Consider the following 131,225-nt stretch of genomic DNA (forward strand, 5'->3'; position numbering starts at 1 on the left):
CCCCTCTGTTTCTCGCCCTCTGTTTCAGCCCCTCTGATTCAGCCCCTCTGTTTCAGCCCCTCTGTTTCTCCCCCTCTGTTCCAGCCCCTCTGTTTCTGCCCCTCTCTTTCAGCCACTCTGTTTCAGCCCCTCTGATTCAGCCCCTCTGATTCAGCCCCATTCATTCAGCCCCTCTGTTTCAGCCCCTCTGTTTCAGCCGCTCTGTTTCAGACACTCTGTTTCTCGCCCTCTGTTTCAGCCCCACTGTTTCTCGCCCACTGTTTCAGCCCCTCTGATTCAGCCCCTCTGTTTCAGCCCCTCTGAATCAGCCCCTCTGATTCAGCCCCTCTGTTTCAGCCCCTCTGTATCAGCCCCTCTGTTTCTCGCCCTCTTTTTCAGCGCCTCTGTTTCTCGCCCTCTGTTTAAGCCCCTCTGTTTCAGAAGCTCTGTTTCAGCCCCTCTGTTTCAGCCCCTCTGTTTCTCACCCTCTGTTTCAGCCCCTCTGTTTCTCGCCCTCTGTTTCAGCCCCTCTGATTCAGCCCCTCTCTTTCAGCCCCTCTGATTCAGCCCCTCTGTTTCAGCCCCTCTGTTTCAGCCCCTCTGTTTCAGCCCCGCTATTTCAACCCCTCTGTTTCTCGCCCTATGTTTCAGCCCCTCTGTTTCAGCCCCTCTGTTTCTCGCCCCCAGTTTCAGCCCCTCTGTATCTCGCCCCCTGTTTCAGCCTCTCTGTTTCTCGCTCTCTGTTTCTGCCCCTCTGTTTCATCCCCTCTGTTTCAGCCCCTCTATTTCAGCCCCTCTGTTTCAGCCCCTCTGTTTCAGCCCCTCTGATTCAGGCCCTCTGTTTCAGCCACCCTGAATCAGCCCCTCTGATTCAGCCCTTCTGTTTCAGCCGCTCTGTTTCAGCCCCTCTGTTTCTCGCCCTCTTTTTCAGCCCCTCTGTTTCTCGCCCTCTGTTTCAGCCCCTCTGTTTCTCGCCCTCTGTTTCAGCCCCTCTGATTCAGCCCCTCTGTTTCAGCCCCTCTGTTTCTCCCCCTCTGTTCCAGCCCCTCTGTTTCTGCCCCTCTCTTTCAGCCACTCTGTTTCAGCCCCTCTGATTCAGGCCCTCTGATTCAGCCACTCTGAATCAGCCCCTCTGATTCAGCAACTCTGAATCAGCCCCTCTGATTCAGCCCCTCTGTTTCAGCCCCTCTGTTTCAGCCTCTCTGTTTCTCGCCCTCTTTTTCAGCCCCTCTGTTTCTCACCCTCTGTTTCAGCCCCTCTGATTCAGCCCCTCTGTTTCAGCCCCTCTGTTTCTCCCCCTCTGTTCCAGCCCCTCTGTTTCTGCCCCTCTCTTTCAGCCACTCTGTTTCAGCCCCTCTGATTCAGCCCCTCTGATTCAGCCCCACTCATTCAGCCCCTCTGTTTCAGCCCCTCTGTTTCAGCCCCTCTGTTTCTCGCCCCCTGTTTCAGCCCCTCTGTATCTCGCCCCCTGTTTCAGCCTCTCTGTTTCTCGCTCTCTGTTTCTGCCCCTCTGTTTCATCCCCTCTGTTTCAGCCCCTCTATTTCAGCCCCTCTGTTTCAGCCCCTCTGTTTCAGCCCCTCTGATTCAGGCCCTCTGTTTCAGCCACCCTGAATCAGCCCCTCTGATTCAGCCCTTCTGTTTCAGCCGCTCTGTTTCAGCCCCTCTGTTTCTCGCCCTCTTTTTCAGCCCCTCTGTTTCTCGCCCTCTGTTTCAGCCCCTCTGTTTCTCGCCCTCTGTTTCAGCCCCTCTGATTCAGCCCCTCTGTTTCAGCCCCTCTGTTTCTCCCCCTCTGTTCCAGCCCCTCTGTTTCTGCCCCTCTCTTTCAGCCACTCTGTTTCAGCCCCTCTGATTCAGGCCCTCTGATTCAGCCACTCTGAATCAGCCCCTCTGATTCAGCAACTCTGAATCAGCCCCTCTGATTCAGCCCCTCTGTTTCAGCCCCTCTGTTTCAGCCTCTCTGTTTCTCGCCCTCTTTTTCAGCCCCTCTGTTTCTCACCCTCTGTTTCAGCCCCTCTGATTCAGCCCCTCTGTTTCAGCCCCTCTGTTTCTCCCCCTCTGTTCCAGCCCCTCTGTTTCTGCCCCTCTCTTTCAGCCACTCTGTTTCAGCCCCTCTGATTCAGCCCCTCTGATTCAGCCCCACTCATTCAGCCCCTCTGTTTCAGCCCCTCTGTTTCAGCCCCTCTGTTTCTCCCCCTCTGTTCCAGCCACTCTGTTTCAGCCCCTCTGATTCAGCCCCTCTGATTCAGCCCCACTCATTCAGCCCCTCTGTATCAGCCCCTCTGTTTCAGCCCCTCTGTTTCTCGGCCTCTGTTTCAGCCCCTCTGTTTTTCGCCCTCTTTTTCAGCCCCTCTGTTTCAGCCCGTCTGTTTCAGCCACTCTGTTTCTCGCACTCTGTTTCAGCCCCTCTATTTCTCACCCTCTGTTTCAGCCCCTCTGATTCAGCCCCTCTGTTTCAGCCCCTCTGAATCAGCCCCTCTGATTCAGCCCCTCTGTTTCAGCCCCTCTGTTTCAGCCCCTCTGTTTCTCGCCCTCTTTTTCAGCCCCTCTGTTTCTCGCCCTCTGTTTCAGCCCCTCTGTTTCAGCCGCTCTGTTTCAGCCCCTCTGTTTCTCGCCCTCTGTTTCAGCCCCTCTGTTTCTCGCCCCCTGTTTCAGCCTCTCTGTTTCTCGCCCCCTGTTTCAGCCTCTCTGTTTCTCGCTCTCTGTTTCTGCCCCTCTGTTTCATCCCCTCTGTTTCAGCCCCTCTATTTCAGCCCCTCTGTTTCAGCCCCTCTGTTTCAGCCCCTCTGATTCAGGCCCTCTGTTTCAGCCACCCTGAATCAGCCCCTCTGATTCAGCCCTTCTGTTTCAGCCGCTCTGTTTCAGCCCCTCTGTTTCTCGCCCTCTTTTTCAGCCCCTCTGTTTCTCGCCCTCTGTTTCAGCCCCTCTGTTTCTCGCCCTCTGTTTCAGCCCCTCTGATTCAGCCCCTCTGTTTCAGCCCCTCTGTTTCTCCCCCTCTGTTCCAGCCCCTCTGTTTCTGCCCCTCTCTTTCAGCCACTCTGTTTCAGCCCCTCTGATTCAGCCCCTCTGATTCAGCCCCATTCATTCAGCCCCTCTGTTTCAGCCCCTCTGTTTCAGCCGCTCTGTTTCAGACACTCTGTTTCTCGCCCTCTGTTTCAGCCCCACTGTTTCTCGCCCACTGTTTCAGCCCCTCTGATTCAGCCCCTCTGTTTCAGCCCCTCTGAATCAGCCCCTCTGATTCAGCCCCTCTGTTTCAGCCCCTCTGTATCAGCCCCTCTGTTTCTCGCCCTCTTTTTCAGCGCCTCTGTTTCTCGCCCTCTGTTTCAGCCCCTCTGTTTCAGAAGCTCTGTTTCAGCCCCTCTGTTTCTCGCCCTCTGTTTCAGCCCCTCTGTTTCTCGCCCTCTGTTTCAGCCTCTCTGTTTCTCGCCCTCTGTTTCAGCCCCTCTGTTTCATCCCCTCTGTTTCAGCCCCTCTGTTTCAGCCCCTCTGTTTCTCGCCCTCTGTTTCAGCCCCTCTGTTTCTCGCCGTCTGTTTCAGCCCCTCTGTTTCTCGCCCTCTGTTTCAGCCCCTCTGATTCAGCCCCTCTGTTTCAGCCCCTCTATTTCAGCCCGTTTGTTTCAGCCACTCTGTTTCTCGCACTCTGTTTCAGCCCCTCTGTTACTCACCCTCTGTTTCAGCCCCTCTGATTCAGCCCCTCTGTTTCAGCCCCTCTGAATCAGCCCCTCTGATTCAGCCCCTCTGTTTCAGCCCCTCTGTTTCAGCCCCTCTGTTTCTCGCCCTCTTTTTCAGCCCCTCTGTTTCTCGCCCTCTGTTTCAGCCCCTCTGTTTCAGCCGCTCTGTTTCAGCCCCTCTGTTTCTCGCCCTCTGTTTCAGCCCCTCTGTTTCTCGCCCCCTGTTTCAGCCCCTCTGTTTCTCGCCCTCTGTTTCAGCCTCTCTGTTTCTCGCTCTCTGTTTCAGCCCCTCTGTTTCATCCCCTCTGTTTCAGCCCCTCTATTTCAGCCCCTCTGTTTCAGCCCCTCTGTTTCAGCCCCTCTGATTCAGCCCCTCTGTTTCAGCCACTCTGAATCAGCCCCTCTGATTCAGCCCCTCTGTTTCAGCCCCTCTGTTTCAGCCCCTCTGTTTCTCGCCCTCTGTTTCAGCCCCTCTGTTTCTCGCCCCCTGTTTCAGCCCCTCTGTTTCTCGCCCCCTGTTTCAGCCTCTCTGTTTCTCGCTCTCTGTTTCTGCCCCTCTGTTTCATCCCCTCTGTTTCAGCCCCTCTATTTCAGCCCCTCTGTTTCAGCCCCTCTGTTTCAGCCCCTCTGATTCAGGCCCTCTGTTTCAGCCACCCTGAATCAGCCCCTCTGATTCAGCCCTTCTGTTTCAGCCGCTCTGTTTCAGCCCCTCTGTTTCTCGCCCTCTTTTTCAGCCCCTCTGTTTCTCGCCCTCTGTTTCAGCCCCTCTGTTTCTCGCCCTCTGTTTCAGCCCCTCTGATTCAGCCCCTCTGTTTCAGCCCCTCTGTTTCTCCCCCTCTGTTCCAGCCCCTCTGTTTCTGCCCCTCTCTTTCAGCCACTCTGTTTCAGCCCCTCTGATTCAGGCCCTCTGATTCAGCCACTCTGAATCAGCCCCTCTGATTCAGCCACTCTGAATCAGCCCCTCTGATTCAGCCCCTCTGTTTCAGCCCCTCTGTTTCAGCCTCTCTGTTTCTCGCCCTCTTTTTCAGCCCCTCTGTTTCTCGCCCTCTGTTTCAGCCCCTCTGATTCAGCCCCTCTGTTTCAGCCCCTCTGTTTCTCCCCCTCTGTTCCAGCCCCTCTGTTTCTGCCCCTCTCTTTCAGCCACTCTGTTTCAGTCCCTCTGATTCAGCCCCTCTGATTCAGCCCCACTCATTCAGCCCCTCTGTTTCAGCCCCTCTGTTTCAGCCCCTCTGTTTCTCGGCCTCTGTTTCAGCCCCTCTGTTTTTCGCCCACTGTTTCAGCCCCTCTGTTTCAGCCCGTCTGTTTCAGACACTCTGTTTCTCGCCCTCTGTTTCAGCCCCACTGTTTCTCGCCCACTGTTTCAGCCCCTCTGATTCAGCCCCTCTGTTTCAGCCCCTCTGAATCAGCCCCTCTGATTCAGCCCCTCTGTTTCAGCCCCTCTGTTTCAGCCCCTCTGTTTCTCGCCCTCTTTTTCAGCGCCTCTGTTTCTCGCCCTCTGTTTCAGCCCCTCTGTTTCATCAGCTCTGTTTCAGCCCCTCTGTTTCTCGCCCTCTGTTCCAGCCCCTCTGTTTCTCGCCCTCTGTTTCAGCCTCTCTGTTTCTCGCCCTCTGTTTCAGCCCCTCTGTTTCATCCCCTTTGTTTCAGCCACTCTGTTTCAGCCCCTCTGTTTCTCGCCCTCTGTTTCAGCCCCTCTGTTTCTCGCCGTCTGTTTCAGCCCCTCTGTTTCTCGCCCTCTGTTTCAGCTCCTCTGATTCAGCCCCACTGTTTCAGCCCCTCTGATTCAGCCCCTCTGTTTCAGCCCCTCTATTTCAGCCCCTCTGTTTCAGCCGCTCTGTTTCATCCCCTCTGTTTCTCGACCTCTGTTTCTCACCCTCTGATTCTCGCCCTCTGTTTCAGCCCCTATGTTTCTCGCCCTCTGTTTCAGCCCCACTGTTTCAGCCCCTCTCTTTCAGCCCCTCTGATTCAGCCCCTCTGTTTCAGCCCCTCTGTTTCAGCCTCTCTGTTTCTCGCCCTCTGTTTCAGCCCCTCTGTTTCTCGCCCTCTGTTTCAGTCTCTCTGTTTCAGCCCGTCTGTTTCAGCCCCTCTGTTTCAGCCCCTTTGTTTCTCGCCCTCTGTTTCATCCCCTCTGTTTCTCGCCCTCGGTTTCAGCCCCTCTGTTTCTCGCCCTCTGTTTCAGCCCCTCTGTTTCAGCCCATCTGTTTCAGCCCTTCTGTTTCAGCCCGTCTCTTTCTCGCCCTCTGTTTCAGCCCCTCTGTTTCTCGCCCTCTGTTTCAGCCCATCTGTTTCTCGCCCTCTGTTTCAGCCTCTCTGTTTCTCGCCCTCTGTTTCAGCCCCTCTGTTTCAGCCCCTCTGTTTCTCACCCTCTGTTTCAGCCCCTCTGTTTCTCGCCCTCTGTTTCAGCCCCTCTGATTCAGCCCCTCTCTTTCAGCCCCTCTGATTCAGCCCCTCTGTTTCAGCCCCTCTGTTTCAGCCCCTCTGTTTCAGCCCCGCTGATTCAACCCCACTGTTTCTCGCCCTATGTTTCAGCCCCTCTGTTTCAGCCCCTCTGTTTCAGCTCCTCTGTTTCTCGCCCTCTGTTACAGCCCCTCTGTTTCTCGCCCTCTGTTTCAGCCCCTTTGTTTCTCGCCCTCTGTTTCAGCCCCTCTGTTTCAGCCCCACTGTTTCTCGCCCTCTGTTTCAGCCCCTCTGTTTCTCGCCTTCTGTTTCAGCCCCGCTGATTCAGCCCCTCTGTTTCAGCCCCTCTGATTCAGCCCCTCTGTTTCAGCCCCTCTGTTTCAGCCCCTCTGTTTCAGCCCCTCTGTTTCATCCCCTCTGTTTCTCGCCCTCTGTTTCTCGCCCTCTGTTTCTCGCCCTCTGTTTCAGCCCCTCTGTTTTTCGCCCTCTGTTTCAGCCCCTCTGTTTCAGCCCCTCTGTTTCTCGCCCTCTGTTTCTGCCCCTCTGTTTCTCGACCTCTGTTTCCGCCCCTCTGTTTCTCGCACTCTGTTTCAGCCCCTCTGATTCAGCCCCTCTGTTTCAGCCCCTCTGTTTCTCCCCCTCTGTTCCAGCCACTCTGTTTCAGCCCCTCTGATTTAGCCCCTCAAATTCAGCCCCACTCATTCAGCCCCTCTGTATCAGTCCCTCTGTTTCAGCCCCTCTGTTTCTCGGCCTCTGTTTCAGCCCCTCTGTTTTTCGCCCTCTTTTTCAGCCCCTCTGTTTCAGCCCGTCTGTTTCAGCCACTCTGTTTCTCGCACTCTGTTTCAGCCCCTCTGTTTCTCACCCTCTGTTTCAGCCCCTCTGATTCAGCCCCTCTGTTTCAGCCCCTCTGAATCAGCCCCTCTGATTCAGCCCCTCTGTTTCAGGCCTCTGTTTCAGCCCCTCTGTTTCTCGCCCTCTTTTTCAGCCCCTCTGTTTCTCGCCCTCTGTTTCAGCCCCTCTGTTTCAGACGCTCTGTTTCAGCCCCTCTGTTTCTCGCCCTCTGTTTCAGCCCCTCTGTTTCTCGCCCCCTGTTTCAGCCCCTCTGTTTCTCGCCCTCTGTTTCAGCCTCTCTGTTTCTCGCTCTCTGTTTCTGCCCCTCTGTTTCATCCCCTCTGTTTCAGCCCCTCTATTTCAGCCCCTCTGTTTCAGCCCCTCTGTTTCAGCCCCTCTGATTCAGCCCCTCTGTTTCAGCCACTCTGAATCAGCCCATCTGATTCAGCCCTTCTGTTTCAGCCGCTCTGTTTCAGCCCCTCTGTTTCTCGCCCTCTTTTTCAGCCCCTCTGTTTCTCGCCCTCTGTTTCAGCCCCTCTGTTTCTCGCCCTCTGTTTCAGCCCCTCTGATTCAGCCCCTCTGTTTCAGCCCCTCTGTTTCTCCCCCTCTGTTCCAGCCCCTCTGTTTCTGCCCCTCTCTTTCAGCCACTCTGTTTCAGCCCCTCTGATTCAGCCCCTCTGTTTCAGCCCCACTCATTCAGCCCCTCTGTTTCTCACCCTCTGTTTCAGCCCCTCTGATTCAGCCCCTCTGTTTCAGCCCCTCTGAATCAGCCCCTCTGATTCAGCCCCTCTGTTTCAGGCCTCTGTTTCAGCCCCTCTGTTTCTCGCCCTCTTTTTCAGCCCCTCTGTTTCTCGCCCTCTGTTTCAGCCCCTCTGTTTCAGACGCTCTGTTTCAGCCCCTCTGTTTCTCGCCCTCTGTTTCAGCCCCTCTGTTTCTCGCCCTCTATTTCAGCCCCACTGTTTCTCGCCCACTGTTTCAGCCCCTCTGATTCAGCCCCTCTGTTTCAGCCCCTCTGAATCAGCCCCTCTGATTCAGCCCCTCTGTTTCAGCCCCTCTGTATCAGCCCCTCTGTTTCTCGCCCTCTTTTTCAGCGCCTCTGTTTCTCGCCCTCTGTTTCAGCCCCTCTGTTTCGGAAGCTCTGTTTCAGCCCCTCTGTTTCTCGCCCTCTGTTTCAGCCCCTCTGTTTCAGCCACTCTGAATCAGCCCCTCTGATTCAGCCCCTCTGTTTCAGCCCCTCTGTTTCAGCCTCTCTATTTCTCGCCCTCTTTTTCAGCCCCTCTGTTTCTCGCCCTCTGTTTCAGCCCCTCTGATTCAGCCCCTCTGTTTCAGCCCCTCTGTTTCTCCCCCTCTGTTCCAGCCCCTCTGTTTCTGCCCCTCTGTTTCAGCCACTCTGTTTCAGCCCCTCTGATTCAGCCCCTCTGATTCAGCCCCACTCATTCAGCCCCTCTGTTTCAGCCCCTCTGTTTCAGCCCCTCTGTTTCTCGGGCTCTGTTTCAGCCCCTCTGTTTTTCGCCCACTGTTTCAGCCCCTCTGTTTCAGCCCGTCTGTTTCAGACACTCTGTTTCTCGCCCTCTGTTTCAGCCCCACTGTTTCTCGCCCACTGTTTCAGCCCCTCTGATTCAGCCCCTCTGTTTCAGCCCCTCTGAATCAGCCCCTCTGATTCAGCCCCTCTGTTTCAGCCCCTCTGTTTCAGCCCATCTGTTTCTCGCCCTCTTTTTCAGCGCCTCTGTTTCTCGCCCTCTGTTTCAGCCCCTCTGTTTCATAAGCTCTGTTTCAGCCCCTCTGTTTCTCGCCCTCTGTTTCAGCCTCTCTGTTTCTCGCCCTCTGTTTCAGCCCCTCTGTTTCATCCCCTGTGTTTCAGCCCCTCTATTTCAGCCCCTCTGTTTCTCGCCCTCTGTTTCAGCCCCTCTGTTTCTCGCCGTCTGTTTCAGCCCCTCTGTTTCTCGCCCTCTGTTTCAGCTCCTCTGATTCAGCCCCACTGTTTCAGCCCCTCTGATTCAGTCCCTCTGTTACAGCCCCTCTATTTCAGCCCCTCTGTTTCAGCCGCTCTGTTTCATCCCCTCTGTTTCTCGCCCTCTGTTTCTCACCCTCTGATTCTCGCCCTCTGTTTCAGCCCCTATGTTTCTCGCCCTCTGTTTCAGCCCCACTGTTTCAGCCCCTCTCTTTCAGCCCCTCTGATTCAGCCCCTCTGTTTCAGCCCCTCTGTTTCAGCCTCTCTGTTTCAGCCCCTCTGTTTCTCGCCCACTGTTTCAGCTCCTCTGATTCAGCTCCTCTGTTTCAGCCCCTCTGATTCAGCCCCTCTGTTTCAGCCCCTCTATTTCAGCCCGTTTGTTTCAGCCACTCTGTTTCTCGCACCCTGTTTCAGCCCCTCTGTTACTCACCCTCTGTTTCAGCCCCTCTGATTCAGCCCCTCTGTTTCAGCCCCTCTGAATCAGCCCCTCTGATTCAGCCCCTCTGTTTCAGCCCCTCTGTTTCAGCCCCTCTGTTTCTCGCCCTCTTTTTCAGCCCCTCTGTTTCTCGCCCTCTGTTTCAGCCCCTCTGTTTCAGCCGCTCTGTTTCAGCCCCTCTGTTTCTCGCCCTCTGTTTCAGCCCCTCTGTTTCTCGCCCCCTGTTTCAGCCCCTCTGTTTCTCGCCCTCTGTTTCAGCCTCTCTGTTTCTCGCTCTCTGTTTCAGCCCCTCTGTTTCATCCCCTCTGTTTCAGCCCCTCTATTTCAGCCCCTCTGTTTCAGCCCCTCTGTTTCAGCCCCTCTGATTCAGCCCCTCTGTTTCAGCCACTCTGAATCAGCCCCTCTGATTCAGCCCCTCTGTTTCAGCCCCTCTGTTTCATCCTCTCTGTTTCTCGCCCTCTTTTTCAGCCCCTCTGTTTCTCGCCCTCTGTTTCAGCCCCTCTGATTCAGCCCCTCTGTTTCAGCCCCTCTGTTTCTCCCCCTCTGTTCAAGCCCCTCTGTTTCTGCCCCTCTCTTTCAGCCACTCTGTTTCAGCCCCTCTGACTCGGCCCCTCTGATTCAGCCCCACTCATTCAGCCCCTCTGTTTCAGCCCCTCTGTTTCAGCCCCTCTGTTTCTCGGCCTCTGTTTCAGCCCCTCTGTTTTTCGCCCTCTTTTTCAGCCCCTCTGTTTCAGCCCGTCTGTTTCAGACACTCTGTTTCAGACCCTCTGTTTCAGCCCCACTGTTTCTCGCCCACTGTTTCAGCCCCTCTGATTCAGCCCCTCTGTTTCAGCCCCTCTGAATCAGCCCCTCTGATTCAGCCCCTCTGTTTCAGCCCCTCTGTTTCAGCCCCTCTGTTTCTCGCCCTCTTTTTCAGCGCCTCTGTTTCTCGCCCTCTGTTTCAGCCCCTCTGTTTCAGAAGCTCTGTTTCAGCCCCTCTGTTTCTCGCCCTCTGTTTCAGCCCCTCTGTTTCTCGCCCTCTGTTTCAGCCTCTCTGTTTCTCGCCCTCTGTTTCAGCCCCTCTGTTTCATCCCCTTTGTTTCAGCCCCTCTGTTTCAGCCCCTCTGTTTCTCGCCCTCTGTTTCAGCCCCTCTGTTTCTCGCCGTCTGTTTCAGCCCCTCTGTTTCTCGCCCTCTGTTTCAGCTCCTCTGATTCAGCCCCACTGTTTCAGCCCCTCTGATTCAGCCCCTCTGTTTCAGCCCCTCTATTTCAGCCCCTCTGTTTCAGCCGCTCTGTTTTATCCCCTCTGTTTCTCGCCCTCTGTTTCTCACCCTCTGATTCTCGCCCTCTGTTTCAGCCCCTATGTTTCTCGCCCTCTGTTTCAGCCCCACTGTTTCAGCCCCTCTCTTTCAGCCCCTCTGATTCAGCCCCTCTGTTTCAGCCCCTCTGTTTCAGCCTCTCTGTTTCAGCCCCTCTGTTTCAGCCCGTCTGTTTCTCGCCCTCTGTTTCAGCCCCTCTGTTTCTCGCCCTCTGTTTCAGGCTCTCTGTTTCAGCCCGTCTGTTTCAGCCCCTCTGTTTCAGCCCCTTTGTTTCTCGCCCTCTGTTTCAGCCCCTCTGTTTCTCGCCCTCTGTTTCAGACCCTCTGTTTCAGCCCATCTGTTTCAGCCCTTCTGTTTCAGCCCGTCTCTTTCTCGCCCTCTGTTTCAGCCCCTCTGTTTCTCGCCCTCTGTTTCAGCCCATCTGTTTCTCGCCCTCTGTTTCAGCCTCTCTGTTTCTCGCCCTCTGTTTCAGCCCCTCTGTTTCAGCCCCTCTGTTTCTCACCCTCTGTTTCAGCCCCTCTGTTTCTCGACCTCTGTTTCAGCCCCTCTGATTCAGCCCCTCTCTTTCAGCCCCTCTGATTCAGCCCCTCTGTTTCAGCCCCTCTGTTTCAGCCCCTCTGTTTCAGCCCCGCTGATTCAACCCCTCTGTTTCTCGCCCTATGTTTCAGCCCCTCTGTTTCAGCCCCTCTGTTTCAGCTCCTCTGTTTCTCGCCCTCTGTTACAGCCCCTCTGTTTCTCGCCCTCTGTTTCAGCCCCTTTGTTTCTCGCCCTCTGTTTCAGCCCCTCTGTTTCAGCCCCACTGTTTCTCGCCCTCTGTTTCAGCCCCTCTGTTTCTCGCCTTCTGTTTCAGCCCCGCTGATTCAGCCCCTCTGTTTCAGCCCCTCTGATTCAGCCCATCTGTTTCAGCCCCTCTGTTTCAGCCCCTCTGTTTCAGCCCCTCTGTTTCATCCCCTCTGTTTCTCGCCCTCTGTTTCTCGCCCTCTGTTTCTCGCCCTCTGTTTCAGCCCCTCTGTTTTTCGCCCTCTGTTTCAGCCCCTCTGTTTCAGCCCCTCTGTTTCTCGCCCTCTGTTTCTGCCCCTCTGTTTCTCGCCCTCTGTTTCCGCCCCTCTGTTTCTCGCACTCTGTTTCAGCCCCTCTGATTCAGCCCCTCTGTTTCAGCCCCTCTGTTTCTCCCCCTCTGTTCCAGCCACTCTGTTTCAGCCCCTCTGATTTAGCCCCTCTGATTCAGCCCCACTCATTCAGCCCCTCTGTATCAGCCCCTCTGTTTCAGCCCCTCTGTTTCTCGGCCTCTGTTTCAGCCCCTCTGTTTTTCGCCCTCTTTTTCAGCCCCTCTGTTTCATCCCGTCTGTTTCAGCCACTCTGTTTCTCGCACTCTGTTTCAGCCCCTCTGTTTCTCACCCTCTGTTTCAGCCCCTCTGATTCAGCCCCTCTGTTTCAGCCCCTCTGAATCAGCCCCTCTGATTCAGCCCCTCTGTTTCAGGCCTCTGTTTCAGCCCCTCTGTTTCTCGCCCTCTTTTTCAGCCCCTCTGTTTCTCGCCCTCTGTTTCAGCCCCTCTGTTTCAGCCGCTCTGTTTCAGCCCCTCTGTTTCTCGCCCTCTGTTTCAGCCCCTCTGTTTCTCGCCCCCTGTTTCAGCCCCTCTGTTTCTCGCCCTCTGTTTCAGCCTCTCTGTTTCTCGCTCTCTGTTTCTGCCCCTCTGTTTCATCCCCTCTGTTTCAGCCCCTCTATTTCAGCCCCTCTGTTTCAGCCCCTCTGTTTCAGCCCCTCTGATTCAGCCCCTCTGTTTCAGCCACTCTCAATCAGCCCCTCTGATTCAGCCCTTCTGTTTCAGCCGCTCTGTTTCAGCCCCTCTGTTTCTCGCCCTCTTTTTCAGCCCCTCTGTTTCTCGCCCTCTGTTTCAGCCCCTCTGTTTCTCGCCCTCTGTTTCAGCCCCTCTGATTCAGCCCCTCTGTTTCAGCCCCTCTGTTTCTCCCCCTCTGTTCCAGCCCCTCTGTTTCTGCCCCTCTCTTTCAGCCACTCTGTTTCAGCCCCTCTGATTCAGCCCCTCTGATTCAGCCCCACACATTCAGCCCCTCTGTTTCAGCCCCTCTGTTTCAGCCGCTCTGTTTCAGACACTCTGTTTCTCGCCCTCTGTTTCAGCCCCACTGTTTCTCGCCCACTGTTTCAGCCCCTCTGATTCAGCCCCTCTGTTTCAGCCCCTCTGAATCAGCCCCTCTGATTCAGCCCCTCTGTTTCAGCCCCTCTGTATCAGCCCCTCTGTTTCTCGCCCTCTTTTTCAGCGCCTCTGTTTCTCGCCCTCTGTTTCAGCCCCTCTGTTTCGGAAGCTCTGTTTCAGCCCCTCTGTTTCTCGCCCTCTGTTTCAGCCCCTCTGTGTCAGCCACTCTGAATCAGCCCCTCTGATTCAGCCCCTCTGTTTCAGCCCCTCTGTTTCAGCCTCTCTGTTTCTCGCCCACTTTTTCAGCCCCTCTGTTTCTCGCCCTCTGTTTCAGCCCCTCTGATTCAGCCCCTCTGTTTCAGCCCCTCTGTTTCTCCCCCTCTGTTCCAGCCCCTCTGTTTCTGCCCCTCTCTTTCAGCCACTCTGTTTCAGCCCCTCTGATTCAGCCCCTCTGATTCAGCCCCACTCATTCAGCCCCTCTGTTTCAGCCCCTCTGTTTCAGCCCCTCTGTTTCTCGGCCTCTGTTTCAGCCCCTCTGTTTTTCGCCCACTGTTTCAGCCCCTCTGTTTCAGCCCGTCTGTTTCAGACACTCTGTTTCTCGCCCTCTGTTTCAGCCCCACTGTTTCTCGCCCACTGTTTCAGCCCCTCTGATTCAGCCCCTCTGTTTCAGCCCCTCTGAATCAGCCCCTCTGATTCAGCCCCTCTGTTTCAGCCCCTCTGTTTCAGCCCCTCTGTTTCTCGCCCTCTTTTTCAGCGCCTCTGTTTCTCGCCCTCTGTTTCAGCCCCTCTGTTTCATCAGCTCTGTTTCAGCCCCTCTGTTTCTCGCCCTCTGTTTCAGCCCCTCTGTTTCTCGCCCTCTGTTTCAGCCTCTCTGTTTCTTGCCCTCTGTTTCAGCCCCTCTGTTTCATCCCCTGTGTTTCAGCCCCTCTGTTTCTCCCCCTCTGTTCCAGCCACTCTGTTTCAGCCCCTCTGATTTAGCCCCTCTGATTCAGCCCCTCTGATTCAGCCCCTCTGTTTCAGCCCCTCTGTTTCTCCCCCTCTGTTCCAGCCACTCTGTTTCAGCCCCTCTGATTTAGCCCCTCTGATTCAGCCCCACTCATTCAGCCCCTCTGTATCAGCCCCTCTGTTTCAGCCCCTCTGTTTCTCGGCCTCTGTTTCAGCCCCTCTGTTTTTCGCCCTCTTTTTCAGCCCCTCTGTTTCATCCCGTCTGTTTCAGCCACTCTGTTTCTCGCACTCTGTTTCAGCCCCTCTGTTTCTCACCCTCTGTTTCAGCCTCTCTGATTCAGCCCCTCTGTTTCAGCCCCTCTGAATCAGCCCCTCTGATTCAGCCCCTCTGTTTCAGGCCTCTGTTTCAGCCCCTCTGTTTCTCGCCCTCTTTTTCAGCCCCTCTGTTTCTCGCCCTCTGTTTCAGCCCCTCTGTTTCAGCCGCTCTGTTTCAGCCCCTCTGTTTCTCGCCCTCTGTTTCAGCCCCTCTGTTTCTCGCCCCCTGTTTCAGCCCCTCTGTTTCTCGCCCTCTGTTTCAGCCTCTCTGTTTCTCGCTCTCTGTTTCTGCCCCTCTGTTTCATCCCCTCTGTTTCAGCCCCTCTATTTCAGCCCCTCTGTTTCAGCCCCTCTGTTTCAGCCCCTCTGATTCAGCCCCTCTGTTTCAGCCACTCTGAATCAGCCCCTCTGATTCAGCCCTTCTGTTTCAGCCGCTCTGTTTCAGCCCCTCTGTTTCTCGCCCTCTTTTTCAGCCCCTCTGTTTCTCGCCCTCTGTTTCAGCCCCTCTGTTTCTCGCCCTCTGTTTCAGCCCCTCTGATTCAGCCCCTCTGTTTCAGCCCCTCTGTTTCTCCCCCTCTGTTCCAGCCCCTCTGTTTCTGCCCCTCTCTTTCAGCCACTCTGTTTCAGCCCCTCTGATTCAGCCCCTCTGATTCAGCCCCACACATTCAGCCCCTCTGTTTCAGCCCCTCTGTTTCAGCCGCTCTGTTTCAGACACTCTGTTTCTCGCCCTCTGTTTCAGCCCCACTGTTTCTCGCCCACTGTTTCAGCCCCTCTGATTCAGCCCCTCTGTTTCAGCCCCTCTGAATCAGCCCCTCTGATTCAGCCCCTCTGTTTCAGCCCCTCTGTATCAGCCCCTCTGTTTCTCGCCCTCTTTTTCAGCGCCTCTGTTTCTCGCCCTCTGTTTCAGCCCCTCTGTTTCGGAAGCTCTGTTTCAGCCCCTCTGTTTCTCGCCCTCTGTTTCAGCCCCTCTGTGTCAGCCACTCTGAATCAGCCCCTCTGATTCAGCCCCTCTGTTTCAGCCCCTCTGTTTCAGCCTCTCTGTTTCTCGCCCACTTTTTCAGCCCCTCTGTTTCTCGCCCTCTGTTTCAGCCCCTCTGATTCAGCCCCTCTGTTTCAGCCCCTCTGTTTCTCCCCCTCTGTTCCAGCCCCTCTGTTTCTGCCCCTCTCTTTCAGCCACTCTGTTTCAGCCCCTCTGATTCAGCCCCTCTGATTCAGCCCCACTCATTCAGCCCCTCTGTTTCAGCCCCTCTGTTTCAGCCCCTCTGTTTCTCGGCCTCTGTTTCAGCCCCTCTGTTTTTCGCCCACTGTTTCAGCCCCTCTGTTTCAGCCCGTCTGTTTCAGACACTCTGTTTCTCGCCCTCTGTTTCAGCCCCACTGTTTCTCGCCCACTGTTTCAGCCCCTCTGATTCAGCCCCTCTGTTTCAGCCCCTCTGAATCAGCCCCTCTGATTCAGCCCCTCTGTTTCAGCCCCTCTGTTTCAGCCCCTCTGTTTCTCGCCCTCTTTTTCAGCGCCTCTGTTTCTCGCCCTCTGTTTCAGCCCCTCTGTTTCATCAGCTCTGTTTCAGCCCCTCTGTTTCTCGCCCTCTGTTTCAGCCCCTCTGTTTCTCGCCCTCTGTTTCAGCCTCTCTGTTTCTTGCCCTCTGTTTCAGCCCCTCTGTTTCATCCCCTGTGTTTCAGCCCCTCTATTTCAGCCCCTCTGTTTCTCGCCCTCTGTTTCAGCCCCTCTGTTTCTCGCCGTCTGTTTCAGCCCCTCTGTTTCTCGCCCTCTGTTTCAGCTCCTCTGATTCAGCCCCACTGTTTCAGCCCCTCTGATTCAGCCCCTCTGTTTCAGCCCCTCTATTTCAGCCCCTCTGTTTCAGCCGCTCTGTTTCATCCCCTCTGTTTCTCGCCCTCTGATTCTCGCCCTCTGTTTCAGCCCCTCTGTTTCTCGCCCTCTGTTTCAGCTCCTCTGATTCAGCCCCACTGTTTCAGCCCCTCTGATTCAGCCCCTCTGTTTCAGCCCCTCTATTTCAGCCCCTCTGTTTCAGCCGCTCTGTTTCATCCCCTCTGTTTCTCGCCCTCTGTTTCTCACCCTCTGTTTCTCGCCGTCTGTTTCAGCCCCTCTGTTTCTCGCCCTCTGTTTCAGCTCCTCTGATTCAGCCCCACTGTTTCAGCCCCTCTGATTCAGCCCCTCTGTTTCAGCCCCTCTATTTCAGCCCCTCTGTTTCAGCCGCTCTGTTTCATCCCCTCTGTTTCTCGCCCTCTGTTTCTCACCCTCTGATTCTCGCCCTCTGTTTCAGCCCCTATGTTTCTCGCCCTCTCTTTCAGCCCCACTGTTTCAGCCCCTCTCTTTCAGCCCCTCTGATTCAGCCCCTCTGTTTCAGCCCCTCTGTTTCAGCCTCTCTGTTTCAGCCCCTCTGTTTCAGCCCGTCTGTTTCTCGCCCTCTGTTTCAGCCCCTCTGTTTCTCGCCCTCTGTTTCAGGCTCTCTGTTTCAGCCCGTCTGTTTCAGCCCCTCTGTTTCAGTCCCTTTGTTTCTCGCCCTCTGTTTCAGCCCCTCTGTTTCTCGCCCTCGGTTTCAGACCCTCTGTTTCTCGCCATCTGTTTCAGCCCCTCTGTTTCAGCCCATCTGTTTCAGCCCTTCTGTTTCAGCCCGTCTCTTTCTCGCCCTCTGTTTCAGCCCCTCTGTTTCTCGCCCTCTGTTTCAGCCCATCTGTTTCTCGCCCTCTGTTTCAGCCTCTCTGTTTCTCGCCCTCTGTTTCAGCCCCTCTGTTTCAGCCCCTCTGTTTCTCACCCTCTGTTTCAGCCCCTCTGTTTCTCGCCCTCTGTTTCAGCCCCTCTGATTCAGCCCCTCTCTTTCAGCCCCTCTGATTCAGCCCCTCTGTTTCAGCCCCTCTGTTTCAGCCCCTCTGTTTCAGCCCCGCTGTTTCAACCCCTCTGTTTCTCGCCCTATGTTTCAGCCCCTCTGTTTCAGCCCCTCTGTTTCAGCTCCTCTGTTTCTCGCCCTCTGTTACAGCCCCTCTGTTTCTCGCGCTCTGTTTCAGCCCCTTTGTTTCTCGCCCTCTGTTTCAGCCCCTCTGTTTCAGCCCCACTGTTTCTCGCCCTCTGTTTCAGCCCCTCTGTTTCTCGCCTTCTGTTTCAGCCCCGCTGATTCAGCTCCTCTGTTTCAGCCCCTCTGATTCAGCCCCTCTGTTTCAGCCCCTCTGTTTCAGCCCCTCTGTTTCAGCCCCTCTGTTTCATCCCCTCTGTTTCTCGCCCTCTGTTTCTCGCCCTCTGTTTCTCGCCCTCTGTTTCAGCCCCTCTGTTTTTCGCCCTCTGTTTCAGCCCCTCTGTTTCAGCCCCTCTGTTTCTCGCCCTCTGTTTCTGCCCCTCTGTTTCTCGACCTCTGTTTCCGCCCCTCTGTTTCTCGCACTCTGTTTCACCCCCTCTGATTCAGCCCCTCTGTTTCAGCCCCTCTGTTTCTCCCCCTCTGTTCCAGCCACTCTGTTTCAGCCCCTCTGATTCAGCCCCTCTGATTCAGCCCCACTCATTCAGCCCCTCTGTATCAGCCCCTCTGTTTCTCGCCCTCGGTTTCAGCCCCTCTGTTTCTCGCCCTCTGTTTCAGCCCCTCTGTTTCAGCCCATCTGTTTCAGCCCTTCTGTTTCAGCCCGTCTCTTTCTCGCCCTCTGTTTCAGCCCCTCTGTTTCTCGCCCTCTGTTTCAGCCCATCTGTTTCTCGCCCTCTGTTTCAGCCTCTCTGTTTCTCGCCCTCTGTTTCAGCCCCTCTGTTTCAGCCCCTCTGTTTCTCACCCTCTGTTTCAGCCCCTCTGTTTCTCGCCCTCTGTTTCAGCCCCTCTGATTCAGCCCCTCTCTTTCAGCCCCTCTGATTCAGCCCCTCTGTTTCAGCCCCTCTGTTTCAGCCCCTCTGTTTCAGCCCCGCTGTTTCAACCCCTCTGTTTCTCGCCCTATGTTTCAGCCCCTCTGTTTCAGCCCCTCTGTTTCAGCTCCTCTGTTTCTCGCCCTCTGTTACAGCCCCTCTGTTTCTCGCCCTCTGTTTCAGCGCCTTTGTTTCTCGCCCTCTGTTTCAGCCCCTCTGTTTCAGCCCCACTGTTTCTCGCCCTCTGTTTCAGCCCCTCTGTTTCTCGCCTTCTGTTTCAGCCCCGCTGATTCAGCCCCTCTGTTTCAGCCCCTCTGATTCAGCCCCTCTGTTTCAGCCCCTCTGTTTCAGCCCCTCTGTTTCAGCCCCTCTGTTTCATCCCCTCTGTTTCTCGCCCTCTGTTTCTCGCCCTCTGTTTCTCGCCCTCTGTTTCAGCCCCTCTGTTTTTCGCCCTCTGTTTCAGCCCCTCTTTTTCAGCCCCTCTGTTTCTCGCCCTCGTTTTCTGCCACTCTGTTTCTCGACCTCTGTTTCCGCCCCTCTGTTTCTCGCACTCTGTTTCACCCCCTCTGATTCAGCCCCTCTGTATCAGCCCCTCTGTTTCTCCCCCTCTGTTCCAGCCACTCTGTTTCAGCCCCTCTGATTCAGCCCCTCTGATTCAGCCCCACTCATTCAGCCCCTCTGTATCAGCCCCTCTGTTTCAGCCACTCTGTTTCTCGCACTCTGTTTCAGCCCCTCTGTTTCTCACCCTCAGTTTCAGCCCCTCTGATTCAGCCCCTCTGCTTCAGCCCCTCTGAATCAGCCCCTCTGATTCAGCCCCTCTGTTTCAGGCCTCTGTTTCAGCCCCTCTGTTTCTCGCCCTCTTTTTCAGCCCCTCTCTTTCTCGCCCTCTGTTTCAGCCCCTCTGTTTCAGCCGCTCTATTTCAGCCCCTCTGTTTCTCGCCCTCTGTTTCAGCCCCTCTGTTTCTCGCCCCCTGTTTCAGCCCCTCTGTTTCTCGCCCTCTGTTTCAGCCTCTCTGTTTCTCGCTCTCTGTTTCTGCCCCTCTGTTTCTCGCCCTCTGTTTCAGCCCCTCTGTTTCTCGCCCTCTGTTTCAGCCCCTCTGATTCAGCCCCTCTGTTTCAGCCCCTCTGTTTCTCCCCCTCTGTTCCAGCCCCTCTGTTTCAGCCGCTCTGTTTCAGACACTCTGTTTCTCGCCCTCTATTTCAGCCCCACTGTTTCTGGCCCACTGTTTCAGCCCCTCTGATTCAGCCCCTCTGTTTCAGCCCCTCTGAATCAGCCCCTCTGATTCAGCCCCTCTGTTTCAGCCCCTCTGTATCAGCCCCTCTGTTTCTCGCCCTCTTTTTCAGCGCCTCTGTTTCTCGCCCTCTGTTTCAGCCCCTCTGTTTCAGAAGCTCTGTTTCAGCCCCTCTGTTTCTCGCCCTCTGTTTCAGCCCCTCTGTTTCTCGCCCTCTGTTTCAGCGTCTCTGTTTCTCGCCCTCTGTTTCAGCCCCTCTGTTTCATCCCCTCTGTTTCAGCCCCTCTGTTTCAGCCCCTCTGTTTCTCGCCCTCTGTTTCAGCCCCTCTGTTTCTCGCCGTCTGTTTCAGCCCCTCTGTTTCTCGCCCTCTGTTTCAGCTCCTCTGATTCAGCCCCTCTGTTTCAGCCCCTCTGATTCAGCCCCTCTGTTTCAGCCCCTCTATTTCAGCCCCTCTGTTTCAGCCGCTCTGTTTCATCCCCTCTGTTTCTCGCCCTCTGTTTCTCACCCTCTGATTCTCGCCCTCTGTTTCAGCCCCTATGTTTCTCGCCCTATGTTTCAGCCCCTCTGTTTCAGCCCCTCTGTTTCTCACCCTCTGTTTCAGCCCCTCTGATTCAGCCCCTCTGATTCAGCCCCACTCATTCAGCCCTTCTGTTTCAGCCCCTTTGTTTCTCGCCCTCTGTTTCAGCCCCTCTGTTTCTCGCCCTCTGTTTCAGCCCCTCTGTTTCAGCCCATCTGTTTCAGCCCGTTTGTTTCAGCCACTCGGTTTCTCACACTCTGTTTCAGCCCCTCTGTTACTCACCCTCTGTTTCAGCCCCTCTGATTCAGCCCCTCTGTTTCAGCCCCTCTGAATCAGCCCCTCTGATTCAGCCCCTCTGTTTCAGCCCCTCTGTTTCAGCCCCTCTGTTTCTCGCCCTCTTTTTCAGCCCCTCTGTTTCTCGACCTCTGTTTCAGCCCCTCTGTTTCAGCCGCTCTGTTTCAGCCCCTCTGTTTCTCGCCCTCTGTTTCAGCCCCTCTGTTTCTCGCCCCCTGTTTCAGCCCCTCTGTTTCTCGCCCTCTGTTTCAGCCTCTCTGTTTCTCGCTCTCTGTTTCAGCCCCTCTGTTTCATCCCCTCTGTTTCAGCCCCTCTATTTCAGCCCCTCTGTTTCAGCCCCTCTGTTTCAGCCCCTCTGATTCAGCCCCTCTGTTTCAGCCACTCTGAATCAGCCTCTCTGATTCAGCCCCTCTGTTTCAGCCCCTCTGTTTCAGCCCCTCTGTTACTCGCCCTCTTTTTCAGCCCCTCTGTTTCTCGCCCTCCGTTTCAGCCCCTCTGATTCAGCCCCTCTGTTTCAGCCCCTCTGTTTCTCGCCCTCTGTTTCAGCCCCTCTGATTCAGCCCCTCTCTTTCAGCCCCTCTGATTCAGCCCCTCTGTTTCAGCCCCTCTGTTTCAGCCCCTCTGTTTCAGCCCCGCTGATTCAACCCCTCTGTTTCTCGCCCTATGTTTCAGCCCCTCTGTTTCAGCCCCTCTGTTTCAGCTCCTCTGTTTCTCGCCCTCTGTTACAGCCCCTCTGTTTCTCGCCCTCTGTTTCAGCCCCTTTGTTTCTCGCCCTCTGTTTCAGCCCCTCTGTTTCAGCCCCACTGTTTCTCGCCCTCTGTTTCAGCCCCTCTGTTTCTCGCCTTCTGTTTCAGCCCCGCTGATTCAGCCCCTCTGTTTCAGCCCCTCTGATTCAGCCCCTCTGTTTCAGCCCCTCTGTTTCAGCCCCTCTGTTTCAGCCCCTCTGTTTCATCCCCTCTGTTTCTCGCCCTCTGTTTCTCGCCCTCTGTTTCTCGCCCTCTGTTTCAGCCCCTCTGTTTTTCGCCCTCTGTTTCAGCCCCTCTGTTTCAGCCCCTCTGTTTCTCGCCCTCTGTTTCTGCCCCTCTGTTTCTCGCCCTCTGTTTCCGCCCCTCTGTTTCTCGCACTCTGTTTCAGCCCCTCTGATTCAGCCCCTCTGTTTCAGCCCCTCTGTTTCTCCCCCTCTGTTCCAGCCACTCTGTTTCAGCCCCTCTGATTTAGCCCCTCTGATTCAGCCCCACTCATTCAGCCCCTCTGTATCAGCCCCTCTGTTTCAGCCCCTCTGTTTCTCGGCCTCTGTTTCAGCCCCTCTGTTTTTCGCCCTCTTTTTCAGCCCCTCTGTTTCAGCCCGTCTGTTTCAGCCACTCTGTTTCTCGCACTCTGTTTCAGCCCCTCTGTTTCTCACCCTCTGTTTCAGCCCCTCTGATTCAGCCCCTCTGTTTCAGCCCCTCTGAATCAGCCCCTCTGATTCAGCCCCTCTGTTTCAGGCCTCTGTTTCAGCCCCTCTGTTTCTCGCCCTCTTTTTCAGCCCCTCTGTTTCTCGCCCTCTGTTTCAGCCCCTCTGTTTCAGCCGCTCTGTTTCAGCCCCTCTGTTTCTCGCCCTCTGTTTCAGCCCCTCTGTTTCTCGCCCCCTGTTTCAGCCCCTCTGTTTCTCGCCCTCTGTTTCAGCCTCTCTGTTTCTCGCTCTCTGTTTCTGCCCCTCTGTTTCATCCCCTCTGTTTCAGCCCCTCTATTTCAGCCCCTCTGTTTCAGCCCCTCTGTTTCAGCCCCTCTGATTCAGCCCCTCTGTTTCAGCCACTCTGAATCAGCCCCTCTGATTCAGCCCTTCTGTTTCAGCCGCTCTGTTTCAGCCCCTCTGTTTCTCGCCCTCTTTTTCAGCCCCTCTGTTTCTCGCCCTCTGTTTCAGCCCCTCTGTTTCTCGCCCTCTGTTTCAGCCCCTCTGATTCAGCCCCTCTGTTTCAGCCCCTCTGTTTCTCCCCCTCTGTTCCAGCCCCTCTGTTTCTGCCCCTCTCTTTCAGCCACTCTGTTTCAGCCCCTCTGATTCAGCCCCTCTGATTCAGCCCCACACATTCAGCCCCTCTGTTTCAGCCCCTCTGTTTCAGCCGCTCTGTTTCAGACACTCTGTTTCTCGCCCTCTGTTTCAGCCCCACTGTTTCTCGCCCACTGTTTCAGCCCCTCTGATTCAGCCCCTCTGTTTCAGCCCCTCTGAATCAGCCCCTCTGATTCAGCCCCTCTGTTTCAGCCCCTCTGTATCAGCCCCTCTGTTTCTCGCCCTCTTTTTCAGCGCCTCTGTTTCTCGCCCTCTGTTTCAGCCCCTCTGTTTCGGAAGCTCTGTTTCAGCCCATCTGTTTCTCGCCCTCTGTTTCAGCCCCTCTGTTTCAGCCACTCTGAATCAGCCCCTCTGATTCAGCCCCTCTGTTTCAGCCCCTCTGTTTCAGCCTCTTTGTTTCTCGCCCTCTTTTTCAGCCCCTCTGTTTCTCGCCCTCTGTTTCAGCCCCTCTGATTCAGCCCCTCTGTTTCAGCCCCTCTGTTTCTCCCCCTCTGTTCCAGCCCCTCTGTTTCTGCCCCTCTCTTTCAGCCACTCTGTTTCAGCCCCTCTGATTCAGCCCCTCTGATTCAGCCCCACTCATTCAGCCCCTCTGTTTCAGCCCCTCTGTTTCAGCCCTCTGTTTCTCGGCCTCTGTTTCAGCCCCTCTGTTTTTCGCCCACTGTTTCAGCCCCTCTGTTTCAGCCCGTCTGTTTCAGACACTCTGTTTCTCGCCCTCTGTTTCAGCCCCACTGTTTCTCGCCCACTGTTTCAGCCCCTCTGATTCAGCCCCTCTGTTTCAGCCCCTCTGAATCAGCCCCTCTGATTCAGCCCCTCTGTTTCAGCCCCTCTGTTTCAGCCCCTCTGTTTCTCGCCCTCTTTTTCAGCGCCTCTGTTTCTCGCCCTCTGTTTCAGCCCCTCTGTTTCATAAGCTCTGTTTCAGCCCCTCTGTTTCTCGCCCTCTGTTTCAGCCCCTCTGTTTCTCGCCCTCTGTTTCAGCCTCTCTGTTTCTCGCCCTCTGTTTCAGCCCCTCTGTTTCATCCCCTGTGTTTCAGCCCCTCTATTTCAGCCCCTCTGTTTCTCGCCCTCTGTTTCAGCCCCTCTGTTTCTCGCCGTCTGTTTCAGCCCCTCTGTTTCTCGCCCACTGTTTCAGCTCCTCTGATTCAGCCCCACTGTTTCAGCCCCTCTGATTCAGCCCCTCTGTTTCAGCCCCTCTATTTCAGCCCCTCTGTTTCAGCCGCTCTGTTTCATCCCCTCTGTTTCTCGCCCTCTGTTTCTCACCCTCTGATTCTCGCCCTCTGTTTCAGCCCCTCTGTTTCTCGCCCTCTGTTTCAGCTCCTCTGATTCAGCCCCACTGTTTCAGCCCCTCTGATTCAGCCCCTCTGTTTCAGCCCCTCTATTTCAGCCCCTCTGTTTCAGCCGCTCTGTTTCATCCCCTCTGTTTCTCGCCCTCTGTTTCTCACCCTCTGTTTCTCGCCGTCTGTTTCAGCCCCTCTGTTTCTCGCCCTCTGTTTCAGCTCCTCTGATTCAGCCCCACTGTTTCAGCCCCTCTGATTCAGCCCCTCTGTTTCAGCCCCTCTATTTCAGCCCCTCTGTTTCAGCCGCTCTGTTTCATCCCCTCTGTTTCTCGCCCTCTGTTTCTCACCCTCTGATTCTCGCCCTCTGTTTCAGCCCCTATGTTTCTCGCCCTCTCTTTCAGCCCCACTGTTTCAGCCCCTCTCTTTCAGCCCCTCTGATTCAGCCCCTCTGTTTCAGCCCCTCTGTTTCAGCCCGTCTGTTTCTCGCCCTCTGTTTCAGGCTCTCTGTTTCAGCCCGTCTGTTTCAGCCCCTCTGTTTCAGTCCCTTTGTTTCTCGCCCTCTGTTTCAGCCCCTCTGTTTCTGGCCCTCGGTTTCAGCCCCTCTGTTTCTCGCCCTCTGTTTCAGCCCCTCTGTTTCAGCCCATCTGTTTCAGCCCTTCTGTTTCAGCCCGTCTCTTTCTCGCCCTCTGTTTCAGCCCCTCTGTTTCTCGCCCTCTGTTTCAGCCCATCTGTTTCTCGCCCTCTGTTTCAGCCCGTCTCTTTCTCGCCCTCTGTTTCAGCCCCTCTGTTTCTCGCCCTCTGTTTCAGCCCATCTGTTTCTCGCCCTCTGTTTCAGCCTCTCTGTTTCTCGCCCTCTGTTTCAGCCCCTCTGTTTCAGCCCCTCTGTTTCTCACCCTCTGTTTCAGCCCCTCTGTTTCTCGCCCTCTGTTTCAGCCCCTCTGATTCAGCCCCTCTCTTTCAGCCCCTCTGATTCAGCCCCTCTGTTTCAGCCCCTCTGTTTCAGCCCCTCTGTTTCAGCCCCGCTGTTTCAACCCCTCTGTTTCTCGCCCTATGTTTCAGCCCCTCTGTTTCAGCCCCTCTGTTTCAGCTCCTCTGTTTCTCGCCCTCTGTTACAGCCCCTCTGTTTCTCGCCCTCTGTTTCAGCGCCTTTGTTTCTCGCCCTCTGTTTCAGCCCCTCTGTTTCAGCCCCTCTGTTTCTCACCCTCTGTTTCAGCCCCTCTGTTTCTCGCCCTCTGTTTCAGCCCCTCTGATTCAGCCCCTCTCTTTCAGCCCCTCTGATTCAGCCCCTCTGTTTCAGCCCCTCTGTTTCAGCCCCTCTGTTTCAGCCCCGCTGATTCAACCCCTCTGTTTCTCGCCCTATGTTTCAGCCCCTCTGTTTCAGCCCCTCTGTTTCAGCTCCTCTGTTTCTCGCCCTCTGTTACAGCCCCTCTGTTTCTCGCCCTCTGTTTCAGCCCCTTTGTTTCTCGCCCTCTGTTTCAGCCCCTCTGTTTCAGCCCCACTGTTTCTCGCCCTCTGTTTCAGCCCCTCTGTTTCTCGCCTTCTGTTTCAGCCCCGCTGATTCAGCCCCTCTGTTTCAGCCCCTCTGATTCAGCCCCTCTGTTTCAGCCCCTCTGTTTCAGCCCCTCTGTTTCAGCCCCTCTGTTTCATCCCCTCTGTTTCTCGCCCTCTGTTTCTCGCCCTCTGTTTCTCGCCCTCTGTTTCAGCCCCTCTGTTTTTCGCCCTCTGTTTCAGCCCCTCTGTTTCAGCCCCTCTGTTTCTCGCCCTCTGTTTCTGCCCCTCTGTTTCTCGCCCTCTGTTTCCGCCCCTCTGTTTCTCGCACTCTGTTTCAGCCCCTCTGATTCAGCCCCTCTGTTTCAGCCCCTCTGTTTCTCCCCCTCTGTTCCAGCCACTCTGTTTCAGCCCCTCTGATTTAGCCCCTCTGATTCAGCCCCACTCATTCAGCCCCTCTGTATCAGCCCCTCTGTTTCAGCCCCTCTGTTTCTCGGCCTCTGTTTCAGCCCCTCTGTTTTTCGCCCTCTTTTTCAGCCCCTCTGTTTCAGCCCGTCTGTTTCAGCCACTCTGTTTCTCGCACTCTGTTTCAGCCCCTCTGTTTCTCACCCTCTGTTTCAGCCCCTCTGATTCAGCCCCTCTGTTTCAGCCCCTCTGAATCAGCCCCTCTGATTCAGCCCCTCTGTTTCAGGCCTCTGTTTCAGCCCCTCTGTTTCTCGCCCTCTTTTTCAGCCCCTCTGTTTCTCGCCCTCTGTTTCAGCCCCTCTGTTTCAGCCGCTCTGTTTCAGCCCCTCTGTTTCTCGCCCTCTGTTTCAGCCCCTCTGTTTCTCGCCCCCTGTTTCAGCCCCTCTGTTTCTCGCCCTCTGTTTCAGCCTCTCTGTTTCTCGCTCTCTGTTTCTGCCCCTCTGTTTCATCCCCTCTGTTTCAGCCCCTCTATTTCAGCCCCTCTGTTTCAGCCCCTCTGTTTCAGCCCCTCTGATTCAGCCCCTCTGTTTCAGCCACTCTGAATCAGCCCCTCTGATTCAGCCCTTCTGTTTCAGCCGCTCTGTTTCAGCCCCTCTGTTTCTCGCCCTCTTTTTCAGCCCCTCTGTTTCTCGCCCTCTGTTTCAGCCCCTCTGTTTCTCGCCCTCTGTTTCAGCCCCTCTGATTCAGCCCCTCTGTTTCAGCCCCTCTGTTTCTCCCCCTCTGTTCCAGCCCCTCTGTTTCTGCCCCTCTCTTTCAGCCACTCTGTTTCAGCCCCTCTGATTCAGCCCCTCTGATTCAGCCCCACACATTCAGCCCCTCTGTTTCAGCCCCTCTGTTTCAGCCGCTCTGTTTCAGACACTCTGTTTCTCGCCCTCTGTTTCAGCCCCACTGTTTCTCGCCCACTGTTTCAGCCCCTCTGATTCAGCCCCTCTGTTTCAGCCCCTCTGAATCAGCCCCTCTGATTCAGCCCCTCTGTTTCAGCCCCTCTGTATCAGCCCCTCTGTTTCTCGCCCTCTTTTTCAGCGCCTCTGTTTCTCGCCCTCTGTTTCAGCCCCTCTGTTTCGGAAGCTCTGTTTCAGCCCATCTGTTTCTCGCCCTCTGTTTCAGCCCCTCTGTTTCAGCCACTCTGAATCAGCCCCTCTGATTCAGCCCCTCTGTTTCAGCCCCTCTGTTTCAGCCTCTTTGTTTCTCGCCCTCTTTTTCAGCCCCTCTGTTTCTCGCCCTCTGTTTCAGCCCCTCTGATTCAGCCCCTCTGTTTCAGCCCCTCTGTTTCTCCCCCTCTGTTCCAGCCCCTCTGTTTCTGCCCCTCTCTTTCAGCCACTCTGTTTCAGCCCCTCTGATTCAGCCCCTCTGATTCAGCCCCACTCATTCAGCCCCTCTGTTTCAGCCCCTCTGTTTCAGCCCTCTGTTTCTCGGCCTCTGTTTCAGCCCCTCTGTTTTTCGCCCACTGTTTCAGCCCCTCTGTTTCAGCCCGTCTGTTTCAGACACTCTGTTTCTCGCCCTCTGTTTCAGCCCCACTGTTTCTCGCCCACTGTTTCAGCCCCTCTGATTCAGCCCCTCTGTTTCAGCCCCTCTGAATCAGCCCCTCTGATTCAGCCCCTCTGTTTCAGCCCCTCTGTTTCAGCCCCTCTGTTTCTCGCCCTCTTTTTCAGCGCCTCTGTTTCTCGCCCTCTGTTTCAGCCCCTCTGTTTCATAAGCTCTGTTTCAGCCCCTCTGTTTCTCGCCCTCTGTTTCAGCCCCTCTGTTTCTCGCCCTCTGTTTCAGCCTCTCTGTTTCTCGCCCTCTGTTTCAGCCCCTCTGTTTCATCCCCTGTGTTTCAGCCCCTCTATTTCAGCCCCTCTGTTTCTCGCCCTCTGTTTCAGCCCCTCTGTTTCTCGCCGTCTGTTTCAGCCCCTCTGTTTCTCGCCCACTGTTTCAGCTCCTCTGATTCAGCCCCACTGTTTCAGCCCCTCTGATTCAGCCCCTCTGTTTCAGCCCCTCTATTTCAGCCCCTCTGTTTCAGCCGCTCTGTTTCATCCCCTCTGTTTCTCGCCCTCTGTTTCTCACCCTCTGATTCTCGCCCTCTGTTTCAGCCCCTCTGTTTCTCGCCCTCTGTTTCAGCTCCTCTGATTCAGCCCCACTGTTTCAGCCCCTCTGATTCAGCCCCTCTGTTTCAGCCCCTCTATTTCAGCCCCTCTGTTTCAGCCGCTCTGTTTCATCCCCTCTGTTTCTCGCCCTCTGTTTCTCACCCTCTGTTTCTCGCCGTCTGTTTCAGCCCCTCTGTTTCTCGCCCTCTGTTTCAGCTCCTCTGATTCAGCCCCACTGTTTCAGCCCCTCTGATTCAGCCCCTCTGTTTCAGCCCCTCTATTTCAGCCCCTCTGTTTCAGCCGCTCTGTTTCATCCCCTCTGTTTCTCGCCCTCTGTTTCTCACCCTCTGATTCTCGCCCTCTGTTTCAGCCCCTATGTTTCTCGCCCTCTCTTTCAGCCCCACTGTTTCAGCCCCTCTCTTTCAGCCCCTCTGATTCAGCCCCTCTGTTTCAGCCCCTCTGTTTCAGCCCGTCTGTTTCTCGCCCTCTGTTTCAGGCTCTCTGTTTCAGCCCGTCTGTTTCAGCCCCTCTGTTTCAGTCCCTTTGTTTCTCGCCCTCTGTTTCAGCCCCTCTGTTTCTGGCCCTCGGTTTCAGCCCCTCTGTTTCTCGCCCTCTGTTTCAGCCCCTCTGTTTCAGCCCATCTGTTTCAGCCCTTCTGTTTCAGCCCGTCTCTTTCTCGCCCTCTGTTTCAGCCCCTCTGTTTCTCGCCCTCTGTTTCAGCCCATCTGTTTCTCGCCCTCTGTTTCAGCCCGTCTCTTTCTCGCCCTCTGTTTCAGCCCCTCTGTTTCTCGCCCTCTGTTTCAGCCCATCTGTTTCTCGCCCTCTGTTTCAGCCTCTCTGTTTCTCGCCCTCTGTTTCAGCCCCTCTGTTTCAGCCCCTCTGTTTCTCACCCTCTGTTTCAGCCCCTCTGTTTCTCGCCCTCTGTTTCAGCCCCTCTGATTCAGCCCCTCTCTTTCAGCCCCTCTGATTCAGCCCCTCTGTTTCAGCCCCTCTGTTTCAGCCCCTCTGTTTCAGCCCCGCTGTTTCAACCCCTCTGTTTCTCGCCCTATGTTTCAGCCCCTCTGTTTCAGCCCCTCTGTTTCAGCTCCTCTGTTTCTCGCCCTCTGTTACAGCCCCTCTGTTTCTCGCCCTCTGTTTCAGCGCCTTTGTTTCTCGCCCTCTGTTTCAGCCCCTCTGTTTCAGCCCCACTGTTTCTCGCCCTCTGTTTCAGCCCCTCTGTTTCTCGCCTTCTGTTTCAGCCCCGCTGATTCAGCCCCTCTGTTTCAGCCCCTCTGATTCAGCCCCTCTGTTTCAGCCCCTCTGTTTCAGCCCCTCTGTTTCAGCCCCTCTGTTTCATCCCCTCTGTTTCTCGCCCTCTGTTTCTCGCCCTCTGTTTCTCGCCCTCTGTTTCAGCCCCTCTGTTTTTCGCCCTCTGTTTCAGCCCCTCTGTTTCAGCCCCTCTGTTTCTCGCCCTCTGTTTCTGCCCCTCTGTTTCTCGACCTCTGTTTCCGCCCCTCTGTTTCTCGCACTCTGTTTCACCCCCTCTGATTCAGCCCCTCTGTTTCAGCCCCTCTGTTTCTCCCCCTATGTTGCAGCCACTCTGTTTCAGCACCTCTGATTCAGCCCCTCTGATTCAGCCCCACTCATTCAGCCCCTCTGTATCAGCCCCTCTGTTTCAGCCCCTCTGTTTCTCGGCCTTTGTTTCAGCCACTCTGTTTCTCGCACTCTGTTTCAGCCCCTCTGTTTCTCACCCTCAGTTTCAGCCCCTCTGATTCAGCCCCTCTGTTTCAGCCCCTCTGAATCAGCCCCTCTGATTCAGCCCCTCTGTTTCAGGCCTCTGTTTCAGCCCCTCTGTTTCTCGCCCTCTTTTTCAGCCCCTCTGTTTCTCGCCCTCTGTTTCAGCCCCTCTGTTTCAGCCGCTCTGTTTCAGCCCCTCTGTTTCTCGCCCTCTGTTTCAGCCCCTCTGTTTCTCGCCCCCTGTTTCAGCCCCTCTGTTTCTCGCCCTCTGTTTCAGCCTCTCTGTTTCTCGCTCTCTGTTTCTGCCCCTCTGTTTCTCGCCCTCTGTTTCAGCCCCTCTGTTTCTCGCCCTCTGTTTCAGCCCCTCTGATTCAGCCCCTCTGTTTCAGCCCCTCTGTTTCTCCCCCTCTGTTCCAGCCCCTCTGTTTCAGCCGCTCTGTTTCAGACACTCTGTTTCTCGCCCTCTATTTCAGCCCCACTGTTTCTCGCCCACTGTTTCAGCCCCTCTGATTCAGCCCCTCTGTTTCAGCCCCTCTGAATCAGCCCCTCTGATTCAGCCCCTCTGTTTCAGGCCCTCTGTATCAGCCCCTCTGTTTCTCGCCCTCTTTTTCAGCGCCTCTGTTTCTCGCCCTCTGTTTCAGCCCCTCTGTTTCAGAAGCTCTGTTTCAGCCCCTCTGTTTCTCGCCCTCTGTTTCAGCCCCTCTGTTTCTCGCCCTCTGTTTCAGCGTCTCTGTTTCTCGCCCTCTGTTTCAGCCCCTCTGTTTCATCCCCTCTGTTTCAGCCCCTCTGTTTCAGCCCCTCTGTTTCTCGCCCTCTGTTTCAGCCCCTCTGTTTCTCGCCGTCTGTTTCAGCCCCTCTGTTTCTCGCCCTCTGTTTCAGCTCCTCTGATTCAGCCCCTCTGTTTCAGCCCCTCTGATTCAGCCCCTCTGTTTCAGCCCCTCTATTTCAGCCCCTCTGTTTCAGCCGCTCTGTTTCATCCCCTCTGTTTCTCGCCCTCTGTTTCTCACCCTCTGATTCTCGCCCTCTTTTTCAGCCCCTATGTTTCTCGCCCTATGTTTCAGCCCCTCTGTTTCAGCCCCTCTGTTTCAGCCCCTCTGTTTCTCACCCTCTGTTTCAGCCCCTCTGATTCAGCCCCTCTGATTCAGCCCCACTCATTCAGCCCTTCTGTTTCAGCCCCTTTGTTTCTCGCCCTCTGTTTCAGCCCCTCTGTTTCTCGCCCTCTGTTTCAGCCCCTCTGTTTCAGCCCATCTGTTTCAGCCCGTTTGTTTCAGCCACTCGGTTTCTCACACTCTGTTTCAGCCCCTCTGTTACTCACCCTCTGTTTCAGCCCCTCTGATTCAGCCCCTCTGTTTCAGCCCCTCTGAATCAGCCCCTCTGATTCAGCCCCACTGTTTCAGCCCCTCTGTTTCAGCCCCTCTGTTTCTCGCCCTCTTTTTCAGCCCCTCTGTTTCTCGCCCTCTGTTTCAGCCCCTCTGTTTCAGCCGCTCTGTTTCAGCCCCTCTGTTTCTCGCCCTCTGTTTCAGCCCCTCTGTTTCTCGCCCCCTGTTTCAGCCCCTCTGTTTCTCGCCCTCTGTTTCAGCCTCTCTGTTTCTCGCTCTCTGTTTCAGCCCCTCTGTTTCATCCCCTCTGTTTCAGCCCCTCTATTTCAGCCCCTCTGTTTCAGCCCCTCTGTTTCAGCCCCTCTGATTCAGCCCCTCTGTTTCAGCCACTCTGAATCAGCCCCTCTGATTCAGCCCCTCTGTTTCAGCCCCTCTGTTTCAGCCCCTCTGTTTCTCGCCCTCTTTTTCAGCCCCTCTGTTTCTCGCCCTCCGTTTCAGCCCCTCTGATTCAGCCCCTCTGTTTCAGCCCCTCTGTTTCTCCCCCTCTGTTCCAGCCCCTCTGTTTCTGCCCCTCTCTTTCAGCCACTCTGTTTCAGCCCCTCTGATTCAGCCCCTCTGATTCAGCCCCACTCATTCAGCCCCTCTGTTTCAGCCCCTCTGTTTCAGCCCCTCTGTTTCTCGGCCTCTGTTTCAGCCCCTCTGTTTCTCGCCCTCTGTTTCAGCCCCTCTGTTTCTCGCCCTCTGTATCAGCCCCTCTGTTTCGGTCCTTCTGTTTCAGCCCCTCTGTTTCAGCCCCTCTGTTTCTCGCCCTCTGTTTCTCGCCCTCTGTTACTCCCCCTCTGTTTCAGCCCCTCTGTTTCAGCCCCTCTGATTCAGCCCCACTGATTCAACCCCTCTGTTTCTCGCCCTGTGTTTCAGCCCCTCTGTTTCAGCCCCTCTATTTCTCGCCCTCTGTTTCAGCCCCTCTGTTTCTCGCCCTCTGTTTCAGCCTCTCTGTTTCTCGCCCTCTGTTTCAGCCCCTCTGTTTCAGCCCCTCTGTTTCAGCCCCTCTGTTTCAGCCCCTCTGTTTCTCGCCCTCTGTTTCAGCCCCTCTGTTTCTCGCCCTCTTTATCAGCCCCTCTGTTTCAGCCCCTGTGTTTCAGCCCCACTGTTTCTCGCCCTCTATTTCTCTCCCTCTGTTTCAGCCCCTGTGATTCAGCCCCTCTGTTTCTCGCCATCTGTTTCAGCCCCTCTGTTTCAGCTCTTCTGTTTCAGCCCCTGTGTTTCAGCCCCTCTGTTTCTCGCCCTCTGTTTCAGCCCCTCTATTTCTCGCCCTCTGTTTCAGCCCCTCTGTTTCAGCCCCTCTGTTTCAGCCCCTCTGTTTCTCGCGCTCTGTTTAACCCCCTCTGTTTCTCGCCCTCTGTTTCAGCCCCTCTGTTTTTCGCCCTCTGTTTCAGCCCCTGTGTTTAAACCCCTCTGCTTCAGTCCCTCTTTTTCCCGCCCTCTGTTTCAGCCCCTCTGTTTCTCGCCCTCTGTTTCAGCCCCTCTGTTTCTCGCCCTCTGTTCCAGCCCCTCTGTTTCAGCCCCTCTGTTTCAGCCCCTCTCTTTCTCGCCCTCTGTTTCAGCCTCTCTGTTTCTCGCCATCTGTTTCAGCCCATCTGTTTCTCGCCCTCTGTTTCAGCCTCTCTGTTTCTCGCCCTCTGTTTCAGCCCCTCTGTTTCTCGCCCTCTGTTTCAGCCCCTCTGATTCAGCCCCTCTCTTTCAGCCCCTCTGATTCAGCCCCTCTGTTTCAGCCCCTCTGTTTCAGCCCCTCTGTTTCAGCCCCTCTGTTTCAGCCCGTCTGTTTCTCGCCCTCTGTTTCAGCTCCTCTCTTTCTCGCCCTCTGTTTCAGGCTCTCTGTTTCAGCCCGTCTGTTTCAGCCCCTCTGTTTCTCGCCCTCTGTTTCAGCCCCTCTGTTTCTCGCCCTCTGTTTCAGCCCCTCTGTTTCTCTCCCTCTGTTTCAGCCCCTGTGTTTAAACCCCTCTGTTTCAGTCCCTCTTTTTCTCGCCCTCTGTTTCTCGCACTCTGTTTCAGCCCCTCTGTTTCGCGCCCTCTGTTTCAGCCCCTCTGTTTCAGCCCCTCTGTTTCAGCCCCTCTGTTTCAGCCCCTCTCTTTCTCGCCCTCTGTTTCAGCCCCTCTGTTTCTCGCCCTCTGTTTCAGCCCATCTGTTTCTCGCCCTCTGTTTCAGCCTCTCTGTTTCTCGCCCTCGGTTTCAGCCCCTCTGTTTCAGCCCCTCTGTTTCTCGCCCTCTGTTTCAGCCCCTCTGTTTCTCGCCCTCTGTTTCAGCCCCTCTGATTCAGCCCCTCTCTTTCAGCCCCTCTAATTCAGCCCCTCTGTTTCAGCCCCTCTGTTTCAGCCCCTCTGTTTCAGCCCGTCTGTTTCTCGCCCTCTGTTTCAGCCCCTCTGTTTCTCGCCCTCTGTTTCAGGCTCTCTGTTTCAGCCCATCTGATTCAGCCCCTCTGTTTCAGCCACTCTGTTTCAGCCCCTCTGATTCAGTCCCTCTGATTCAGCCCCACTCATTCAGCCCCTCTGTTTCAGCCCCTCTGTTTCAGCCCCTCTGTTTCTCGGCCTCTGTTTCTGCCCCTCTGTTTCAGCCCCTCTGATTCAGCCCCTCTGATTCAGCCCCACTCATTCAGCCCCTCTGTTTCAGCCCCTCTGTTTCAGCCCCTCTGTTTCTCGGCCTCTGTTTCAGCCACTCTGTTTCTCGCCCTCTGTTTCAGCCCCTCTGTTTCTCACTCTCTGTTTCAGCCCCTCTGATTCAGCCCCTCTGTTTCAGCCCCTCTGTTTCAGCCCCTCTGTTTCTCGCCCTCTTTTTCAGCCCCTCTGTTTCTCGCCCTCTGTTTCAGCCCCTCTGTTTCAGCCGCTCTGTTTCAGCCCCTCTGTTTCTCGCCCTCTGTTTCAGCCTCTCTGTTTCTCGCCCTCTGTTTCAGCCCCTCTGTTTCTCGCCCTCTGTTTCAGCCTCTCTGTTTCTCGCTCTCTGTTTCAGCCCCTCTGTTTCTTCCCCTCTGTTTCAGCCCCTCTATTTCAGCCCCTCTGTTTCAGCCCCTCTGTTTCAGCCCCTCTGATTCAGCCCCTCTGTTTCAGCCACTCTGAATCAGCCTCTCTGATTCAGCCCCTCTGTTTCAGCCCCTCTGTTTCAGCCCCTCTGTTACTCGCCCTCTTTTTCAGCCCCTCTGTTTCTCGCCCTCCGTTTCAGCCCCTCTGATTCAGCCCCTCTGTTTCAGCCCCTCTGTTTCTCCCCCTCTGTTCCAGCCCCTCTGTTTCTGCCCCTCTCTTTCAGCCACTCTGTTTCAGCCCCTCTGATTCAGCCCCTCTGATTCAGCCCCACTCATTCAGCCCCTCTGTTTCAGCCCCTCTGTTTCAGCCCCTCTGTTTCTCGGCCTCTGTTTCAGCCCCTCTGTTTTTCGCCCTCTTTTTCAGCCCCTCTGTTTCAGCCCGTCTGTTTCAGACACTCTGTTTCTCGCCCTCTGTTTCAGCCCCACTGTTTCTCGCCCACTGTTTCAGCCCCTCTGATTCAGACCCTCTGTTTCAGCCCCTCTGAATCAGCCCCTCTGATTCAGCCCCTCTGTTTCAGCCCCTCTGTTTCAGCCCCTCTGTTTCTCGCCCTCTTTTTCAGCGCCTCTGTTTCTCGCCCTGTGTTTCAGCCCCTCTGTTTCAGCCGCGCTGTTTCAGCCCCTCTGTTTCTCGCCCTCTGTTTCAGCCCCTCTGTTTCATCCCCTCTGTTTCAGCCCCTCTGTTTCAGCCCCACTGTTTCTCGGCCTCTGTTTCAGCGCCTCTGTTTCTCGCCGTCTGTTTCAGCCCCTCTGTTTCTCGCCCTCTGTTTCAGCTCCTCTGATTCAGCCCCACTGTTTCAGCCCCTCTGATTCAGCCCCTCTGTTTCAGCGCCTCTGTTTCTCGCCGTCTGTTTCAGCCCCTCTGTTTCTCGCCCTCTGTTTCAGCTCCTCTGATTCAGCCCCACTGTTTCAGCCCCTCTGATTCAGCCCCTCTGTTTCAGCCCCTCTATTTCAGCTCCTCTGTTTCAGCCGCTCTGTTTCATCCCCTCTGTTTCTCGCCCTCTGTTTCTCACCCACTGATTCTCGCCCTCTGTTTCAGCCCCTATGTTTCTCGCCCTCTGTTTCAGCCCCACTGTTTCAGCCCCTCTGTTTCAGCCCCTCTGTTTCTCGCCGTCTGTTTCAGCCACTATGTTTCTCGCCCTCTGTTTCAGCCCCACTGTTTCAGCCCCTCTCTTTCAGCCCCTCTGATTCAGCCCCTCTGTTTCAGCCCCTCTGTTTCAGCCTCTCTGTTTCAGCCCCTCTGTTTCAGCCCGTCTGTTTCTCGCCCTCTGTTTCAGCCCCTCTGTTTCTCGCGCTCTGTTTCAGGCTCTCTGTTTCAGCCCCTCTGTTTCAGCCCCTCTGTTTCAGCCCCTCTGTTTCTCGCCCTCGGTTTCAGCCCCTCTGTTTCTCGCCCTCGGTTTCAGCCCCTCTGTTTCAGCCCATCTGTTTCAGCCATTCTGTTTCAGCCCGTCTCTTTCTCGCCCTCTGTTTCAGCCCCTCTGTTTCTCGCCCTCTGTTTCAGCCCATCTGTTTCTCGCCCTCTGTTTCAGCCTCTCTGTTTCTCGCCCTCTGTTTCAGCCCCTCTGTTTCAGCCCCTCTGTTTCTCACCCTCTGTTTCAGCCCCTCTGTTTCTCGCCCTCTGTTTCAGCCCCTCTGATTCAGCCCCTCTCTTTCAGCCCCTCTGATTCAGCCCCTCTGTTTCAGCCCCTCTGTTTCAGCCCCTCTGTTTCAGCCCCGCTGATTCAACCCCTCTGTTTCTCGCCCTATGTTTCAGCCCCTCTGTTTCAGCCCCTCTGTTTCAGCTCCTCTGTTTCTCGCCCTCTGTTACAGCCCCTCTGTTTCTCGCCCTCTGTTTCAGCCCCTTTGTTTCTCGCCCTCTGTTTCAGCCCCTCTGTTTCAGCCCCACTGTTTCTCGCCCTCTGTTTCAGCCCCTCTGTTTCTCGCCTTCTGTTTCAGCCCCGCTGATTCAGCCCCTCTGTTTCAGCCCCTCTGATTCAGCCCCTCTGTTTCAGCCCCTCTGTTTCAGCCCCTCTGTTTCAGCCCCTCTGTTTCATCCCCTCTGTTTCTCGCCCTCTGTTTCTCGCCCTCTGTTTCTCGCCCTCTGTTTCAGCCCCTCTGTTTTTCGCCCTCTGTTTCAGCCCCTCTGTTTCAGCCCCTCTGTTTCTCGCCCTCTGTTTCTGCCCCTCTGTTTCTCGCCCTCTGTTTCCGCCCCTCTGTTTCTCGCACTCTGTTTCAGCCCCTCTGATTCAGCCCCTCTGTTTCAGCCCCTCTGTTTCTCCCCCTCTGTTCCAGCCACTCTGTTTCAGCCCCTCTGATTTAGCCCCTCTGATTCAGCCCCACTCATTCAGCCCCTCTGTATCAGCCCCTCTGTTTCAGCCCCTCTGTTTCTCGGCCTCTGTTTCAGCCCCTCTGTTTTTCGCCCTCTTTTTCAGCCCCTCTGTTTCAGCCCGTCTGTTTCAGCCACTCTGTTTCTCGCACTCTGTTTCAGCCCCTCTGTTTCTCACCCTCTGTTTCAGCCCCTCTGATTCAGCCCCTCTGTTTCAGCCCCTCTGAATCAGCCCCTCTGATTCAGCCCCTCTGTTTCAGGCCTCTGTTTCAGCCCCTCTGTTTCTCGCCCTCTTTTTCAGCCCCTCTGTTTCTCGCCCTCTGTTTCAGCCCCTCTGTTTCAGCCGCTCTGTTTCAGCCCCTCTGTTTCTCGCCCTCTGTTTCAGCCCCTCTGTTTCTCGCCCCCTGTTTCAGCCCCTCTGTTTCTCGCCCTCTGTTTCAGCCTCTCTGTTTCTCGCTCTCTGTTTCTGCCCCTCTGTTTCATCCCCTCTGTTTCAGCCCCTCTATTTCAGCCCCTCTGTTTCAGCCCCTCTGTTTCAGCCCCTCTGATTCAGCCCCTCTGTTTCAGCCACTCTGAATCAGCCCCTCTGATTCAGCCCTTCTGTTTCAGCCGCTCTGTTTCAGCCCCTCTGTTTCTCGCCCTCTTTTTCAGCCCCTCTGTTTCTCGCCCTCTGTTTCAGCCCCTCTGTTTCTCGCCCTCTGTTTCAGCCCCTCTGATTCAGCCCCTCTGTTTCAGCCCCTCTGTTTCTCCCCCTCTGTTCCAGCCCCTCTGTTTCTGCCCCTCTCTTTCAGCCACTCTGTTTCAGCCCCTCTGATTCAGCCCCTCTGATTCAGCCCCACACATTCAGCCCCTCTGTTTCAGCCCCTCTGTTTCAGCCGCTCTGTTTCAGACACTCTGTTTCTCGCCCTCTGTTTCAGCCCCACTGTTTCTCGCCCACTGTTTCAGCCCCTCTGATTCAGCCCCTCTGTTTCAGCCCCTCTGAATCAGCCCCTCTGATTCAGCCCCTCTGTTTCAGCCCCTCTGTATCAGCCCCTCTGTTTCTCGCCCTCTTTTTCAGCGCCTCTGTTTCTCGCCCTCTGTTTCAGCCCCTCTGTTTCGGAAGCTCTGTTTCAGCCCATCTGTTTCTCGCCCTCTGTTTCAGCCCCTCTGTTTCAGCCACTCTGAATCAGCCCCTCTGATTCAGCCCCTCTGTTTCAGCCCCTCTGTTTCAGCCTCTCTGTTTCTCGCCCTCTTTTTCAGCCCCTCTGTTTCTCGCCCTCTGTTTCAGCCCCTCTGATTCAGCCCCTCTGTTTCAGCCCCTCTGTTTCTCCCCCTCTGTTCCAGCCCCTCTGTTTCTGCCCCTCTCTTTCAGCCACTCTGTTTCAGCCCCTCTGATTCAGCCCCTCTGATTCAGCCCCACTCATTCAGCCCCTCTGTTTCAGCCCCTCTGTTTCAGCCCTCTGTTTCTCGGCCTCTGTTTCAGCCCCTCTGTTTTTCGCCCACTGTTTCAGCCCCTCTGTTTCAGCCCGTCTGTTTCAGACACTCTGTTTCTCGCCCTCTGTTTCAGCCCCACTGTTTCTCGCCCACTGTTTCAGCCCCTCTGATTCAGCCCCTCTGTTTCAGCCCCTCTGAATCAGCCCATCTGATTCAGCCCCTCTGTTTCAGCCCCTCTGTTTCAGCCCCTCTGTTTCTCGCCCTCTTTTTCAGCGCCTCTGTTTCTCGCCCTCTGTTTCAGCCCCTCTGTTTCATAAGCTCTGTTTCAGCCCCTCTGTTTCTCGCCCTCTGTTTCAGCCCCTCTGTTTCTCGCCCTCTGTTTCAGCCTCTCTGTTTCTCGCCCTCTGTTTCAGCCCCTCTGTTTCATCCCCTGTGTTTCAGCCCCTCTATTTCAGCCCCTCTGTTTCTCGCCCTCTGTTTCAGCCCCTCTGTTTCTCGCCGTCTGTTTCAGCCCCTCTGTTTCTCGCCCTCTGTTTCAGCTCCTCTGATTCAGCCCCACTGTTTCAGCCCCTCTGATTCAGCCCCTCTGTTTCAGCCCCTCTATTTCAGCCCCTCTGTTTCAGCCGCTCTGTTTCATCCCCTCTGTTTCTCGCCCTCTGTTTCTCACCCTCTGATTCTCGCCCTCTGTTTCAGCCCCTCTGTTTCTCGCCCTCTGTTTCAGCTCCTCTGATTCAGCCCCACTGTTTCAGCCCCTCTGATTCAGCCCCTCTGTTTCAGCCCCTCTATTTCAGCCCCTCTGTTTCAGCCGCTCTGTTTCATCCCCTCTGTTTCTCGCCCTCTGTTTCTCACCCTCTGTTTCTCGCCGTCTGTTTCAGCCCCTCTGTTTCTCGCCCTCTGTTTCAGCTCCTCTGATTCAGCCCCACTGTTTCAGCCCCTCTGATTCAGCCCCTCTGTTTCAGCCCCTCTATTTCAGCCCCTCTGTTTCAGCCGCTCTGTTTCATCCCCTCTGTTTCTCGCCCTCTGTTTCTCACCCTCTGATTCTCGCCCTCTGTTTCAGCCCCTATGTTTCTCGCCCTCTCTTTCAGCCCCACTGTTTCAGCCCCTCTCTTTCAGCCCCTCTGATTCAGCCCCTCTGTTTCAGCCCCTCTGTTTCAGCCCGTCTGTTTCTCGCCCTCTGTTTCAGGCTCTCTGTTTCAGCCCGTCTGTTTCAGCCCCTCTGTTTCAGTCCCTTTGTTTCTCGCCCTCTGTTTCAGCCCCTCTGTTTCTGGCCCTCGGTTTCAGCCCCTCTGTTTCTCGCCCTCTGTTTCAGCCCCTCTGTTTCAGCCCATCTGTTTCAGCCCTTCTGTTTCAGCCCGTCTCTTTCTCGCCCTCTGTTTCAGCCCCTCTGTTTCTCGCCCTCTGTTTCAGCCCATCTGTTTCTCGCCCTCTGTTTCAGCCCGTCTCTTTCTCGCCCTCTGTTTCAGCCCCTCTGTTTCTCGCCCTCTGTTTCAGCCCATCTGTTTCTCGCCCTCTGTTTCAGCCTCTCTGTTTCTCGCCCTCTGTTTCAGCCCCTCTGTTTCAGCCCCTCTGTTTCTCACCCTCTGTTTCAGCCCCTCTGTTTCTCGCCCTCTGTTTCAGCCCCTCTGATTCAGCCCCTCTCTTTCAGCCCCTCTGATTCAGCCCCTCTGTTTCAGCCCCTCTGTTTCAGCCCCTCTGTTTCAGCCCCGCTGTTTCAACCCCTCTGTTTCTCGCCCTATGTTTCAGCCCCTCTGTTTCAGCCCCTCTGTTTCAGCTCCTCTGTTTCTCGCCCTCTGTTACAGCCCCTCTGTTTCTCGCCCTCTGTTTCAGCGCCTTTGTTTCTCGCCCTCTGTTTCAGCCCCTCTGTTTCAGCCCCACTGTTTCTCGCCCTCTGTTTCAGCCCCTCTGTTTCTCGCCTTCTGTTTCAGCCCCGCTGATTCAGCCCCTCTGTTTCAGCCCCTCTGATTCAGCCCCTCTGTTTCAGCCCCTCTGTTTCAGCCCCTCTGTTTCAGCCCCTCTGTTTCATCCCCTCTGTTTCTCGCCCTCTGTTTCTCGCCCTCTGTTTCAGCCCCTCTGTTTTTCGCCCTCTGTTTCAGCCCCTCTGTTTCAGCCCCTCTGTTTCTCGCCCTCTGTTTCTGCCCCTCTGTTTCTCGACCTCTGTTTCCGCCCCTCTGTTTCTCGCACTCTGTTTCACCCCCTCTGATTCAGCCCCTCTGTTTCAGCCCCTCTGTTTCTCCCCCTCTGTTGCAGCCACTCTGTTTCAGCACCTCTGATTCAGCCCCTCTGATTCAGCCCCACTCATTCAGCCCCTCTGTATCAGCCCCTCTGTTTCAGCCCCTCTGTTTCTCGGCCTTTGTTTCAGCCACTCTGTTTCTCGCACTCTGTTTCAGCCCCTCTGTTTCTCACCCTCAGTTTCAGCCCCTCTGATTCAGCCCCTCTGTTTCAGCCCCTCTGAATCAGCCCCTCTGATTCAGCCCCTCTGTTTCAGGCCTCTGTTTCAGCCCCTCTGTTTCTCGCCCTCTTTTTCAGCCCCTCTCTTTCTCGCCCTCTGTTTCAGCCCCTCTGTTTCAGCCGCTCTGTTTCAGCCCCTCTGTTTCTCGCCCTCTGTTTCAGCCCCTCTGTTTCTCGCCCCCTGTTTCAGCCCCTCTGTTTCTCGCCCTCTGTTTCAGCCTCTCTGTTTCTCGCTCTCTGTTTCTGCCCCTCTGTTTCTCGCCCTCTGTTTCAGCCCCTCTGTTTCTCGCCCTCTGTTTCAGCCCCTCTGATTCAGCCCCTCTGTTTCAGCCCCTCTGTTTCTCCCCCTCTGTTCCAGCCCCTCTGTTTCAGCCGCTCTGTTTCAGACACTCTGTTTCTCGCCCTCTATTTCAGCCCCACTGTTTCTCGCCCACTGTTTCAGCCCCTCTGATTCAGCCCCTCTGTTTCAGCCCCTCTGAATCAGCCCCTCTGATTCAGCCCCTCTGTTTCAGGCCCTCTGTATCAGCCCCTCTGTTTCTCGCCCTCTTTTTCAGCGCCTCTGTTTCTCGCCCTCTGTTTCAGCCCCTCTGTTTCAGAAGCTCTGTTTCAGCCCCTCTGTTTCTCGCCCTCTGTTTCAGCCCCTCTGTTTCTCGCCCTCTGTTTCAGCGTCTCTGTTTCTCGCCCTCTGTTTCAGCCCCTCTGTTTCATCCCCTCTGTTTCAGCCCCTCTGTTTCAGCCCCTCTGTTTCTCGCCCTCTGTTTCAGCCCCTCTGTTTCTCGCCGTCTGTTTCAGCCCCTCTGTTTCTCGCCCTCTGTTTCAGCTCCTCTGATTCAGCCCCTCTGTTTCAGCCCCTCTGATTCAGCCCCTCTGTTTCAGCCCCTCTATTTCAGCCCCTCTGTTTCAGCCGCTCTGTTTCATCCCCTCTGTTTCTCGCCCTCTGTTTCTCACCCTCTGATTCTCGCCCTCTTTTTCAGCCCCTATGTTTCTCGCCCTATGTTTCAGCCCCTCTGTTTCAGCCCCTCTGTTTCAGCCCCTCTGTTTCTCACCCTCTGTTTCAGCCCCTCTGATTCAGCCCCTCTGATTCAGCCCCACTCATTCAGCCCTTCTGTTTCAGCCCCTTTGTTTCTCGCCCTCTGTTTCAGCCCCTCTGTTTCTCGCCCTCTGTTTCAGCCCCTCTGTTTCAGCCCATCTGTTTCAGCCCGTTTGTTTCAGCCACTCGGTTTCTCACACTCTGTTTCAGCCCCTCTGTTACTCACCCTCTGTTTCAGCCCCTCTGATTCAGCCCCTCTGTTTCAGCCCCTCTGAATCAGCCCCTCTGATTCAGCCCCACTGTTTCAGCCCCTCTGTTTCAGCCCCTCTGTTTCTCGCCCTCTTTTTCAGCCCCTCTGTTTCTCGCCCTCTGTTTCAGCCCCTCTGTTTCAGCCGCTCTGTTTCAGCCCCTCTGTTTCTCGCCCTCTGTTTCAGCCCCTCTGTTTCTCGCCCCCTGTTTCAGCCCCTCTGTTTCTCGCCCTCTGTTTCAGCCTCTCTGTTTCTCGCTCTCTGTTTCAGCCCCTCTGTTTCATCCCCTCTGTTTCAGCCCCTCTATTTCAGCCCCTCTGTTTCAGCCCCTCTGTTTCAGCCCCTCTGATTCAGCCCCTCTGTTTCAGCCACTCTGAATCAGCCCCTCTGATTCAGCCCCTCTGTTTCAGCCCCTCTGTTTCAGCCCCTCTGTTTCTCGCCCTCTTTTTCAGCCCCTCTGTTTCTCGCCCTCCGTTTCAGCCCCTCTGATTCAGCCCCTCTGTTTCAGCCCCTCTGTTTCTCCCCCTCTGTTCCAGCCCCTCTGTTTCTGCCCCTCTCTTTCAGCCACTCTGTTTCAGCCCCTCTGATTCAGCCCCTCTGATTCAGCCCCACTCATTCAGCCCCTCTGTTTCAGCCCCTCTGTTTCAGCCCCTCTGTTTCTCGGCCTCTGTTTCAGCCCCTCTGTTTCTCGCCCTCTGTTTCAGCCCCTCTGTTTCTCGCCCTCTGTATCAGCCCCTCTGTTTCGGTCCTTCTGTTTCAGCCCCTCTGTTTCAGCCCCTCTGTTTCTCGCCCTCTGTTTCTCGCCCTCTGTTACTCCCCCTCTGTTTCAGCCCCTCTGTTTCAGCCCCTCTGATTCAGCCCCACTGAGTCAACCACTCTGTTTCTCGCCCTGTGTTTCAGCCCCTCTGTTTCAGCCCCTCTATTTCTCGCCCTCTGTTTCAGCCCCTCTGTTTCTCGCCCTCTGTTTCAGCCTCTCTGTTTCTCGCCCTCTGTTTCAGCCCCTCTGTTTCAGCCCCTCTGTTTCAGCCCCTCTGTTTCAGCCCCTCTGTTTCTCGCCCTCTGTTTCAGCCCCTCTGTTTCTCGCCCTCTTTATCAGCCCCTCTGTTTCAGCCCCTGTGTTTCAGCCCCACTGTTTCTCGCCCTCTATTTCTCTCCCTCTGTTTCAGCCCCTGTGATTCAGCCCCTCTGTTTCTCGCCATCTGTTTCAGCCCCTCTGTTTCAGCTCTTCTGTTTCAGCCCCTGTGTTTCAGCCCCTCTGTTTCTCGCCCTCTGTTTCAGCCCCTCTATTTCTCGCCCTCTGTTTCAGCCCCTCTGTTTCAGCCCCTCTGTTTCAGCCCCTCTGTTTCTCGCGCTCTGTTTAACCCCCTCTGTTTCTCGCCCTCTGTTTCAGCCCCTCTGTTTTTCGCCCTCTGTTTCAGCCCCTGTGTTTAAACCCCTCTGCTTCAGTCCCTCTTTTTCCCGCCCTCTGTTTCAGCCCCTCTGTTTCTCGCCCTCTGTTTCAGCCCCTCTGTTTCTCGCCCTCTGTTCCAGCCCCTCTGTTTCAGCCCCTCTGTTTCAGCCCCTCTCTTTCTCGCCCTCTGTTTCAGCCTCTCTGTTTCTCGCCATCTGTTTCAGCCCATCTGTTTCTCGCCCTCTGTTTCAGCCTCTCTGTTTCTCGCCCTCTGTTTCAGCCCCTCTGTTTCTCGCCCTCTGTTTCAGCCCCTCTGATTCAGCCCCTCTCTTTCAGCCCCTCTGATTCAGCCCCTCTGTTTCAGCCCCTCTGTTTCAGCCCCTCTGTTTCAGCCCCTCTGTTTCAGCCCGTCTGTTTCTCGCCCTCTGTTTCAGCTCCTCTCTTTCTCGCCCTCTGTTTCAGGCTCTCTGTTTCAGCCCGTCTGTTTCAGCCCCTCTGTTTCTCGCCCTCTGTTTCAGCCCCTCTGTTTCTCGCCCTCTGTTTCAGCCCCTCTGTTTCTCTCCCTCTGTTTCAGCCCCTGTGTTTAAACCCCTCTGTTTCAGTCCCTCTTTTTCTCGCCCTCTGTTTCTCGCACTCTGTTTCAGCCCCTCTGTTTCGCGCCCTCTGTTTCAGCCCCTCTGATTCAGCCCCTCTCTTTCAGCCCCTCTAATTCAGCCCCTCTGTTTCAGCCCCTCTGTTTCAGCCCCTCTGTTTCAGCCCGTCTGTTTCTCGCCCTCTGTTTCAGCCCCTCTGTTTCTCGCCCTCTGTTTCAGGCTCTCTGTTTCAGCCCATCTGATTCAGCCCCTCTGTTTCAGCCACTCTGTTTCAGCCCCTCTGATTCAGTCCCTCTGATTCAGCCCCACTCATTCAGCCCCTCTGTTTCAGCCCCTCTGTTTCAGCCCCTCTGTTTCTCGGCCTCTGTTTCTGCCCCTCTGTTTCAGCCCCTCTGATTCAGCCCCTCTGATTCAGCCCCACTCATTCAGCCCCTCTGTTTCAGCCCCTCTGTTTCAGCCCCTCTGTTTCTCGGCCTCTGTTTCAGCCACTCTGTTTCTCGCCCTCTGTTTCAGCCCCTCTGTTTCTCACTCTCTGTTTCAGCCCCTCTGATTCAGCCCCTCTGTTTCAGCCCCTCTGTTTCAGCCCCTCTGTTTCTCGCCCTCTTTTTCAGCCCCTCTGTTTCTCGCCCTCTGTTTCAGCCCCTCTGTTTCAGCCGCTCTGTTTCAGCCCCTCTGTTTCTCGCCCTCTGTTTCAGCCTCTCTGTTTCTCGCCCTCTGTTTCAGCCCCTCTGTTTCTCGCCCTCTGTTTCAGCCTCTCTGTTTCTCGCTCTCTGTTTCAGCCCCTCTGTTTCTTCCCCTCTGTTTCAGCCCCTCTATTTCAGCCCCTCTGTTTCAGCCCCTCTGTTTCAGCCCCTCTGATTCAGCCCCTCTGTTTCAGCCCCTCTGAATCAGCCCCTCTGATTCAGCCCCTCTGTTTCAGCCCCTCTGTGTCAGCCCCCCTGTTTCTCGCCCTCTTTTTCAGCCCCTCTGTTTCTCGCCCTCTGTTTCAGCCCCTCTGTTTCTCGCCCTCTGTTTCAGCCCCTCTGATTCAGCCCGTCTGTTTCAGCCACTCTGTTTCTCGCCCTCTGTTTCAGCCCCTCTGTTTCTCGCTCTCTGTTTCAGCCCCTCTGATTCAGCCCCTCTGTTTCAGCCCCGCTGAATCAGCCCCTCTGATTCAGCCCCTCTGTTTCCGCCCCTCTGTTTCAGCCCCTCTGTTTCTCGCCCTCTGTGTCAGCCCCCCTGTTTCTCGCCCTCTTTTTCAGCCCCTCTGTTTCTCGACCTCTGTTTCAGCCCCTCTGATTCAGCCCCTGTGTTTCAGCCCCTCTGTTTCTCCCCCTCTGTTCCAGCCCCTCTGTTTCTGCCCCTCTCTTTCAGCCACTCTGTTTCAGCCCCTCTGATTCAGCCCCTCTGATTCAGCCCCACTCATTCAGCCCCTCTGTTTCAGCCCCTCTGTTCCTCGGCCTCTGTTTCAGCCCCTCTGTTTCTCGCCTTCTGTTTCAGCCCCTCTGATTCAGCCCCTCTGTTTCAGCCCCTCTGATTCAGCCCCTCTGTTTCAGCCCCTCTGTTTCAGACCCTCTGTTTCAGCCCCTCTGTTTCATCCCCTCTGTTTCTCGCCCTCTGTTTCTCACCCTCTGTTTCTCGCCCTCAGTTTCAGCCCCTCTGTTTTTCGCCCTCTGTTTCAGCCCCTCTGTTTCAGCCCCTCTGTTTCTCGCCCTCTGTTTCTGCCCCTCTGTTTCTCGCCCTCTGTTTCAGCCCCTTTGTTTCTCGCTCTCTGTTTCAGCCCCTCTGATTCAGCCCCTCTGTTTCAGCCCCTCTGTTTCTCCCCCTCTGTTCCAGCCCCTCTGTTTCTGCCCCTCTGTTTCAGCCACTCTGTTTCAGCCCCTCTGATTCAGCCCCTCTGATTCAGCCCCACTCATTCAGCCCCTCTGTTTCAGCCCCTCTGTTTCAGCCCCTCTGTTTCTCGGCCTCTGTTTCTGCCCCTCTGTTTCAGCCACTCTGTTTCAGCCCCTCTGATTCAGCCCCACTCATTCAGCCCCTCTGTTTCAGCCCCTCTCTTTCAGCCCCTGTGTTTCTCGGCCTCTGTTTCAGCCACTCTGTTTCTCGCCCTCTGTTTCAGCCCCTCTGTTTCTCACTCTCTGTTTCAGCCCCTCTGATTCAGCCCCTCTGTTTCAGCCCATCTGTTTCAGCCCCTCTGTTTCTCGCCCTCTTTTTCAGCCTCTCTGTTTCTAGCCCTCTGTTTCAGCCCCTCTGTTTCAGCAGCTCTGTTTCAGCCCCTCTGTTTCTCGCCCTCTGTTTCAGCCCCTCTGTTTCTCGCCCTCTGTTTCAGCCCCTCTGTTTCTCGCCCTCTGTTTCAGCCTCTCTGTTTCTCGCTCTCTGTTTCAGCCCCTCTGTTTCTTCCCCTCTGTTTCAGCCCCTCTATTTCAGCCCCTCTGTTTCAGCCCCTCTGTTTCAGCCCCTCTGATTCAGCCCCTCTGTTTCAGCCCCTCTGAATCAGCCCCTCTGATTCAGCCCCTCTGTTTCAGCCCCTCTGTGTCAGCCCCCCTGTTTCTCGCCCTCTTTTTCAGCCCCTCTGTTTCTCGCCCTCTGTTTCAGCCCCTCTGTTTCTCGCCCTCTGTTTCAGCCCCTCTGATTCAGCCCCTGTGTTTCAGCCCCTCTGTTTCTCCCCCTCTGTTCCAGCCCCTCTGTTTCTGACCCTGTCTTTCAGCCACTCTGTTTCAGCCCCTCTGATTCAGCCCCTCTGATTCAGCCCCACTCATTCAGCCCCTCTGTTTCAGCCCCTCTGTTTCAGCCGCTCTGTTCCTCGGCCTCTGTCTCAGCCCCTCTGTTTTTCGCCCTCTTTTTCAGCCCCTCTGTTTCAGCCCATCTGTTTCAGCCACTCTGTTTCTCGCCCTCTGTTTCAGCCCCTCTGTTTCTCGCTCTCTGTTTCAGCCCCTCTGATTCAGCCCCTCTGTTTCAGCCCCTCTGAATCAGCCCCTCTGATTCAGCCCCTCTGTTTCAGCCCCTCTGTTTCAGCCCTTCTGTTTCTCGCCCTCTTTATCAGCGCCTCTGTTTCTCGCCCTCTGTTTCAGCCCCTCTGTTTCAGCCGCTCTGTTTCAGCCCCTCTGTTTCTCGCCATCTGTTTCAGCCCATCTGTTTCTCGCCCTCTGTTTCAGCCCCTCTGATTCAGCCCCTCTCTTTCAGCCCCTCTGATTCAGCCCCTCTGCTTCAGCCCCTCTGTTTCAGCCTCTCTGTTTCAGCCCCTCTGTTTCAGCCCGTCTGTTTCCCGCCCTCTGTTTCAGCCCCTCTGTTTCTCGCCCTCTGTTTCAGGCTCTCTGTTTCAGCCCGTCTGTTTCAGCCCCTCTGTTTCAGCCCCTCTGTTTCTCGCCCTCTGTTTCAGCCCCTCTGTTTCTCGCCCTCGGTTTCAGCCCCTCTGTTTCTCGCCGTCTGTTTCAGCCCCTCTGTTTCAGCCCCTCTGTTTCAGCCCGTCTCTTTCTCGCCCTCTGTTTCAGCCCCTCTGTTTCTCGCCCTCTGTTTCAGCCCATCTGTTTCTCGACTCTGTTTCAGCCTCTCTGTTTCTCGCCCTCTGTTTCAGCCCCTCTGTTTCAGCCCCTCTGTTTCTCACCCTCTGTTTCTGCCCCTCTGTTTCTCGCCCTCTGTTTCAGCCCCTCTCTTTCAGCCCCTCTGATTCAGCCCCTCTGTTTAAGCCCCTCTGTTTCAGCCCCTCTGTTTCAGCCCCTCTGTTTCAGCCCCTCTGTTTCAGCCCCTCTGGTTCAGCCCCTCTGTTTCTCGCCCTCTGTTTCAGGCTCTCTGTTTCAGCCCGTCTGTTTCAGCCCCTCTGTTTCAGCCCCTCTGTTTCAGCCCCTCTGTTTCTGCCCCTCTCTTTCAGCCCCTCTGTTTCAGCCCCTCTGTTTCAGCCTCTCTGTTCCTCGGCCTCTGTTTCAGCCCCTCTGTTTCTCGCCTTCTGTTTCAGCCCCTCTGATTCAGCCCCTCTGTTTCAGCCCCTCTGATTCAGCCCCTCTGTTTCAGCCCCTCTGTTTCAGACCCTCTGTTTCAGCCCCTCTGTTTCATCCCCTCTGTTTCTCGCCCTCTGTTTCTCACCCTCTGTTTCTCGCCCTCTGTTTCAGCCCCTCTGTTTTTCGCCCTCTGTTTCAGCCCCTCTGTTTCAGCCCCTCTGTTTCTCGCCCTCTGTTTCTGCCCCTCTGTTTCTCGCCCTCTGTTTCAGCCCCTTTGTTTCTCGCTCTCTGTTTCAGCCCCTCTGATTCAGCCCCTCTGTTTCAGCCCCTCTGTTTCTCCCCCTCTGTTCCAGCCCCTCTGTTTCTGCCCCTCTGTTTCAGCCACTCACTTTCAGCCCCACTGATTCAGCCCCTCTGATTCAGCCCCACTCATTCAGCCCCTCTGTTTCAGCCCCTCTGTTTCAGCCCCTCTGTTTCTCGGCCTCTGTTTCTGCCCCTCTGTTTCAGCCACTCTGTTTCAGCCCCTCTGATTCAGCCCCTCTGATTCAGCCCCACTCATTCAGCCCCTCTGTTTCAGCCCCTCTCTTTCCGCCCCTCTGTTTCTCGGCCTCTGTTTCAGCCACTCTGTTTCTCGCCCTCTGTTTCAGCCCCTCTGTTTCTCACTCTCTGTTTCAGCCCCTCTGATTCAGCCCCTCTGTTTCAGCCCCTCTGTTTCAGCCCCTCTGTTTCTCGCCCTCTTTTTCAGCCCCTCTGTTTCCAGCCCTCTGTTTCAGCCCCTCTGTTTCAGCCGCTCTGTTTCAGCCCCTCTGTTTCTCGCCCTCTGTTTCAGCCCCTCTGTTTCTCGCCCTCTGTTTCAGCCCCTCTGTTTCTCGCCCTCTGTTTCAGCCTCTCTGTTTCTCGCTCTCTGTTTCAGCCCCTCTGTTTCTTCCCCTCTGTTTCAGCCCCTCTATTTCAGCCCCTCATTTTCAGCCCCTCTGTTTCAGCCCCTCTGATTCAGCCCCTCTGTTTCAGCCCCTCTGAATCAGCCCCTCTGATTCAGCCCCTCTGTTTCAGCCCCTCTGTGTCAGCCCCCCTGTTTCTCGCCCTCTTTTTCAGCCCCTCTGTTTCTCGCCCTCTGTTTCAGCCCCTCTGTTTCTCGCCCTCTGTTTCAGCCCCTCTGATTCAGCCCCTGTGTTTCAGCCCCTCTGTTTCTCCCCCTCTGTTCCAGCCCCTCTGTTTCTTCCCCTCTCTTTCAGCCACTCTGTTTCAGCCCCTCTGATTCAGCCCCTCTGATTCAGCCCCACTCATTCAGCCCCTCTGTTTCAGCCCCTCTGTTTCAGCCCCTCTGTTCCTCGGCCTCTGTCTCAGCCCCTCTGTTTTTCGCCCCCTTTTTCAGCCCCTCTGTTTCAGCCCATCTGTTTCAGCCACTCTGTTTCTCGCCCTCTGTTTCAGCCCCTCTGTTTCTCGCTCTCTGTTTCAGCCCCTCTAATTCAGCCCCTCTGTTTCAGCCCCTCTGAATCAGCCCCTCTGATTCAGCCCCTCTGTTTCAGCCCCTCTGTTTCAGCCCCTCTGATTCTCGCCCTCTTTATCAGCGCCTCTGTTTCTCGCCCTCTGTTTCAGCCGCTCTGTTTCAGCCCCTCTGTTTCTCGCCATCTGTTTCAGCCCATCTGTTTCTCGCCCTCTGTTTCAGCCCCTCTGATTCAGCCCCTCTCTTTCAGCCCCTCTGATTCAGCCCCTCTGCTTCAGCCCCTCTGTTTCAGCCTCTCTGTTTCAGCCCCTCTGTTTCAGCCCGTCTGTTTCCCGCCCTCTGTTTCAGCCCCTCTGTTTCTCGCCCTCTGTTTCAGGCTCTCTGTTTCAGCCCGTCTGTTTCAGCCCCTCTGTTTCAGCCCCTCTGTTTCTCGCCCTCTGTTTCAGCCCCTCTGTTTCTCGCCCTCTGTTTCAGCCCCTCTGTTTCTCGCCGTCTGTTTCAGCCCCGCTGTTTCAGCCCCTCTGTTTCAGCCCCTCTGTTTCAGCCCATCTCTTTCTCGCCCTCTGTTTCAGCCCCTCTGTTTCTCGCCCTCTGTTTCAGCCCATCTGTTTCTCGACTCTGTTTCAGCCTCTCTGTTTCTCGCCCTCTGTTTCAGCCCCTCTGTTTCAGCCCCTCTGTTTCTCACCCTCTGTTTCAGCCCCTCTGTTTCTCGCCCTCTGTTTCAGCCCCTCTGATTCAGCCCCTCTCTTTCAGCCCCTCTGATTCAGCCCCTCTGTTTCAGCCCCTCTGTTTCAGCCCCTCTGTTTCAGCCCCTCTGTTTCAGCCCCTCTGGTTCAGCCCCTCTGTTTCTCGCCCGCTGTTTCAGGCTCTCTGTTTCAGCCCGTCTGTTTCAGCCCCTCTGTTTCAGCCCCTCTGTTTCTCGGCCTCTGTTTCTCGCCCGCTGTTTCAGCCCGTTTGTTTCTCGCTCTCTGTTTCAGCCCCTCTGTTTCAGCCCCTCTGATTCAGCCCCTCTGATTCAGCCCCTCTGTTTCAGCCCCTCTGTTTCAGCCTCTCTGTTTCTCGCCCTCTTTTTCACCCCCTCTGTTTCAGCCCGTCTGTTTCAGCCACTCTGTTTCTCGCACTCTGTTTCAGCCCCTCTGTTTCTCACCCTCTGTTTCAGCCCCTCTGTTTCTTCCCCTCTGTTTCAGCCTCTCTGTTTCAGCCCCTCTGTTTCAGCCCCTCTGTTTCTCGCCCTCTTTTTCAGCCCCTCTGTTTCTCGCCCTCTGTTTCAGCCCCTCTGTTTCAGCCGCTCTGTTTCAGCCCCTCTGTTTCTCGCCCTCTGTTTCAGCCCCTCTGTTTCTCGCCCCCTGTTTCAGCCCCTCTGTTTCTCGCCCTCTGTTTCAGCCTCTCTGTTTCTCGCTCTCTGTTTCTGCCCCTCTGTTTCATCCCCTCTGTTTCAGCCCCTCTATTTCAGCCCCTCTGTTTCAGCCCCTCTGTTTCAGCCCCTCTGATTCAGCCCCTCTGTTTCAGCCACTCTGAATCAGCCCCTCTGATTCAGCCCTTCTGTTTCAGCCGCTCTGTTTCAGCCCCTCTGTTTCTCGCCCTCTTTTTCAGCCCCTCTGTTTCTCGCCCTCTGTTTCAGCCCCTCTGTTTCTCGCCCTCTGTTTCAGCCCCTCTGATTCAGCCCCTCTGTTTCAGCCCCTCTGTTTCTCCCCCTCTGTTCCAGCCCCTCTGTTTCTGCCCCTCTCTTTCAGCCACTCTGTTTCAGCCCCTCTGATTCAGCCCCTCTGATTCAGCCCCACTCATTCAGCCCCTCTGTTTCAGCCCCTCTGTTTCAGCCGCTCTGTTTCAGACACTCTGTTTCTCGCCCTCTGTTTCAGCCCCACTGTTTCTCGCCCACTGTTTCAGCCCCTCTGATTCAGCCACTCTGTTTCAGCCCCTCTGATTCAGCCCCTCTGATTCAGCCCCACTCATTCAGCCCCTCTGTTTCAGCCCCTCTGTTTCAGCCCCTCTGTTCCTCGGCCTCTGTCTCAGCCCCTCTGTTTTTCGCCCTCTTTTTCAGCCCCTCTGTTTCAGCCCATCTGTTTCAGCCACTCTGTTTCTCGCCCTCTGTTTCAGCCCCTCTGTTTCTCGCTCTCTGTTTCAGCCCCTCTGATTCAGCCCCTCTGTTTCAGCCCCTCTGAATCAGCCCCTCTGATTCAGCCCCTCTGTTTCAGCCCCTCTGTTTCAGCCCCTCTGATTCTCGCCCTCTTTATCAGCGCCTCTGTTTCTCGCCCTCTGTTTCAGCCGCTCTGTTTCAGCCCCTCTGTTTCTCGCCATCTGTTTCAGCCCATCTGTTTCTCGCCCTCTGTTTCAGCCCCTCTGATTCAGCCCCTCTCTTTCAGCCCCTCTGATTCAGCCCCTCTGCTTCAGCCCCTCTGTTTCAGCCTCTCTGTTTCAGCCCCTCTGTTTCAGCCCGTCTGTTTCCCGCCCTCTGTTTCAGCCCCTCTGTTTCTCGCCCTCTGTTTCAGGCTCTCTGTTTCAGCCCGTCTGTTTCAGCCCCTCTGTTTCAGCCCCTCTGTTTCTCGCCCTCTGTTTCAGCCCCTCTGTTTCTCGCCCTCGGTTTCAGCCCCTCTGTTTCTCGCCGTCTGTTTCAGCCCCGCTGTTTCAGCCCCTCTGTTTCAGCCCCTCTGTTTCAGCCCATCTCTTTCTCGCCCTCTGTTTCAGCCCCTCTGTTTCTCGCCCTCTGTTTCAGCCCATCTGTTTCTCGACTCTGTTTCAGCCTCTCTGTTTCTCGCCCTCTGTTTCAGCCCCTCTGTTTCAGCCCCTCTGTTTCTCACCCTCTGTTTCAGCCCCTCTGTTTCTCGCCCTCTGTTTCAGCCCCTCTGATTCAGCCCCTCTCTTTCAGCCCCTCTGATTCAGCCCCTCTGTTTCAGCCCCTCTGTTTCAGCCCCTCTGTTTCAGCCCCTCTGTTTCAGCCCCTCTGGTTCAGCCCCTCTGTTTCTCGCCCGCTGTTTCAGGCTCTCTGTTTCAGCCCGTCTGTTTCAGCCCCTCTGTTTCAGCCCCTCTGTTTCTCGCCCTCTGTTTCTCGCCCGCTGTTTCAGCCCGTTTGTTTCTCGCTCTCTGTTTCAGCCCCTCTGTTTCAGCCCCTCTGATTCAGCCCCTCTGATTCAGCCCCTCTGTTTCAGCCCCTCTGTTTCAGCCTCTCTGTTTCTCGCCCTCTTTTTCACCCCCTCTGTTTCAGCCCGTCTGTTTCAGCCACTCTGTTTCTCGCACTCTGTTTCAGCCCCTCTGTTTCTCACCCTCTGTTTCAGCCCCTCTGTTTCTTCCCCTCTGTTTCAGCCTCTCTGTTTCAGCCCCTCTGTTTCAGCCCCTCTGTTTCTCGCCCTCTTTTTCAGCCCCTCTGTTTCTCGCCCTCTGTTTCAGCCCCTCTGTTTCAGCCGCTCTGTTTCAGCCCCTCTGTTTCTCGCCCTCTGTTTCAGCCCCTCTGTTTCTCGCCCCCTGTTTCAGCCCCTCTGTTTCTCGCCCTCTGTTTCAGCCTCTCTGTTTCTCGCTCTCTGTTTCTGCCCCTCTGTTTCATCCCCTCTGTTTCAGCCCCTCTATTTCAGCCCCTCTGTTTCAGCCCCTCTGTTTCAGCCCCTCTGATTCAGCCCCTCTGTTTCAGCCACTCTGAATCAGCCCCTCTGATTCAGCCCTTCTGTTTCAGCCGCTCTGTTTCAGCCCCTCTGTTTCTCGCCCTCTTTTTCAGCCCCTCTGTTTCTCGCCCTCTGTTTCAGCCCCTCTGTTTCTCGCCCTCTGTTTCAGCCCCTCTGATTCAGCCCCTCTGTTTCAGCCCCTCTGTTTCTCCCCCTCTGTTCCAGCCCCTCTGTTTCTGCCCCTCTCTTTCAGCCACTCTGTTTCAGCCCCTCTGATTCAGCCCCTCTGATTCAGCCCCACTCATTCAGCCCCTCTGTTTCAGCCCCTCTGTTTCAGCCGCTCTGTTTCAGACACTCTGTTTCTCGCCCTCTGTTTCAGCCCCACTGTTTCTCGCCCACTGTTTCAGCCCCTCTGATTCAGCCACTCTGTTTCAGCCCCTCTGATTCAGCCCCTCTGATTCAGCCCCACTCATTCAGCCCCTCTGTTTCAGCCCCTCTGTTTCAGCCCCTCTGTTCCTCGGCCTCTGTCTCAGCCCCTCTGTTTTTCGCCCTCTTTTTCAGCCCCTCTGTTTCAGCCCATCTGTTTCAGCCACTCTGTTTCTCGCCCTCTGTTTCAGCCCCTCTGTTTCTCGCTCTCTGTTTCAGCCCCTCTGATTCAGCCCCTCTGTTTCAGCCCCTCTGAATCAGCCCCTCTGATTCAGCCCCTCTGTTTCAGCCCCTCTGTTTCAGCCCCTCTGTTTCTCGCCCTCTTTATCAGCGCCTCTGTTTCTCGCCCTCTGTTTCAGCCGCTCTGTTTCAGCCCCTCTGTTTCTCGCCATCTGTTTCAGCCCATCTGTTTCTCGCCCTCTGTTTCAGCCCCTCTGATTCAGCCCCTCTCTTTCAGCCCCTCTGATTCAGCCCCTCTGCTTCAGCCCCTCTGTTTCAGCCTCTCTGTTTCAGCCCCTCTGTTTCAGCCCGTCTGTTTCCCGCCCTCTGTTTCAGCCCCTCTGTTTCTCGCCCTCTGTTTCAGGCTCTCTGTTTCAGCCCGTCTGTTTCAGCCCCTCTGTTTCAGCCCCTCTGTTTCTCGCCCTCTGTTTCAGCCCCTCTGTTTCTCGCCCTCGGTTTCAGCCCCTCTGTTTCTCGCCGTCTGTTTCAGCCCCGCTGTTTCAGCCCCTCTGTTTCAGCCCCTCTGTTTCAGCCCATCTCTTTCTCGCCCTCTGTTTCAGCCCCTCTGTTTCTCGCCCTCTGTTTCAGCCCATCTGTTTCTCGACTCTGTTTCAGCCTCTCTGTTTCTCGCCCTCTGTTTCAGCCCCTCTGTTTCAGCCCCTCTGTTTCTCACCCTCTGTTTCAGCCCCTCTGTTTCTCGCCCTCTGTTTCAGCCCCTCTGATTCAGCCCCTCTCTTTCAGCCCCTCTGATTCAGCCCCTCTGTTTCAGCCCCTCTGTTTCAGCCCCTCTGTTTCAGCCCCTCTGTTTCAGCCCCTCTGGTTCAGCCCCTCTGTTTCTCGCCCGCTGTTTCAGGCTCTCTGTTTCAGCCCGTCTGTTTCAGCCCCTCTGTTTCAGCCCCTCTGTTTCTCGCCCTCTGTTTCTCGCCCGCTGTTTCAGCCCGTTTGTTTCTCGCTCTCTGTTTCAGCCCCTCTGTTTCAGCCCCTCTGATTCAGCCCCTCTGATTCAGCCCCTCTGTTTCAGCCCCTCTGTTTCAGCCTCTCTGTTTCTCGCCCTCTTTTTCAGCCCCTCTGTTTCAGCCCCTCTGTTTCAGCCACTCTGTTTCTCGCACTCTGTTTCAGCCCCTCTGTTTCTCACCCTCTGTTTCAGCCCCTCTGTTTCTTCCCCTCTGTTTCAGCCCCTCTGTTTCAGCCCCTCTGTTTCAGCCCCTCTGTTTCTCGCCCTCTTTTTCAGCCCCTCTGTTTCTCGCCCTCTGTTTCAGCCCCTCTGTTTCAGCCGCTCTGTTTCAGCCCCTCTGTTTCTCGCCCTCTGTTTCAGCCCCTCTGTTTCTCGCCCCCTGTTTCAGCCCCTCTGTTTCTCGCCCTCTGTTTCAGCCTCTCTGTTTCTCGCTCTCTGTTTCTGCCCCTCTGTTTCATCCCCTCTGTTTCAGCCCCTCTATTTCAGCCCCTCTGTTTCAGCCCCTCTGTTTCAGCCCCTCTGATTCAGCCCCTCTGTTTCAGCCACTCTGAATCAGCCCCTCTGATTCAGCCCTTCTGTTTCAGCCGCTCTGTTTCAGCCCCTCTGTTTCTCGCCCTCTTTTTCAGCCCCTCTGTTTCTCGCCCTCTGTTTCAGCCCCTCTGTTTCTCGCCCTCTGTTTCAGCCCCTCTGATTCAGCCCCTCTGTTTCAGCCCCTCTGTTTCTCCCCCTCTGTTCCAGCCCCTCTGTTTCTGCCCCTCTCTTTCAGCCACTCTGTTTCAGCCCCTCTGATTCAGCCCCTCTGATTCAGCCCCACTCATTCAGCCCCTCTGTTTCAGCCCCTCTGTTTCAGCCGCTCTGTTTCAGACACTCTTTTCTCGCCCTCTGTTTCAGCCCCACTGTTTCTCGCCCACTGTTTCAGCCCCTCTGATTCAGCCCCTCTGTTTCAGCCCCTCTGAATCAGCCCCTCTGATTCAGCCCCTCTGTTTCAGCCCCTCTGTTTCAGCCCCTCTGTTTCTCGCCCTCTATTTCAGCGCCTCTGTTTCTCGCCCTCTGTTTCAGCCCCTCTGTTTCAGAAGCTCTGTTTCAGCCCCTCTGTTTCTCGCCCTCTGTTTCAGCCCCTCTGTTTCTCGCCCTCTGTTTCAGCCCCTCTGTTTCAGAAGCTCTGTTTCAGCCCCTCTGTTTCTCGCCCTCTGTTTCAGCCCCTCTGTTTCAGCCCCTCTGTTTCAGCCCCTCTGTTTCTCGCCCTCTGTTTCAGCCCCTCTGTTTCTCGCCGTCTGTTTCAGCCCCTCTGTTTCTCGCCCTCTGTTTCAGCTCCTCTGATTCAGCCCCTCTGTTTCAGCCCCACTGATTCAGCCCCTCTGTTTCAACCCCACTATTTCAGCCCCTCTGTTTCAGCTGCTCTGTTTCATCCCCTCTGTTTCTCGCCCTCTGTTTCTCACCCTCTGATTCTCGCCCTCTGTTTCAGCCCCTATGTTTCTCGCCCTATGTTTCAGCCCCTCTGTTTCAGCCCCTCTGTTTCAGCCCCTTTGTTTCTCGCCCTCTGTTTCAGCCCCTCTGTTTCTCGCCCTCTGTTTCAGCCCCTCTGTTTCAGCCCCTCTGTTTCAGCCCGTTTGTTTCAGCCACTCTGTTTCTCGCACTCTGTTTCAGCCCCTCTGTTACTCACCCTCTGTTTCAGCCCCTCTGATTCAGCCCCTGTGTTTCAGCCCCTCTGAATCAGCCCCTCTGATTCAGCCCCTCTGTTTCAGCCCCTCTGTTTCAGCCCCTCTGTTTCTCGCCCTCTTTTTCAGCCCCTCTGTTTCTCGCCCTCTGTTTCAGCCCCTCTGTTTCAGCCGCTCTGTTTCAGCCCCTCTGTTTCTCGCCCTCTGTTTCAGCCCCTCTGTTTCTCGCCCCTTGTTTCAGCCCCTCTGTTTCTCGCCCTCTGTTTCAGCCTCTCTGTTTCTCGCTCTCTGTTTCAGCCCCTCTGTTTCATCCCCTCTGTTTCAGCCCCTCTATTTCAGCCCCTCTGTTTCAGCCCCTCTGTTTCAGCCCCTCTGATTCAGCCCCTCTGTTTCAGCCACTCTGAATCAGCCCCTCTGATTCAGCCCCTCTGTTTCAGCCCCTCTGTTTCAGCCCCTCTGTTTCTCGCCCTCTTTTTCAGCCCCACTGTTTCTCGCCCTCTGTTTCAGCCCCTCTGATTCAGCCCCTCTGTTTCAGCCCCTCTGTTTCTCCCCCTCTGTTCCAGCCCCTCTGTTTCTGCCCCTCTCTTTCAGCCACTCTGTTTCAGCCCTACTCATTCAGCCTCTCTGTTTCAGCCCCTCTGTTTCAGCCCCTCTGTTTCTCGGCCTCTGTTTCAGCCCCTCTGTTTGTCGCCCTCTTTTTCAACCCCTCTGTTTCAGCCCGTCTGTTTCAGACACTCTGTTTCTCGCCCTCTGTTTCAGCCCCACTGTTTCTCGCCCACTGTTTCAGCCCCTCTGATTCAGCCCCTCTGTTTCAGCCACTCTGAATCAGCCCCTCTGATTCAGCCCCTCTGTTTCAGCCCCTCTGTTTCAGCCCCTCTGTTTCTCGCCCTCTTTTTCAGCGCCTCTGTTTCTCGCCCTCTGTTTCAGCCCCTCTGTTTCAGCCGCTCTGTTTCAGCCCCTCTGTTTCTCGCCCTCTGTTTCAGCCCCTCTGTTTCTCGCCCTCTGTTTCAGCCTCTCTGTTTCTCGCCCTCTGTTTCAGCCCCTCTGTTTCATCCCCTCTGTTTCAGCCCCTCTGTTTCAGCCCCTCTGTTTCTCACCCTCTGTTTCTCGCCCTCTGTTTCTCGCCGTCTGTTTCAGCCCCTCTGTTTCTCGCCCTCTGTTTCAGCTCCTCTGATTCAGCCCCACTGTTTCGGCCCCTCTGATTCAGCTCCTCTGTTTCAGCCCCTCTATTTCAGCCCCTCTGTTTCAGCCGCTCTGTTTCATCCCCTCTGTTTCTCGCCCTCTGTTTCTCACCCTCTGATTCTCGCCCTCTGTTTCAGCCCCTATGTTTCTCGCCCTCTGTTTCAGCCCCACTGTTTCAGCCCCTCTGTTTCAGGCCCTCTGTTTCTCACCCTCTGTTTCAGCCCCTCTGATTCAGCCCCTCTGATTCAGCCCCACTCATTCAGCCCTTCTGTTTCAGCCCCTTTGTTTCTCGCCCTCTGTTTCAGCCCCTCTGTTTCTCGCCCTCGGTTTCAGCCCCTCTGTTTCTCGCCCTCTGTTTCAGCCCCACTGTTTCTCGCCCTCTGTTTCAGCCCCTCTGTTTCAGCCCCTCTGTTTCAGCCCCTCTGTTTCAGCCCCTCTGTTTCTCGCCCTCTGTTTCATCCCCTCTGTTTCTCGCCCTCTGATTCAGCCTCTCTGTTTCTCACACTCTCTTTCAGCCCCTCTGTTTCGCCCCTCTGTTTCAGCCCCTCTGTTTCAGCCCCTCTGTTTCTCGCCCTCTGTTTCAGCCCCTCTGTTTCTCGCCCTCTGTTTCAGCCCCTCTGTTTCTCGCCCTCTGTATCAGCCCCTCTGTTTCGGTCCTTCTGTTTCAGCCCCTCTGTTTCAGCCCCTCTGTTTCTCGCCCTCTGTTTCTCGCCTTCTGTTATTCCCCCTCTGTTTCAGCCCCTCTGTTTCAGCCCCTCTGTTTCAGCCCCTCTGTTTCTCACCCTCTGTTTCAGCCCCTCTGTTTCTCGCCCTCTGTTTCAGCCCCTCTGATTCAGCCCCTCTCTTTCAGCCCCTCTGATTCAGCCCCTCTGTTTCAGCCCCTCTGTTTCAGCCCCTCTGTTTCAGCCCCTCTGTTTCAGCCCCTCTGGTTCAGCCCCTCTGTTTCTCGCCCGCTGTTTCAGGCTCTCTGTTTCAGCCCGTCTGTTTCAGCCCCTCTGTTTCAGCCCCTCTGTTTCTCGCCCTCTGTTTCTCGCCCGCTGTTTCAGCCCGTTTGTTTCTCGCTCTCTGTTTCAGCCCCTCTGTTTCAGCCCCTCTGATTCAGCCCCTCTGATTCAGCCCCTCTGTTTCAGCCCCTCTGTTTCAGCCTCTCTGTTTCTCGCCCTCTTTTTCACCCCCTCTGTTTCAGCCCGTCTGTTTCAGCCACTCTGTTTCTCGCACTCTGTTTCAGCCCCTCTGTTTCTCACCCTCTGTTTCAGCCCCTCTGTTTCTTCCCCTCTGTTTCAGCCTCTCTGTTTCAGCCCCTCTGTTTCAGCCCCTCTGTTTCTCGCCCTCTTTTTCAGCCCCTCTGTTTCTCGCCCTCTGTTTCAGCCCCTCTGTTTCAGCCGCTCTGTTTCAGCCCCTCTGTTTCTCGCCCTCTGTTTCAGCCCCTCTGTTTCTCGCCCCCTGTTTCAGCCCCTCTGTTTCTCGCCCTCTGTTTCAGCCTCTCTGTTTCTCGCTCTCTGTTTCTGCCCCTCTGTTTCATCCCCTCTGTTTCAGCCCCTCTATTTCAGCCCCTCTGTTTCAGCCCCTCTGTTTCAGCCCCTCTGATTCAGCCCCTCTGTTTCAGCCACTCTGAATCAGCCCCTCTGATTCAGCCCTTCTGTTTCAGCCGCTCTGTTTCAGCCCCTCTGTTTCTCGCCCTCTTTTTCAGCCCCTCTGTTTCTCGCCCTCTGTTTCAGCCCCTCTGTTTCTCGCCCTCTGTTTCAGCCCCTCTGATTCAGCCCCTCTGTTTCAGCCCCTCTGTTTCTCCCCCTCTGTTCCAGCCCCTCTGTTTCTGCCCCTCTCTTTCAGCCACTCTGTTTCAGCCCCTCTGATTCAGCCCCTCTGATTCAGCCCCACTCATTCAGCCCCTCTGTTTCAGCCCCTCTGTTTCAGCCGCTCTGTTTCAGACACTCTGTTTCTCGCCCTCTGTTTCAGCCCCACTGTTTCTCGCCCACTGTTTCAGCCCCTCTGATTCAGCCACTCTGTTTCAGCCCCTCTGATTCAGCCCCTCTGATTCAGCCCCACTCATTCAGCCCCTCTGTTTCAGCCCCTCTGTTTCAGCCCCTCTGTTCCTCGGCCTCTGTCTCAGCCCCTCTGTTTTTCGCCCTCTTTTTCAGCCCCTCTGTTTCAGCCCATCTGTTTCAGCCACTCTGTTTCTCGCCCTCTGTTTCAGCCCCTCTGTTTCTCGCTCTCTGTTTCAGCCCCTCTGATTCAGCCCCTCTGTTTCAGCCCCTCTGAATCAGCCCCTCTGATTCAGCCCCTCTGTTTCAGCCCCTCTGTTTCAGCCCCTCTGTTTCTCGCCCTCTTTATCAGCGCCTCTGTTTCTCGCCCTCTGTTTCAGCCGCTCTGTTTCAGCCCCTCTGTTTCTCGCCATCTGTTTCAGCCCATCTGTTTCTCGCCCTCTGTTTCAGCCCCTCTGATTCAGCCCCTCTCTTTCAGCCCCTCTGATTCAGCCCCTCTGCTTCAGCCCCTCTGTTTCAGCCTCTCTGTTTCAGCCCCTCTGTTTCAGCCCGTCTGTTTCCCGCCCTCTGTTTCAGCCCCTCTGTTTCTCGCCCTCTGTTTCAGGCTCTCTGTTTCAGCCCGTCTGTTTCAGCCCCTCTGTTTCAGCCCCTCTGTTTCTCGCCCTCTGTTTCAGCCCCTCTGTTTCTCGCCCTCGGTTTCAGCCCCTCTGTTTCTCGCCGTCTGTTTCAGCCCCGCTGTTTCAGCCCCTCTGTTTCAGCCCCTCTGTTTCAGCCCATCTCTTTCTCGCCCTCTGTTTCAGCCCCTCTGTTTCTCGCCCTCTGTTTCAGCCCATCTGTTTCTCGACTCTGTTTCAGCCTCTCTGTTTCTCGCCCTCTGTTTCAGCCCCTCTGTTTCAGCCCCTCTGTTTCTCACCCTCTGTTTCAGCCCCTCTGTTTCTCGCCCTCTGTTTCAGCCCCTCTGATTCAGCCCCTCTCTTTCAGCCCCTCTGATTCAGCCCCTCTGTTTCAGCCCCTCTGTTTCAGCCCCTCTGTTTCAGCCCCTCTGTTTCAGCCCCTCTGGTTCAGCCCCTCTGTTTCTCGCCCGCTGTTTCAGGCTCTCTGTTTCAGCCCGTCTGTTTCAGCCCCTCTGTTTCAGCCCCTCTGTTTCTCGCCCTCTGTTTCTCGCCCGCTGTTTCAGCCCGTTTGTTTCTCGCTCTCTGTTTCAGCCCCTCTGTTTCAGCCCCTCTGATTCAGCCCCTCTGATTCAGCCCCTCTGTTTCAGCCCCTCTGTTTCAGCCTCTCTGTTTCTCGCCCTCTTTTTCAGCCCCTCTGTTTCAGCCCCTCTGTTTCAGCCACTCTGTTTCTCGCACTCTGTTTCAGCCCCTCTGTTTCTCACCCTCTGTTTCAGCCCCTCTGTTTCTTCCCCTCTGTTTCAGCCCCTCTGTTTCAGCCCCTCTGTTTCAGCCCCTCTGTTTCTCGCCCTCTTTTTCAGCCCCTCTGTTTCTCGCCCTCTGTTTCAGCCCCTCTGTTTCAGCCGCTCTGTTTCAGCCCCTCTGTTTCTCGCCCTCTGTTTCAGCCCCTCTGTTTCTCGCCCCCTGTTTCAGCCCCTCTGTTTCTCGCCCTCTGTTTCAGCCTCTCTGTTTCTCGCTCTCTGTTTCTGCCCCTCTGTTTCATCCCCTCTGTTTCAGCCCCTCTATTTCAGCCCCTCTGTTTCAGCCCCTCTGTTTCAGCCCCTCTGATTCAGCCCCTCTGTTTCAGCCACTCTGAATCAGCCCCTCTGATTCAGCCCTTCTGTTTCAGCCGCTCTGTTTCAGCCCCTCTGTTTCTCGCCCTCTTTTTCAGCCCCTCTGTTTCTCGCCCTCTGTTTCAGCCCCTCTGTTTCTCGCCCTCTGTTTCAGCCCCTCTGATTCAGCCCCTCTGTTTCAGCCCCTCTGTTTCTCCCCCTCTGTTCCAGCCCCTCTGTTTCTGCCCCTCTCTTTCAGCCACTCTGTTTCAGCCCCTCTGATTCAGCCCCTCTGATTCAGCCCCACTCATTCAGCCCCTCTGTTTCAGCCCCTCTGTTTCAGCCGCTCTGTTTCAGACACTCTTTTCTCGCCCTCTGTTTCAGCCCCACTGTTTCTCGCCCACTGTTTCAGCCCCTCTGATTCAGCCCCTCTGTTTCAGCCCCTCTGAATCAGCCCCTCTGATTCAGCCCCTCTGTTTCAGCCCCTCTGTTTCAGCCCCTCTGTTTCTCGCCCTCTATTTCAGCGCCTCTGTTTCTCGCCCTCTGTTTCAGCCCCTCTGTTTCAGAAGCTCTGTTTCAGCCCCTCTGTTTCTCGCCCTCTGTTTCAGCCCCTCTGTTTCTCGCCCTCTGTTTCAGCCCCTCTGTTTCAGAAGCTCTGTTTCAGCCCCTCTGTTTCTCGCCCTCTGTTTCAGCCCCTCTGTTTCAGCCCCTCTGTTTCAGCCCCTCTGTTTCTCGCCCTCTGTTTCAGCCCCTCTGTTTCTCGCCGTCTGTTTCAGCCCCTCTGTTTCTCGCCCTCTGTTTCAGCTCCTCTGATTCAGCCCCTCTGTTTCAGCCCCACTGATTCAGCCCCTCTGTTTCAACCCCACTATTTCAGCCCCTCTGTTTCAGCTGCTCTGTTTCATCCCCTCTGTTTCTCGCCCTCTGTTTCTCACCCTCTGATTCTCGCCCTCTGTTTCAGCCCCTATGTTTCTCGCCCTATGTTTCAGCCCCTCTGTTTCAGCCCCTCTGTTTCAGCCCCTTTGTTTCTCGCCCTCTGTTTCAGCCCCTCTGTTTCTCGCCCTCTGTTTCAGCCCCTCTGTTTCAGCCCCTCTGTTTCAGCCCGTTTGTTTCAGCCACTCTGTTTCTCGCACTCTGTTTCAGCCCCTCTGTTACTCACCCTCTGTTTCAGCCCCTCTGATTCAGCCCCTGTGTTTCAGCCCCTCTGAATCAGCCCCTCTGATTCAGCCCCTCTGTTTCAGCCCCTCTGTTTCAGCCCCTCTGTTTCTCGCCCTCTTTTTCAGCCCCTCTGTTTCTCGCCCTCTGTTTCAGCCCCTCTGTTTCAGCCGCTCTGTTTCAGCCCCTCTGTTTCTCGCCCTCTGTTTCAGCCCCTCTGTTTCTCGCCCCTTGTTTCAGCCCCTCTGTTTCTCGCCCTCTGTTTCAGCCTCTCTGTTTCTCGCTCTCTGTTTCAGCCCCTCTGTTTCATCCCCTCTGTTTCAGCCCCTCTATTTCAGCCCCTCTGTTTCAGCCCCTCTGTTTCAGCCCCTCTGATTCAGCCCCTCTGTTTCAGCCACTCTGAATCAGCCCCTCTGATTCAGCCCCTCTGTTTCAGCCCCTCTGTTTCAGCCCCTCTGTTTCTCGCCCTCTTTTTCAGCCCCACTGTTTCTCGCCCTCTGTTTCAGCCCCTCTGATTCAGCCCCTCTGTTTCAGCCCCTCTGTTTCTCCCCCTCTGTTCCAGCCCCTCTGTTTCTGCCCCTCTCTTTCAGCCACTCTGTTTCAGCCCTACTCATTCAGCCTCTCTGTTTCAGCCCCTCTGTTTCAGCCCCTCTGTTTCTCGGCCTCTGTTTCAGCCCCTCTGTTTGTCGCCCTCTTTTTCAACCCCTCTGTTTCAGCCCGTCTGTTTCAGACACTCTGTTTCTCGCCCTCTGTTTCAGCCCCACTGTTTCTCGCCCACTGTTTCAGCCCCTCTGATTCAGCCCCTCTGTTTCAGCCACTCTGAATCAGCCCCTCTGATTCAGCCCCTCTGTTTCAGCCCCTCTGTTTCAGCCCCTCTGTTTCTCGCCCTCTTTTTCAGCGCCTCTGTTTCTCGCCCTCTGTTTCAGCCCCTCTGTTTCAGCCGCTCTGTTTCAGCCCCTCTGTTTCTCGCCCTCTGTTTCAGCCCCTCTGTTTCTCGCCCTCTGTTTCAGCCTCTCTGTTTCTCGCCCTCTGTTTCAGCCCCTCTGTTTCATCCCCTCTGTTTCAGCCCCTCTGTTTCAGCCCCTCTGTTTCTCACCCTCTGTTTCTCGCCCTCTGTTTCTCGCCGTCTGTTTCAGCCCCTCTGTTTCTCGCCCTCTGTTTCAGCTCCTCTGATTCAGCCCCACTGTTTCGGCCCCTCTGATTCAGCTCCTCTGTTTCAGCCCCTCTATTTCAGCCCCTCTGTTTCAGCCGCTCTGTTTCATCCCCTCTGTTTCTCGCCCTCTGTTTCTCACCCTCTGATTCTCGCCCTCTGTTTCAGCCCCTATGTTTCTCGCCCTCTGTTTCAGCCCCACTGTTTCAGCCCCTCTGTTTCAGGCCCTCTGTTTCTCACCCTCTGTTTCAGCCCCTCTGATTCAGCCCCTCTGATTCAGCCCCACTCATTCAGCCCTTCTGTTTCAGCCCCTTTGTTTCTCGCCCTCTGTTTCAGCCCCTCTGTTTCTCGCCCTCGGTTTCAGCCCCTCTGTTTCTCGCCCTCTGTTTCAGCCCCACTGTTTCTCGCCCTCTGTTTCAGCCCCTCTGTTTCAGCCCCTCTGTTTCAGCCCCTCTGTTTCAGCCCCTCTGTTTCTCGCCCTCTGTTTCATCCCCTCTGTTTCTCGCCCTCTGATTCAGCCTCTCTGTTTCTCACACTCTCTTTCAGCCCCTCTGTTTCGCCCCTCTGTTTCAGCCCCTCTGTTTCAGCCCCTCTGTTTCTCGCCCTCTGTTTCAGCCCCTCTGTTTCTCGCCCTCTGTTTCAGCCCCTCTGTTTCTCGCCCTCTGTATCAGCCCCTCTGTTTCGGTCCTTCTGTTTCAGCCCCTCTGTTTCAGCCCCTCTGTTTCTCGCCCTCTGTTTCTCGCCTTCTGTTATTCCCCCTCTGTTTCAGCCCCTCTGTTTCAGCCCCTCTGATTCAGCCCCACTGATTCAACCCCTCTGTTTCTCGCCCTGTGTTTCAGCCCCTCTGTTTCAGCCCCTCTGTTTCAGCCCCTCTGTTTCAGCCCCTCTGTTTCTCGCCCTCTGTTTCAGCCCCTCTGTTTCTCGCCCTCTGTTTCAGCCTCTCTGTTTCTCGCCCTCTGTTTCAGCCCCTCTGTTTCAGCCCCTCTGTTTCAGCCCCTCTGTTTCAGCCCCTCTGTTTCTCGCCCTCTGTTTCAGCCCCTCTGTTTCTCGCCCTCTGTATCAGCCCCTCTGTTTCAGCCCCTGTGTTTCAGCCCCACTGTTTCTCGCCCTCTATTTCTCTCCCTCTGTTTCAGCCCCTGTGATTCAGCCCCTCTGATTCAGCCCCTCTGATTCAGCCCCTCTGTTTCTCGCCATCTGTTTCAGCCCCTCTGTTTCAGCTCTTCTGTTTCAGCCCCTGTGTTTCAGCCCCTCTGTTTCTCGCCCTCTGTTTCAGCCCCTCTATTTCTCGCCCTCTGTTTCAGCCCCTCTGTTTCAGCCCCTCTGTTTCAGCCCCTCTGTTTCAGCCCCTCTGTTTCTCGCGCTCTGTTTCACCCCCTCTGTTTCTCGCCCTCTGTTTCAGCCCCTCTGTTTTTCGCCCTCTGTTTCAGCCCCTGTGTTTAAACCCCTCTGTTTCAGTCCCTCTTTTTCTCGCCCTCTGTTTCAGCCCTTCTGTTTCTCGCCCTCTGTTTCAGCCCCTCTGTTTCTCGCCCTCTGTTCCAGCCCCTCTGTTTCAGCCCCTCTGTTTCAGCCCCTCTCTTTCTCGCCCTCTGTTTCAGCCTCTCTGTTTCTCGCCATCTGTTTCAGCCCATCTGTTTCTCGCCCTCTGTTTCAGCCTCTCTGTTTCTCGCCCTCTGTTTCAGCCCCTCTGTTTCAGCCCCTCTGTTTCTCGCCCTCTGATTCAGCCCGTCTGTTTCTCGCCCTCTGTTTCAGCCCCTCTGATTCAGCCCCTCTCTTTCAGCCCCTCTGATTCAGCCCCTCTGTTTCAGCCCCTCTGTTTCAGCCCCTCTGTTTCAGCCCGTCTGTTTCTCGCCCTCTGTTTCAGCCCCTCTTTTTCACGCCCTCTGTTTCTCGCACTCTGTTTCAGCCCCTGTGTTTCGCGCCCTCTGTTTCAGCCCCTCTGTTTCAGCCCCTCTCTTTCTCGCCCTCTGTTTCAGCCCCTCTGTTTCTCGCCCTCTGTTTCAGCCCATCTGTTTCTCGCCCTCTGTTTCAGCCTCTCTGTTTCTCGCCCTCGGTTTCAGCCCCTCTGTTTCAGCCCCTCTGTTTCTCGCCCTCTGTTTCAGCCCCTCTCTTTCTCGCCCTCCGTTTCAGCCCCTCTGATTCAGCCCCTCTCTTTCAGCCCCTCTAATTCAGCCCCTCTGTTTCAGCCCCTCTGTTTCAGCCCCTCTGTTTCAGCCCGTCTGTTTCTCGCCCTCTGTTTCAGCCCCTCTGTTTCTCGCCCTCTGTTTCAGGCTCTCTGTTTCAGCCCGTCTGTTTCAGCCCCTCTGTTTCAGCCCCTCTGTTTCTCGCCCTCTTTTTCTCGCCCACTGTTTCTGCCCGTTTGTTTCTCGCCCTCTGTTTCAGCCCCTCTGTTTCAGCCCATCTGATTCAGCCCCTCTGATTCAGCCCCTCTGTTTCTCGTCCTCTGTTTCAGCCCCTCTGTTTCAGCCCCTCTGTTTCAGCCCCTCTGTTTCTCGCCCTCTGTTTCAGCCTCTCTGTTTCTCGCCCTCTGTTTCAGCCCCTCTGTTTCAGCCCCTCTGTTTCAGCCCCTCTGTTTCAGCCCCTCTGTTTCTCGCCCTCTGTTTCAGCCCCTCTGTTTCTCGCCCTCTGTATCAGCCCCTCTGTTTCAGCCCCTGTGTTTCAGCCCCACTGTTTCTCGCCCTCTATTTCTCTCCCTCTGATTCAGCCCCTCTGATTCAGCCCCTCTGTTTCTCGCCATCTGTTTCAGCCCCTCTGTTTCAGCTCTTCTGTTTCAGCCCCTGTGTTTCAGCCCCTCTGTTTCTCGCCCTCTGATTCAGCCCCTCTGTTTCTCGCCCTCTGTTTCAGCCCCTCTGATTCAGCCCCTCTCTTTCAGCCCCTCTGATTCAGCCCCTCTGTTTCAGCCCGTCTGTTTCTCCCCCTCTGTTTCAGCCCCTCTGTTTCACGCCCTCTGTTTCAGCCCCTCTGTTTCAGCCCCTCTGTTTCAGCCCCTCTGTTTCTCGCCCTCTGTTTCAGCCCCTCTGTTTCTCGCCCTCTGTTTCAGCCCCTCTGTTTCTCGCCCTCTGTTTCAGCCCCTCTATTTCTCGCTCTCTGTTTCAGCCCCTCTGTTTCAGCCCCTCTGTTTCAGCCCCTCTGTTTCTCGCACTCTGTTTCAGCCCCTCTGTTTCTCGCCCTCTGTTTCAGCCCCTCTGTTTCTCTCCCTCTGTTTCAGACCCTGTGTTTAAACCCCTCTGTTTCAGTCCCTCTTTTTCACGCCCTCTGTTTCTCGCACTCTGTTTCAGCCCCTGTGTTTCGCGCCCTCTGTTTCAGCCCCTCTGTTTCAGCCCCTCTGTTTCAGCCCCTCTCTTTCTCGCCCTCTGTTTCAGCCCCTCTGTTTCTCGCCCTCTGTTTCAGCCCATCTGTTTCTCGCCCTCTGTTTCAGCCTCTCTGTTTCTCGCCCTCGGTTTCAGCCCCTCTGTTTCAGCCCCTCTGTTTCTCGCCCTCTGTTTCAGCCCCTCTCTTTCTCGCCCTCCGTTTCAGCCCCTCTGATTCAGCCCCTCTCTTTCAGCCCCTCTAATTCAGCCCCTCTGTTTCAGCCCCTCTGTTTCAGCCCCTCTGTTTCAGCCCGTCTGTTTCTCGCCCTCTGTTTCAGCCCCTCTGTTTCTCGCCCTCTGTTTCAGGCTCTCTGTTTCAGCCCGTCTGTTTCAGCCCCTCTGTTTCAGCCCCTCTGTTTCTCGCCCTCTTTTTCTCGCCCACTGTTTCTGCCCGTTTGTTTCTCGCCCTCTGTTTCAGCCCCTCTGTTTCAGCCCATCTGATTCAGCCCCTCTGATTCAGCCCCTCTGTTTCTCGTCCTCTGTTTCAGCCCCTCTGTTTCAGCCCCTCTGTTTCAGCCCCTCTGTTTCTCGCCCTCTGTTTCAGCCTCTCTGTTTCTCGCCCTCTGTTTCAGCCCCTCTGTTTCAGCCCCTCTGTTTCAGCCCCTCTGTTTCAGCCCCTCTGTTTCTCGCCCTCTGTTTCAGCCCCTCTGTTTCTCGCCCTCTGTATCAGCCCCTCTGTTTCAGCCCCTGTGTTTCAGCCCCACTGTTTCTCGCCCTCTATTTCTCTCCCTCTGTTTCAGCCCCTGTGATTCAGCCCCTCTGATTCAGCCCCTCTGATTCAGCCCCTCTGTTTCTCGCCATCTGTTTCAGCCCCTCTGTTTCAGCTCTTCTGTTTCAGCCCCTGTGTTTCAGCCCCTCTGTTTCTCGCCCTCTGATTCAGCCCCTCTGTTTCTCGCCCTCTGTTTCAGCCCCTCTGATTCAGCCCCTCTCTTTCAGCCCCTCTGATTCAGCCCCTCTGTTTCAGCCCGTCTGTTTCTCGCCCTCTGTTTCAGCCCCTCTCTTTCTCGCCCTCTGTTTCAGGCTCTCTGTTTCAGCCCGTCTGTTTCAGCCCCTCTGTTTCTCGCCCTCTGTTTCAGCCCCTCAGTTTCTCTCCCTCTGTTTCAGCCCCTGTGTTTAAACCCCTCTGTTTCAGTCCCTCTTTTTCTCGCCCTCTGTTTCTCGCACTCTGTTTCAGCCCCTCTGTTTCGCGCCCTCTATTTCAGCCCCTCTGTTTCAGGCCCTCTGTTTCAGCCCCTCTGTTTCAGCCCCTCTCTTTCTCGCCCTCTGTTTCAGCCCGTCTGTTTCTCGCCCTCTGTTTCAGCCCATCTGTTTCTCGCCCTCTGTTTCAGCCTCTCTGTTTCTCGCCCTCGGTTTCAGCCCCTCTGTTTCTCGCCCTCTGTTTCAGCCCTTCTGTTTCTCGCCCTCTGTTTCAGCCTCTCTGTTTCTCGCCCTCTGTTACTCCCCCTCTGTTTCAGCCCCTCTGTTTCAGCCCCTCTGATTCAGCCCCACTGATTCAACCCCTCTGTTTCTCGCCCTCTGTTTCAGCCCCTCTGTTTCAGCCCCTCTGTTTCAGCCCCTCTGTTTCAGCCCCGCTGTTTCTCGCCCTCTGTTTCAGCCCCTCTGTTTCTCGCCCTCTGTTTCAGCCTCTCTGTTTCTCGCCCTCTGTTTCAGCCCCTCTGTTTCAGCCCCTCTGTTTCAGCCCCTCTGTTTCTCGCCCTCTGTTTCAGCCCCTCTGTTTCTCGCCCTCTGTATCAGCCCCTCTGTTTCAGCCCCTGTGTTTCAGCCCCACTGTTTCTCGCCCTCTATTTCTCTCCCTCTGTTTCAGCCCCTGTGATTCAGCCCCTCTGATTCAGCCCCTCTGATTCAGCCCCTCTGTTTCTCGCCATCTGTTTCAGCCCATCTGTTTCAGCTCTTCTGTTTCAGCCCCTGTGTTTCAGCCCCTCTGTTTCTCGCCCTCTGTTTCAGCCCCTCTATTTCTCGCCCTCTGTTTCAGCCCCTCTGTTTCAGCCCCTCTGTTTCAGCCCCTCTGTTTCAGCCCCTCTGTTTCTCGCGCTCTGTTTCACCCCCTCTGTTTCTCGCCCTCTGTTTCAGCCCCTCTGTTTTTCGCCCTCTGTTTCAACCCCTGTGTTTAAACCCCTCTGTTTCAGTCCCTCTTTTTGTCGCCCTCTGTTTCAGCCCTTCTGTTTCTCGCCCTCTGTTTCAGCCCCTCTGTTTCTCGCCCTCTGTTCCAGCCCCTCTGTTTCAGCCCCTCTGTTTCAGCCCCTCTCTTTCTCGCCCTCTGTTTCAGCCTCTCTGTTTCTCGCCATCTGTTTCAGCCCATCTGTTTCTCGCCCTCTGTTTCAGCCTCTCTGTTTCTCGCCCTCTGTTTCAGCCCCTCTGTTTCAGCCCCTCTGTTTCTCGCCCTCTGATTCAGCCCCTCTGTTTCTCGCCCTCTGTTTCAGCCCCTCTGATTCAGCCCCTCTCTTTCAGCCCCTCTGATTCAGCCCCTCTGTTTCAGCCCCTCTGTTTCAGCCCCTCTGTTTCAGCCCCTCTGTTTCAGCCCGTCTGTTTCTCGCCCTCTGTTTCAGCCCCTCTCTTTCTCGCCCTCTGTTTCAGGCTCTCTGTTTCAGCCCGTCTGTTTCAGCCCCTCTGTTTCTCGCCCTCTGTTTCAGCCCCTCTGTTTCTCGCCCTCTGTTTCAGCCCCTCTGTTTCTCTCCCTCTGTTTCAGCCCCTGTGTTTAAACCCCTCTGTTTCAGTCCCTCTTTTTCACGCCCTCTGTTTCTCGCACTCTGTTTCAGCCCCTCTGTTTCAGCCCCTCTGTTTCAGCCCCTCTGTTTCAGCCCCTCTCTTTCTCGCCCTCTGTTTCAGCCCCTCTGTTTCTCGCCCTCTGTTTCAGCCCATCTGTTTCTCGCCCTCTGTTTCAGCCTCTCTGTTTCTCGCCCTCGGTTTCAGCCCCTCTGTTTCAGCCCCTCTGTTTCTCGCCCTCTGTTTCAGCCCCTCTGTTTCTCGCCCTCTGTTTCAGCCCCACTGATTCAGCCCCTCTCTTTCAGCCCCTCTAATTCAGCCCCTCTGTTTCAGCCCCTCTGCTTCAGCCCCTCTGTTTCAGACCGTCTGTTTCTCGTCCTCTGTTTCAGCCCCTCTGTTTCTCGCCCTCTGTTTCAGGCTCTCTGTTTCAGCCCGTCTGTTTCAGCCCCTCTGTTTCAGCCCCTCTGTTTCTCGCCCTCTTTTTCTCGCCCACTGTTTCTGCCCGTTTGTTTCTCGCCCTCTGTTTCAGCCCCTCTGTTTCGGCCCATCTGATTCAGCCCCTCTGATTCAGCCCCTCTGTTTCTCGTCCTCTGTTTCAGCCCCTCTGTTTCAGCCCCTCTGTTTCAGCCCCTCTGTTTCTCGCCCTCTGTTTCAGCCCCACTGTTTCTCGGCCTCTGTTTCAGCCCCTCTGTTTCTCGCCCTCTGTTTCAGCCTCTCTGTTTCTCGCCCTCTGTTTCAGCCCCTCTGTTTCAGCCCCTCTGTTTCAGCCCCTCTGTTTCAGCCCCTCTGTTTCACGCCCTCTGTTTCAGCCCCTCTGTTTCAGCCCCTGTGTTTCAGCCCCACTGTTTCTCGCCCTCTATTTCTCTCCCTCTGTTTCAGCCCCTGTGATTCAGCCCCTCTGATTCAGCCCCTCTGATTCAGCCCCTCTGTTTCTCGCCATCTGTTTCAGCCCCTCTGTTTCAGCTCTTCTGTTTCAGCCCCTGTGTTTCAGCCCCTCTGTTTCTCGCCCTCTGTTTCAGCCCCTCTGTTTCAGCCCCTCTGTTTCTCGCGCTCTGTTTCACCCCCTCTGTTTCTCGCCCTCTGTTTCAGCCCTTCTGTTTTTCGCCCTTGGTTTCAGCCCCTGTGTTTAAACCCCTCTGTTTCAGTCCCTCTTTTTCTCGCCCTCTGTTTCAGCCCTTCTGTTTCTCGCCCTCTGTTTCAGCCCCTCTGTTTCTCGCCCTCTGTTCCAGCCCCTCTGTTTCAGCCCCTCTGTTTCAGCCCCTCTCTTTCTCGCCCTCTGTTTCAGCCTCTCTGTTTCTCGCCATCTGTTTCAGCCCATCTGTTTCTCGCCCTCTGTTTCAGCCTCTCTGTTTCTCGCCCTCTGTTTCAGCCCCTCTGTTTCAGCCCCTCTGTTTCTCGCCCTCTGATTCAGCCCCTCTGTTTCTCGCCCTCTGTTTCAGCCCCTCTGATTCAGCCCCTCTCTTTCAGCCCCTCTGATTCAGCCCCTCTGTTTCAGCCCCTCTGTTTCAGCCCCTCTGTTTCAGCCCCTCTGATTCAGCCCCTCTGTTTCTCGCCATCTGTTTCAGCCCCTCTGTTTCAGCTCTTCTGTTTCAGCCCCTGTGTTTCAGCCCCTCTGTTTCTCGCCCTCTGTTTCAGCCCCTCTATTTCTCGCCCTCTGTTTCTGCCCCTCTGTTTCAGCCACTCTGTTTCAGCCCCTCTGATTAAGCCCCACTGATTCAGCCCCACTCATTCAGCCCCTCTGTTTCAGCCCCTCTGTTTCAGCCCCTCTGTTTCTCGCCCTCTGTTTCAGTCCCTCTGTTTCTCGCCCTCTGTTTCAGCCTCTCTGTTTCTCGCCCTCTGTTTCAGCCCCTCTGTTTCAGCCCCTCTGTTTCAGCCCCTGTGTTTCAGCCCCACTGTTTCTCGCCCTCTATTTCTCTCCCTCTGTTTCAGCCCCTGTGATTCAGCCCCTCTGATTCAGCCCCTCTGATTCAGCCCCTCTGTTTCTCGCCATCTGTTTCAGCCCCTCTGTTTCAGCTCTTCTGTTTCAGCCCCTGTGTTTCAGCCCCTCTGTTTCTCGCCCTCTGTTTCAGCCCCTCTATTTCTCGCCCTCTGTTTCAGCCCCTCTGTTTCAGCCCCTCTGTTTCAGCCCCTCTGTTTCTCGCGCTCTGTTTCACCCCCTCTGTTTCTCGCCCTCTGTTTCAGCCCCTCTGTTTTTCGCCCTCTGTTTCAGCCCCTGTGTTTAAACCCCTCTGTTTCAGTCCCTCTTTTTGTCGCCCTCTGTTTCAGCCCTTCTGTTTCTCGCCCTCTGTTTCAGCCCCTCTGTTTCTCGCCCTCTGTTCCAGCCCCTCTGTTTCAGCCCCTCTGTTTCAGCCCCTCTCTTTCTCGCCCTCTGTTTCAGCCTCTCTGTTTCTCGCCATCTGTTTCAGCCCATCTGTTTCTCGCCCTCTGTTTCAGCCTCTCTATTTCTCGCCCTCTGTTTCAGCCCCTCTGTTTCAGCCCCTCTGTTTCTCGCCCTCTGATTCAGCCCCTCTGTTTCTCGCCCTCTGTTTCAGCCCCTCTGATTCAGCCCCTCTCTTTCAGCCCCTCTGATTCAGCCCCTCTGTTTCAGCCCCTCTGTTTCAGCCCCTCTGTTTCAGCCCCTCTGTTTCAGTCCGTCTGTTTCTCGCCCTCTGTTTCAGCCCCTCTCTTTCTCGCCCTCTGTTTCAGGCTCTCTGTTTCAGCCCGTCTGTTTCAGTCCCTCTGTTTCTCGCCCTCTGTTTCAGCCCCTCTGTTTCTCGCCCTCTGTTTCAGCCCCTCTGTTTCTCTCCCTCTGTTTCAGCCCCTGTGTTTAAACCCCTCTGATTCAGTCCCTCTTTTTCACGCCCTCTGTTTCTCGCACTCTGTTTCAGCCCCTCTGTTTCGCGCCCTCTGTTTCAGCCCCTCTGTTTCAGCCCCTCTGTTTCAGCCCCTCTGTTTCAGCCCCTCTCTTTCTCGCCCTCTGTTTCAGCCCCTCTGTTTCTCGCCCTCTGTTTCAGCCCATCTGTTTCTCGCCCTCTGTTTCAGCCTCTCTGTTTCTCGCCCTCGGTTTCAGCCCCTCTGTTTCAGCCCCTCTGTTTCTCGCCCTCTGTTTCAGCCCCTCTGTTTCTCGCCCTCTGTTTCAGCCCCTCTGATTCAGCCACTCTCTTTCAGCCCCTCTAATTCAGCCCCTCTGTTTCAGCCCCTCTGTTTCAGCCCGTCTGTTTCTCGTCCTCTGTTTCAGCCCCTCTGTTTCTCGCCCTCTGTTTCAGGCTCTCTGTTTCAGCCCGTCTGTTTCAGCCCCTCTGTTTCAGCCCCTCTGTTTCTCGCCCTCTTTTTCTCGCCCACTGTTTCTGCCCGTTTGTTTCTCGCCCTCTGTTTCAGCCCCTCTGTTTCAGCCCATCTGATTCAGCCCCTCTGATTCAGCCCCTCTGTTTCTCGTCCTCTGTTTCAGCCCCTCTGTTTCAGCCCCTCTGTTTCAGCCCCTCTGTTTCTCGCCCTCTGTTTCAGCCCCACTGTTTCTCGGCCTCTGTTTCAGCCCCTCTGTTTCTCGCCCTCTGTTTCAGCCTCTCTGTTTCTCGCCCTCTGTTTCAGCCCCTCTGTTTCAGCCCCTCTGTTTCAGCCCCTCTGTTTCTCGCCCTCTGTTTCAGCCCCTCTGTTTCTCGCCCTCTGTATCAGCCCCTCTGTTTCAGCCCCTGTGTTTCAGCCCCACTGTTTCTCGCCCTCTATTTCTCTCCCTCTGTTTCAGCCCCTGTGATTCAGCCCCTCTGATTCAGCCCCTCTGATTCAGCCCCTCTGTTTCTCGCCATCTGTTTCAGCCCCTCTGTTTCAGCTCTTCTGTTTCAGCCCCTGTGTTTCAGCCCCTCTGTTTCTCGCCCCCTGTTTCAGCCCCTCTGTTTCAGCCCCTCTGTTTCAGCCCCTCTGTTTCAGCCCCTCTGTTTCTCGCGCTCTGTTTCACCCCCTCTGTTTCTCGCCCTCTGTTTCAGCCCCTCTGTTTTTCGCCCTCTGTTTCAGCCCCTGTGTTTAAACCCCTCTGTTTCAGTCCCTCTTTTTCTCGCCCTCTGTTTCAGCCCTTCTGTTTCTCGCCCTCTGTTTCAGCCCCTCTGTTTCTCGCCCTCTGTTCCAGCCCCTCTGTTTCAGCCCCTCTGTTTCAGCCCCTCTCTTTCTCGCCCTCTGTTTCAGCCTCTCTGTTTCTCGCCATCTGTTTCAGCCCATCTGTTTCTCGCCCTCTGTTTCAGCCTCTCTGTTTCTCGCCCTCTGTTTCAGCCCCTCTGTTTCAGCCCCTCTGTTTCTCGCCCTCTGATTCAGCCCCTCTGTTTCACGCCCTCTGTTTCAGCCCCTCTGATTCAGCCTCTCTCTTTCAGCCCCTCAGATTCAGCCCCTCTGTTTCAGCCCCTCTGTTTCAGCCCCTCTGTTTCAGCCTCTCTGTTTCAGCCCGTCTGTTTCTCGCCCTCTGTTTCAGCCCCTCTCTTTCTCGCCCTCTGTTTCAGGCTCTCTGTTTCAGCCCGTCTGTTTCAGCCCCTCTGTTTCTCGCCCTCTGTTTCAGCCCCTCTGTTTCTCTCCCTCTGTTTCAGCCCCTGTGTTTAAACCCCTCTGTTTCAGTCCCTCTTTTTCTCACCCTCTGTTTCTCGCACTCTGTTTCAGCCCCTCTGTTTCGCGCCCTCTGTTTCAGCCCCTCTGTTTCAGCCCCTCTGTTTCAGCCCCTCTGTTTCAGCCCCTCTCTTTCTCGCCCTCTGTTTCAGCCCCTCTGTTTCTCGCCCTCTGTTTCAGCCCATCTGTTTCTCGCCCTCTGTTTCAGCCTCTCTGTTTCTCGCCCTCGGTTTCAGCCCCTCTGTTTCTCGCCCTCTGTTTCAGCCCTTCTGTTTCTCGCCCTCTGTTTCAGCCCCTCTGTTTCTCGCCCTCTGTTCCAGCCCCTCTGTTTCAGCCCCTCTGTTTCAGCCCCTCTCTTTCTCGCCCTCTGTTTCAGCCTCTCTGTTTCTCGCCATCTGTTTCAGCCCATCTGTTTCTCGCCCTCTGTTTCAGCCTCTCTGTTTCTCGCCCTCTGTTTCAGGCTCTCTGTTTCAGCCCGTCTGTTTCAGCCCCTCTGTTTCAGCCCCTCTGTTTCAGCCCCTCTGTTTCAGCCCGTCTGTTTCTCGCCCTCTGTTTCAGCCCCTCTGTTTCTCGCCCTCTGTTTCAGGCTCTCTGTTTCAGCCCGTCTGTTTCAGCCCCTCTGTTTCAGCCACTCTGTTTCTCGCCCTCTTTTTCTCGCCCACTGTTTCTGCCCGTTTGTTTCTCGCCCTCTGTTTCAGCCCCTCTGTTTCAGCCCATTTGATTCAGCCCCTCTGATTCAGCCCCTCTGTTTCTCGTCCTCTGTTTCAGCCCCTCTGTTTCAGCCCCTCTGTTTCTCGCCCTCTGTTTCAGACCCACTGTTTCTCGGCCTCTGTTTCAGCCCCTCTGTTTCTCGCCCTATGTTTCAGCCCCTCTGTTTCAGCCCCTCTGTTTCAGCTACTCTGTGTCTCGCCCTCTGTTTCAGCCCCTCTGTTTCTCGCCCTCTGAATCAGCCCCTCTGTTTCAGCCCCTCTGTTTCAGCCCCACTGTTTCTCGCCCTCTGTTTCAGCCCCTTTGTTTCTCGCCCTCTGTTTCAGCCCCTCTGGTTCATCCCCTCTATTTCTCGCCCTCTGTTTCAGCCCCTCTGTTTCTCGCCTTCTGTTTCAGCCCCTCTGATTCAGCCCCTCTGTTTCAGCCCCTCTGATTCAGCCCCTCTGTTTCAGCCCCTCTGTTTCAGCCCCTCTGTTTCAGCCCCTCTGTTTCATCCCCTCTGTTTCTCGCCCTCTGTTTCTCACCCTCTGTTTCTCGCCCTCTGTTTCAGCCCCTCTGTTTTTCGCCCTCTGTTTCAGCCCCTCTGTTTCAGCCCCTCTGTTTCTCGCCCTCTGTTTCTGCCCCTCTGTTTCTCGCCCTCTGTTTCAGCCCCTTTGTTTCTCGCCCTCTGTTTCAGCCCCTCTGATTCAGCCCCTCTGTTTCAGCCCCTCTGTTTCTCCCCCTCTGTTCCAGCCCCTCTGTTTCTGCCCCTCTGTTTCTGCCACTCTGTTTCAGCCCCTCTGATTCAGCCCCTCTGATTCAGCCCCACTCATTCAGCCCCTCTGTTTCAGCCCCCCTGTTTCAGCCCCTCTGTTTCTCGGCCTCTGTTTCTGCCCCTCTGTTTCAGCCACTCTGTTTCAGCCCCTCTGATTCAGCCCCTCTGATTCAGCCCCACTCATTCAGCCCCTCTGTTTCAGCCCCTCTGTTTCTCGGCCTCTGTTTCAGCCACTCTGTTTCTCGCCCTCTGTTTCAGCCCCTCTGTTTCTCACTCTCTGTTTCAGCCCCTCTGATTCAGCCCCTCTGTTTCAGCCCCTCTGTTTCAGCCCCTGTGTTTCTCGCCCTCTTTTTCAGCCCCTCTGTTTCTCGCCCTCTGTTTCAGCCCCTCTGTTTCAGCCGCTCTGTTTCAGCCCCTCTGTTTCTCGCCCTCTGTTTCAGCCTCTCTGTTTCTCGCCCTCTGTTTCAGCCCCTCTGTTTCTCACTCTCTGTTTCAGCCTCTCTGTTTCTCGCCCTCTGTTTCAGCCCCTTTGTTTCTCGCCCTCTGTTTCAGCCCCTCTGTTTCATCCCCTCTATTTCTCGCCCTCTGTTTCAGCCCCTCTGTTTCTCGCCTTCTGTTTCAGCCCCTCTGATTCAGCCCCTCTGTTTCAGCCCCTCTGATTCAGCCCCTCTGATTCAGCCCCTCTGTTTCAGCCCCTCTGAATCAGCCCCTCTGATTCAGCCCCTCTGTTTCAGCCCCTCTGTGTCAGCCCCCCTGTTTCTCGCCCTCTTTTTCAGCCCCTCTGTTTCTCGCCCTCTGTTTCAGCCCCTCTGTTTCTCGCCCTCTGTTTCAGCCCCTCTGATTCAGCCCCTGTGTTTCAGCACCTCTGTCTCTCCCCCTCTGTTCCAGCCCCTCTGTTTCTGCCCCTCTCTTTCAGCCACTCTGTTTCAGCCCCTCTGATTCAGCCCCTCTGATTCAGCCCCTCTGTTTCAGCCCCTGTGTTTAAACCCCTCTGTTTCAGTCCCTCTTTTTCTCACCCTCTGTTTCTCGCACTCTGTTTCAGCCCCTCTGTTTCGCGCCCTCTGTTTCAGCCCCTCTGTTTCAGCCCCTCTGTTTCAGCCCCTCTGTTTCAGCCCCTCTCTTTCTCGCCCTCTGTTTCAGCCCCTCTGTTTCTCGCCCTCTGTTTCAGCCCATCTGTTTCTCGCCCTCTGTTTCAGCCTCTCTGTTTCTCGCCCTCGGTTTCAGCCCCTCTGTTTCTCGCCCTCTGTTTCAGCCCTTCTGTTTCTCGCCCTCTGTTTCAGCCCCTCTGTTTCTCGCCCTCTGTTCCAGCCCCTCTGTTTCAGCCCCTCTGTTTCAGCCCCTCTCTTTCTCGCCCTCTGTTTCAGCCTCTCTGTTTCTCGCCATCTGTTTCAGCCCATCTGTTTCTCGCCCTCTGTTTCAGCCTCTCTGTTTCTCGCCCTCTGTTACTCCCCCTCTGTTTCAGCCCCTCTGTTTCAGCCCCTCTGATTCAGCCCCACTGATTCAACCCCTCTGTTTCTCGCCCTGGTTTTCAGCCACTCTGTTTCAGCCCCTTTGTTTCAGCCCCTCTGTTTCAGCCCCTCTGTTTCTCGCCCTCTGTTTCAGCCCCTCTGTTTCTCGCCCTCTGTTTCAGCCTCTCTGTTTCTCGCCCTCTGTTTCAGCCCCTCTGTTTCAGCCCCTCTGTTTCAGCCCCTCTGTTTCAGCCCCTCTGTTTCTCGCCCTCTGTTTCAGCCCCTCTGTTTCTCGCCCTCTGTATCAGCCCCTCTGTTTCAGCCCCTGTGTTTCAGCCCCACTGTTTCTCGCCCTCTATTTCTCTCCCTCTGTTTCAGCCCCTGTGATTCAGCCCCTCTGATTCAGCCCCTCTGATTCAGCCCCTCTGTTTCTCGCCATCTGTTTCAGCCCCTCTGTTTCAGCTCTCCTGTTTCAGCCCCTGTGTTTCAGCCCCTCTGTTTCTCGCCCTCTGTTTCAGCCCCTCTATTTCTCGCCCTCTGTTTCAGCCCCTCTGTTTCAGCCCCTCTGTTTCAGCCCCTCTGTTTCAGCCCCTCTGTTTCTCGCGCTCTGTTTCACCCCCTCTGTTTCTCGCCCTCTGTTTCAGCCCCTCTGTTTTTCGCCCTCTGTTTCAGCCCCTGTGTTTAAACCCCTCTGTTTCAGTCCCTCTTTTTGTCGCCCTCTGTTTCAGCCCTTCTGTTTCTCGCCCTCTGTTTCAGCCCCTCTGTTTCTCGCCCTCTGTTCCAGCCCCTCTGTTTCAGCCCCTCTGTTTCAGCCCCTCTCTTTCTCGCCCTCTGTTTCAGCCTCCCTGTTTCTCGCCATCTGTTTCAGCCCATCTGTTTCTCGCCCTCTGTTTCAGCCTCTCTGTTTCTCGCCCTCTGTTTCAGCCCCTCTGTTTCTCGCCCTCTGATTCAGCCCCTCTGTTTCTCGCCCTCTGTTTCAGCCCCTCTGATTCAGCCCCTCTCTTTCAGCCCCTCTGATTCAGCCCCTCTGTTTCAGCCCCTCTGTTTCAGCCCCTCTGTTTCAGCCCCTCTGTTTCAGCCCGTCTGTTTCTCGCCCTCTGTTTCAGCCCCTCTCTTTCTCGCCCTCTGTTTCAGCCCCTCTGTTTCTCTCCCTCTGTTTCAGCCCCTGTGTTTAAACCCCTCTGTTTCAGTCCCTCTTTTTCTCGCCCTCTGTTTCTCGCACTCTGTTTCAGCCCCTCTGTTTCGCGCCCTCTGTTTCAGCCCCTCTGTTTCAGCCCCTCTGTTTCAGCCCCTCTGTTTCAGCCCCTCTCTTTCTCGCCCTCTGTTTCAGCCCCTCTGTTTCTCGCCCTCTGTTTCAGCCCATCTGTTTCTCGCCCTCTGTTTCAGCCTCTCTGTTTCTCGCCCTCGGTTTCAGCCCCTCTGTTTCAGCCCCTCTGTTTCTCGCCCTCTGTTTCAGCCCCTCTGTTTCTCGCCCTCTGTTTCAGCCCCTCTGATTCAGCCCCTCTCTTTCAGCCCCTCTAATTCAGCCCCTCTGTTTCAGCCCCTCTGTTTCAGCCCCTCTGTTTCAGCCCGTCTGTTTCTCGCCCTCTGTTTCAGCCCCTCTGTTTCTCGCCCTCTGTTTCAGGCTCTCTGTTTCAGCCCGTCTGTTTCAGCCCCTCTGTTTCAGCCACTCTGTTTCTCGCCCTCTTTTTCTCGCCCACTGTTTCTGCCCGTTTGTTTCTCGCCCTCTGTTTCAGCCCCTCTGTTTCAGCCCATTTGATTCAGCCCCTCTGATTCAGCCCCTCTGTTTCTCGTCCTCTGTTTCAGCCCCTCTGTTTCAGCCCCTCTGTTTCTCGCCCTCTGTTTCAGACCCACTGTTTCTCGGCCTCTGTTTCAGCCCCTCTGTTTCTCGCCCTATGTTTCAGCCCCTCTGTTTCAGCCCCTCTGTTTCAGCTACTCTGTGTCTCGCCCTCTGTTTCAGCCCCTCTGTTTCTCGCCCTCTGAATCAGCCCCTCTGTTTCAGCCCCTCTGTTTCAGCCCCACTGTTTCTCGCCCTCTGTTTCAGCCCCTTTGTTTCTCGCCCTCTGTTTCAGCCCCTCTGGTTCATCCCCTCTATTTCTCGCCCTCTGTTTCAGCCCCTCTGTTTCTCGCCTTCTGTTTCAGCCCCTCTGATTCAGCCCCTCTGTTTCAGCCCCTCTGATTCAGCCCCTCTGTTTCAGCCCCTCTGTTTCAGCCCCTCTGTTTCAGCCCCTCTGTTTCATCCCCTCTGTTTCTCGCCCTCTGTTTCTCACCCTCTGTTTCTCGCCCTCTGTTTCAGCCCCTCTGTTTTTCGCCCTCTGTTTCAGCCCCTCTGTTTCAGCCCCTCTGTTTCTCGCCCTCTGTTTCTGCCCCTCTGTTTCTCGCCCTCTGTTTCAGCCCCTTTGTTTCTCGCCCTCTGTTTCAGCCCCTCTGATTCAGCCCCTCTGTTTCAGCCCCTCTGTTTCTCCCCCTCTGTTCCAGCCCCTCTGTTTCTGCCCCTCTGTTTCTGCCACTCTGTTTCAGCCCCTCTGATTCAGCCCCTCTGATTCAGCCCCACTCATTCAGCCCCTCTGTTTCAGCCCCCCTGTTTCAGCCCCTCTGTTTCTCGGCCTCTGTTTCTGCCCCTCTGTTTCAGCCACTCTGTTTCAGCCCCTCTGATTCAGCCCCTCTGATTCAGCCCCACTCATTCAGCCCCTCTGTTTCAGCCCCTCTGTTTCTCGGCCTCTGTTTCAGCCACTCTGTTTCTCGCCCTCTGTTTCAGCCCCTCTGTTTCTCACTCTCTGTTTCAGCCCCTCTGATTCAGCCCCTCTGTTTCAGCCCCTCTGTTTCAGCCCCTGTGTTTCTCGCCCTCTTTTTCAGCCCCTCTGTTTCTCGCCCTCTGTTTCAGCCCCTCTGTTTCAGCCGCTCTGTTTCAGCCCCTCTGTTTCTCGCCCTCTGTTTCAGCCTCTCTGTTTCTCGCCCTCTGTTTCAGCCCCTCTGTTTCTCACTCTCTGTTTCAGCCTCTCTGTTTCTCGCCCTCTGTTTCAGCCCCTTTGTTTCTCGCCCTCTGTTTCAGCCCCTCTGTTTCATCCCCTCTATTTCTCGCCCTCTGTTTCAGCCCCTCTGTTTCTCGCCTTCTGTTTCAGCCCCTCTGATTCAGCCCCTCTGTTTCAGCCCCTCTGATTCAGCCCCTCTGATTCAGCCCCTCTGTTTCAGCCCCTCTGAATCAGCCCCTCTGATTCAGCCCCTCTGTTTCAGCCCCTCTGTGTCAGCCCCCCTGTTTCTCGCCCTCTTTTTCAGCCCCTCTGTTTCTCGCCCTCTGTTTCAGCCCCTCTGTTTCTCGCCCTCTGTTTCAGCCCCTCTGATTCAGCCCCTGTGTTTCAGCACCTCTGTCTCTCCCCCTCTGTTCCAGCCCCTCTGTTTCTGCCCCTCTCTTTCAGCCACTCTGTTTCAGCCCCTCTGATTCAGCCCCTCTGATTCAGCCCCACTCATTCAGCCCCTCTGTTTCAGCCCCTCTGTTTCAGCCCCTCTGTTCCTCGGCCTCTGTTTCAGCCCCTCTGTTTTTCGCCCTCTTTTTCAGCCCCTCTGTTTCAGCCCGTCTGTTTCAGCCACTCTGTTTCTCGCCCTCTGTTTCAGCCCCTCTGTTTCTCGCTCTCTGTTTCAGCCCCTCTGATTCAGCCCCTCTGTTTCAGCCCCTCTGAATCAGCCCCTCTGATTCAGCCCCTCTGTTTCAGCCCCTCTGTTTCAGCCCCTCTGTTTCTCGCCCTCTGTGTCAGCCCCCCTGTTTCTCGCCCTCTTTTTCAGCCCCTCTGTTTCTCGCCCTCTGTTTCAGCCCCTCTGTTTCTCGCCCTCTGTTTCAGCCCCTCTGATTCAGCCCCTGTGTTTCAGCCCCTCTGTTTCTCCCCCTCTGTTCCAGCCCCTCTGTTTCTGCTCCTCTCTTTCAGCCACTCTGTTTCAGCCCCTCTGATTCAGCCCCTCTGATTCAGCCCCACTCATTCAGCCCCTCTGTTTCAGCCCCTCTGTTTCAGCCCCTCTGTTCCTCGGCCTCTGTTTCAGCCCCTCTGTTTCTCGCCTTCTGTTTCAGCCCCTCTGATTCAGCCCCTCTGTTTCAGCCCCTCTGATTCAGCCCCTCTGTTTCAGCCCCTCTGTTTCAGCCCCTCTGTTTCATCCCCTCTGTTTCTCGCCCTCTGTTTCTCACCCTCTGTTTCTCGCCCTCTGTTTCAGGCCCTCTGTTTCAGCCCCTCTGATTCAGCCCCTCTGTTTCAGCCCCTCTGATTCAGCCCCTCTGTTTCAGCCCCTCTGTTTCAGCCCCTCTGTTTCATCCCCTCTGTTTCTCACCCTCTGTATCTCGCCCTCTGTTTCTCGCCCTCTGTTACTCCCCCTCTGTTTCAGCCCCTCTGTTTCAGCCCCTCTGATTCAGCCCCACTGATTCAACCCCTCTGTTTCTCGCCCTGTGTTTCAGCCCCTCTGTTTCAGCCCCTCTGTTTCATCCCCTCTGTTTCAGCCCCTCTGTTTCTCGCCCTCTGTTTCAGCCCCTCTGTTTCTCGCCCTCTGTTTCAGCCTCTCTGTTTCTCGCCCTCTGTTTCAGCCCCTCTGTTTCAGCCCCTCTGTTTCAGCCCCTCTGTTTCAGCCCCTCTGTTTCTCGCCCTCTGTTTCAGCCCCTCTGTTTCTCGCCCTCTGTATCAGCCCCTCTGTTTCAGCCCCTGTGATTCAGCCCCTCTGATTCAGCCCCTCTGATTCAGCCCCTCTGTTTCTCGCCATCTGTTTCAGCCCCTCAGTTTCAGCTCTTCTGTTTCAGCCCCTGTGTTTCAGCCCCTCTGTTTCTCGCCCTCTGTTTCAGCCCCTCTGTTTCAGCCCCTCTGTTTCAGCCCCTCTGTTTCAGCCCCTCTGTTTCTCGCGCTCTGTTTCACCCCCTCTGTTTCTCGCCCTCTGTTTCAGCCCCTCTGTTTTTCGCCCTCTGTTTCAGCCCCTGTGTTTAAACCCCTCTGTTTCAGTCCCTCTTTTTGTCGCCCTCTGTTTCAGCCCTTCTGTTTCTCGCCCTCTGTTTCAGCCCCTCTGTTTCTCGCCCTCTGTTCCAGCCCCTCTGTTTCAGCCCCTCTGTTTCAGCCCCTCTCTTTCTCGCCCTCTGTTTCAGCCTCTCTGTTTCTCGCCATCTGTTTCAGCCCATCTGTTTCTCGCCCTCTGTTTCAGCCTCTCTGTTTCTCGCCCTCTGTTTCAGCCCCTCTGTTTCAGCCCCTCTGTTTCTTGCCCTCTGATTCAGCCCCTCTGTTTCTCGCCCTCTGTTTCAGCCCCTCTGATTCAGCCCCTCTCTTTCAGCCCCTCTGATTCAGCCCCTCTGTTTCAGCCCCTCTGTTTCAGCCCCTCTGTTTCAGCCCCTCTGTTTCAGCCCGTCTGTTTCTCGCCCTCTGTTTCAGCCCCTCTCTTTCTCGCCCTCTGTTTCAGGCTCTCTGTTTCAGCCCGTCTGTTTCAGCCCCTCTGTTTCTCGCCCTCTGTTTCAGCCCCACTGTTTCTCGCCCTCTGTTTCAGCTCCTCTGTTTCTCTCCCTCTGTTTCAGCCCCTGTGTTTAAACCCCTCTGTTTCAGTCCCTCTTTTTCTCGCCCTCTGTTTCTCGCACTCTGTTTCAGCCCCTCTGTTTCGCCCCCTCTGTTTCAGCCCCTCTGTTTCAGCCCCTCTGTTTCAGCCCCTCTGTTTCAGCCCCTCTCTTTCTCGCCCTCTGTTTTAGCCCCTCTGTTTCAGCCCATCTGTTTCTCGCCCTCTGTTTCAGCCTCTCTGTTTCTCGCCCTCGGTTTCAGCCCCTCTGTTTCAGCCCCTCTGTTTCTCGCACTCTGTTTCAGCCCCTCTGTTTCTCGCGCTCTGTTTCAGCCCCTCTGATTCAGCCCCTCTCTTTCAGCCCCTCTAATTCAGCCCCTCTGTTTCAGTCCCTCTGTTTCAGCCCCTCTGTTTCAGCCCCTCTGTTTCAGCCCGTCTGTTTCTCGCCCTCTGTTTCAGCCCCTCTGATTCTCGCCCTCTGTTTCAGGTTCTCTGTTTCAGCCCGTCTGTTTCAGCCCCTCTGTTTCAGCCCCTCTGTTTCTCGCCCTCTTTTTCTCGCCCACTGTTTCTTCCCGTTTGTTTCTCGCCCTCTGTTTCAGCCCCTCTGTTTCAGCCCATCTGATTCAGCCCCTCTGATTCAGCCCCTCTGTTTCTCGTCCTCTGTTTCAGCCCCTCTGTTTCAGCCCCTCTGTTTCAGCCCCTCTGTTTCTCGCCCTCTGTTTCAGCCCCACTGTTTCTCGGCCTCTGTTTCAGCCCCTCTGTTTCTCGCCCTATGTTTCAGCCCCTCTGTTTCAGCCCCTCTGTTTCAGCTCCTCTGTGTCTCGCCCTCTGTTTCAGCCCCTCTCTTTCTCGCCCTCTGTTTCAGCCCCTCTGTTTCAGCCCCTCTGTTTCAGCCCCACTGTTTCTCGCCCTCTGTTTCAGCCCCTCTGTTTCAGCCCCACTGTTTCTCGCCCTCTGTTTCAGCCCCTCTGTTTCATCCCCTCTATTTCTCGCCCTCTGTTTCAGCCCCTCTGTTTCTCGCCTTCTGTTTCAGCCCCTCTGATTCAGCCCCTCTGTTTCAGCCCCTCTGATTCAGCCCCTCTGTTTCAGCCCCTCTGTTTCAGCCCCTCTGTTTCAGCCCCTCTGTTTCATCCCCTCTGTTTCTCGCCCTCTGTTTCTCACCCTCTGTTTCTCGCCCTCTGTTTCAGCCCCTCTGTTTTTCGCCCTCTGTTTCAGCCCCTCTGTTTCAGCCCCTCTGTTTCTCGCCCTCTGTTTCTGCCCCTCTGTTTCTCGCCCTCTGTTTCAGCCCCTTTGTTTCTCGCCCTCTGTTTCAGCCCCTCTGATTCAGACCCTCTGTTTCAGCCCCTCTGTTTCTCCCCCTCTGTTCCAGCCCCTCTGTTTCTGCCCCTCTGTTTCAGCCCCTCTGTTTCAGCCCCTCTGATTCAGCCCCTCTGATTCAGCCCCACTCATTCAGCCCCTCTGTTTCAGCCCCTCTGTTTCAGCCCCTCTGTTTCTCGGCCTCTGTTTCTGCCCCTCTGTTTCAGCCCCTCTGATTCAGCCCCTCTGATTCAGCCCCTCTGATTCAGCCCCACTCATTCAGCCCCTCTGTTTCAGCCCCTCTGTTTCAGCCCCTCTGTTTCTCGGCCTCTGTTTCAGCCACTCTGTTTCTCGCCCTCTGTTTCAGCCCCTCTGTTTCTCACTCTCTGTTTCAGCCCCTCTGATTCAGCCCCTCTGTTTCAGCCCCTCTGTTTCTCGCCCTCTTTTTCAGCCCCTCTGTTTCAGCCGCTCTGTTTCAGCCCCTCTGTTTCTCGCCCTCTTTTTCAGCCCCTCTGTTTCAGCCGCTCTGTTTCAGCCCCTCTGTTTCTCGCCCTCTGTTTCAGCCTCTGTGTTTCTCGCCCTCTGTTTCAGCCCCTCTGTTTCTCGCCCTCTGTTTCAGCCTCTCTGTTTCTCGCCCTCTGTTTCAGCCCCTTTGTTTCTCGCCCTCTGTTTCAGCCCCTCTGTTTCATCCCCTCTATTTCTCGCCCTCTGTTTCAGCCCCTCTGTTTCTCGCCTTCTGTTTCAGCCCCTCTGATTCAGCCCCTCTGTTTCAGCCCCTCTGATTCAGCCCCTCTGATTCAGCCCCTCTGTTTCAGCCCCTCTGAATCAGCCCCTTTGATTCAGCCCCTCTGTTTCAGCCCCTCTGTGTCAGCCCCCCTGTTTCTCGCCCTCTGTTTCAGCCCCTCTGTTTCTCGCCCTCTGTTTCAGCCCCTCTGATTCAGCCCCTGTGTTTCAGCCCCTCTGTTTCTCCCCCTCTGTTCCAGCCCCTCTGTTTCTGCCCCTCTCTTTCAGCCACTCTGTTTCAGCCCCTCTGATTCAGCCCCTCTGATTCAGCCCCACTCATTCAGCCCCTCTGTTTCAGCCCCTTTGAAGCTCGCTCTCTGTTTCAGCCCCTCTGTTTCTCCCCCTCTGTTCCAGCCCCTCTGTTTCTGCCCCTCTGTTTCAGCCACTCTGTTTCAGCCCCTCTGATTCAGCCCCTCTGATTCAGCCCCACTCATTCAGCCCCTCTGTTTCAGCCCCTCTGTTTCAGCCCCTCTGTTTCTCGGTCTCTGTTTCTGCCCCTCTGTTTCAGCCACTCTGTTTCAGCCCCTCTGATTCAGCCCCTCTGATTCAGCCCCACTCATTCAGCCCCTCTGTTTCAGCCCCTCTGTTTCTCGGCCTCTGTTTCAGCCCCTCTGATTCAGCCCCTCTGTTTCAGCCCCTCTGTTTCTCGCCCTCTGTTTCAGCCCCTCTGTTTCTCACTCTCTGTTTCAGCCCCTCTGATTCAGCCCCTCTGTTTCAGCCCCTTTGTTTCAGCCCCTCTGTTTCTCGCCCTCTGTTTCAGCCCCTCTGTTTCTCGCCCTCTGTTTCAGCCCCTCTGTTTCTCGCCCTCTGTTTCAGCCTCTCTGTTTCTCGCTCTCTGTTTCAGCCCCTCTGTTTCTTCCCCTCTGTTTCAGCCCCTCTGATTCAGCCCCTCTGTTTCAGCCCCTCTGTTTCAGCCCCTGTGTTTCTCGCCCTCTTTTTCAGCCCCTCTGTTTCTCGCCCTCTGTTTCAGCCCCTCTGTTTCTCCCCCTCTGTTCCAGCCCCTCTGTTTCTGCTCCTCTCTTTCATCCACTCTGTTTCAGCCCCTCTGATTCAGCCCCTCTGATTCAGCCCCACTCATTCAGCCCCTCTGTTTCAGCCCCTCTGTTTCAGCCCCTCTGTTCCTCGGCCTCTGTTTCAGCCCCTCTGTTTCTCGCCTTCTGTTTCAGCCCCTCTGATTCAGCCCCTCTGTTTCAGCCCCTCTGATTCAGCCCCTCTGTTTCAGCCCCTCTGTTTCAGCCCCTCTGTTTCAGCCCCTCTGTTTCATCCCCTCTGTTTCTCGCCCTCTGTTTCTCACCCTCTGTTTCTCGCCCTCTGTTTCAGCCCATCTGTTTTTCGCCCTCTGTTTCAGCCCCTCTGTTTCAGCCCCTCTGTTTCTCGCCCTCTGTTTCTGCCCCTCTGTTTCTCGCCCTCTGTTTCAGCCCCTTTGTTTCTCGCTCTCTGTTTCAGCCCCTCTGATTCAGCCCCTCTGTTTCAGCCCCTCTGTTTCTCCCCCTCTGTTCCAGCCCCTCTGTTTCTGCCCGTCTGTTTCAGCCACTCTGTTTCAGCCCCTCTGATTCAGCCCCTCTGATTCAGCCCCACTCATTCAGCCCCTCTGTTTCAGCCCCTCTGTTTCAGCCCCTCTGTTTCTCGGACTCTGTTTCTGCCCCTCTGTGACAGCCACTCTGTTTCAGCCCCTCTGATTCAGCCCCTCTGATTCAGCCCCACTCATTCAGCCCCTCTGTTTCAGCCCCTCTGTTTCTCGGCCTCTGTTTCAGCCCCTCTGATTCAGCCCCTCTGTTTCAGCCCCTCTGTTTCTCGCCCTCTGTTTCAGCCCCTCTGTTTCTCACTCTCTGTTTCAGCCCCTCTGATTCAGCCCCTCTGTTTCAGCCCCTTTGTTTCAGCCCCTCTGTTTCTCGCCCTCTGTTTCAACCCCTCTGTTTCTCGCCCTCTGTTTCAGCCCCTCTGTTTCTCGCCCTCTGTTTCAGCCTCTCTGTTTCTCGCCCTCTGTTTCAGCCCCTCTGTTTCTCACTCTCTGTTTCAGCCCCTCTGATTCAGCCCCTCTGTTTCAGCCCCTCTGTTTCAGCCCCTGTGTTTCTCGCCCTCTTTTTCAGCCCCTCTGTTTCTCGCCCTCTGTTTCAGCCCCTCTGTTTCAGCCGCTCTGTTTCAGCCCCTCTGTTTCTCGCCCTCTGTTTCAGCCTCTCTGTTTCTCGCCCTCTGTTTCAGCCCCTCTGTTTCTCGCCCTCTGTTTCAGCCTCTCTGTTTCTCGCCCTCTGTTTCAGCCCCTTTGTTTCTCGCCCTCTGTTTCAGCCCCTCTGTTTCATCCCCTCTATTTCTCGCCCTCTGTTTCAGCCCCTCTGTTTCTCGCCTTCTGTTTCAGCCCCTCTGATTCAGCCCCTCTGTTTCAGCCCCTCTGATTCAGCCCCTCTGATTCAGCCCCTCTGTTTCAGCCCCTCTGAATCAGCCCCTCTGATTCAGCCCCTCTGTTTCAGCCCCTCTGTGTCAGCCCCCCTGTTTCTCGCCCTCTTTTTCAGCCCCTCTGTTTCTCGCCCTCTGTTTCAGCCCCTCTGTTTCTCGCCCTCTGTTTCAGCCCCTCTGATTCAGCCCCTGTGTTTCAGCACCTCTGTCTCTCCCCCTCTGTTCCAGCCCCTCTGTTTCTGCCCCTCTCTTTCAGCCACTCTGTTTCAGCCCCTCTGATTCAGCCCCTCTGATTCAGCCCCACTCATTCAGCCCCTCTGTTTCAGCCCCTCTGTTTCAGCCCCTCTGTTCCTCGGCCTCTGTTTCAGCCCCTCTATTTTTCGCCCTCTTTTTCAGCCCCTCTGTTTCAGCCCGTCTGTTTCAGCCACTCTGTTTCTCGCCCTCTGTTTCAGCCCCTCTGCTTCTCGCTCTCTGTTTCAGCCCCTCTGATTCAGCCCCTCTGTTTCAGCCCCTCTGAATCAGCCCCTCTGATTCAGCCCCTCTGTTTCAGCCCCTCTGTTTCAGCCCCTCTGTTTCTCGCCCTCTGTGTCAGCCCCCCTGTTTCTCGCCCTCTTTTTCAGCCCCTCTGTTTCTCGCCCTCTGTTTCAGCCCCTCTGTTTCTCGCCCTCTGTTTCAGCCCCTCTGATTCAGCCCCTGTGTTTCAGCCCCTCTGTTTCTGCTCCTCTCTTTCAGCCACTCTGTTTCAGCCCCTCTGATTCAGCCCCTCTGATTCAGCCCCACTCATTCAGCCCCTCTGTTTCAGCCCCTCTGTTTCAGCCCCTCTGTTCCTCGGCCTCTGTTTCAGCCCCTCTGTTTCTCGCCTTCTGTTTCAGCCCCTCTGATTCAGCCCCTCTGTTTCAGCCCCTCTGATTCAGCCCCTCTGTTTCAGCCCCTCTGTTTCAGCCCCTCTGTTTCATCCCCTCTGTTTCTCGCCCTTTGTTTCTCACCCTCTGTTTCTCGCCCTCTGTTTCAGCCCCTCTGTTTCAGCCCCTCTGATTCAGCCCCTCTGTTTCAGCCCCTCTGATTCAGCCCCTCTGTTTCAGCCCCTCTGTTTCAGCCCCTCTGTTTCATCCCCTCTGTTTCTCACCCTCTGTATCTCGCCCTCTGTTTCTCGCCCTCTGTTACTCCCCCTCTGTTTCAGCCCCTCTGTTTCAGCCCCTCTGATTCAGCCCCACTGATTCAACCCCTCTGTTTCTCGCCCTGTGTTTCAGCCCCTCTGTTTCAGCCCCTCTGTTTCATCCCCTCTGTTTCAGCCCCTCTGTTTCTCGCCCTCTGTTTCAGCCCCTCTGTTTCTCGCCCTCTGTTTCAGCCTCTCTGTTTCTCGCCCTCTGTTTCAGCCCCTCTGTTTCAGCCCCTCTGTTTCAGCCCCTCTGTTTCAGCCCCTCTGTTTCTCGCCCTCTGTTTCAGCCCCTCTGTTTCTCGCCCTCTGTATCAGCCCCTCTGTTTCAGCCCCTGTGTTTCAGCCCCACTGTTTCTCGCCCTCTATTTCTCTCCCTCTGTTTCAGCCCCTGTGATTCAGCCCCTCTGATTCAGCCCCTCTGATTCAGCCCCTCTGTTTCTCGCCATCTGTTTCAGCCCCTCAGTTTCAGCTCTTCTGTTTCAGCCCCTGTGTTTCAGCCCCTCTGTTTCTCGCCCTCTGTTTCAGCCCCTCTGTTTCAGCCCCTCTGTTTCAGCCCCTCTGTTTCAGCCCCTCTGTTTCTCGCGCTCTGTTTCACCCCCTCTGTTTCTCGCCCTCTGTTTCAGCCCCTCTGTTTTTCGCCCTCTGTTTCAGCCCCTGTGTTTAAACCCCTGTGTTTCAGTCCCTCTTTTTGTCGCCCTCTGTTTCAGCCCTTCTGTTTCGCGCCCTCTGTTTCAGCCCCTCTGTTTCTCGCCCTCTGTTCCAGCCCCTCTGTTTCAGCCCCTCTGTTTCAGCCCATCTCTTTCTCGCCCTCTGTTTCAGCCTCTCTGTTTCTCGCCATCTGTTTCAGCCCATCTGTTTCTCGCCCTCTGTTTCAGCCTCTCTGTTTCTCGCCCTCTGTTTCAGCCCCTCTGTTTCAGCCCCTCTGTTTCTTGCCCTCTGATTCAGCCCCTCTGTTTCTCGCCCTCTGTTTCAGCCCCTCTGATTCAGCCCCTCTCTTTCAGCCCCTCTGATTCAGCCCCTCTGTTTCAGCCCCTCTGTTTCAGCCCCTCTGTTTCAGCCACTCTGTTTCAGCCCGTCTGTTTCTCGCCCTCTGTTTCAGCCCCTCTCTTTCTCGCCCTCTGTTTCAGGCTCTCTGTTTCAGCCCGTCTGTTTCAGCCCCTCTGTTTCTCGCCCTCTGTTTCAGCCCCACTGTTTCTCGCCCTCTGTTTCAGCTCCTCTGTTTCTCTCCCTCTGTTTCAGCCCCTGTGTTTAAACCCCTCTGTTTCAGTCCCTCTTTTTCTCGCCCTCTGTTTCTCGCACTCTGTTTCAGCCCCTCTGTTTCGCGCCCTCTGTTTCAGCCCCTCTGTTTCAGCCCCTCTGTTTCAGCCCCTCTCTTTCTCGCCCTCTGTTTCAGCCCCTCTGTTTCTCGCCCTCTGTTTCAGCCCATCTGTTTCTCGCCCTCTGTTTCAGCCTCTCTGTTTCTCGCCCTCGGTTTCAGCCCCTCTGTTTCAGCCCCTCTGTTTCTCGCACTCTGTTTCAGCCCCTCTGTTTCTCGCGCTCTGTTTCAGCCCCTCTGATTCAGCCCCTCTCTTTCAGCCCCTCTAATTCAGCCCCTCTGTTTCAGTCCCTCTGTTTCAGCCCCTCTGTTTCAGCCCCTCTGTTTCAGCCCGTCTGTTTCTCGCCCTCTGTTTCAGCCCCTCTGTTTCTCGCCCTCTGTTTCAGGCTCTCTGTTTCAGCCCGTCTGTTTCAGCCCCTCTGTTTCAGACCCTCTGTTTCTCGCCCTCTTTTTCTCGCTCACTGTTTCTGCCCGTTTGTTTCTCGCCCTCTGTTTCAGCCCCTCTGTTTCAGCCCATCTGATTCAGCCCCTCTGATTCAGCCCCTCTGTTTCTCGTCCTCTGTTTCAGCCCCTCTGTTTCAGCCCCTCTGTTTCAGCCCCTCTGTTTCTCGCCCTCTGTTTCAGCCCCACTGTTTCTCGGCCTCTGTTTCAGCCCCTCTGTTTCTCGCCCTATGTTTCAGCCCCTCTGTTTCAGAACCCTCTGTTTCTGCTCCTCTGTGTCTCGCCCTCTGTTTCAGCCCCTCTCTTTCTCGCCCTCTGTTTCAGCCCCTCTGTTTCAGCCCCTCTGTTTCAGCCCCACTGTTTCTCGCCCTCTGTTTCAGCCCCTCTGTTTCAGCCCCACTGTTTCTCGCCCTCTGTTTCAGCCCCTCTGTTTCATCCCCTCTATTTCTCGCCCTCTGTTTCAGCCCCTCTGTTTCTCGCCTTCTGTTTCAGCCCCTCTGATTCAGCCCCTCTGTTTCAGCCCCTCTGATTCAGCCCCTCTGTTTCAGCCCCTCTGTTTCAGCCCCTCTGTTTCAGCCCCTCTGTTTCATCCCCTCTGTTTCTCGCCCTCTGTTTCTCACCCTCTGTTTCTCGCCCTCTGTTTCAGCCCCTCTGTTTTTCGCCCTCTGTTTCAGCCCCTCTGTTTCAGCCCCTCTGTTTCTCGCCCTCTGTTTCTGCCCCTCTGTTTCTCGCCCTCTGTTTCAGCCCCTTTGTTTCTCGCCCTCTGTTTCAGCCCCTCTGATTCAGACCCTCTGTTTCAGCCCCTCTGTTTCTCCCCCTCTGTTTCAGCCCCTCTGTTTCAGCCCCTCTGATTCAGCCCCTCTGATTCAGCCCCACTCATTCAGCCCCTCTGTTTCAGCCCCTCTGTTTCAGCCCCTCTGTTTCTCGGCCTCTGTTTCTGCCCCTCTGATTCAGCCCCTCTGATTCAGCCCCACTCATTCAGCCCCTCTGTTTCAGCCCCTCTGTTTCAGCCCCTCTGTTTCTCGGCCTCTGTTTCAGCCACTCTGTTTCTCGCCCTCTGTTTCAGCCCCTCTGTTTCTCACTCTCTGTTTCAGCCCCTCTGATTCAGCCCCTCTGTTTCAGCCCCTCTGTTTCTCGCCCTCTTTTTCAGCCCCTCTGTTTCTCGCCCTCTTTTTCAGCCCCTCTGTTTCAGCCGCTCTGTTTCAGCCCCTCTGTTTCTCGCCCTCTGTTTCAGCCTCTGTGTTTCTCGCCCTCTGTTTCAGCCCCTCTGTTTCTCGCCCTCTGTTTCAGCCTCTCTGTTTCTCGCCCTCTGTTTCAGCCCCTTTGTTTCTCGCCCTCTGTTTCAGCCCCTCTGTTTCATCCCCTCTATTTCTCGCCCTCTGTTTCAGCCCCTCTGTTTCTCGCCTTCTGTTTCAGCCCCTCTGATTCAGCCCCTCTGTTTCAGCCCCTCTGATTCAGCCCCTCTGATTCAGCCCCTCTGTTTCAGCCCCTCTGAATCAGCCCCTCTGATTCAGCCCCTCTGTTTCAGCCCCTCTGTGTCAGCCCCCCTGTTTCTCGCCCTCTTTTTCAGCCCCTCTGTTTCTCGCCCTCTGTTTCAGCCCCTCTGTTTCTCGCCCTCTGTTTCAGCCCCTCTGATTCAGCCCCTGTGTTTCAGCCCCTCTGTTTCTCCCCCTCTGTTCCAGCCCCTCTGTTTCTGCCCCTCTGATTCAGCCACTCTGTTTCAGCCCCTCTGATTCAGCCCCTCTGATTCAGCCCCACTCATTCAGCCCCTCTGTTTCAGCCCCTCTGTTTCAGCCCCTATGTTCCTCGGCCTCTGTTTCAGCCCCTCTGTTTTTCGCCCTCTTTTTCAGCCCCTCTGTTTCAGCCCGTCTGTTTCAGCCACTCTGTTTCTCGCCCTCTGTTTCAGCCCCTCTGTTTCTCGCTCTCTGTTTCAGCCCCTCTGATTCAGCCCCTCCGTTTCAGCCCCTCTGAATCAGCCCCTCTGATTCAGCCCCTCTGTTTCTCGCCCTCTTTTTCAGCCCCTCTGTTTCTCGCCCTCTCTTTCAGCCCCTCTGTTTCTCGCCCTCTGTTTCAGCCCCTCTGATTCAGCCCCTGTGTTTCAGCCCCTCTGTTTCTCCGCCTCTGTTCCAGCCCCTCTGTTTCTGCTCCTCTCTTTCAGCCACTCTGTTTCAGCCCCTCTGATTCAGCCCCTCTGATTCAGCCCCACTCATTCAGCCCCTCTGTTTCAGCCCCTCTGTTTCAGCCCCTCTGTTCCTCGGCCTCTGTTTCAGCCCCTCTGTTTCTCGCCTTCTGTTTCAGCCCCTCTGATTCAGCCCCTCTGTTTCAGCCCCTCTGATTCAGCCCCTCTGTTTCAGCCCCTCTGTTTCAGCCCCTCTGTTTCAGCCCCTCTGTTTCATCCCCTCTGTTTCTCGCCCTCTGTTTCTCACCCTCTGTTTCTCGCCCTCTGTTTCAGCCCATCTGTTTTTCGCCCTCTGTTTCAGCCCCTCTGTTTCAGCCCCTCTGTTTCTCGCCCTCTGTTTCTGCCCCTCTGTTTCTCGCCCTCTGTTTCAGCCCTTTTGTTTCTCGCTCTCTGTTTCAGCCCCTCTGATTCAGCCCCTCTGTTTCAGCCCCTCTGTTTCTCCCCCTCTGTTCCAGCCCCTCTGTTTCTGCCCCTCTGTTTCAGCCACTCTGTTTCAGCCCCTCTGATTCAGCCCCTCTGATTCAGCCCCACTCATTCAGCCCCTCTGTTTCAGCCCCTCTGTTTCAGCCCCTCTGTTTCTCGGTCTCTGTTTCTGCCCCTCTGTTTCAGCCACTCTGTTTCAGCCCCTCTGATTCAGCCCCTCTGATTCAGCCCCACTCATTCAGCCCCTCTGTTTCAGCCCCTCTGTTTCTCGCCCTCTGTTTCAGCCCCTCTGATTCAGCCCCTCTGTTTCAGCCCCTCTGTTTCTCGCCCTCTGTTTCAGCCCCTCTGTTTCTCACTCTCTGTTTCAGCCCCTCTGATTCAGCCCCTCTGTTTCAGCCCCTTTGTTTCAGCCCCTCTGTTTCTCGCCCTCTGTTTCAGCCCCTCTGATTCTCGCCCTCTGTTTCAGCCCCTCTGTTTCTCGCCCTCTGTTTCAGCCTCTCTGTTTCTCGCTCTCTGTTTCAGCCCCTCTGTTTCTTCCCCTCTGTTTCAGCCCCTCTATTTCAGCCCCTCTGATTCAGCCCCTCTGTTTCAGCCCCTCTGAATCAGCCCCTCTGATTCAGCCCCTCTGTTTCAGCCCCTCTGTGTCAGCCCCCTGTTTCTCGCCCTCTTTTTCAGCCCCTCTGTTTCTCGCCCTCTGTTTCAGCCCCTCTGTTTCTCGACCTCTGTTTCAGCACCTCTGATTCAGCCCCTGTGTTTCAGCCCCTCTGTTTCTCCCCCTCTGTTCCAGCCCCTCTGTTTCTGCCCCTCTCTTTCAGCCACTCTGATTCAGCCCGTCTGATTCAGCCCCACTCATTCAGCCCCTCTGTTTCAGCCCCTCTGTTTCAGCCCCTCTGTTCCTCGGCCTCTGTCTCAGCCCCTCTGTTTTTCGCCCTCTTTTTCAGCCCCTCTGTTTCAGCCCATCTGTTTCAGCCACTCTGTTTCTCGCCCTCTGTTTCAGCCCCTCTGTTTCTCGCTCTCTGTTTCAGCCCCTCTGATTCAGCCCCTCTGTTTCAGCCCCTCTGAATCAGCCCCTCTGATTCAGCCCCTCTGTTTCTCGGTCTCTGTTTCTGCCCCTCTGTTTCAGCCACTCTGTTTCAGCCCCTCTGATTCAGCCCCTCTGATTCAGCCCCACTCATTCAGCCCCTCTGTTTCAGCCCCTCTGTTTCTCGCCCTCTGATTCAGCCCCTCTGTTTCAGCCCCTCTGTTTCTCGCCCTCTGTTTCAGCCCCTCTGTTTCTCACTCTCTGTTTCAGCCCCTCTGATTCAGCCCCTCTGTTTCAGCCCCTTTGTTTCAGCCCCTCTGTTTCTCGCCCTCTGTTTCAGCCCCTCTGTTTCTCGCCCTCTGTTTCAGCCCCTCTGTTTCTCGCCCTCTGTTTCAGCCTCTCTGTTTCTCGCTCTCTGTTTCAGCCCCTCTGTTTCTTCCCCTCTGTTTCAGCCCCTCTATTTCAGCCCCTCTGATTCAGCCCCTCTGTTTCAGCCCCTCTGAATCAGCCCCTCTGATTCAGCCCCTCTGTTTCAGCCCCTCTGTGTCAGCCCCCTGTTTCTCGCCCTCTTTTTCAGCCCCTCTGTTTCTCGCCCTCTGTTTCAGCCCCTCTGTTTCTCGACCTCTGTTTCAGCACCTCTGATTCAGCCCCTGTGTTTCAGCCCCTCTGTTTCTCCCCCTCTGTTCCAGCCCCTCTGTTTCTGCCCCTCTCTTTCAGCCACTCTGATTCAGCCCGTCTGATTCAGCCCCACTCATTCAGCCCCTCTGTTTCAGCCCCTCTGTTTCAGCCCCTCTGTTCCTCGGCCTCTGTCTCAGCCCCTCTGTTTTTCGCCCTCTTTTTCAGCCCCTCTGTTTCAGCCCATCTGTTTCAGCCACTCTGTTTCTCGCCCTCTGTTTCAGCCCCTCTGTTTCTCGCTCTCTGTTTCAGCCCCTCTGATTCAGCCCCTCTGTTTCAGCCCCTCTGAATCAGCCCCTCTGATTCAGCCCCTCTGTTTCAGCCCCTCTGTTTCAGCCCCTCTGTTTCTCGCCCTCTTTTTCAGCGCCTCTGTTTCTCGCCCTCTGTTTCAGCCCCTCTGTTTCAGCCGCTCGGTTTCAGCCCCTCTGTTTCTCGCCATCTGTTTCAGCCCATCTGTTTCTCGCCCTCTGTTTCAGCCTCTCTGTTTCTCGCCCTCTGTTTCAGCCCCTCTGTTTCAGCCCCCCTGTTTCTCGCCCTCTGTTTCAGCACCTCTGTTTCTCGCCCTCTGTTTCAGCCCCTCTGATTCAGCCCCTCTCTTTCAGCCCCTCTGATTCAGCCCCTCTGCTACAGCCCCTCTGTTTCAGCCTCTCTGTTTCAGCCCCTCTGTTTAGCCCGTCTGTTTCCCGCCCTCTGTTTCAGCCCCTCTGTTTCTCGCCCTCTGTTTCAGGCTCTCTGTTTCAGCCCGTCTGTTTCAGCCCCAATGTTTCCGCCCCTCTGTTTCTCGCCCTCTGTTTCAGCCCCTCTGTTTCTCGCCCTCGGTTTCAGCCCCTCTGTTTCTCGCCGTCTATTTCAGCCCCTCTGTTTCAGCCCCTCTGTTTCAGCCCCTCTGTTTCAGCCCGTCTCTTTCTCGCCCTCTGTTTCAGCCCCATCTGTTTCTCGCCCTCTGTTTCAGCCCATCTGTTTCTCGACTCTGTTTCAGCCTCTCTGTTTCTCGCCCTCTGTTTCAGCCCCTCTGTTTCAGCCCCTCTGTTTCTCACCCTCTGTTTCAGCCCCTCTGTTTCTCGCCCTCTGTTTCAGCCCCTCTGATTCAGCCCCTCTCTTTCAGCCCCTCTGATTCAGCCCCTCTGTTTCAGCCCCTCTGTTTCAGCCCCTCTGTTTCAGCCCATCTGTTTCTCGCCCTCTGGTTCAGCCCCTCTGTTTCTCGCCCTCTGTTTCAGGCTCTCTGTTTCAGCCCGTCTGTTTCAGCCCCTCTGTTTCAGCCCCTCTGTTTCTCGCCCTCTGTTTCTCGCCCGCTGTTTCAGCCCGTTTGTTTCTCGCTCTCTGTTTCAGCCCCTCTGTTTCAGCCCCTCTGATTCAGCCCCTCTGATTCAGCCCCTCTGTTTCAGCCCCTCTGTTTCAGCCCCTCTGTTTCTCGCCCTCTTTTTCAGCCCCTCTGTTTCAGCCCGTCTGTTTCAGCCACTCTGTTTCTCGCACTCTGTTTCAGCCCCTCTGTTTCATCCCCTCTGAATCAGCCCCTCTGATTCAGCCCCTCTGTTTCAGCCCCTCTGTTTCAGCCCCTCTGTTTCTCGCCCTCTTTTTCAGCCCCTCTGTTTCTCGCCCTCTGTTTCAGCCCCTCTGTTTCAGCCGCTCTGTTTCAGCCCCTCTGTTTCTCGCCCTCTGTTTCAGCCCCTCTGTTTCTCGCCCCCTGTTTCAGCCCCTCTGTTTCTCGCCCTCTGTTTCAGCATCTCTGTTTCTCGCTCTCTGTTTCTGCCCCTCTGTTTCATCCCCTCTGTTTCAGCCCCTCTATTTCAGCCCCTCTGTTTCAGCCCCTCTGTTTCAGCCCCTCTGATTCAGCCCCTCTGTTTCAGCCACTCTGAATCAGCCCCTCTGATTCAGCCCTTCTGTTTCAGCCGCTCTGTTTCAGCCCCTCTGTTTCTCGCCCTCTTTTTCAGCCCCTCTGTTTCTCGCCCTCTGTTTCAGCCCCTCTGTTTCTCGACCTCTGTTTCAGCCTCTCTGATTCAGCCCCTCTGTTTCAGCCCCTCTGTTTCTCCCCCTCTGTTCCAGCCCCTCTGTTTCTGCCCCTCTCTTTCAGCCACTCTGTTTCAGCCCCTCTGATTCAGCCCCTCTGATTCAGCCCCACTCATTCAGCCCCTCTGTTTCAGCCCCTCTGTTTCAGCCGCTCTGTTTCAGACACTCTGTTTCTCGCCCTCTGTTTCAGCCCCACTGTTTCTCGCCCACTGTTTCAGCCCCTCTGATTCAGCCCCTCTGTTTCAGCCCCTCTGAATCAGCCCCTCTGATTCAGCCCCTCTGTTTCAGCCCCTCTGTTTCAGCCCCTCTGTTTCTCGCCCTCTTTTTCAGCGCCTCTGTTTCTCGCCCTCTGTTTCAGCCCCTCTGTTTCAGAAGCTCTGTTTCAGCCCCTCTGTTTCTCGCCCTCTGTTTCAGCCTCTCTGTTTCTCGCCCTCTGTTTCAGCCCCTCTGTTTCATCCCCTCTGTTTCAGCCCCTCTGTTTCAGCCCCTCTGTTTCTCGCCCTCTGTTTCAGCCCCTCTGTTTCTCGCCGTCTGTTTCAGCCCCTCTGTTTCTCGCCCTCTGTTTCAGCTCCTCTGATTCAGCCCCTTTGTTTCAGCCCCTCTGATTCAGCCCCTCTGTTTCAACCCCTCTATTTCAGCCCCTCTGTTTCAGCCGCTCTGTTTCATCCCCTCTGTTTCTCGCCCTCTGTTTCTCACCCTCTGATTCTCGCCCTCTGTTTCAGCCCCTATGTTTCTCGCCCTATGTTTCAGCCCCTCTGTTTCAGGCCCTCTATTTCAGCCCCTCTGTTTCAGCCCCTCTGTTTCTCACCCTCTGTTTCAGCCCCTCTGATTCAGCCCCTCTGATTCAGCCCCACTCATTCAGCCCTTCTGTTTCAGCCCCTTTGTTTCTCGCCCTCTGTTTCAGCCCCTCTGTTTCTCGCCCTCTGTTTCAGCCCCTCTGTTTCAGCCCCTCTGTTTCAGCCCGTTTGTTTCAGCCACTCTGTTTCTCGCACTCTGTTTCAGCCCCTCTGTTACTCACCCTCTGTTTCAGCCCCTCTGATTCAGCCCCTGTGTTTCAGCCCCTCTGAATCAGCCCCTCTGATTCAGCCCCTCTGTTTCAGCCCCTCTGTTTCAGCCCCTCTGTTTCTCGCCCTCTTTTTCAGCCCCTCTGTTTCTCGCCCTCTGTTTCAGCCCCTCTGTTTCAGCCGCACTGTTTCAGCCCCTCTGTTTCTCGCCCTCTGTTTCCGCCCCTCTGTTTCTCGCCCCCTGTTTCAGCCCCTCTGTTTCTCGCCCTCTGTTTCAGCCTCTCTGTTTCTCGCTCTCTGTTTCAGCCCCTCTGTTTCATCCCCTCTGTTTCAGCCCCTCTATTTCAGCCCCTCTGTTTCAGCCCCTCTGTTTCAGCCCCTCTGATTCAGCCCCTCTGTTTCAGCCACTCTGAATCAGCCCCTCTGATTCAGCCCCTCTGTTTCAGCACCTCTGTTTCAGCCCCTCTGTTTCTCGCCCTCTTTTTCAGCCCCTCTGTTTCTCGCCCTCTGTTTCAGCCCCTCTGATTCAGCCCCTCTGTTTCAGCCCCTCTGTTTCTCCCCCTCTGTTCCAGCCCCTCTGTTTCTGCCCCTCTCTTTCAGCCACTCTGTTTCAGCCCCTCTGAATCAGCCCCTCTGATTCAGCCCCTCTGTTTCAGCCCCTCTGTTTCAGCCCCTCTGTTTCAGCCCCTCTGTTTCTCGGCCTCTGTTTCAGCCCCTCTGTTTTTCGCCCTCTTTTTCAGCCCGTCTGTTTCAGACACTCTGTTTCTCGCCCTCTGTTTCAGCCCCACTGTTTCTAGCCCACTGTTTCAGCCCCTCTGATTCAGCCCCTCTGTTTCAGCCCCTCTGAATCAGCCCCTCTGATTCAGCCCCTCTGTTTCAGCCCCTCTGTTTCAGCCCCTCTGTTTCTCGCCATCTTTTTCAGCGCCTCTCTTTCTCGCCCTCTGTTTCAGCCCCTCTGTTTCAGCCGCTCTGTTTCAGCCCCTCTGTTTCTCGCCCTCTGTTTCAGCCCCTCTGTTTCTCGCCCTCTGTTTCAGCCTCTCTGTTTCTCGCCCTCTGTTTCAGCCCCTCTGTTTCATCCCCTCTGTTTCAGCCCCTCTGTTTCAGCCCCTCTGTTTCTCACCCTCTGTTTCAGCCCCTCTGTTTCTCGCCCTCTGTTTCAGCCCCTCTGTTTCAGCCCATCTGATTCAGCCCCTCTGATTCAGCCCCTCTGTTTCTCGTCCTCTGTTTCAGCCCCTCTGTTTCAGCCCCTCTGTTTCAGCCCCTCTGTTTCTCGCCCTCTGTTTCAGCCCCACTGTTTCTCGGCCTCTGTTTCAGCCCCTCTGTTTCTCGCCCTATGTTTCAGCCCCTCTGTTTCAGCCCCTCTGTTTCAGCTCCTCTGTGTCTCGCCCTCTGTTTCAGCCCCTCTCTTTCTCGCCCTCTGTTTCAGCCCCTCTGTTTCAGCCCCTCTGTTTCAGCCCCACTGTTTCTCGCCCTCTGTTTCAGCCCCGCTGTTTCAGCCCCACTGTTTCTCGCCCTCTGTTTCAGCCCCTCTGTTTCATCCCCTCTATTTCTCGCCCTCTGTTTCAGCCCCTCTGTTTCTCGCCTTCTGTTTCAGCCCCTCTGATTCAGCCCCTCTGTTTCAGCCCCTCTGATTCAGCCCCTCTGTTTCAGCCCCTCTGTTTCTGCCCCTCTGTTTCAGCCCCTCTGTTTCATCCCCACTGTTTCTCGCCCTCTGTTTCTCACCCTCTGTTTCTCGCCCTCTGTTTCAGCCCCTCTGTTTTTCGCCCTCTGTTTCAGCCCCTCTGTTTCAGCCCCTCTGTTTCTCGCCCTCTGTTTCTGCCCCTCTGTTTCTCGCCCTCTGTTTCAGCCCCTTTGTTTCTCGCCCTCTGTTTCAGCCCCTCTGATTCAGACCCTCTGTTTCAGCCCCTCTGTTTCTCCCCCTCTGTTCCAGCCCCTCTGTTTCTGCCCCTCTGTTTCAGCCCCTCTGTTTCAGCCCCTCTGATTCAGCCCCTCTGATTCAGCCCCACTCATTCAGCCCCTCTGTTTCAGCCCCTCTGTTTCAGCCCCTCTGTTTCTCGGCCTCTGTTCCTGCCCGTCTGTTTCAGCCCCTCTGATTCAGCCCCTCTGATTCAGCCCCTCTGATTCAGCCCCACTCATTCAGCCCCTCTGTTTCAGCCCCTCTGTTTCAGCCCCTCTGTTTCTCGGCCTCTGTTTCAGCCACTCTGTTTCTCGCCCTCTGTTTCAGCCCCTCTGTTTCTCACTCTCTGTTTCAGCCCCTCTGATTCAGCCCCTCTGTTTCAGCCCCTCTGTTTCTCGCCCTCTTTTTCAGCCCCTCTGTTTCTCGCCCGCTTTTTCAGCCCCTCTGTTTCAGCCGCTCTGTTTCAGCCCCTCTGTTTCTCGCCCTCTGTTTCAGCCTCTGTGTTTCTCGCCCTCTGTTTCAGCCCCTCTGTTTCTCGCCCTCTGTTTCAGCCTCTCTGTTTCTCGCCCTCTGTTTCAGCCCCTTTGTTTCTCGCCCTCTGTTTCAGCCCCTCTGTTTCATCCCCTCTATTTCTCGCCCTCTGTTTCAGCCCCTCTGTTTCTCGCCTTCTGTTTCAGCCCCTCTGATTCAGCCCCTCTGTTTCAGCCCCTCTGATTCAGCCCCTCTGATTAAGCCCCTCTGTTTCAGCCCCTCTGAATCAGCCCCTCTGATTCAGCCCCTCTGTTTCAGCCCCTCTGTGTCAGCCCCCCTGTTTCTCGCCCTCTTTTTCAGCCCCTCTGTTTCTCGCCCTCTGTTTCAGCCCCTCTGTTTCTCGCCCTCTGTTTCAGCCCCTCTGATTCAGCCCCTGTGTTTCAGCCCCTCTGTTTCTCCCCCTCTGTTCCAGCCCCTCTGTTTCTGCCCCTCTCTTTCAGCCACTCTGTTTCAGCCCCTCTGATTCAGCCCCTCTGATTCAGCCCCACTCATTCAGCCCCTCTGTTTCAGCCCCTCTGTTTCAGCCCCTCTGTTCCTCGGCCTCTGTTTCAGCCCCTCTGTTTTTCGCCCTCTTTTTCAGCCCCTCTGTTTCAGCCCGTCTGTTTCAGCCACTCTGTTTCTCGCCCTCTGTTTCAGCCCCTCTGTTTCTCGCTCTCTGTTTCAGCCCCTCTGATTCAGCCCCTCCGTTTCAGCCCCTCTGAATCAGCCCCTCTGATTCAGCCCCTCTGTTTCTCGCCCTCTTTTTCAGCCCCTCTGTTTCTCGCCCTCTCTTTCAGCCCCTCTGTTTCTCGCCCTCTGTTTCAGCCCCTCTGATTCAGCCCCTGTGTTTCAGCCCCTCTGTTTCTCCACCTCTGTTCCAGCCCCTCTGTTTCTGCTCCTCTCTTTCAGCCACTCTGTTTCAGCCCCTCTGATTCAGCCCCTCTGATTCAGCCCCACTCATTCAGCCCCTCTGTTTCAGCCCCTCTGTTTCAGCCCCTCTGTTCCTCGGCCTCTGTTTCAGCCCCTCTGTTTCTCGCCTTCTGTTTCAGCCCCTCTGATTCAGCCCCTCTGTTTCAGCCCCTCTGATTCAGCCCCTCTGTTTCAGCCCCTCTGTTTCAGCCCCTCTGTTTCAGCCCCTCTGTTTCATCCCCTCTGTTTCTCGCCCTCTGTTTCTCACCCTCTGTTTCTCGCCCTCTGTTTCAGCCCATCTGTTTTTCGCCCTCTGTTTCAGCCCCTCTGTTTCAGCCCCTCTGTTTCTCGCCCTCTGTTTCTGCCCCTCTGTTTCTCGCCCTCTGTTTCAGCCCCTTTGAAGCTCGCCCTCTGTTTCAGCCCCATCTGTTTCTCGCCCTCTGTTTCAGCCCATCTGTTTCTCGACTCTGTTTCAGCCTCTCTGTTTCTCGCCCTCTGTTTCAGCCCCTCTGTTTCAGCCCCTCTGTTTCTCACCCTCTGTTTCAGCCCCTCTGTTTCTCGCCCTCTGTTTCAGCCCCTCTGATTCAGCCCCTCTCTTTCAGCCCCTCTGATTCAGCCCCTCTGTTTCAGCCCCTCTGTTTCAGCCCCTCTGTTTCAGCCCATCTGTTTCTCGCCCTCTGGTTCAGCCCCTCTGTTTCTCGCCCTCTGTTTCAGGCTCTCTGTTTCAGCCCGTCTGTTTCAGCCCCTCTGTTTCAGCCCCTCTGTTTCTCGCCCTCTGTTTCTCGCCCGCTGTTTCAGCCCGTTTGTTTCTCGCTCTCTGTTTCAGCCCCTCTGTTTCAGCCCCTCTGATTCAGCCCCTCTGATTCAGCCCCTCTGTTTCAGCCCCTCTGTTTCAGCCCCTCTGTTTCTCGCCCTCTTTTTCAGCCCCTCTGTTTCAGCCCGTCTGTTTCAGCCACTCTGTTTCTCGCACTCTGTTTCAGCCCCTCTGTTTCATCCCCTCTGAATCAGCCCCTCTGATTCAGCCCCTCTGTTTCAGCCCCTCTGTTTCAGCCCCTCTGTTTCTCGCCCTCTTTTTCAGCCCCTCTGTTTCTCGCCCTCTGTTTCAGCCCCTCTGTTTCAGCCGCTCTGTTTCAGCCCCTCTGTTTCTCGCCCTCTGTTTCAGCCCCTCTGTTTCTCGCCCCCTGTTTCAGCCCCTCTGTTTCTCGCCCTCTGTTTCAGCATCTCTGTTTCTCGCTCTCTGTTTCTGCCCCTCTGTTTCATCCCCTCTGTTTCAGCCCCTCTATTTCAGCCCCTCTGTTTCAGCCCCTCTGTTTCAGCCCCTCTGATTCAGCCCCTCTGTTTCAGCCACTCTGAATCAGCCCCTCTGATTCAGCCCTTCTGTTTCATCCGCTCTGTTTCAGCCCCTCTGTTTCTCGCCCTCTTTTTCAGCCCCTCTGTTTCTCGCCCTCTGTTTCAGCCCCTCTGTTTCTCGACCTCTGTTTCAGCCTCTCTGATTCAGCCCCTCTGTTTCAGCCCCTCTGTTTCTCCCCCTCTGTTCCAGCCCCTCTGTTTCTGCCCCTCTCTTTCAGCCACTCTGTTTCAGCCCCTCTGATTCAGCCCCTCTGATTCAGCCCCACTCATTCAGCCCCTCTGTTTCAGCCCCTCTGTTTCAGCCGCTCTGTTTCAGACACTCTGTTTCTGGCCCTCTGTTTCAGCCCCACTGTTTCTCGCCCACTGTTTCAGCCCCTCTGATTCAGCCCCTCTGTTTCAGCCCCTCTGAATCAGCCCCTCTGATTCAGCCCCTCTGTTTCAGCCCCTCTGTTTCAGCCCCTCTGTTTCTCGCCCTCTTTTTCAGCGCCTCTGTTTCTCGCCCTCTGTTTCAGCCCCTCTGTTTCAGAAGCTCTGTTTCAGCCCCTCTGTTTCTCGCCCTCTGTTTCAGCCTCTCTGTTTCTCGCCCTCTGTTTCAGCCCCTCTGTTTCATCCCCTCTGTTTCAGCCCCTCTGTTTCAGCCCCTCTGTTTCTCGCCCTCTGTTTCAGCCCCTCTGTTTCTCGCCGTCTGTTTCAGCCCCTCTGTTTCTCGCCCTCTGTTTCAGCTCCTCTGATTCAGCCCCTCTGTTTCAGCCCCTCTGATTCAGCCCCTCTGTTTCAACCCCTCTATTTCAGCCCCTCTGTTTCAGCCGCTCTGTTTCATCCCCTCTGTTTCTCGCCCTCTGTTTCTCACCCTCTGATTCTCGCCCTCTGTTTCAGCCCCTATGTTTCTCGCCCTATGTTTCAGCCCCTCTGTTTCAGGCCCTCTGTTTCAGCCCCTCTGTTTCAGCCCCTCTGTTTCTCACCCTCTGTTTCAGCCCCTCTGATTCAGCCCCTCTGATTCAGCCCCACTCATTCAGCCCTTCTGTTTCAGCCCCTTTGTTTCTCGCCCTCTGTTTCAGCCCCTCTGTTTCTCGCCCTCTGTTTCAGCCCCTCTGTTTCAGCCCCTCTGTTTCAGCCCGTTTGTTTCAGCCACTCTGTTTCTCGCACTCTGTTTCAGCCCCTCTGTTACTCACCCTCTGTTTCAGCCCCTCTGATTCAGCCCCTGTGTTTCAGCCCCTCTGAATCAGCCCCTCTGATTCAGCCCCTCTGTTTCAGCCCCTCTGTTTCAGCCCCTCTGTTTCTCGCCCTCTTTTTCAGCCCCTCTGTTTCTCGCACTCTGTTTCAGCCCCTCTGTTTCAGCCGCACTGTTTCAGCCCCTCTGTTTCTCGCCCTCTGTTTCCGCCCCTCTGTTTCTCGCCCCCTGTTTCAGCCCCTCTGTTTCTTGCCCTCTGTTTCAGCCTCTCTGTTTCTCGCTCTCTGTTTCAGCCCCTCTGTTTCATCCCCTCTGTTTCAGCCCCTCTATTTCAGCCCCTCTGTTTCAGCCCCTCTGTTTCAGCCCCTCTGATTCAGCCCCTCTGTTTCAGCCACTCTGAATCAGCCCCTCTGATTCAGCCCCTCTGTTTCAGCACCTCTGTTTCAGCCCCTCTGTTTCTCGCCCTCTTTTTCAGCCCCTCTGTTTCTCGCCCTCTGTTTCAGCCCCTCTGATTCAGCCCCTCTGTTTCAGCCCCTCTGTTTCTCCCCCTCTGTTCCAGCCCCTCTGTTTCTGCCCCTCTCTTTCAGCCACTCTGTTTCAGCCCCTCTGAATCAGCCCCTCTGATTCAGCCCCTCTGTTTCAGCCCCTCTGTTTCAGCCCCTCTGTTTCAGCCCCTCTGTTTCTCGGCCTCTGTTTCAGCCCCTCTGTTTTTCGCCCTCTTTTTCAGCCCGTCTGTTTCAGACACTCTGTTTCTCGCCCTCTGTTTCAGCCCCACTGTTTCTAGCCCACTGTTTCAGCCCCTCTGATTCAGCCCCTCTGTTTCAGCCCCTCTGAATCAGCCCCTCTGATTCAGCCCCTCTGTTTCAGCCCCTCTGTTTCAGCCCCTCTGTTTCTCGCCATCTTTTTCAGCGCCTCTCTTTCTCGCCCTCTGTTTCAGCCCCTCTGTTTCAGCCGCTCTGTTTCAGCCCCTCTGTTTCTCGCCCTCTGTTTCAGCCCCTCTGTTTCTCGCCCTCTGTTTCAGCCTCTCTGTTTCTCGCCCTCTGTTTCAGCCCCTCTGTTTCATCCCCTCTGTTTCAGCCCCTCTGTTTCAGCCCCTCTGTTTCTCACCCTCTGTTTCAGCCCCTCTGTTTCTCGCCGTCTGTTTCAGCCCCTCTGTTTCTTGCCCTCTGTTTCAGCTCCTCTGATTCAGCCCCACTGTTTCAGCCCCTCTGATTCAGCCCCTCTGTTTCAGCCCCTCTATTTCAGCCCCTCTGTTTCAGCCGCTCTGTTTCATCCCCTCTGTTTCTCGCTCTCTGTTTCTCACCCTCTGATTCTCGCCCTCTGTTTCAGTCCCTATGTTTCTCGCCCTCTGTTTCAGCCCCACTGTTTCAGCCCCTCTGTTTCAGGCCCTCTGTTTCTCACCCTCTGTTTCAGCCCCTCTGATTCAGCCCCTCTGATTCAGCCCCACTCATTCAGCCCTTCTGTTTCAGCCCCTTTGTTTCTCGCCCTCTGTTTCAGCCCCTCTGTTTCTCGCCCTCTGTTTCAGCCCCTCTGTTTCAGCCCCTCTGTTTCAGTCCCTCTGTTTCTCGCCCACTGTTTCTCGCCCTCGGTTTCAGCCCCTCTGTTTCTCGCCCTCTGTTTCAGCCCCACTGTTTCTCGCCCTCTGTTTCAGCCCCTCTGTTTCAGCCCCTCTGTTTCAGCCCCTCTGTTTCAGCCCCTCTGTTTCTCGCCCTCTGTTTCAGCCCCTCTGTTTCTCGCCCTCTGATTCAGCCTCTCTGTTTCTCACCCTCTCTTTCAGCCCCTCTGTTTCGCCCCTCTGTTTCAGCCCCTGTGTTTCAGCCCCTCTGTTTCTCGCCCTCTGTTTCAGCCCCTCTGTTTCTCGCCCTCTGTTTCAGCCCCTCTGTTTCTCGCCCTCTGTATCAGCCCGTCTGTTTCGGTCCTTCTCTTTCAGCCCCTCTGTTTCAGCCCCTCTGATTCAGCCCCTCTGTTTCTCGCCATCTGTTTCAGCCCCTCTGTTTCAGCCCCTCTGATTCAGCCCCACTGATTCAACCCCTCTGTTTCTCGCCCTCTGTTTCAGCCCCTCTGTTTCAGCCCCTCTATTTCTCGCCCTCTGTTTCAGCCCCTCTGTTTCTCGCCCTCTGTTACTCCCCCTCTGTTTCAGCCACTCTGTTTCAGCCCCTCTGATTAAGCCCCACTGATTCAACCCCTCTGTTTCTCGCCCTGTGTTTCAGCCCCTCTGTTTCAGAAACTATATTTCTCGCTCTCTGTTTCAGCCCCTCTGTTTCTCGCCCTCTGTTTCAGCCTCTCTGTTTCTCGCCCTCTGTTTCAGCCCCTCTGTTTCAGCCCCTCTGTTTCAGCCCCTCTGTTTCAGCCCCTCTGTTTCTCGCCCTCTGTTTCAGCCCCTCTGTTTCTCGCCCGCTGTATCAGCCCCTCTGTTTCAGCCCCTGTGTTTCAGCCCCTCTGTTTCTCGCCCTCTATTTCTCTCCCTCTGTTTCAGCCCCTGTGATTCAGCCCCTCTGATTCAGCCCCTCTGATTCAGCCCCTCTGTTTCTCGCCATCTGTTTCAGCCCCTCTGTTTCAGCTCTTCTGTTTCAGCCCCTGTGTTTCAACCCCTCTGTTTCTCGCCCTCTATTTCTCTCCCTCTGTTTCTCGCCCTCTGTTTCAGCCCCTCTATTTCTCGCCCTCTGTTTCAGCCCCTCTGTTTCAGCCCTTCTGTTTCAGCCCCTCTGTTTCTCGCGCTCTGTTTCACCCCCTCTGTTTCTCGCCCTCTGTTTCAGCCCCTCTGTTTTTCGCCCTCTGTTTCAGCCCCTGTGTTTAAACCCCTCTGTTTCAGTCCCTCTTTTTCTCGCCCTCTGTTTCAGCCCCTCTGTTTCTCGCCCTCTGTTTCAGCCCCTCTGTTTCTCGCCCTCTGTTCCAGCCCCTCTGTTTCAGCCCCTCTGTTTCAGCCCCTCTCTTTCTCGCCCTCTGTTTCAGCCCCTCTGTTTCTCGCCATCTGTTTCAGCCCATCTGTTTCTCGCACTCTGTTTCAGCCTCTCTGTTTCTCGCCCTCTGTTTCAGCCCCTCTGTTTCAGCCCCTCTGTTTCTCGCCCTCTGATTCAGCCGCTCTGTTTCTCGCCCTCTGTTTCTCGCCCTCTGTTTCAGCCCCTCTGTTTCTCGCCCTCTGTTTCAGCCCCTCTGTTTCAGCCCCTCTGTTTCTCGCCCTCTGATTCAGCCCCTCTGTTTCTCGCCCTCTGTTTCTCGCCCTCTGTTTCAGCCCCTCTGTTTCTCGCCCTCTGTTTCAGCCCCTCTGATTCAGCCCCTCTCTTTCAGCCCCTCTGTTTCTCGCCCTCTGTTTCAGCCCCTCTGTTTCTCGCCCTCCGTTTCAGCCTCTCTGTTTCTCGCCCTCTGTTTCAGCCACTCTGTTTCAGCCCCTCTGTTTCTCGCCCTCTGTTTCAGCCCCTCTGTATCTCGCCCTCTGTTTCAGCCCCTCTGTATCTCGCCCTCTGTTTCAGCCCCTCTGATTCAGCCCCTCTGTTTCTCCCCCTCTGTTTCAGCCCCTCTGTTTCACGCCCTCTGTTTCAGCCCCTCTGTTTCAGCCCCTCTGTTTCAGCCCCTCTGTTTCTCGCCCTCTGTTTCAGCCCCTCTGTTTCTCGCCCTCTGTTTCAGCCCCTCTGTTTCTCGCACTCTGTTTCAGTCCCTCTATTTCTCGCCCTCTGTTTCAGCCCCTCTGTTTCAGCCCCTCTGTTTCAGCCCCTCTGTTTCAGCCCCTCTGTTTCTCGCGCTCTGTTTCACCCCCTCTGTTTCTCGCCCTCTGTTTCAGCCCCTCTGTTTTTCGCCCTCTGTTTCAGCCCCTGTGTTTAAACCCCTCTGTTTCAGTCCCTCTTTTTCTCGCCCTCTGTTTCAGCCCCTCTGTTTCAGCCCCTCTGTTTCAGCCCCTCTCTTTCTCGCGCTCTGTTTCAGCCCCTCTGTTTCTCGCCATCTGTTTCAGCCCATCTGTTTCTCGCCCTCTGTTTCAGCCTCTCTGTTTCTCGCCCTCTGTTTCAGCCCCTCTGTTTCAGCCACTCTGTTTCTCGCCCTCTGTTTCAGCCCCTCTGTTTCTCGCCCTCTGTTTCAGCCCCTCTGATTCAGCCCCTCTCTTTCAGCCCCTCTGATTCAGCCCCTCTGTTTCAGCCCCTCTGTTTCAGCCCGTCTGTTTCTCGCCCTCTGTTTCAGCCCCTCTGTTTCTCGCCCTCTGTTTCAGGCTCTCTGTTTCAGCCCGTCTGTTTCAGCCCCTCTGTTTCTCGCCCTCTGTTTCAGCCCCTCTGTTTCTCGCCCTCTGTTTCAGCCCCTCTGTTTCTCGCCCTCTGTTTCAGCCCCTGTGTTTAAACCCCTCTGTTTCGGTCCCTCTTTTTCAAGCCCTCTGTTTCTCGCCCTCTGTTTCAGCCCCTCTGTTTCTCGCCCTCTGTTTCAGCCCCTCTGTTTCAGCCCCTCTGTTTCAGCCCCACTCTTTCTCGCCCTCTGTTTCAGCCCCTCTGTTTCTCGCCCTCTGTTTCAGTCTCTCTGTTTCTCGCCCTCTGTTTCAGCCCCTCTGTTTCGGCCCCTCTGTTTCTCGCCCTCTGTTTCAGCCCCTCTGTTTCTCGCCCTCTGTTTCAGCCCCTCTGATTCAGCCCCTCTCTTTCAGCCTCTCTAATTCAGCCCCTCTGTTTCAGCCCCTCTGTTTCTCGCCCTCTTTTTCTCGCCCGCTGTTTCTGCCCGTTTGTTTCTCGCCGTCTGTTTCAGCCCCTCTGTTTCTCGTTCTCTGTTTCAGCCCCTCTGTTTCAGCCCCTCTGTTTCAGCCCCTCTGTTTCTCGCCCTCTGTTTCAGCCCCACTGTTTCTCGGCCTCTGTTTCAGCCCCTCTGTTTCTCGCCCAATGTTTCAGCCCGTCTGTTTCAGCCCCTCTGTTTCAGCTCCTCTGTTTCTCGCCCTCTGTTTCAGCCCCTCTGTTTCTCGCCCTCTGTTTCAGCCCCTCTGTTTCAGCCCCTCTGTTTCAGCCCCTTTGTTTCTCGCCCTCTGTTTCAGCCCCTCTGTTTCATCCCCTCTGTTTCTCGCCCTCTGTTTCAGCCCCTCTGTTTCTCGCCTTCTGTTTCAGCCCCTCTGATTCAGCCCCTCTGTTTCAGCCCCTCTGATTCAGCCCCTCTGTTTCAGCCCCTCTGTTTCAGCCCCTCTGTTTCAGCCCCTCTGTTTCATTCCCTCTGTTTCTCGCCCTCTGTTTCTCACCCTCTGTTTCTCGCCCTCTGTTTCAGCCCCTCTGTTTTTCGCCCTCTGTTTCAGCCCCTCTGTTTCAGCCCCTCTGTTTCTCGCCCTCTGTTTCTGCCCCGCTGTTTCTCGCCCTCTGTTTCAGCCCCTCTGTTTCTCGCCCTCTGTTTCAGCCCCTCTGATTCAGCCCCTGTGTTTCAGCCCCTCTGTTTCTCCCCCTCTGTTCCAGCCCCTCTGTTTCTGCCCCTCTGTTTCAGCCACTCTGTTTCAGCCCCTCTGATTCAGCCCCTCTGATTCAGCCCCACTCATTCAGCCCCTCTGTTTCAGCCCCTCTGTTTCTCGGCCTCTGTTTCTGCCCCTCTGTTTTTCGCCCTCTTTTTCAGCCCCTCTGTTTCTCGCCCTCTGTTTCAGCCCCTCTGTTTCTCACTCTCTGTTTCAGCCCCTCTGATTCTGCCCCTCTGTTTCAGCCCCTCTGTTTCTCGGCCTCTGTTTCTGCCCCTCTGTTTTTCGCCCTCTTTTTCAGCCCCTCTGTTTCTCGCCCTCTGTTTCAGCCCCTCTGTTTCTCACTCTCTGTTTCAGCCCCTCTGATTCTGCCCCTCTGTTTCAGCCCCTCTGTTTCAGCCCCTCTGTTTCTCACCCTCTGTTTCAGCCTCTCTGTTTCTCGCTCTCTGTTTCAGCCCCTCTGTTTCTTCCCCTCTGTTTCAGCCCGTCTATTTCAGCCCCTCTGTTTCAGCCCCTCTGTTTCAGCCCCTCTGATTCAGCCCCTCTGTTTCAGCCCCTCTGAATCAACCCCTCTGATTCAGCCCCTCTGTTTCAGCCCCTCTGTGTCAGCCCCCCTGTTTCTCGCCCTCTTTTTCAGCCCCTCTGTTTCTCGCCCTCTGTTTCAGCCCCTCTGTTTCTCGACCTCTGTTTCAGCCCCTCTGATTCAGCCCCTGTGTTTCAGCCCCTCTGTTTCTCCCCCTCTGTTCCAGCCCCTCTGTTTCTGCCGCTCTCTTTCAGCCACTCTGTTTCAGCCCCTCTGATTCAGCCCCTCTGTTTCTCCCCCTCTGTTTCAGCCCCTCTGTTTCACGCCCTCTGTTTCAGCCCCTCTGTTTCAGCCCCTCTGTTTCAGCCCCTCTGTTTCTCGCCCTCTGTTTCAGCCCCTCTGTTTCTCGCCCTCTGTTTCAGCCCCTCTGTTTCTCGCCCTCTGTTTCAGCCCCTCTATTTCTCGCTCTCTGTTTCAGCCCCTCTGTTTCAGCCCCTCTGTTTCAGCCCCTCTGTTTCTCGCGCTCTGTTTCACCCCCTCTGTTTCTCGCCCTCTGTTTCAGCCCATCTGTTTTTCGCCCTCTGTTTCAGCCCCTGTGTTTAAACCCCTCTGTTTCAGTCCCTCTTTTTCTCGCCCTCTGTTTCAGCCCCTCTGTTTCTCGCCCTCTGTTTCAGCCCCTCTGTTTTTCGCCCTCTGTTCCAGCCCCTCTGTTTCAGCCCCTCTGTTTCAGCCCCTCTCTTTCTCGCCCTCTGTTTCAGCCTCTCTGTTTCTCGCCCTCTGTTTCAGCCCCTCTGTTTCAGCCACTCTGTTTCTCGCCCTCTGTTTCAGCCCCTCTGTTTCTCGCCCTCTGTTTCAGCCCCTCTGATTCAGCCCCTCTCTTTCAGCCCCTCTGATTTAGCCCCTCTGTTTCAGCCCCTCTGTTTCAGCCCCTCTGTTTCAGCCCCTCTGTTTCAGCCCGTCTGTTTCTCGCCCTCTGTTTCAGCCCCTCTGTTTCTCGCCCTCTGTTTCAGGCTCTCTGTTTCAGCCCGTCTGTTTCAGCCCCTCTGTTTCTCGCCCTCTGTTTCAGCCCCTCTGTTTCTCGCCCTCTGTTTCAGTCTCTCTGTTTCTCGCCCTCTGTTTCAGCCCCTCTGTTTCGGCCCCTCTGTTTCTCGCCCTCTGTTTCAGCCCCTCTGTTTCTCGCCCTCTGTTTCAGCCCCTCTGATTCAGCCCCTCTCTTTCAGCCTCTCTAATTCAGCCCCTCTGTTTCAGCCCCTCTGTTTCTCGCCCTCTTTTTCTCGCCCGCTGTTTCTGCCCGTTTGTTTCTCGCCGTCTGTTTCAGCCCCTCTGTTTCTCGTTCTCTGTTTCAGCCCCTCTGTTTCAGCCCCTCTGTTTCAGCCCCTCTGTTTCTCGCCCTCTGTTTCAGCCCCACTGTTTCTCGGCCTCTGTTTCAGCCCCTCTGTTTCTCGCCCAATGTTTCAGCCCGTCTGTTTCAGCCCGTCTGTTTCAGCTCCTCTGTTTCTCGCCCTCTGTTTCAGCCCCTCTGTTTCTCGCCCTCTGTTTCAGCCCCTCTGTTTCAGCCCCTCTGTTTCAGCCCCTTTGTTTCTCGCCCTCTGTTTCAGCCCCTCTGTTTCATCCCCTCTGTTTCTCGCCCTCTGTTTCAGCCCCTCTGTTTCTCGCCTTCTGTTTCAGCCCCTCTGATTCAGCCCCTCTGTTTCAGCCCCTCTGATTCAGCCCCTCTGTTTCAGCCCCTCTGTTTCAGCCCCTCTGTTTCAGCCCCTCTGTTTCATTCCCTCTGTTTCTCGCCCTCTGTTTCTCACCCTCTGTTTCTCGCCCTCTGTTTCAGCCCCTCTGTTTTTCGCCCTCTGTTTCAGCCCCTCTGTTTCAGCCCCTCTGTTTCTCGCCCTCTGTTTCTGCCCCGCTGTTTCTCGCCCTCTGTTTCAGCCCCTCTGTTTCTCGCCCTCTGTTTCAGCCCCTCTGATTCAGCCCCTGTGTTTCAGCCCCTCTGTTTCTCCCCCTCTGTTCCAGCCCCTCTGTTTCTGCCCCTCTGTTTCAGCCACTCTGTTTCAGCCCCTCTGATTCAGCCCCTCTGATTCAGCCCCACTCATTCAGCCCCTCTGTTTCAGCCCCTCTGTTTCTCGGCCTCTGTTTCTGCCCCTCTGTTTTTCGCCCTCTTTTTCAGCCCCTCTGTTTCTCGCCCTCTGTTTCAGCCCCTCTGTTTCTCACTCTCTGTTTCAGCCCCTCTGATTCTGCCCCTCTGTTTCAGCCCCTCTGTTTCTCGGCCTCTGTTTCTGCCCCTCTGTTTTTCGCCCTCTTTTTCAGCCCCTCTGTTTCTCGCCCTCTGTTTCAGCCCCTCTGTTTCTCACTCTCTGTTTCAGCCCCTCTGATTCTGCCCCTCTGTTTCAGCCCCTCTGTTTCAGCCCCTCTGTTTCTCACCCTCTGTTTCAGCCTCTCTGTTTCTCGCTCTCTGTTTCAGCCCCTCTGTTTCTTCCCCTCTGTTTCAGCCCGTCTATTTCAGCCCCTCTGTTTCAGCCCCTCTGTTTCAGCCCCTCTGATTCAGCCCCTCTGTTTCAGCCCCTCTGAATCAACCCCTCTGATTCAGCCCCTCTGTTTCAGCCCCTCTGTGTCAGCCCCCCTGTTTCTCGCCCTCTTTTTCAGCCCCTCTGTTTCTCGCCCTCTGTTTCAGCCCCTCTGTTTCTCGACCTCTGTTTCAGCCCCTCTGATTCAGCCCCTGTGTTTCAGCCCCTCTGTTTCTCCCCCTCTGTTCCAGCCCCTCTGTTTCTGCCGCTCTCTTTCAGCCACTCTGTTTCAGCCCCTCTGATTCAGCCCCTCTGTTTCTCCCCCTCTGTTTCAGCCCCTCTGTTTCACGCCCTCTGTTTCAGCCCCTCTGTTTCAGCCCCTCTGTTTCAGCCCCTCTGTTTCTCGCCCTCTGTTTCAGCCCCTCTGTTTCTCGCCCTCTGTTTCAGCCCCTCTGTTTCTCGCCCTCTGTTTCAGCCCCTCTATTTCTCGCTCTCTGTTTCAGCCCCTCTGTTTCAGCCCCTCTGTTTCAGCCCCTCTGTTTCTCGCGCTCTGTTTCACCCCCTCTGTTTCTCGCCCTCTGTTTCAGCCCATCTGTTTTTCGCCCTCTGTTTCAGCCCCTGTGTTTAAACCCCTCTGTTTCAGTCCCTCTTTTTCTCGCCCTCTGTTTCAGCCCCTCTGTTTCTCGCCCTCTGTTTCAGCCCCTCTGTTTTTCGCCCTCTGTTCCAGCCCCTCTGTTTCAGCCCCTCTGTTTCAGCCCCTCTCTTTCTCGCCCTCTGTTTCAGCCTCTCTGTTTCTCGCCCTCTGTTTCAGCCCCTCTGTTTCAGCCACTCTGTTTCTCGCCCTCTGTTTCAGCCCCTCTGTTTCTCGCCCTCTGTTTCAGCCCCTCTGATTCAGCCCCTCTCTTTCAGCCCCTCTGATTTAGCCCCTCTGTTTCAGCCCCTCTGTTTCAGCCCCTCTGTTTCAGCCCCTCTGTTTCAGCCCGTCTGTTTCTCGCCCTCTGTTTCAGCCCCTCTGTTTCTCGCCCTCTGTTTCAGGCTCTCTGTTTCAGCCCGTCTGTTTCAGCCCCTCTGTTTCTCGCCCTCTGTTTCAGCCCCTCTGTTTCTCGCCCTCTGTTTCAGCCCCTCTGTTTCTCGCCCTCTGTTTCAGCGCCTGTGTTTAAACCCCTCTGTTTCGGTCCCTCTTTTTCTCGCCCTCTGTTTCAGCCCCTCTGTTTCAGCCCCTCTGTTTCAGCCCCTCTCTTTCTCGCCCTCTGTTTCAGCCCCTCTGTTTCTCGCCCTCTGTTTCAGCCTCTCTGTTTCTCGCCCGCTGTTTCAGCCCCTCTGTTTCAGCCCCTCTGTTTCTCGCCCTCTGTTTCAGCCCCTCTGTTTCTCGCCCTCTGTTTCAGGCTCTCTGTTTCAGCCCATCTGTTTTAGCCCCTCTGTTTCAGCCCCTCTGTTTCTCGCCCGCTGTTTCTGCCCATTTGTTTCTCGCCCTCTGTTTCAGCCCCTCTGTTTCAGCCCCTCTGATTCAGCCCCTCTGATTCAGCCCCTCTGATCCTCGTCCTCTGTTTCAGCCCCTCTGTTTCTGCCCCTCTGTTTCAGCCCCTCTGTTTCTCGCCCTCTATTTCAGCCCCACTGTTTCTCGGCCTCTGTTTTTTCCCCTCTGTTTCTCGCCCTATGTTTCAGCCCCTCTGTTTCAGCCCCTCTGTTTCAGCTCCTCTGTTTCTCGCCCTCTGTTTCAGCCCCTCTGTTTCTCGCCCTCTGTTTCAGCCCCTCTGTTTCAGCCCCTCTGTTTCAGCCCCACTGTTTCTCGCCCTCTGTTTCAGCCCCTTTGTTTCTCGCCCTCTGTTTCAGCCCCTCTGTTTCATCCCCTCTGTTTCTCGCCCTCTGTTTCAGCGCCTCTGTTTCTCGCCTTCTGTTTCAGCCCCACTGATTCAGCCCCTCTCTTTCAGCCCCTCTGATTCAGCCCCTCTCTTTCAGCCCCTCTGTTTCAGCCCCTCTGTTTCAGCCCCTCTGTTTCAGCCACTCAGTTTCTCGCCCTCTGTTTCAGCCCCTCTGTTTCTCGCCCTCTGTTTCAGCCCCTCTGTTTCTCGCCCTCTGTTTCAGCCCCTCTGATTCAGCCCCTCTCTTTCTGCCCGTCTGTTTCAGCCCCTCTGTTTCTCGCCCTCTGTTTCAGCCCCTCTGTTTCTCGCCCTCTGTTTCAGGCTCTCTGTTTCAGCCCGTCTGTTTCAGCCCCTCTGTTTCTGCCCCTCTGTTTCAGCCCCTCTGTTTCTCGCCCTCTATTTCAGCCCCACTGTTTCTCGGCCTCTGTTTTTTCCCCTCAGTTTCTCGCCCTATGTTTCAGCCCCTCTGTTTCAGCCCCTCTGTTTCAGCTCCTCTGTTTCTCGCCCTCTGTTTCAGCCCCTCTGTTTCTCGCCCTCTGTTTCAGCCCCTCTGTTTCAGCCCCTCTGTTTCAGCCCCACTGTTTCTCGCCCTCTGTTTCAGCCCCTTTGTTTCTCGCCCTCTGTTTCAGCCCCTCTGTTTCATCCCCTCTGTTTCTCGCCCTCTGTTTCAGCCCCTCTGTTTCTCGCCTTCTGTTTCAGCCCCTCTGTTTCAGCCCCTCTCTTTCAGCCCCTCTGATTCAGCCCCTCTCTTTCAGCCCCTCTGTTTCAGCCCCTCTGTTTCAGCCCCTCTGTTTCAGCCACTCAGTTTCTCGCCCTCTGTTTCAGCCCCTCTGTTTCTCGCCCTCTGTTTCAGCCCCTCTGTTTCTCGCCCTCTGTTTCAGCCCCTCTGATTCAGCCCCTCTCTTTCTGCCCGTCTGTTTCAGCCCCTCTGTTTCTCGCCCTCTGTTTCAGCCCCTCTGTTTCTCGCCCTCTGTTTCAGGCTCTCTGTTTCAGCCCGTCTGTTTCAGCCCCTCTGTTTCAGCCCCTCGGTTTCTCGCCCTCTGTTTCTGTCCCTCTGATTTAGCCCCTCTGTTTCCGCCCCTCTTTTTCAGCCCCTCTGTTTCTGGCCCTCTGTTTCAGCCCCTCTGTTTCGCGCTCTCTGTTTCAGCCCCTCTGTTTCAGCCACTCTGTTTCTCGCCCTCTGTTTCTACCCCTCTGTTTCTCACCCTGTGTTTCAGCCCCTCTGTTTCTCGCCCTCTGTTTCAGCCCCTCTGAATCAGCCCCTCTGATTCAGCTCCTCTGATTCTCGCCCTCGGTTTCAGCCCCTCCGTTTCTCGCCCTCTGTTTGAGCCCCTCTGTTTCTCGCCCTCTGTTTCAGCCCCTGTGTTTCAGCCCCTCTGTTTCAGTCCATCTGTTTCTCGCCCTCTGTTTCTCGGCCTCTGTTTCAGCCCCTCTGTTTCTCGCCCTCTGTTTCAGCCCCTCTGTTTCTCGCCCTCTGTTTCAGCCCCTCTGTTTCTCTCCCTCTGTTTCAGCCCCTCTGTTTCTCGCCCTCCGTTTCAGCCTCTCTGTTTCTCGCCCTCTGTTTCAGCCCCTCTGTTTCAGCCCCTCTGTTTCTCGCCCTCTGTTTCAGCCCCTCTGTTTCTCGCCCTCTGTTTCAGCCCCTCTGTATCTCGCCCTCTGTTTCAGCCCCTCTGATTCAGCCCCTCTGTTTCTCCCCCTCTGTTTCAGCCCCTCTGTTTCTCGCCCTCTGTTTCTCGCCGTCTGTTTCAGCCCCTCTGTTTCTCGCCCTCTGTTTCAGCCCCTCTGTTTCTCGCCCTCTGTTTCAGCCCCACTGTTTCTCGGCCTCTGTTTCAGCCCCTCTGTTTCTCGCCCTATGTTTCAGCCCCTCTGTTTCAGCCCCTCTGTTTCAGCTCCTCTGTTTCTCGCCCTCTGTTTCAGCCCCTCTGTTTCTCTCCCTCTGTTTCAGCCCCTCTGTTTCAGCCCCTCTGTTTCAGCCCCACTGTTTCTCGCCCTCTGTTTCAGCCCCTTTGTTTCTCGCCCTCTGTTTCAGCCCCTCTGTTTCATCCCCTCTGTTTCTCGCACTCTGTTTCAGCCCCTCTGTTTCTCGCCTTCTGTTTCAGCCCCTCTGATTCAGCCCCTCTGTTTCAGCCCCTCTGATTCAGCCCCTCTGTTTCAGCCCCTCTGTTTCAGCCCCTCTGTTTCAGCCCCTCTGTTTCATCCCCTCTGTTTCTCGCCCTCTGTTTCTCACCCTCTGTTTCTCGCCCTCTGTTTCAGCCCCTCTGTTTTTCGCCCTCTGTTTCAGCCCCTCTGTTTCAGCCCCTCTGTTTCAGCCCCTCTGTTTCAGCCCCTCTGTTTCATCCCCTCTGTTTCTCGCCCTCTGTTTCTCACCCTCTGTTTCTCGCCCTCTGTTTCAGCCCCTCTGTTTTTCGCCCTCTGTTTCAGCCCCTCTGTTTCAGCCCCTCTGTTTCTCGCCCTCTGTTTCTGCCCCGCTGTTTCTCGCCCTCTGATTCAGCCCCTGTGTTTCAGCCCCTCTGTTTCTCCCCCTCTGTTCCAGCCCCTCTGTTTCTGCCCCTCTGTTTCAGCCCGTCTGATTCAGCCCCTCTGATTCAGCCCCACTCATTCAGCCCCTCTGTTTCAGCCCCTCTGTTTCAGCCCCTCTGTTTCTCGGCCTCTGTTTCTGCCCCTCTGTTTTTCGCCCTCTTTTTCAGCCCCTGTGTTTCAGCCCGTCTGTTTCAGCCACTCTGTTTCTCGCCCTCTGTTTCAGCCCCTCTGTTTCTCACTCTCTGTTTCAGCCCCTCTGATTCTGCCCCTCTGTTTCAGCCCCTCTGTTTCAGTCCCTCTGTTTCTCGCCCTCTTTTTCAGCCCCTCTGTTTCTCGCCCTCTGTTTCAGCCCCTCTGTTTCAGCCGCTCTGTTTCAGCCCCTCTGTTTCTCACCCTCTGTTTCAGCCTCTCTGTTTCTCGCTCTCTGTTTCAGCCCCTCTGTTTCTTCCCCTCTGTTTCAGCCCCTCTATTTCAGCCCCTCTGTTTCAGCCCCTCTGTTTCAGCCACTCTGTTTCTCACTCTCTGTTTCAGCCCCTCTGAATCAACCCCTCTGATTCAGCCCCTCTGTTTCAGCCCCTCTGTGTCAGCCCCCCTGTTTCTCGCCCTCTTTTTCAGCCCCTCTGTTTCTCGCCCTCTGTTTCAGCCCCTTTGTTTCTCGACCTCTGTTTCAGCCCCTCTGATTCAGCCCCTGTGTTTCAGCCCCTCTGTTTCTCCCCCTCTGTTCCAGCCCCTCTGTTTCTGCCGCTCTCTTTCAGCCACTCTGTTTCAGCCCCTCTGATTCAGCCCCTCTGTTTCTCCCCCTCTGTTTCAGCCCCTCTGTTTCACGCCCTCTGTTTCAGCCCCTCTGTTTCAGCCCCTCTGTTTCAGCCCCTCTGTTTCTCGCCCACTGTTTCAGCCCCTCTGTTTCTCGCCCTCTGTTTCAGCCCCTCTGTTTCTGGCCCTCTGTTTCAGCCCCTCTATTTCTCGCTCTCTGTTTCAGCCCCTCTGTTTCAGCCCCTCTGTTTCAGCCCCTCTGTTTCAGCCCCTCTGTTTCTCGCGCTCTGTTTCACCCCCTCTGTTTCTCGCCCTCTGTTTCAGCCCATCTGTTTTTCGCCCTCTGTTTCAGCCCGTGTTTAAACCCCTCTGTTTCAGTCCCTCTTTTTCTCGCCCTCTGTTTCAGCCCCTCTGTTTCTCGCCCTCTGTTTCAGCCCCTCTGTTTCTCGCCCTCTGTTCCAGCCCCTCTGTTTCAGCCCCTCTGTTTCAGCCCCTCTCTTTCTCGCCCTCTGTTTCAGCCTCTCTGTTTCTCGCCCTCTGTTTCAGCTACTCTGTTTCAGCCACTCTGTTTCTGGCCCTCTGTTTCAGCCCCTCTGTTTCAGCCCCTCTGTTTCAGCCCCTCTGATTCAGCCCCTCTCTTTCAGCCCCTCTGATTTAGCCCCTCTGTTTCAGCCCCTCTGTTTCAGCCCCTCTGTTTCAGCCCCTCTGTTTCAGCCCGTCTGTTTCTCGCCCTCTGTTTCAGCCCCTCTGTTTCTCGCCCTCTGTTTCAGGCTCTCTGTTTCAGCCCGTCTGTTTCAGCCCCTCTGTTTCTCGCCCTCAGTTTCAGCCCCTCTGTTTCTCGCCCTCTGTTTCAGCCCCTCTGTTTCTCGCCCTCTGTATCAGCCCCTGTGTTTAAACCACTCTGTTTCGGTCCCTCTGTTTCTCGCCCTCTGTTTCAGGCTCTCTGTTTCACCCCGTCTGTTTCAGCCCCTCTGTTTCTCGCCCTCTGTTTCAGCCCCTCTGTTTCTCGCCCTCTGTTTCAGCCCCTCTGTTTCTCGCCCTCTGTTTCAGCCCCTGTGTTTAAACCCCTCTGTTTCGGTCCCTCTTTTTCTCGCCCTCTGTTTCAGCCCCTCTGTTTCAGCCCCTCTGTTTCAGCCCCTCTCTTTCTCGCCCTCTGTTTCAGCCCCTCTGTTTCTCGCCCTCTGTTTCAGCCTCTCTGTTTCTCGCCCTCTGTTTCAGCCCCTCTGTTTCAGCCCCTCTGTTTCTCGCCCTCTGTTTCAGCCCCTCTGTTTCTCGCCCTCTGTTTCAGGCTCTTTGTTTCAGCCCATCTGTTTTAGCCCCTCTGTTTCAGCCCCTCTGTTTCTCGCCCGCTGTTTCTGCCCATTTGTTTCCCGCCCTCTGTTTCAGCCCCTCTGTTTCAGCCCCTCTGATTCAGCCCCTCTGATTCAGCCCCTCTGTTTCTCGTCCTCTGTTTCAGCCCCTCTGTTTCTGCCCCTCTGTTTCAGCCCCTCTGTTTCTCGCCCTCTATTTCAGCCCCACTGTTTCTCGGCCTCTGTTTCAGCCCCTCTGTTTCTCGCCCTATGTTTCAGCCCCTCTGTTTCAGCCCCTCTGTTTCAGCTCCTCTGTTTCTCGCCCTCTGTTTCAGCCGCTCTGTTTCTCGCCCTCTGTTTCAGCCCCTCTGTTTCAGCCCCTCTGTTTAAGACCCACTGTTTCTCGCCCTCTGTTTCAGCCCCTTTGTTTCTCGCCCTCTGTTTCAGCCCCTCTGTTTCATCCCCTCTGTTTCTCGCCCTCTGTTTCAGCCCCTCTGTTTCTCGCCTTCTGTTTCAGACGCTCTGATACAGCCCCTCTGTTTCAGCCCCTCTGATTCAGCCCCTCTCTTTCAGCCCCTCTGATTCAGCCCCTCTCTTTCAGCCCCTCTGTTTCAGCCCCTCTGTTTCAGCCCCTCTGTTTCAGCCACTCTGTTTCTCGCCCTCTGTTTCAGCCCCACTGTTTCTCGCCCTCTGTTTCAGCCCCTCTGTTTCTCGCCCTCTGTTTCAGCCCCTCTGTTTCTCGCCCTCTGTTTCAGGCTCTCTGTTTCAGCCCGTCTGTTTCAGCCCCTCTGTTTCAGCCCCTCTGTTTCTCGCCCTCTGTTTCTGTCCCTCTGATTTAGCCCCTCTGTTTCCGCCCCTCTTTTTCAGCCCCTCTGTTTCTGGCCCTCTGTTTCAGCCCCTCTGTTTCGCGCTCTCTGTTTCAGCCCCTCTGTTTCAGCCACTCTGTTTCTCGCCCTCTGTTTCTGCCCCTCTGTTTCTCACCCTGTGTTTCAGCCCCTCTGTTTCTCGCCCTCTGTTTCAGCCCCTCTGAATCAGCCCCTCTGATTCAGCTCCTCTGATTCTCGCCCTCGGTTTCAGCCCCTCCATTTCTCGCCCTCTGTTTGAGCCCCTCTGTTTCTCGCCCTCTGTTTCAGCCCCTGTGTTTCAGCCCCTCTGTTTCAGTCCATCTGTTTCTCGCCCTCTGTTTCTCGGCCTCTGTTTCAGCCCCTCTGTTTCTCGCCCTCTGTTTCAGCCCCTCTGTTTCTCGCCCTCTGTTTCAGCCCCTCTGTTTCTCGCCCTCTGTTTCAGCCCCTCTGTTTCTCGCCCTCCGTTTCAGCCTCTCTGTTTCTCGCCCTCTGTTTCAGCCCCTCTGTTTCAGCCCCTCTGTTTCTCGCCCTCTGTTTCAGCCCCTCTGTTTCTCGCCCTCTGTTTCAGCCCCTCTGTATCTCGCCCTCTGTTTCAGCACCTCTGATTCAGCCCCTCTGTTTCTCCCCCTCTGTTTCAGCCCCTCTGTTTCTCGCCCTCTGTTTCTCGCCGTCTGTTTCAGCCCCTCTTTTTCTCGCCCTCTGTTTCAGCCCCTCTGTTTCTCGCCCTCTGTTTCAGCCCCTCTGTTTCTCGCCCTCTGTTTCAGCCCCTCTGTTTCTCGCCCTCCGTTTCAGCCTCTCTGTTTCTCGCCCTCTGTTTCAGCCCCTCTGTTTCAGCCCCTCTGTTTCTCGCCCTCTGTTTCAGCCCCTCTGATTCAGCCCCTCTGTTTCTCCCCCTCTGTTTCAGCCCCTCTGTTTCACGCCCTCTGTTTCAGCCCCTCTGTTTCAGCCCCTCTGTTTCAGCCCCTCTGTTTCTCGCCCTCTGTTTCAGCCCCTCTGTTTCTCGCACTCTGTTTCAGCCCCTCTGTTTCTCGCCCTCTGTTTCAGCCCCTCTATTTCTCGCCCTCTGTTTCAGCCCCTCTGTTTCAGCCCCTCTGTTTCAGCCCCTCTGTTTCAGCCCCTCTGTTTCTCGCGCTCTGTTTCACCCCCTCTGTTTCTCGCCCTCTGTTTCAGCCCCTCTATTTCTCGCCCTCTGTTTCAGCCCCTCTGTTTCAGCCCCTCTGTTTCAGCCCCTCTGTTTCAGCCCCTCTGTTTCTCACGCTCTGTTTCACCACCTCTGTTTATCGCCCTCTGTTTCAGCCCCTCTGTTTTTCGCCCTCTGTTTCAGCCCCTGTGTTTAAACCCCTCTGTTTCAGTCCCTCTTTTTCTCGCCCTCTGTTTCAGCCCCTCTGTTTCTCGCCATCTGTTTCAGCCCATCTGTTTCTCGCCCTCTGTTTCAGCCTCTCTGTTTCTCGCCCTCTGTTTCAGCCCCTCTGTTTCAGCCACTCTGATTCTCGCCCTCTGTTTCAGCCCCTCTGTTTCTCGCCCTCTGTTTCAGCCCCTCTGATTCAGCCCCTCTCTTTCAGCCCCTCTGATTCAGCCCCTCTGTTTCAGCCCCTCTGTTTCAGCCCCTCTGTTTCAGCCCCTCTGTTTCTCGCCCTCTGTTTCAGCCCCTCTGTTTCTTGCCCTCTGTTTCAGCCCCTCTGTTTCTCGCCCTCTGTTTCAGCCCCTGTGTTTAAACCCCTCTGTTTCGGTCCCTCTTTTTCTCGCCCTCTGTTTCTCGCCCTCTGTTTCAGCCCCTCTGTTTCTCGCCCTCTGTTTCAGCCCCTCTGATTCAGCCCCTCTCTTTCAGCCCCTCTGATTCAGCCCCTCTGTTTCAGCCCCTCTGTTTCAGCCCCTCTGTTTCAGCCCCTCTGTTTCTCGCCCTCTGTTTCAGCCCCGCGGTTTCTCGCCCTCTGTTTAAGGCTCTCTGTTTCAGCCCGTCTGTTTCAGACCCTCTGTTTCTCGCCCTCTGTTTCAGCCCCTCTGTTTCTCGCCCTCTGTTTCAGCCCCTCTGTTTCTCGCCCTCTGTTTCAGCCCCTGTGTTTAAACCCCTCTGTTTCGGTCCGTCTTTTTCTCGCCCTCTGTTTCTCGCCCTCTGTTTCAGCCCCTCTGTTTCTCGCCATCTGTTTCAGCCCCTCTGTTTCAGCCCCTCTGTTTCAGCCCCTCTGTTTCAGCCCCTCTCTTTCTCGCCCTCTGTTTCAGCCCCTCTGTTTCTCGCCCTCTGTTTCAGCCCATCTGTTTCTCGCCCTCTGTTTCAGCCCCTCTCTTCCTCGCCCTCTGTTTCAGCCCCTCTGTTTCTCGCCCTCTGTTTCAGCCCATCTGTTTCTCGCCCTCTGTTTCAGCCTCTCTGTTTCTCGCCCTCTGTTTCAGCCCCTCTGTTTCAGCCCCTCTGTTTCAGAACCTCTGTTTCAGCCCCTCTGTTTCAGCCACTCTGTTTCTCGCCCTCTGTGTCAGCCCCTCTGTTTCTCGCCCTCTGTTTCAGCCCCTCTGTTTCTCGCCCTCTGTTTCAGCCCCTCTGATTCAGCCCCTCTCTTTCAGCCCGTCTGTTTCAGCCCCTCTGTTTCTCGCCCTCTGTTTCAGCCCCTCTGTTTCTCGCCCTCTGTTTCAGGCTCTCTGTTTCAGCCCGTCTGTTTCAGGCCCTCTGTTTCAGCCCCTCTGTTTCTCGCCCTCTGTTTCTGTCCCTCTGATTTAGCCCCTCTGTTTTCGCCCCTCTTTTTCAGCCCCTCTGTTTCTGGCCCTCTGTTTCAGCCCCTCTGTTTCGCGCTCTCTGTTCCCGCCCCTCTGTTTCAGCCACTCTGTTTCTCGCCCTCTGTTTCTGCCCCTCTGTTTCTCGCCCTGTGTTTCAGCCCCTCTGTTTCTGGCCCTCTGTTTCAGCCCCTCTGTATCAGCCCCTCTGATTCAGCTCCTCTGATTCTCGCCCTCGGTTTCAGCCCCTCCGTTTCTCGCCCTCTGTTTGAGCCCCTCTGTTTCTCGCCCTCTGTTTCAGCCCCTGTGTTTCAGCCCCTCTGTTTCAGTCCATCTGATTCTCGGCCTCTGTTTCCCGGCCTCTGTTTCAGCCCCTCTGTTTCTCGCCCTCTGTTTCAGCCCCTCTGTTTCTCGCCCTCTGTTTCAGCCCCTCTGTTTCTCGCCCTCTGTTTCAGCCCCTCTGTTTCTCGCCCTCCGTTTCAGCCTCTCTGTTTCTCGCCCTCTGTTTCAGCCCCTCTGTTTCAGCCCCTCTGTTTCTCGCCCTCTGTTTCAGCCCCTCTTTTTCTCGCCCTCTGTTTCAGCCCCTCTGTATCTCGCCCTCTGTTTCAGCCCCTCTGATTCAGCCCCTCTGTTTCTCCCCCTCTGTTTCAGCCCCTCTGTTTCTCGCCCTCTGTTTCTCGCCGTCTGTTTCAGCCCCTCTGTTTCTCGCCCTCTGTTTCAGCCCCTCTGTTTCTCGCCCTCTGTTTCAGCCCCTCAGTTTCTCGCCCTCTGTTTCAGCCCCTCTGTTTCTCGCCCTCTGTTTCAGCCCCTCTGTATCTCGCCCTCTGTTTCAGCCCCTCTGTATCTCGCCCTCTGTTTCAGCCCCTCTGATTCAGCCCCTCTGTTTCTCCCCCTCTGTTTCAGCCCCTCTGTTTCACGCCCTCTGTTTCAGCCCATCTGTTTCAGCCCCTCTGTTTCAGCCCCTCTGTTTCTCGCCCTCTGTTTCAGCCCCTCTGTTTCTAGCACTCTGTTTCAGCCCCTCTGTTTCTCGCCCTCTGTTTCAGCCCCTCTATTTCTCGCCCTCTGTTTCAGCCCCTCTGTTTCAGCCCCTCTGTTTCAGCCCGTCTGTTTCTCGCCCTCTGTTTCAGCCCCTCTGTTTCTCGCCCTCTGTTTCAGCCCCTCTGTTTCTCGCCCTCTGTTTCAGCCCCTCTGTTTCTCGCCCTCTGTTTCACCCCGTCTGTTTCAGCCCCTCTGTTTCTCGCCCTCTGTTTCAGCCCCTCTGTTTCTCGCCCTCTGTTTCAGCCCCTCTGTTTCTCGCCCTCTGTTTCAGCCCCTCTGTTTAAACCCCTCTGTTTCGGTCCCTCTTTTTCTCGCCCTCTGTTTCTCGCCCTCTGTTTCAGCCCCTCTGTTTCTCGCCCTCTGTTTCAGCCCCTCTGTTTCAGCCCCTCTGTTTCTCGCCCTCTGTTTCAGGCTCTCTGTTTCAGCCCGTCTGTTTCAGGCCCTCTGTTACAGCCCCTCTGTTTCTCGCTCTCTGTTTCTGTCCCTCTGATTTAGCCCCTCTGTTTCCGCCCCTCTTTTTCAGCCCCTCTGTTTCTGGCCCTCTGTTTCAGCCCCTCTGTTTCGCGCTCTCTGTTCCAGCCCCTCTGTTTCAGCCACTCTGTTTCTCGCCCTCTGTTTCTGCCCCTCTGTTTCTCGCCCTGTGTTTCAGCCCCTCTGTTTCTCGCCCTCTGTTTCAGCCCCTCTGAATCAGCCCCTCTGATTCAGCTCCTCTGATTCTCGCCCTCGGTTTCAGCCCCTCCGTTTCTCGCCCTCCGTTTGAGACCCTCTGTTTCTCGCCCTCTGTTTCAGCCCCTGTGTTTCAGCCCCTCTGTTTCAGTCCATCTGTTTCTCGGCCTCTGTTTCTCGGCCTCTGTTTCAGCCCCTCTGTTTCTCGCCCTCTGTTTCAGCCCCTCTGTTTCTCGCCCTCTGTTTCAGCCCCTCTGTTTCTCGCCCTCTGTTTCAGCCCCTCTGTTTCTCGCCCTCCGTTTCAGCCTCTCTGTTTCTCGCCCTCTGTTTCAGCCCCTCTGTTTCAGCCCCTCTGTTTCTCGCCCTCTGTTTCAGCCCCTCTTTTTCTCGCCCTCTGTTTCAGCCCCTCTGTATCTCGCCCTCTGTTTCAGCCCCTCTGATTCAGCCCCTCTGTTTCTCCCCCTCTGTTTCAGCCCCTCTGTTTCTCGCCCTCTGTTTCTCGCCGTCTGTTTCAGCCCCTCTGTTTCTCGCCCTCTGTTTCAGCCCCTCTGTTTCTCGCCCTCTGTTTCAGCCCCTCTGTTTCTCGCCCTCTGTTTCAGCCCCTCTGTTTCTCGCCCTCTGTTTCAGCCCCTCTGTATCTCGCCCTCTGTTTCAGCCCCTCTGTATCTCGCCCTCTGTTTCAGCCCCTCTGATTCAGCCCCTCTGTTTCTCCCCCTCTGTTTCAGCCCCTCTGTTTCACGCCCTCTGTTTCAGCCCCTCTGTTTCTCGCCCTCTGTTTCAGCCCCTCTATTTCTCGCCCTCTGTTTCAGCCCCTCTGTTTCAGCCCCTCTGTTTCAGCCCCTCTGTTTCAGCCCCTCTGTTTCAGCCCGTCTGTTTCTCGCCCTCTGTTTCAGCCCCTCTGTTTCTCGCCCTCTGTTTCAGGCTCTCTGTTTCAGCCCGTCTGTTTCAGCCCCTCTGTTTCAGCCCCTTTGTTTCTCGCTCTCTGTTTCAGCCCCTCTGTTTCTCGCCCTCGGTTTCAGCCCCTCTGTTTCTCGCCCTCTGTTTCAGCCCCTCTGTTTCAGCCCCTCTGTTTCAGCCCTTCTGTTTCAGCCCGTCTCTTTCTCGCCCTCTGTTTCAGCCCCTCTGTTTCTCGCCCTCTGTTTCAGCCCATCTGTTTCTCGCCCTCTGTTTCAGCCTCTCTGTTTCTCGCCCTCTGTTTCAGCCCCTCTGTTTCAGCCCCTCTGTTTCTCACCCTCTGTTTCAGCCCCTCTGTTTCTCGCCCTCTGTTTCAGCCCCTCTGTTTCAGCCCCTCTGTTTCTCACCCTCTGTTTCAGCCCCTCTGTTTCTCGCCCTCTGTTTCAGCCCCTCTGATTCAGCCCCTCTCTTTCAGCCCCTCTGATTCAGCCCCTCTGTTTCAGCCCCTCTGTTTCAGCCCCTCTGTTTCAGCCCCGCTGTTTCAGCCCCTCTGTTTCTCGCCCTATGTTTCAGCCCCTCTGTTTCAGCCCCTCTGTTTCAGCTCCTCTGTTTCTCGCCCTCTGTTACAGCCCCTCTGTTTCTCGCCCTCTGTTTCAGCCCCTTTGTTTCTCGCCCTCTGTTTCAGCCCCTCTGTTTCAGCACCACTGTTTCTCGCCCTCTGTTTCAGCCCCTCTGTTTCTCGCCTTCTGTTTCAGCCCCTCTGATTCAGCCCCTCTGTTTCAGCCCCTCTGATTCAGCCCCTCTGTTTCAGCCCCTCTGTTTCAGCCCCTCTGTTTCAGCCCCTCTGTTTCATCCCCTCTGTTTCTCGCCCTCTGTTTCTCGCCCTCTGTTTCTCGCCCTCTGTTTCAGCCCCTATGTTTTTCGCCCTCTGTTTCAGCCCCTCTGTTTCAGCCCCTCTGTTTCTCGCCCTCTGTTTCTACCCCTCTGTTTCTCGCCCTCTGTTTCCGCCCCTCTGTTTCTCGCACTCTGTTTCAGCCCCTCTGATTCAGCCCCTCTGTTTCAGCTCCTCTGTTTCTCCCCGTCTGTTCCAGCCACTCTGTTTCAGCCCCTCTGATTCAGCCCCTCTGATTCAGCCCCACTCATTCAGCCCCTCTGTATCAGCCCCTCTGTTTCAGCCCCTCTGTTTCTCGGCCTCTGTTTCAGCCCCTCTGTTTTTCGCCCTCTTTTTCAGCCTTTCTGTTTCAGCCTGTCTGTTTCAGCCACTCTGTTTCTCGCACTCTGTTTCAGCCCCTCTGTTTCACACCCTCTGTTTCAGCCCCTCTGATTCAGCCCCTCTGTTTCAGCCCCTCTGAATCAGCCCCTCTGATTCAGCCCCTCTGTTTCAGCCCCTCTGTTTCAGCCCCTCTGTTTCTCGCCCTCTTTTTCAGCGCCTCTGTTTCTCGCCCTCTGTTTCAGCCCCTCTGTTTCAACCGCTCTGTTTCAGCCCCTCTGTTTCTCGCCCTCTGTTTCAGCCCCTCTGTTTCTCCCCCCCTGTTTCAGCCCCTCTGTTTCTCGCCCTCTGTTTCAGCCTCTCTGTTTCTCGCTCTCTGTTTCTGCCCCTCTGTTTCATCCCCTCTGTTTCAGCCCCTCTATTTCAGCCACTCTGTTTCAGCCCCTCTGTTTCAGCCCCTCTGATTCAGCCCCTCTGTTTCAGCCACTCTGAATAAGCCCCTCTGATTCAGCCCTTCTGTTTCAGCCGCTCTGTTTCAGCCCCTCTGTTTCTCGCCCTCTTTTTCAGCCCCTCTGTTTCTCGCCCTCTGTTTCAGCCCCTCTGTTTCTCGCCCTCTGTTTCAGCCCCTCTGATTCAGCCCCTCTGTTTCAGCCCCTCTGTTTCTCCCCCTCTGTTCCAGCCCCTCTGTTTCTGCCCCTCTCTTTCAGCCACTCTGTTTCAGCCCCTCTGATTCAGCCCCTCTGATTCAGCCCCACTCATTCAGCCCCTCTGTTTCAGCCCCTCTGTTTCAGCCGCTCTGTTTCAGACACTCTGTTTCTCGCCCTCTGTTTCAGCCCCACTGTTTCTCGCCCACTGTTTCAGCCCTTCTGATTCAGCCCCTCTGTTTCAGCCCCTCTGAATCAGCCCCTCTGATTCAGCCCCTCTGTTTCAGCCCCTCTGTTTCAGCCCCTCTGTTTCTCGCCCTCTTTTTCAGCGCCTCTGTTTCTCGCCCTCTGTTTCAGCCCCTCTGTTTGAGAAGCTCTGTTTCAGCCCCTCTGTTTCTCGCCCTCTGTTTCAGCCCCTCTGTTTCTCGCCCTCTGTTTCAGCCTCTCTGTTTCTCGCCCTCTGTTTCAGCCCCTCTGTTTCTCGCCCTCTGTTTCAGCCCCTCTGTTTCTCGCCATCTGTTTCAGCCCCTCTGTTTCTCGCCCTCTGTTTCAGCTCCTCTGATTCAGCCCCTCTGTTTCAGCCCCTCTGATCCAGCCCCTCTGTTTCAGCCCCTCTATTTCAGCCCCTCTGTTTCAGCCGCTCTGTTTCATCCCCTCTGTTTCTCGCCCTCTGTTTCTCACCCTCTGATTCTCGCCCTCTGTTTCAGCCCCTATGTTTCTCGCCCTATTTTTCAGCCCCTCTGTTTCAGCCCCTCTGATTCAGCCCCACTCATTCAGCCCTTCTGTTTCAGCCCCTTTGTTTCTCGCCCTCTGTTTCAGCCCCTCTGTTTCTCGCCCTCTGTTTCAGCCCCTCTGTTTCAGCCCGTTTGTTTCAGCCACTCTGTTTCTCGCACTCTGTTTCAGCCCCTCTGTTACTCACCCTCTGTTTCAGCCCCTCTGATTCAGCCCCTCTGTTTCAGCCCCTCTGAATCAGCCCCTCTGATTCAGCCCCTCTGTTTCAGCCCCTCTGTTTCAGCCCCTCTGTTTCTCGCCCTCTTTTTCAGCCCCTCTGTTTCTCGCCCTCTGTTTCAGCCCCTCTGTTTCAGCCGCTCTGTTTCAGCCCCTCTGTTTCTCGCCCTCTGTTTCAGCCCCTCTGTTTCTCGCCCCCTGTTTCAGCCCCTCTGTTTCTCGCCCTCTGTTTCAGCCTCTCTGTTTCTCGCTCTCTGTTTCAGCCCCTCTGTTTCATCCCCTCTGTTTCAGCCCCTCTATTTCAGCCCCTCTGTTTCAGCCCCTCTGTTTCAGCCCCTCTGATTCAGCCCCTCTGTTTCAGCCACTCTGAATCAGCCCCTCTGATTCAGCCCCTCTGTTTCAGCCCCTCTGTTTCAGCCTCTCTGTTTCTCGCCCTCTTTTTCAGCCCCTCTGTTTCTCGCCCTCTGTTTCAGCCCCTCTGATTCAGCCCCTCTGTTTCAGCCCCTCTGTTTCTCCCCCTCTGTTCCAGCCCCTCTGTTTCTGCCCCTCTCTTTCAGCCACTCTGTTTCAGCCCCTCTGATTCAGCCCCTCTGATTCAGCCCCACTCATTCAGCCCCTCTGTTTCAGCCCCTCTGTTTCAGCCCCTCTGTTTCTCGGCCTCTGTTTCAGCCCCTCTGTTTTTCGCCCTCTTTTTCAGCCCCTCTGTTTCAGCCCGTCTGTTTCAGACACTCTGTTTCTCGCCCTCTGTTTCAGCCCCACTGTTTCTCGCCCACTGTTTCAGCCCCTCTGATTCAGACCCTCTGTTTCAGCCCCTCTGAATCAGCCCCTCTGATTTAGCCCCTCTGTTTCAGCCCCTCTGTTTCAGCCCCTCTGTTTCTCGCCCTCTTTTTCAGCGCCTCTGTTTCTCGCCCTCTGTTTCAGCCCCTCTGTTTCAGCCGCTCTGTTTCAGCCCCTCAGTTTCGCGCCCTCTGTTTCAGCCCCTCTGTTTCTCGCCCTCTGTTTCAGCCTCTCTGTTTCTCGCCCTCTGTTTCAGCCCCTCTGTTTCATCCCCTTTGTTTCAGCCCCTCTGTTTCAGCCCCTCTGTTTCTCGCCCTCTGTTTCAGCCCCTCTGTTTCTCGCCGTCTGTTTCAGCCCCTCTGTTTCTCGCCCTCTGTTTCAGCTCCTCTGATTCAGCCCCACTGTTTCAGCCCCTCTGATTCAGCCCCTCTGTTTCAGCCCCTCTATTTCAGCCCCTCTGTTTCAGCCGCTCTGTTTCATCCCCTCTGTTTCTCGCCCTCTGTTTCTCACCCTCTGATTCTCGCCCTCTGTTTCAGCCCCTATGTTTCTCGCCCTCTGTTTCAGCCCCACTGTTTCAGCCCCTCTCTTTCAGCCCCTCTGATTCAGCCCCTCTGTTTCAGCCCCTCTGTTTCAGCCTCTCTGTTTCAGCCCCTCTGTTTCAGCCCGTCTGTTTCTCGCCCTCTGTATCAGCCACTCTGTTTCTCGCCCTCTGTTTCAGGCTCTCTGTTTCAGCCCGTCTGTTTCAGCCCCTTTGTTTCACGCCCTCTGTTTCAGCCCCTCTGTTTCTCGCCCTCGGTTTCAGCCCCCCTGTTTCTCGCCCTCTGTTTCAGCCCCTCTGTTTCAGCCCATCTGTTTCAGCCCTTCTGTTTCAGCCCGTCTCTTTCTCGCCCTCTGTTTCAGCCCCTCTGTTTCTCGCCTTCTGTTTCAGCCCATCTGTTTCTCGCCCTCTGTTTCAGCCTCTCTGTTTCTCGCCCTCTCTATCAGCCCCTCTGTTTCAGCCCCTCTGTTTCTCACCCTCTGTTTCAGCCCCTCTGTTTCTCGCCCTCTGTTTCAGCCCCTCTGATGCAGCCCCTCTCTTTCAGCCCCTCTGATTCAGCCCCTCTGTTTCAGCCCCTCTGTTTCAGCCCCTCTGTTTCAGCCCCGCTGTTTCAGCCCCTCTGTTTCTCGCCCTATGTTTCAGCCCCTCTGTTTCAACCCCTCTGTTTCAGCTCCTCTGTTTCTCGCCCTCTGTTACAGCCCCTCTGTTTCTCGCCCTCTGTTTCAGCCCCTTTGTTTCTCGCCCTCTGTTTCAGCCCCTCTGTTTCAGCCCCACTGTTTCTCGCCCTCTGTTTCAGCCCCTCTGTTTCTCGCCTTCTGATTCAGCCCCTCTGATTCAGCCCCTCTGTTTCAGGCCTCTGTTTCAGCCCCTCTGTTTCTCGCCCTCTTTTTCAGCCCCTCTGTTTCTCGCCCTCTGTTTCAGCCCCTCTGTTTCAGCCGCTCTGTTTCAGCCCCTCTGTTTCTCGCCCTCTGTTTCAGCCCCTCTGTTTTTCGCCCCCTGTTTCAGCCCCTCTATTTCTCGCCCTCTGTTTCAGCCTCTCTGTTTCTCGCTCTCTGTTTCTGCCCCTCTGTTTCAGCCCCTCTGTTTCAGCCCCTCTGATTCAGCCCCTCTGTTTCAGCCACTCTGAATCAGCCCCTCTGATTCAGCCCTTCTGTTTCAGCTGCTCTGTTTCAGCCCCTCTGTTTCTCGCCCTCTTTTTCAGCCCCTCTGTTTCTCGCCCTCTGTTTCAGCCCCTCTGTTTCTCGCCCTCTGTTTCAGCCCCTCTGATTCAGCCCCTCTGTTTCAGCCCCTCTGTTTCTCCCCCTCTGATTCAGCCCCTCTGATTCAGCCCCACTCATTCAGCCCCTCTGTTTCAGCCCCTCTGTTTCAGCCGCTCTGTTTCAGAAACTCTGTTTCTCGCCCTCTGTTTCAGCCCCACTGTTTCTCGCCCACTGTTTCAGCCCCTCTGATTCAGCCCCTCTGTTTCAGCCCCTCTGAATCAGCCCCTCTGATTCAGCCCCTCTGTTTCAGCCCCTCTGTATCAGCCCCTCTGTTTCTCGCCCTCTTTTTCAGCGCCTCTGTTTCTCGCCCTCTGTTTCAGCCCCTCTATTTCAGAAGCTCTGTTTCAGCCCCTCTGTTTCTCGCCCTCTGTTTCAGCCCCTCTGTTTCTCGCCCTCTGTTTCAGCCTCTCTGTTTCTCGCCCTCTGTTTCAGCCCCTCTGTTTCATCCCCTCTGTTTCAGCCCCTCTGTTTCAGCCCCTCTGTTTCTCGCCCTCTGTTTCAGCCCCTCTGTTTCTCGCCGTCTGTTTCAGCCCCTCTGTTTCTCGCCCTCTGTTTCAGCTCCTCTGATTCAGCCCCTCTGTTTCAGCCCCTCTGATTCAGCCCCTCTGTTTCAGCCCCTCTATTTCTCGCCGTCTGTTTCTCGCCCTCTGTTTTAGTCCCTCTGTTTCTCGCCGTCTGTTTCAGCCCCTCTGTTTCTCGCCCTCTGTTTCAGCCCCTCTGTTTCTCGCCGTCTGTTTCATCCCCTCTGTTTCTCGCCCTCTGTTTCTCACCCTCTGATTCTCGCCCTCTGTTTCAGCCCCTATGTTTCTCGCCCTATGTTTCAGCCCCTCTGTTTCAGCCCCTCTGTTTCAGCCCCACTGTTTCTCACCCTCTGTTTCAGCCCCTCTGATTCAGCCCCTCTGATTCAGCCCCACTCATTCAGCCCTTCTGTTTCAGCCCCTTTGTTTCTCGCCCTCTGTTTCAGCCCCTCTGTTTCTCGCCCTCTGTTTCAGCCCCTCTGTTTCAGCCCATCTGTTTCAGCCCGTTTGTTTCAGCCACTCTGTTTCTCGCACTCTGTTTCAGCCCCTCTGTTACTAACCCTCTGTTTCAGCCCCTCTGAATCAGCCCCTCTGTTTCAGCCCCTCTGTTTCAGCCCCTCTGTTTCTCGCCCTCTTTTTCAGCCCCTCTGTTTCTCGCCCTCTGTTTCAGCCCCTCTGTTTCAGCCGCTCTGTTTCAGCCCCTCTGTTTCTCGCCCTCTGTTTCAGCCCCTCTGTTTCTCGCCCTCTGTTTCAGCCCCTCTGATTCAGCCCCTCTGTTTCAGCCCCTCTGTTTCTCCCCCTCTGTTCCAGCCCCTCTGTTTCTGCCCCTCTCTTTCAGCCACTCTGTTTCAGCCCCTCTGATTCAGCCCCTCTGATTCAGCCCCACTCATTCAGCCCCTCTGTTTCAGCCCCTCTGTTTCAGCCCCTCTGTTTCTCGGCCTCTGTTTCAGCCCCTCTGTTTTTCGCCCTCTTTTTCAGCCCCTCTGTTTCAGCCCGTCTGTTTCAGACACTCTGTTTCTCGCCCTCTGTTTCAGCCCCACTGTTTCTCGCCCACTGTTTCAGCCCCTCTGATTCAGCCCCTCTGTTTCAGCCCCTCTGAATCAGCCCCTCTGATTTAGCCCCTCTGTTTCAGCCCCTCTGTTTCAGCCCCTCTGTTTCTCGCCCTCTTTTTCAGCGCCTCTGTTTCTCGCCCTCTGTTTCAGCCCCTCTGTTTCAGCCGCTCTGTTTCAGCCCCTCTGTTTCTCGCCCTCTGTTTCAGCCCCTCTGTTTCTCGCCCTCTGTTTCAGCCTCTCTGTTTCTCGCCCTCTGTTTCAGCCCCTCTGTTTCATCCCCTTTGTTTCAGCCCCTCTGTTTCAGCCCCTCTGTTTCTCGCCCTCTGTTTCAGCCCCTCTGTTTCTCGGTGTCTGTTTCAGCCCCTCTGTTTCTTGCCCTCTGTTTCAGCTCCTCTGATTCAGCCCCACTGTTTCAGCCCCTCTGATTCAGCCCCTCTGTTTCAGCCCCTCTATTTCAGCCCCTCTGTTTCAGCCGCTCTGTTTCATCCCCTCTGTTTCTCGCCCTCTGTTTCTCACCCTCTGATTCTCGCCCTGTGTTTCAGCCCCTATGTTTCTCGCCCTCTGTTTCAGCCCCACTGTTTCAGCCCCTCTCTTTCAGCCCCTCTGATTCAGCCCCTCTGTTTCAGCCCCTCTGTTTCAGCCTCTCTGTTTCAGCCCCTCTGTTTCAGCCCGTCTGTTTCTCGCCCTCTGTTTCAGCCACTCTGTTTCTCGCCCTCTGTTTCAGGCTCTCTGTTTCAGCCCGTCTGTTTCAGCCCCTTTGTTTCACGCCCTCTGTTTCAGCCCCTCTGTTTCTCACCCTCGGTTTCAGCCCCCCTGTTTCTCGCCCTCTGTTTCAGCCCCTCTGTTTCAGCCCATCTGTTTCAGCCCTTCTGTTTCAGCCCGTCTCTTTCTCGCCCTCTGTTTCAGCCCCTCTGTTTCTCGCCTTCTGTTTCAGCCCATCTGTTTCTCGCCCTCTGTTTCAGCCTCTCTGTTTCTCGCCCTCTCTTTCAGCCCCTCTGTTTCAGCCCCTCTGTTTCTCACCCTCTGTTTCAGCCCCTCTGTTTCTCGCCCTCTGTTTCAGCCCCTCTGATGCAGCCCCTCTCTTTCAGCCCCTCTGATTCAGCCCCTCTGTTTCAGCCCCTCTGTTTCAGCCCCTCTGTTTCAGCCCCGCTGTTTCAGCCCCTCTGTTTCTCGCCCTATGTTTCAGCCCCTCTGTTTCAGCCCCTCTGTTTCAGCTCCTCTGTTTCTCGCCCTCTGTTACAGCCCCTCTGTTTCTCGCCCTCTGTTTCAGCCCCTTTGTTTCTCGCCCTCTGTTTCAGCCCCTCTGTTTCAGCCCCACTGTTTCTCGCCCTCTGTTTCAGCCCCTCTGTTTCTCGCCTTCTGTTTCAGCCCCTCTGATTCAGCCCCTCTGTTTCAGGCCTCTGTTTCAGCCCCTCTGTTTCTCGCCCTCTTTTTCAGCCCCTCTGTTTCTCGCCCTCTGTTTCAGCCCCTCTGTTTCAGCCGCTCTGTTTCAGCCCCTCTGTTTCTCGCCCTCTGTTTCAGCCCCTCTGTTTTTCGCCCCCTGTTTCAGCCCCTCTATTTCTCGCCCTCTGTTTCAGCCTCTCTGTTTCTCGCTCTCTGTTTCTGCCCCTCTGTTTCAGCCCCTCTGTTTCAGCCCC

The sequence above is a fragment of the Chiloscyllium punctatum genome, chromosome 10, assembly GCF_047496795.1.
Source record: "Chiloscyllium punctatum isolate Juve2018m chromosome 10, sChiPun1.3, whole genome shotgun sequence".
Lineage (NCBI taxonomy): Eukaryota > Metazoa > Chordata > Chondrichthyes > Orectolobiformes > Hemiscylliidae > Chiloscyllium > Chiloscyllium punctatum.